Source organism: Sinohyriopsis cumingii, chromosome 6 (assembly GCF_028554795.1).
Source record: "Sinohyriopsis cumingii isolate HCF-2022 chromosome 6, ASM2855479v2, whole genome shotgun sequence".
In the NCBI taxonomy this organism is placed as follows: domain Eukaryota; kingdom Metazoa; phylum Mollusca; class Bivalvia; order Unionida; family Unionidae; genus Sinohyriopsis; species Sinohyriopsis cumingii.
Window position 1 is genome coordinate 106,281,810 of NC_142966.1, and position 125,081 is coordinate 106,406,890.

A 125,081-nucleotide genomic window follows, 5' to 3' on the forward strand; every position below is an offset into this window, starting at 1 on the left:
TACTGATTATACCACACCACAAGGCAACCTCGCTCACAAAGCTGTAAACCTGATAAGACTCCCATGAACAGCATTATAATGTGAGACAGCTTATAATCCTGTTTTTAACATTAGTTTGCTCAGGAACTTCAAGGTATCATGGACAAAGATATTCTCTCTGTAATATCTGAAGTACAAGATATAATTAAAGCTTTCACTTTTATTCATCAAAAGCTCCGACCATAAAATGATACTGTACTTAATACACACAGCAATGCTTAAAAGAAAATATTACATTGATAAGCATTTCTTCATATCACAGAACATTAATTGAAGAGTTATAATGATATTCATATCAATATTAGAACTCAACACCTGCCCTATGTTACTGTTAAACTCAAGGATTAAATGTTTTTATTCTCACTTGATACCTGTACCAGTAATGACTGACTCATGACTTATAAACACAACTGACTGAAAATAAAAATACAATGAAATAGGGATTTTCCTTCTCTTTGACATGGGGTGTGGAAACCAAGGAAATGGGAAAACTGCACACAATCAGATTGAACAAAGAAATCTTCCAATTTACAAACACAAAGATTGACTAGCATCTCCTAAGATTCATTTTTGTTTGTATAGTAATTTTTGTTCACTTCTCAACTTTAAAAAAAAGTTATTAGTATTTCAAAAGGAATGCCATTTCCCTTGCTTCATCTGAATTGGAAGTCTTATGAAAAAGACTGGGAAAATAAACATCATTTTTTAGTTTGGAATGGGGCCATATTTGGTCTTAAAGTAATGAAGGCCACAATAGCTCAGTAGCTAATGTACCAGAATCATGACCTAAGGGGTGCAGGTTTAAATCCCAACAAAAGACAAGTCTAGATCATTTACTGTAGTGTGTCCTTGGGCAATGTACTTTACTCCAATTGCCTTGGCATTAAATAACCTACTTGTCATGATGTGCCATAAAGCACCAAACCAGAACCTTTAAATTAACCCCAGAAAAATATCTGAAGTACCCACAAAGTTAAGAAATGCTGACTTTGATAACCCTCATATCTCAAGCTTTCATAAATAAATATGGCAGACTGTCTATCCATCGTTTAGAATTTGATATTGTTCTGTGGTTTACATTTCTACACACCTTTAAAATAAAGTTAAATAAATACTAACATAAAATACAGGATCTTTCCTTGACTGAATGTGAGTGCTTAAAGTTAAAAATAGATGCAATGACACATGTATTTTCTGTAAGGTATACCCAAATATTTATCTATTAAATACTGGGATAGTCTAGATGTGGCAGTCTTGAATGTGCACTTGTTGACAATTAACACCATCTGGGAAATTCCTAAACAATGAGGCATAGATCTAAGATTTGGTCCCTATTGCCTCCCGAGATAAATTATACCAGCAGAGTTGTATAAAAGAATCATGATCACCTTTCCAGATACCATCTCCTACCACAATCAAAAGGCATTTCTTGTGGCTATCATTTCCAGGAATTTATCATGGAAATCCTAAAAGGATCAAATCGAATCATTCATAAGGAGAGATCGAAAGGGATACTCCTACCAGTCTTGAGATGTCCATTCAAACTCTGATTTCTAACAGTTGAAGCAGAATGCCTAATATATGATATGAGAGATCCTCCAATTTGCTGCGAAGAAGCCTTATTTAATCTGAAACTTTAGCTGATTTGGGGCAGTTGGCTAAGTGTTTGTTTCACTGAAATGGGTAATTTTATCATTGAAATAAAAATGGAATGCTGAACAATGAAGAATGAATGCAATTGGAATGGAGAATAAATACAAACAAAATGCTGAAGACAAATGAACAGATGAATGCATTTAAACAAAATAGTCCAAATGCAAAAAAGCAATATGAGGAATAATAAATAAAAACAAAATTAAACACTTTAACGTATTTCACTAATCGATTTGAGAATTTGATACTAATTTTGCATTAGCAAAAGCCCTTTCACAGGATAAACCAGGAATTATTAAAATTTACTGACAAATACTATACAACTACATTTTTACACACTGCAGTTGCTGTTATATTTCAAATGATCATATATTGAATGTACTCTTTTACACTTTTCACTTTTATATATCTGCAATTTTATTACAGCACTATTCTGACAAAAGACGAAAAAAATTCAGAGTTGTCTCACATTAAAACTCTTAAAATCAGAAAACCTATCTTGATCAATGCATTGCCATTCATCCCAACAATTGAAAACAAAGGGAAATAATGAATGAATCTAAATGGCTTTTTTGCATTGGTAAGATAGTAAGATGATAGATGAATGCAAACATGAGCACAATGCAAATGAATAAAGTGAAATGCAAATAGAGGTCCAAATTCATTTCAAATGCACATGGAATGCAAATGGAATGAAGTCCAAATTCATTTTTAAATGCAGGTGGAATACATAATTGGTAAAATTACAAGAATTAAATAAGTAGCTTTGAAGGAGCAAGAGGAAGAAATCTGGGGAAATGTAACCAGAAGACTTCAACAACTGATGTAAGAATGGTTGAGCCTTTCTTGTAAATAATGGAATCATACAGAGATGATGGGGCTTGCAATCATACGTATTCAATACCAGTGCTGTGGGATGACAAAGAAGTCTCTAATATGGGTGCAAAGTCTACAAGGGGAAAGTTGATACAGGAAGACAGTAAAATGAAGCTGGGAGTCTGTCAGTACTAGAAAATGGTAATCTCCAGGCATCAGCTTTCAGTGTTGTTGAATGTCTGAGATGGGTACAATTTATCTTGGAATATAAAATCAACATTACAGATCTGAGTCACCTGGATCCAGGATGGAATGTTCAAGCATCAGTAGGAATCGCCTTGAAACTTCTGGGCATCCATGACAAAGCCAGGGTTGAAAGTGGTAGAACCAAGTGTTCAATGGTATCTGCATGTTGGGTCCAGGAGTGGTTATGTAAAAAAAGTACCCTAATAACTGTACTCATAACCGTAGACAATGGACACAAATCAAGATGATGCTGGACTGGGGTGGATGAGGTCTGTGGTTTGTTGACATAAAGTCCAGACACCATATACCAGTTGTCATGGGGCAAATCATCACAGCCAGTACTGTGAGTGTACAGTATAGGGTTTTCAGGGCTGTGTGGGCCATCAGTCCATGCCAGTACTGGCTCGGTATTCCATTCAGCACTGGTATCATTTAGAAATGAGTAGTGGCAAAGATGGCAAAAATGTTGGAAAAGGTGCAGGCAGTCTGTGCTGACAAGAAATGGTGGGTCTTTTTCTTGTCTGGGCCTTTCTTGGCATCAAGTGACTGCAGTATTGAAACGTTTGCTATGAAAGTATTGTCAGAAGCTAGACTGAGAGCATCTACATTTGTTGAAGTCCACTTTCATGCTCTTTTACTAGCCCAAGATACTTTCTTGGCCAAAATTATGGCCCATCCGTCCTCCATCCACATAGCATACATTTCAAACAAAGGTCTGACAGCCACCCAAAAGACAAAATGTCGGTAAGGTGATTATCTGAGAGCTTCAACGTTTAACATGACAAAAATTTATTAATGCCTCTTGTTCCCTGTAATTAATGTGAACAAATCAACGGTATATATAAAGAAAAATAAGTGAACAGTTGTGCTAAACTTACAGTGAAGTGGATGTTACAAAATTAAATAAATGCAAGTGAGAGTTAAAGAAATGATCTAATTACTCAAAATAAATTATCACTTACTTTGAATAAGCTACAGTTTGTCGAAATACTGATATAGAGTATTCTCTGTATATATTGGGACACTGAAAACTAATGAAATTTTTTCATGTCCTAGAACTTATGGTGAAGCTTTTTTCACCTTGGTTATGTCCCAAGACTTAAGAAATTAAATAGATTGTGTTGAATTTGCACCCACTCACCCCTATCCCTACATGCTGCAATAAAATAAACAAAAATGCTTTTTTGATAATAAAATGAAAGAAACTAACCTTGTACTTTTATCATTGATTCCTCTATTTTTTCATAATAAGCAATTTATTAAAGAAAAAATTATATCCATGAACTCGATATGTGATTGAATATGTTTTCAGAATGAAAACTGAATCCACCAAAATCCGAAACAAGAGAGAGAGAAAGATATCTATCAACTGAATGCTTGAAGGCACATAGCGTAAGGTGCAAAATAACCAACAATGAATTATATCCAGGTTGATTATGTGACAGTATCTCGCAAATAAAAATCATTATTTGAAAATACTGTCAGTGCAAATGAAAATCTTTATGCTTTAGGCTTTCTAATTTACAAGTTGTATGGAAGTCTTTGAAAATTTGGGGTAAACTTATGACTTCCAGCAGGAACTGCAGGAATTGTGTCAGGGTTTGACACTGCTTGGTCTAGCAAAGACCCCTGGCTTGCACCAATATATATATATATATATATATATATATATATATATATATATATATATATATATATATATATATATATAAACACACACAAAGTCGGTATTCATTTGAAGGTTGAAAATTAATTGAAACAATGAACAGTTTCAAAAGCAAACATAATCTAGTGCTTCATGCATGGACACAAATGACCTAGCAACTCCCAGAAGATCTGGAGAAGGAAATAAAATCATTCATTTATTTCATGAAGGCAAGAAGAAAGGATGATTTTGCCGATGATCATTAACACAGATGAAACTCTAGTGTACTTTAACCTCATTCCTAGATAGACTGTTAATAAGAAGGGGGCTAAAAGTGAAAATTCACATGACTAATGCAGACAAAACAGAAGTTTTGCCTCCAGTGATAATTTTTCATGGCATGAGGGAGCTAAACAATATGCATGCACTAAAAAGATGGATCATGTGTGTGTTGGAGAAGGGTTGGGTTGATGAGATGATGCTGCAGTGGATTAAAAGAGCTTTATCTCAAGTACAGTTTTTTTTTTTTAAATTATAAATTTAAGTTTGAGTTCATTGTCTAACATGTCTCACCTCTGTCTGCATGGTTTCAAGTCTAGGATTCGGCCAATATGGGTATGTGAGAAAGCTTACCAGTAGCTTCTCGTGGGTCAGTGGTTCTTCCCGGGGGTTTTCCAGGATCTTCCTCCACCAATATAACTGGCCACCATGCATAGTCTATCGTGTGCTGAAAAATGGCGTTAAACCCCACAACAACAACAACATTTTCTAGCATGTAATTTTTAAATGATTTTCAAATGATTTAAAAGGAGTCCCACAACTTACAAAAAAAAATGATGTGTCCCAGAACAAACAGTGCACACAAAAATTACTTAAAAAATTAATTTACAGTGTCCTAACATATAGTGCCCCAATATGTACAGTAAATGCTGTATTATTAATGATTAGAAAAGAGAATGAAGATGCCACCTGTTACTTTATTGTACTATGTAACAGACAAAAAAGATGAAAATGCAATTAGAAAAGTGAAATTCAGTGAAAAATTTAGCATACATTTGTCTCAGAGCAAAGACTACCTTGTAGCACTGTTTTGTTTTTATTTCAACTCCACGATAGTATGAAATTAAGCTGGTTTCTCTTTACTCTCTGACAAAAAGATTGTGCTTTTATAACTTACTATTACTTATTTATATTCATCATGAGAAACCTCTTTGTTAAAAAAGCATCACACAGAAAACATTTATTGGCTGCTAGTCTTTTATTACAACATCATCACAATTCATGGACCCCCCCCCCACCGAAAAAAATGATATGCTTTCAACTATGTGTAAAAGGCTGCATTACTGAAGCTATCTTTTGCATGTGTAAAACTCTTTCATCAATTAAAAAAAAAATTTTAATCACTTTTTAAATTAAGATAGAACGGTCAGTTCCGAAATCCTCATCAGGCAATGGCATAAACAATTCCTATTGTTGTCTTACGAGAACTGAACAGCATGATGCAGAATATAAACTGTATTGCACTTTAGGTATTAAATTTATGGATCTAAAAGATAAATCCTTTTTATTTAGTATTGAATGCATGTACATCCCTTTGGCCAGTCAGCCTGAGGATAAAACAGCAGAATTATTTTGCATGACTGGATTTTTTTTTTTCACCAAACAGGGTGTTCTGTCAAGTAGAGTTTTAAACAATGTTTTATGTGTGTAAACACTCTGGCAAAATTTTGTGTCTGTGATATTTTGATGTAAAATTTTGGTCATCAACACTTGTCCCCACCAGACTGTTGGTTGATAATTCCAGTGGTGCTCAGCTGGGCAAGCTCTTTCTTTATTTCTTCAACCATGATCTTACGAGGCACCACACACTAAAATGAAAAATAAAAACTGATAAAATAACTACACAAAATGCCCAAACCTTTCCAGGAATATTTTGGTACAAATATGCAAGATTTCAGCCCTGTTGGCCAATTTGAATGACTGCACCATGATTAAATCAGCCTGAAGACAAACCATGTTTATTATAACTTAAAAAAATACATAAAAAGGACACAGTTTTGGCATGCATTATATCTTCACTGCAAGGTCATGAAAATGTCCCACAAAGTATAAAATCACTCAAAAGGTCAAGGTTAAAATAACATCCCCGATGATCAACTGCTAGATGTACATTACAAAAGGCAAAGACAGAAAAGAAAAATGTAATCTTATAAACTAAACATTGGGGCTATAGTTAACTTCCAAAACCTTTGTATTTCATTCATAATGACATCAGGTATAGCAATTACAGTCTGCTTTAAGAAAACTTACATAGATTTTCAATATTCTTCCTAGAAACCTGCTAAGAACAACACATCTTTGTTACACTGCAATGTCTCAACGGACTGCAGAGTGTATGATTTAAGAGGATAGCAAGAACAAGTAGGTCAACATCACTGAATTTTAATAAAGTGAGTAAGTCTGTTTGAAATTAATGCACCAATAAAGTCTACAATTACAAATGCAGTAGTATCAAAGAAATAAAGATGAAGCAAACAAACACATTATCACAAGCAATACCTAGCAATACCTATTTCCATCAGAAAAGAATAACAATGCATTACCTTCATGTTCTTAACAATAACAATACCAAAAGCTGAAAGGTATCAACTAATGACTGTAGGAAGTTCATGAAAGTTCTTACACCTACAAAAATAAAGCTATTGTTCTTATCGTTTAAAAAAGGCAAATTATTAAGTAAATTAAGTTTTAATAACACTTACATGATCACATCACACTGGGATAACTGTATCTGCTACCTTCCTGAATACAGCCTACTTACACACAAAGGGAAGCAGCTCTTACAGATTAACTCCCCTTCAACTTGCTAGGCGGTTACCATTAAATATCCAGATACACCAGTTTTCACTTAAGTGAAACTTTAAAACATGCTCGATTACAGAGTGGGAGGGATTATATGTAATGTGATCAGATAAGTACTATCAAAGAAATATAATTTGCTAAAACCTTTGCTATCTCCATCAAATACACGACCTGACCACATTCGGAGAACATGTAAGACAAGTCAGAAATACAAAGCACTGGGGCATCATGTCACAGACATGTAGCATGATGTCCCACCCAGTCATATTATCATGACACCAGGCCGACTAGTCCTGACACTAACCTCTAAATGCTGAGTGCCAAGCAAGGCAGCTGTTAGTACCATTTTTGTAATTCTTTGGTATGACTCGGCCAGAGATCGAACCCATGATGACATCCCACATCCAAGGCAGACGCTCTAACCACTAGGCCACCGGAGCAGTCAAAATCCAACTGCAAGCTATCAATAGTCTGGTAATGTTACTTAATGTAGAAATACTGCTATTATATGGAAACCATTTTTCTTATTTTAGTCATGGTGATCTTGAACAGTCATCTTATGACTCATTCCCCAAAGTGCGGGTCATCCATATAGGTTAGCAATTCTAAAAGCTATAAAACTCAAAGTTATTGTGTGCCGATTAAATCAGTATGAGACAGATGTTATAACATAAAACACTGTCATATGGCAGATATATAACAAATAAAGACATTAGAAAAGTAAATAAACTTTTCAATGCTAATTACAATCCCTATGAATACCCAGACTGTCTTACCTCTTTTCTTGTTGCTACTACTCTCAGCTTTACTACCCCTTCTTGTATCTCTGACTGACCAATAATAACAGCCAGGGGGATTCCATTGTTCTCACAGTACTGAAACTGATCCAGGGGTTTGGGGTTCTTCTTGTATGACTGCTCTGTCTGGAAAAACAAATTATGTATACCTTGCATGGGTTGATTTCAGTGATAAATCTGCAGGCATCTATGATATTTCCAACAAAACTGAGAGCAAAAACTTTATTCTAAAAACATCCAAATTTGTAAACAATAAAAGTCTTAAGTTACGAGTAAAATATATATTATTGTTAAATTACTGATTTGTCAGAATATTCACCATAATCATGATCTTGATTAGTTAGGTGCTACGACATAATGATATTCTTGAATCGCACAGCGTCAACCTTTACAAAAAGAAACTACTTTAGAAGAAAAAACTGTACTAATTCTTAAAAGTTTTCAATTTGGTTTTCTGAGGATTTGGCAGTTGTGATTAATATTTGTGGCAATAAATTCCAGTCTTTGGTTGTTTTTGGGGGAAAAGCTGAATCTGTAACTATAAGTATATTCATATTGATTTCTATTGGTTCTTTTTGGTTTGATTTAATGGTGGCAGGGTATTTTACTTTGTTTTGTGACTTTTTTGGAAAAATATTAATCTATTTTTCAGTGTATATTTTTGAATGGTTTCCATGACAACTTACTCAATATTGAGATAATTCTTCCATGAGATTAGTCATAATTGGATTAACAAACTGGCTGCTGACTCTTGGATTCTGAATTCTTTCAATGGAAAAATCAGTGATTTACAGATGAAATAATCATATAGGAATAATATGAAATAACTGAAGCCTAATATTAAGTACAGTTGATTCTTTCTGACATCATACTGACATCACATGACGCTAATCTCTCACAATGCATCAAAAAATTTGCATGAAATATTTTTTTATTATTTTTCAAATAAATGTTAATTGTTTACATAATAAATAATTAGTACTGTCACAATTCTGATTTCTTTCAAAAAGCTATATGGTATTAATCCATTTGAGAAAAGATATAAGGATGAGTCTTAATTTGAGATTATCTGCTTTTTTCAATGCTCATCTCTGTTCGAATTTCACAAACTTGGGTTGATAAAACATTTTTCAGTGTATTATGTTTATACCAGAATACTTACCTAGTCACATTAACATTAGGAATACAAGCCCTACTACCTGCCTATTCCAACCCTCACAAACAATGAAAATTTGTCTTTCCTGTCAATAGTACATAAAGGGCAGTAACTCATGCTCATTACCTTCCCTTGTTGAAGACAAGTGGTGCTAGTTTTAAGCTAAGCCGAACATTGTGAATAGAATGTTTGCATTGCCTGGAGGATGGAGGGTATTACTTTAATGCAATCAGGTTAAGTGTTCTAGGAGAAACATAATTTACTGACAAATTTGCTTTTCTTCAAATACACTTCCTGATTACATTTATGTCAGCAGAAGAAGTAATATAAGGAGGGAATGTTGAGAATCCTACCAGTGCCTTGGGTAATCTTCAAGGGAAGAAGTTTGGATTCCCTCATATGAACAATAATGCACTCTTCTAACCTGTGAGGAGCACAATTGGAGATGACATGGCTAGCATATGGGAGGAAGAAATAAATAAGATGTTATGAAATGCAATTTCAGGGCAAATCCAAAAAGAGCTGCATTCTGGTGCCCAACCAAATGTTGTGCTGATGTCAACTGAGTCTGGTAGCCATCTGTGTGACTGAGGCTGGATCTATGAGATCCAGAGTGTCGCTGTGAATTTAAATCTTGTAGACATAAACTCAAGGCTAAATGTGCATGTCAAGAGGCAACCTCAGCAGCATTTTTGATAGAAATATTACTCTCAATGGCAATGCTTGCAGAGATTACTTGGATTTCACGAGCAATGATGTTCATCAAGCGACTGGCGAGATGTCAGAGTATGCCATGCAATATTACCCACTTCAGTCATGGTGCAAGGGCTTGAGGGGTTATGTCCCAGGTCGAAATACTGATATAGAGTATTCTCTATATATTGGGACACAGTAAACTAATGAAATTTTTTCATGTCCTAGAACTTATGGTGAAGCTTTTTTCACCTTGGTTATGTCCCAAGACTTAAGAAATTAAATAGATTGTGTTGAATTTGCACCCACTCACCCCTATCCCTACATGCTGCAATAAAATAAACAAAAATGCTTTTTTGATAATAAAATGAAAGAAACTAACCTTGTACTTTTATCACTGATTCCTCTATTTTTTCATAATAAGCAATTTATTAAAGAAAAAATTATATCCATGAACTCGATATGTGATTGAATATGTTTTCAGAATGAAAACTGAATCCACCAAAATCCGAAACAAGAGAGAGAGAAAGATATCTATCAACTGAATGCTTGAAGGCACATAGCGTAAGGTGCAAAATAACCAACAATGAATTATATCCAGGTTGATTAAGTGACAGCATCTCGCAAATAAAAATAATTATTTGAAAATACTGTCAGTGCAAATGAAAATCTTTATGCTTTAGGCTTTCTAATTTACAAGTTGTATGGAAGTCTTTGAAAATTTGGGGTAAACTTATGACTTCCAGCAGGAACTGCAGGAATTGTGTCAGGGTTTGACACTGCTTGGTCTAGCAAAGACCCCTGGCTTGCACCAATATATATATATATATATATATATATATATATATATATATAAATAAACACACACAAAGTTGGTATTCGTTTGAAGGTTGAAAATTAATTGAAACAATGAACAGTTTCAAAAGCAAACATAATCTAGTGCTTCATGCATGGACACAGATGACCTAGCAACTCCCAGAAGATCTGGAGAAGGAAATAAAATCATTCATTTATTTCATGAAGGCAAGAAGAAAGGATGATTTTGCCGATGGTCATTAACACAGATGAAACTCTAGTGTACTTTCACCTCATTCCTAGATAGACTGTTAATAAGAAGGGGGCTAAAAGTGAAAATTCACATGACTAATGAAGACAAAACAGAAGTTTTGCCTCCAATGATAATTTTTCATGGCATGAGGGAGCTAAACAATATGCATGCACTAAAAAGATGGATCATATGTGTGTTGGAGAAGGGTTGGGTTGATGAGATGATGCTGCAGTGGATTAAAAGAGCTTTATCTCAAGTACAGTTTTTTTTTTTTAAATTATAAATTTAAGTTTGAGTTCATTGTCTAACATGTCTCACCTCTGTCTGCATGGTTTCAAGTCTAGGATTCGGCCAATATGGGTATGTGAGAAAGCTTACCAGTAGCTTCTCGTGGGTCAGTGGTTCTTCCCAGGGGTTTTCCAGGATCTTCCTCCACCAATATAACTGGCCACCATGCATAGTCTATCGTGTGCTGAAAAATGGAGTTAAACCCCACAACAACAACAACCTAACTTGAATAGATGTCACTGCCAATGACTCATCAGACATGCATATGACCTTGCCATTAAGACAGTCTCTCCAAAAGTTAAAGGCATTTATGGTAGCTTTCATCTCCAAGAGACTGATGTAGAGAACTGACAGTATCTAAGCCCAGCAACAGATGGGCTCCCCAGCCATGGATACATGCATCTGTACACACAGTCACATCCAGTTAGGATAGTTCCAGAGGTTTTGCTGTTGTAAGTCAGTCAAACTTGGTTGCACCACAGTATCATGAATGATACTATCCCACTTATAATTATCCTATGATTGAGTGGCATTGAAAACAATGATCTAGTAAGACCATATGCAAAATACAATCCACTAATCACTAGGCCACCGAAGCGGTCACAGAGAGAAAGAGAGATAGAGAGATTTGGTGCCCCCTTGTTTGAGGAGGTAAGTCACCACCACAGAGTTGTCTGACATAATGAGGACAGTTTTTCCTGAGAGTTGATCCTTCCAGAAATGAAAGGCATTGATGGCAGCCCTCATTTCTAAAAGGTTGATGTGGAGAGGCCTCTCCCCTGGCTCCCACGTGCCGCTGACTGTAGCGAAGTCCGGCAACAGGTGGGCAGCCAACCGTAGGTACTGGCGTCGGTACATACTGTTATCTCCGCTTGTGGCAACTCCAGAGGAATCCCCGTGGACAGCCAACCGGGGTTGTGCCACTGACGCAGGAACGATCGTATCTCGGGCATCATCATTATTGTTTGATTGAGGGGACTTGAAAAGGGGCACCATTGTGCCAGTAACGTCATTTGTAAGGGACGCAAAAAAAGACAGCCAAGCAAGATCAAGTCCGCCGCCACATTGAATAATCCGAGGAGTTGCAAGAATTCTCTCGCTGAAATCCATGTCCTGTTGGAAACGAACTCGAAGAGTTCGACGATCCGGATTACGCGAGCACGAGGAAGCCGTACCAGATTCAGATCGGTGAGAAACTCCATACCCAGATGGACAAAACGCTGGGATGGACGGAGATCGGACTTTTTCCAGTTCACGAGAAAGCCTACATAATCTAAAAGTGATAAATGATCGTTTCTGCCTTTGAGCAGAACAGAACTTACCATATGATTCTGGAGGATGTCGTCCAAGTACACTGCCATCCCTGTAGATGAAGTCGAGCGGAACAGGGTGACGATGCAATCCATAACCTTGGTAAAAGCCCAAGGGCTGATGTTGAGGCCAAAGGGTAGGACCTGGAACTGATAAAACCGCGTTGCGGTAAGCGAATCGGAGAAATTTTCGTGACATGGGGTGGATAGGAACGTGAAAATATGCATCGGTCATATCTAGACTGACAGCATACTCATCCCGCCGGATGGAAAGACGGATTGATCTCGCCGTTTCCATCTTGAATTTTGGTGGTAAAATGTATTGGTTGAGGCGACTCAGGTCGATGATCGGCCTCAACTTGCCATTTGCCTTCTGGATAAGAAACAGCCTGGAACAAAACCCCGGTGATTGCGGTTTTTTCACAATCTCCACCGCCCATTTTTCTATGAGCGACCGTATCTCCTGTTGTAGAAAGGTATCCTTCTCCCGATCGGACGGTACGTCCGTGAAGAGGGGAGAGGAGTACTGGGAAGGGGGTTGGATGAATGAAATCCGAAGTCCCTCCGAAATGACCTGGATCACCCAATCTGAGGAAAAAAGGTGGTCCAGTGGTCCTGAAACTGCAGGAGGCGGCCGCCCACAGGTAGGCTGTCCGTAGGTGGTGGAGAGGGAATGTCAATTTTATGTCAATTTTTAGAGTTAGGAGGCTTGAAGACGGAGAAACCTCGTTTCTTACCACCTCTGTATGGTTGCCTCCTAGCTTGATTAGACTGTTGTCTCCTGGCATTGGGTTGGGATCTATACTGCACATTTGATTGTAAGGATCCCTTGTCCCTGGTCCGTTAAATCATCCCTCCGCTGTGGCAGGGGCTGATTTTTTTTCTAAACGCCTGCGAGGGTTGGGCAGCGAGTTGGAGGGGCAGTTCCTGAGCTGCCTGCTTCCGAACTTCTTCAATTTTTCCTCCAAAGAGTAAAGGCGACCCAAACGGAGTCATCCGTCAAGCCAAAGTATGATGGGGCTTGAGCAACATGGACCGCAGGTCTAAGTTGGCAGAAGCAGTCAACGCATTAGCCATGGAATGGTGATCTGCCCTGTTAATAACTCTAGCAATCCAGGCCATCGCTTCCCAAGCATGGTCATTGTCAGATTTTTCTGCGAGTCGGAAAATGGCTAATGAAGCCAAGTCTAACATTGAAGACGTAGCAACTACGTTCCGGACTAGCTTTGACGTGGCATGGAACACATTTTTGTCCACTTTTTAAAACAGTGGAGTGGACATGTGAACTGCTGCCATATTTTTTTCCAGGGCCGGAAGATCCGTACTGAAGGCGTCTGAATGAGTTTTATACCAGCGACACGAGAACGTCGCTGGTACTTGGCTTTCTGAAAAGGATGCCTTAGCATTCCCCGGATCACCTATTCGTCCTGACAGACGAACACTGATCTCCTTAATTTTTGCCCACTGGGAAAGGAGCCAGAAGGATGGCGTCTCTTCCTCCCCCTCAAGATCTACTGACGCCTTAACTTTGTACTCTTGAGTGGCAGTAGGAGGTGGAGGGCATTCTGAAGTTGCCAACACCCTATAAATTTCTTCCACTGCCGCCTTGAAGCCAAACTCAGTCTGTCCCATGGTTAGATCTGTGTACGGCTGATTTGCAGGAGTTTCGTCACTCTCACTATGTGCCGAGTCGTGTTCTGTAATTGCTTGCATTTCTGGAAAGAGCATACCAGGTGGCATAGATGACGCGATTCCATCATCATTAACACTGTCACTAACTCTCCCTTGTGGATAAGCCATGAACATATGGACGGCTGGCCCTGCCAGCTGGTTTGTCTGGCTTGTGGTCGGTCTGAATGTTGGCGACGGTCCGGTACCGGCTGTTCCAATGGCCTGGCTGGAAGGACAGATTTCTCACTAAAATCTCTGCCATAGTAATGGTATGTTGCTGGCGGTACAGCTTGATGGACGGATTTATCACTAAAATCCCCTAAGTCATGTTTGGTCAGACTGTTTTAGCAATAGGGTCCCCATGCTGGGACAGTTGGACGTCCGGTGACGTAGAGGTTGCATAAAGATATGGATCCAATGGATCTGGTAAAAACAAAAACATGCGTCCTGACTTACAGGCCCGAAGCCCATGCTCAGACTTGCGGGGGGACTTATGCCCACTGGGCAGCCTAAAATTGGGGGAACATTCCCCCAAAGAGTCAGAAAAAGCTGTGGAAGCGAGCGAGGGAAATAAGGGTAATATCTGGCCTGATGTCAATAGCTGCATCATCGTTTCCTGGACCAAACAACGCATCTGTTCAAAGCTGGACTGTTGTACCCTGTCAACATTATTTTCCTCCATTGCCGCTGATGTTACTGTGGCTGACGGTTGCAAACGACGAACTTTAGGTGGAGGGGGGACCCCAACGTCCCCCACAAGGCTCGTAATGGAGGCTGTCTACGGATGTATACTGAGGACATCAATGCTATCTTTCTTCGACTTATTCCGTCTATCCCTCCCTTTTGCTGCCTTCTGGACTACATCAGTCCACGTTTGCTCTGTCCAAGTATTACACACGCTGCATGGTATAGATGATGTACACTTGGTACATACAAGACAAGAGTCATGGTTGTCTTCTTTTGCTTTGAACTTTTTGCATTTCATGCATTTGGTTGACATTTCTACTGAAATGACACAAGAAAAGAAAACAAAGCACAAATTAGCAATTCAGCATGTTATTAATTCGCTAATACCACAACCGTCACTAACGGAGTAAGTGAAATTAGTCAGTGTCACGTTAACTCTTAATTGACAACACGAGTTCTGTGATAGCGTGTGTAACATGGTCTTCAGTAAACGAAATCCGTAAGGGTGACAAAGTCACTCAATTTTGAAAAAATTTTAAAATAATGTATACAACCTGTAGAAGAATGATTGTCCAATGCAATAAATCCAAATTTAACTTTGGATGGTCCAATTTAACGCTAAGATGGCTTGGATTGTTTGGAGGTATAATGTATGTGTTATCCGTACAAGCGAAGCTTAAAAACTAGTGACACCTGGAGGTGGCAAGGGGAGGTAAGGGGCAAGAGTTATTGCCCTTTGATCTGTATGAGATAGACCGAAAAGACGAATTTTCGTCTTTTAGTAGGGCTGGATTCAAGAGGTAGCAGGCTTATATCCCTAACGTTAATGTGATCGGGGAACGTATTTGAAGGAGAAATTAAATATCCCCGATGTGGGAAGCCCCCAAATCCCTGCCTACTTTGGCAACTCACCTTCCAATGTTAAATATAATGGAAGGCCCTGAACTTTTAAGCCATATCCACAGGATGTAGTCAATGAATCAGTACAAATGGCCTGTCAAATCCAAATCAGTCATAAGTCAGGCATACAGACAGCAGTATAGGTGGCTGTACAATCTGATTATTGGCAATCTCTGGGGGGACAGATATATCTGTCACTAAGATCCCTGGAAAATGTATCATTCCTTGATAAGGCATTAAATGATATGCTTTAGAAGCCAAATGGTCACTGAGTGATATGGGTCTAGAACCAGATGGCTGGATGGTAGGGTAGGCAACAAAATGGCATTGTATGCAGGCAAATTTAAGTCATGTATAGACTAAATATGCCCCTATTTACAGGCCTGAAGGATATTCTTGGACATACAGGATGACTTAAGCCCACTGGGATGCCAGAATTGGAGGAATAGTACCAAATTCTTGATTGAAACTGAAGAAGACAAAAGGTCAGGGAAAACAAATCAACTCTGTTGTTACTTGCTGTACCAAGTGAGGCACCACTAATTCAAAAGACAAAGTAGACAATTGAAAAGTCACAGTTTCTTCCATTTTCCCAGATGTGATCATAGTCATATATAAAGTATTTTGTATAGTTGTTGAATAGGTAGGCTGGCCAAAGACTCAGTATTAGGAAGAATGCATAGATAGAATCAGTACTTCCCGTCTCTGACTTTCCACATTTCTCACTACATTTTGTGGATTTTCACAGTAATTTAGACCATGTACTCCCCAACTAACTGGTACACATGCTACAGGCAGCCAATGATGTTTACTTAATACAGACAAGACTTGACTCCTGAGTGTCCTTGCTAACTTGGAACTTAACACATTTTGTTGTTTCTGTTCTAAAATGTCAAAGTAAAAAAAGAAATGAGAGAATAAATCAATAATTAAAAGCTGAAATCCCCATTCCGCAAGGGAAAACAAAATAAATAGTGTGCATTCTATTACAATGTTGCCATGTAGATGAATTCAGTCACCCATCCCAAAATCTAAGTCAAAACAATTGAAAAATACACAAAATTATGGTTACAATTAAAAAATAATGGATACCATGTGTTGAATAATCCAAAATATATAAAAATAACAAAATCCTCACTGGATGAATGAAATTAAAACAAATTGTCAATGGATTTTGAAAGGCAATGTGAACAATATGTTGTCAGTTCACAACAATAGCTTAACACTAACACCAGTGTCCTTGGAAAGGCAGGCATTAATGTATATAACATAGACAGGAAAGACAAATTTTTGTCTTTCAGAAGGGCTGGATTCAGGAGGTAATAGGGCTATGGTAGTATCTTCCTAACAATAGTGTGATTGGGTGCATATATATATATATATATATATATATATATATATATATATATATATATATATATATATATATATATATATATATAGTTAAAACTCTATGGTGTTACACCAAGTGACAGAAATGAACAAGTTTTGTAAAATTCAACCATTAATTTATTTCGCTAGAATACAAAAGGTAAAGTTTACAAAGACCTTGCAGTATTCTGAATTAAATTCAAAAGTCCCAAAAGTTTGATCACAAGTCTAAATGTATAAAGTTCAAACTGAATTCCAGTGGTATTCCAAATAAGTCTGAATATTGAATGTGTTCATGTGCCTGCATTGTCAGATGTATTAATGTGCCAATGGCTTGAAGTGTGATGATGTACTAACATATTTTCTTGTCTGAATTAAAAATAACCGCAAATTAATGTTTCTGTCCACAAATTGTTGATGAGCACTTTGTATTTCCATTGAAACTTAAATAATTTCAATTAAATGAATAACTGAACACAAAAATAAGATTCGACATCCAGATTTTAAAGAATGAACGAGTAATTTTTCATGCAAACAACATTTTATAAATAAAACCAAAACAATAATAGAACCATTTTGAGGGTAAAAAGTTTATTTTTTTAACATTTTAAGTTGTCAACAAGATAAGGTCTATGAATAAAATAATAAAAACATGGCAAACATCAGGTACACTAGGTTTTTCCATGGGGGAATATCAATGTCCTAGTCTCAGATCAAGACAAAAATGTTTTTCCTCCACTGACAACGATGCCAATATTAAATCCATACTCACAGAGAGATATTAGCTATGTATTATGCTGTTTAGAAAATAACTATCTCTAGTCAGGTACACCATAACTCCATTTTGGACTAAGGTCAATTACAAATTACAAACATACATAACATATAATCATTAAGAAAAAGAGGAAAAAGGTAACAAACAATACAAATGGTATATATATATACACACACACACACACACACACACACACACATATATATATATATATATATATATATATATATATATATATATATATATATATATATATATATATATATATATATATATAGACACTGACCTTGATATCAGCATCCCATAATTCCTTACACAGCTTCATTCTCTCTTCTAACAAATTCTTCTGGGCTGAAACAACAAACACCTCAGTTTCTGTTGTCCGGGTCTTGGCATTTGATGCCTACAAATAACCACCGGAAATTCAAAGGAAAAATGCCATAAACATACAAACATATACGTGACTATTTATATGACCACAACTTGCACACTAAGTTAACTTTTAAAAGTCCTACTAAAGAAAATAGCAAAACTATACAGCAGTCTTTATTTATATAGTTACCATTATTCTTATGCTGCACATATATAACTAGAAATTTGCAAGCAAAAACATTACTCATGAAAACCTGACAATACTATATTTATGATCAGACAGAACATTATGTAACATTGTGTGTGTGTGTGTGTGTGTGTGTGTGTGATTGACATTTTAATGTAACTTTAACAATTTTTCAGTCATATTGCTATGATGTCTGCAGTGTGACAGTTTATAGTGATGTCTAGCACTGAGGCATCATGCCACAGACATGCAGCACGATGTCCCACCCAGTCACATTATCCTGACACCAGGCTGACCAATCCTAACACTGTCCTCTTAATGCTGAGCGCCAAGCAAGGCTGCTGTTAGTACCATTTTTGTAAGTCTTTGGTATGACTCAGCCGGGGATTGCACCCACGACCTTCCGTTTCTGAGGCGGACGCTCTAACCACTAGGCCACCAGAGCATATGTTGGAATATCATTTGTATGGAACAACTAGGCCACCATGTAACATTTTAACATTTTATATAACACTGTAACATATATGCTGAATACGTTGCATATGGATATAATAATATTTAATAATATAATCAAAGAAATTGTCTGATAACTATAAGTAAGTATAAACAGTAAGAAAGCAAACAATATCATTCCAATCTACTGAATCAGGGTGATAAATCCCCCTTATTAACACATTCTTTGCATAAGCCATACCATTAGTTATTTCTGAGATACCTACCAAAACTCTTTGTTCTAGGATAGAAAAGACCCTTTCAATCCCAATGCTGACACCAACACAAGGCACCATCTTTCCCTTGGGATCAAACATCCCCACGAGGCCATCATAGCGTCCTCCTCCTGCAACGCTTCCAACGCTGACACTTTCTTCCTCTTTTGCACCAGGCTTATTAGTGTATCCTGAAATTGATGATCAAATGTCACAAATATGTGGTAGTGCAGATCAAAAATAAATAAGTCTTCAGTGAATGACACATTACATACCCAGCCCATGTTTATTAGTCCTCAATGCAGGCACTTGTATGGTATGACTGACTGTGGATATTACTGACCCATGGGTCATAATGATCTGGGCCCTGGTCAAGATAAGTTGCTTTACCATGACTTTGACATCTTAACTTTGTACCCCAGACTCTATAGGTTTATTTATTGCCTTGAGTGCAATCATCAACAAAGTTTGGTTATGGTACTTACTTGTGACCAAAACTTATTCTGCAAAACCCATTTTTCCTTAAGTAACAATGACCCTGACCTTTGGTTAGACTTCTTTGTGCTATAGAGACCCTGACCAACAACTTTTGGAGCACAAAATCAATGGACTTTTCCTCATTCTAACTGCAAGCAATTTTCAAAGTATGATGTAGAACTGTCATTTTGTAGAAACCATTTTTTAATTACAGCCAGTGACCATGACATTTGACCTTTTGACCCCCAAAATCAATAGGCTTCTTTTCTTATTCAAAGTGTAAGCTAAGCTTTGTCCAGGTATGTGAAGCAGCCCTAATGTTAAAGGAAGGAAATCTTTTTTTCTTTTGATAACAGTGATGTTGGTAACAATAATCAAGTCCTCTGGCCTTTTGATTCTGAAACCAATATATTAGCTTCATCTTTACCTCAAGCACAGGGGGGCACCAAGTGGCTGAGCGGTCTAAAGCACTCACCGTTACAGCTCATAACCAACTCACCTTTGCGTAGGTCTGAGTCTTGGGTTCTGCCAATGTGGGTATGTGAGAAAACTTGCCAGTAGCTTCTCATGGGTCAGTGGTCCTTTCTGGGGCTTTCCTGGGTTCTTCCTCCACCATTCATACTGGCCACCATGTATAGCCTATCTTGTGCTGAAAAATGACGTTAAACTCTACAACAACAACAACCCCCCCAAGCACACACCATCCACAATGTTTGGTAACTGCTGATGGTGGAAAAATTACTGTGAAGAAAATGATACCGGTGACAGACAGACAGACATAAAATAATATGTTCTGCCTTATGGTGTACATATAAAAATTGTTAATATCTATTCCATTGAAACCACACTTTTGGGATATGGAACAATCAATAATATTTTGAAAATTTGTATAAAGGTACTTTTGTATTGATGCTCATAAGACATTAAAGATGGTCTTCACATATATTTTCTCTGTGTACCTGATGAGACCCAAACTTCTGCAATTTAAAACTTTCAAACTTCACTGCACATGAAACATTTCTTTTTTCTTAAAAGAGCATGAAGCACAATTATAAACCCCCATAACATTTGAATATGCATGCAATCTAGCATTATCTACATGTACTTGAATATTACAATCTCTATGTAATTCATATATCACAATCTCTTATGTAATTCATATATCACAATCTCTTATGTAATTCATATATCACAAGCTCTATGTAATTCATATATCACAATCTCTATGTAACTGAATATCACAATCTCTATGTAATTCATATATTACAATCTCTTATGTAATTCATATATCACAAACTATATTTAATTCATATATCACAATATATTAATATACCAAAATCTATATTTAATTCATATATTACAATCTTTATTTAATTTATATATCACTATTTGTACTACATAAATCAAAATTTATATGTAATTCAAAAGTCACAATCGATAATTGAAATATTACAACCTATAAGTAATTAATTTATCACAATCAATAAGTAATTCATATATCACAAGCTATATGTAATTCATTTATCACCATCAAGATCTGAAATGTTTCTATATATTGACCAAATTCTCCAAGAAAAGTTTGATATATGCAAAGAAATTCAGAAATTTAAAAGACACCATGCTGGAAATTTCAGGCAAAATGACATCTTTCTCATTCATAATTACAAGCATAGTCCCTGAATTTTATGACTAGCATGGTATCTGAATTTTATAATGACAAGCATTGTCCCTGAATTTTATGATAAGCATGGTCCCTGCATTTTATAATGACAAGCAAGGGCCCAGAATTTTTCAATGATTAGCCACAGATTTTGTTACAACAGTATATGCCAGTTTGTACTCATAAAATTTGTCCCTGGAAAGGAAAAAGAAGACTTGCTATTATTATACTGACAAAGTATAAAATGTGTTTCAAGTCTTGAAAGTAATCTGTCTCAACATTAAAAAAATCTGTCAGAAGCCAACTTATTCTTTGCATAAAAATTGTAATCCCATACCCCTACCAACTCTGATCAATTATTGACAGCAACAACAAAGCACCCAAAGAATAGTAGGCTTACCTCCATGATAGATTCAGGTGGTGTAATGGTATATACATATGTTATAATAATGCCTTCATAATCTTTTAAAACAGACAATTTACAATTAAAGCTGGAATTCCCACAGTTGTCAAATTATTGAAACACAGTATCAGATTGGTGCTACAACTTAACAAGTGAGGGAGCTTAGAGGCCAGTTGCATCATGTGTAGTTGCTGTCAAAACAATGCCTGAGCATCCGATGATGTTGTGTGTAACTCAATGTTGGTGTGTGAAACAATAAAAACTATAGCACTCTTCTTTATATTTATGGATGACCATAACTCACATGACCTTATAACCCATGCTGAAGAATGGATGACCATAACTCACATGACCTTATAACCCATACTGAAGATGAAGGCTTTCACTTGAACCAAGCCAGTTAAATGTTTTATGTTGTGCATGTAAGCACCTTAACTACCGACTTTATAAGTGAACTCTAAACCAAAGTAGTTAATTATGTGTGAATTAAGTGGGTGATTTACAGTGATGATAGCAGAATGGGATTAGACTACTGTTGTGGTGTTGATTTGCAACATTATCCATTATAAATCCAGCTGCTGTAAAGGTCATAAACTCATTCATTTCACTTTCTTTCTCTCAAGTATTGTATACAACATAATGATATATCATGCATTGATGAGACTGGCTGATTAGTATTTGCCAAGATATCATCTGCTTGCCAAGGTACTTGAAGAGAGTGGTCTACCATTGGATAGAGGGACTGGTGCCAAATCTCATCAATTCACCAATTACTACTTGAAATGATATGCATGTTCTTCTAATGATGTAATTACAGGGAGGACTTGGGAGGGTGTAACTATATTATGATTGAGCATGTTTTACCAAAAAACAATTAATTTCACTCCAAAAACTGGTTATGTTACCAGATCATAATATATTAGAAGATAAGAGGCTGAGGGAGTCCCATCTCCTTAGCCCAGATTTGGCCCTGTTTACAGTCTCCTATTATATGTAAAGCAACTTCAAGTCTCATGTGAAATATGGGCAAAATACAGCACATGCTTAATGCATACTTGGTAGGATACAAACTTTTTATTCCAAAAATTTAAAAGAATAACCCACATCATTGTAAAGCTAGCATTTTGTGCAGATGATACAGGTCCCACCAAAGCCCTATGGACCAAAATGTCTGTGATACAGAAAACTGAAAAAGTTATCTCTGACTCCATCCAAAAGACTCAAATGAGTCAGAGATCAGCTGAAATGCTAGAAATTAATCTGGTATTCGGTTTGCTCGTTATAAGCAGGATGGACATCTGATCATATCCAGGAGGAGCAAAGCTAACTTAAAAGATTATCACTTCCTTTTTGAAGTGGTAAGAACAAATAATATCTTCCTCTTCTGACTGGCTCTGTGTGCTTTATGTAAAACTTGAGTCTTTATTGGGTTTTGCAGATGTCTTTTTGGTGAAGTGCTGAAGGAAAGAGGAAGGTTTCAAGACAAAAGAATGATTCCTCACATGTGGGAACAGGGCTCGAATTTAACACAATTTTCTTTGTAGCCAATAGGACTAGTATACTGAGAAATTTACTAGTCCTGCCAAATCTTTACTAGTCCTGTCCACAAAACAATGTCACACACTTGTATTGAGATTTAAAAAAATTTTATTTCATAAATAGCATTATCATATGAAATGCAGAAGTACAGAAGAATAAATCCTGCTTCAAATCATCAATCAGTCAATTCACATTTCTTGTTTCTCAAGATAATCTGGATCCAATTCCAGAAGAGGATCCAGGTGTCCTTTCTCCTCCTCCACCTGCTCTCTGGGTCAATATGGGTTTTGTTCTGGTCTCCTTACCCATCTCCCTGAAACATTCCACAAATGTATTCCTGGTGATGGATCAATGTTGGGTGTGTCTGTGTGTGTGCGACTTGGATTTTTAACATAGCTTTAACAATTTTTCAGTCATATCGCTACAATGTCTGCAGTGTGGCAATGTATAGTGTTGTCGAGCACTGGGGCATCATGCTGCAGACATGTAGCATGATGTCCCACCCAATCACATTATCCTGACACCAGGCCGACCAGTCCTAACACTAACCTCTTAATGCTGAGCGCCAAATGAGGCAGCTGTTAGTACCATTTTTGTAAGTCTTTGGTATGACTTGGCCAGGGATCAAACCTACGACCTCCCGCATCTGAGGCGGACACTCTAACCACTAGACTACCAGAGCATATGTTGGAATATCATTGTATGGAACATTATAAAGAGTAGGTTGGACAGAACCTAAGGTCGCAAACATGATCTCCAGTCACTCTTCACCATTTTCATCTCTGAGAAACCCCTCTCAGCATCAGCAGATTGGGCTGGGATTGTCAGGATAAGGTCAATCAAAGCCAGGATATTCTTGTAGTCAGCAGCACATGATTTTACAACTGTGGGCCAAATCAAAACATAGATGTCTTTGTAACTGCAAGATAACAGAATAAATTAAGAAAATATTAATTTGAATAAATTTACATAAAGAAAAATGCAACATCAATAATTAAATAATGTTTATATTAAATTGCTTTTAAAAGCTTTCTTTATTTCTTTAAATGGTTACCTTTTGTAATCAAGATACTATGCTAAATAAAGAATTTTAACAAATCTGGCATCAATGATGTTTCTTGCATTTATTATTAATATTTGAATATACACCTACTTGCTGTAGACTAAACTCTTTAATAAGTCCCATTCCAATTCCACTACATCAGCATCCACCACTGCACTGACAAGCACTGGCTGGAAATGCTCCACCAAATTACCATGCCATCATCACCAAAGTCTATATTAAACCAAAAAGTTGCATTTTAAGAAAAATAATTTAGTGCTGAAGAAATATGATGTCTATAACATTTGGACAACATCTACACATTTTTGTTATAGAACCCCAACTAAATAACTAATAAATCAATATATAAAAAAATGAAAATGCGCAAAACATCAACTGTAAGATGAAAACAGTAATGGAGATTACCTGAACTGTCTAGTAAAGCTGGCCATATCTTGAAGTCTGCTATCTTGCATGCACCTATAACACCATCATCAGCATCACTCTCAAGACATGAGATTAAGGATGTTGTCACTTCCTCTCTGATCCCTTGGATCAAATCATCCTCACCAAAGTCTACACCTGTCAGCATAGAAATACTGCCAAGCTGTCTAAGTCAAGGGCCATCCCTGTAAAATATGCAGGGGTAAGAACAACATACTTGACTATTGTAATAAAAATGTAAAAGTGTGCTATGACAATTTATATTCTTGGAACAGCTGGAATGACATGAGTATTAAAACCTGTATACTTGAATTTGTACTTCTTCAAAATGGAAATGATGGCATCCAACTTCTTCTTGATGTCAGCAACTGAAGCACTTGTTTCTTGCAGCATTACTGACAGTTTGGACAGAAGTGATATAACATCTGTCATGAACAGCATAAATTTCAATGCAGCAGGTTCTCTCATTATTTTCAATAAATCTTTGGCCTTTCCAAGTTCATGTGATGTAGCTCCTTTCTGTGAAGGAAGCTGATAACAAAAATAACTTTTGATGAAAATCTAACATTACTTCTTAGCATAATATGGATAAAATATATATAAGCAGTAGTAATAAATGTACCCTTTTAACAAAATCAAGTTTAAAAATGAAAGCAATTTTTATAATTAAACTCTGTACAATTAAACTTATGAATGGAACATATTTTCATGTGATAACGTGTTACATTACAATTCAACTGCATTATATGAGAGTGAGAGAGTCATGCATTTAAAGCTGCATTTTATATTTTCAATAGGAATTTAAATTTTAAATTAAAGATTAATACCTGTTCAAGGTGGTTCCTGATGGCTGTATATCCTATCCAGAAGCTGTCAAGAGCTCTCTCAGTGTGCGGTAACCAGCGTGTGCCTCCAACCCTGCTTGGCATCACTGGTGATACATCTAGAGCAGCAAATGACCTCTTTAAATTACTTCTGTTGAGGGGACTGTTGTGGTAGTAATAATACAGTCCCATGAAAAGAGTGTTCATCTTTGTGTAACATGAGGATTTTGTCATTTCATCTTTATATGCCAACTCAAGCCACTGTGTAAAGCAGCGAATACCCTGTAAAGCTAGTAGGATGTTTTTCAGTTTAGATACAACTCCAGCATTTTTGTCCATTATTACACTTGCTCTGTCACTAAAAAATGCAGCAATCTTATTCTGCCAATTAGTGATTCCAGCATTATCCAGTGCAGTGGTGATCACCTACAGGATCCCTTTAGCATATGCCTTCTCTACAGTATCAATTGCTAGTAATTATGACTAATCTCTCCTATTTTGCAAATTCTTATATATACAATTTCCTCCTCCTGAATTGAACTGTCAGTGCAACCATTGCACACTACTGCAAGAAACCTTGCTTCATTCATGCCTTTGACAAATTTCTGCCTTACACTTTCAGCCATGTAGTGAGTAAATGTAACAACCTGTTTATCATTTCTGCAAGTCTCTCCAACATCAACTCCTTTCATCTCATCTAGCTGATGCATCCATACAAAATCAGTGAAGGGTCTTCTGTTCTTTACGATAGCATGTGCATTTCTAAACAAATTAACGAGCCGGTCAAACACATTCAAATTTAAACTTTCCAAGATCTTACCAGTGGTTGATTTTTCTGGAAGTATCTGCATAGCTGCTTTTCTCCCTCAACTCCTTTTGTGTTGCCCTCAGCTTTCATGTAAGGTTACCGATTCAATTTTAAAGTTCAAACAACCCGCAACAAAACTGGATGTTTTCTCTGTGTTTGTTTTTGCAAATTACATACACCAGTTACACCGCATAACGTTCTTTTTCTCATCATAATTCAACCATTCCCATGTCTTTTGCCCATGTCTTCTGAAACATTTGATTATGCTTTTCCCTATCATAAGAATTATTCCTCTCTTTTATGTCACTTTCATTCAACTTTTGCTTTTTGTCCGGTGGCTGAACACCTTCTATAAAACATCACATTTTGCCTGTTTTATAACGAGGGAATTGTGCCTCATTTTGAAATATGATATGTTACAGTATAGATGACGTGAATTATTAAAAGTAAGAAAAGAAATGGCACAGTGTCCTTTATATAAAAAGTCAAAGCGAGAAACACATTTCAAAACATGTGCCTTTGAACCCCCCAAAATTAAACAGACTTTTCATTCCACATTTTCTTGACAAATATGTAGTACATGCTGATTTCAAGAATTAACTGATGAATCTATAAGATCTGGCACCAATCCCTTTAGCCAAAGGGAGACCACTGTCAGTTAACTTTCACCTTGGCAAACCTAAATGAAACACTTCTGTTCCTAAAACAAGCCTTGGGATGACTGTATTTACAAGATAGTGGATTTACTCCTGATGTTTTATTATCGGGTAACATATCTGATATATCATTATTGAGTAACATATCTGAAGAAGAAAGTCATGTGTGTGTACACTATGTGTTAACATCTTAAATCATCAAATACAAGATTACTGTTTGTCATACTCCTGATGAGAATGACTTAGACAACTTAATTACAAATCCGTGATCAGAACTGTCAATAAGACCATCATGTCAGACTAAATGCCTTTATGGTGATATTTGGAGTAAGATTTAATTGCCATTTCTACATAACAGTACTTCACTCAGATCTGTCTTGTCATTTGACTTGTGTAATAAGTAATTTCCACTCTGAAACATGATTTCTTTAAACCTGGTTCATGCACTAAGATAACAAAAACTCTAAACTTAAGCATGGGATAAAAGTTTCAAAGGTTATCTTTCAAAAGTAAGGTCCATTTGTGACTCCTTGACACAAATCTCATTTTCAGACTCGGGCTAACAAATTATAGAGTTCCTCAGGGCAGGAATTTTCAAGACATGTAGTTTAAAAATGCTCTGCTACTGTATGTATCTGTTAGTTCCAAAAGAATCAACAAGTTTTTTTTATATAACATCGCTTGTAACATCGCTTGGTTCAGACAGAATGCATCAAGTGTTTATACACTGGTAATTTACGTAGTTGGAAGATATTCAACTTGAAGCAACAAGACTGTGATACTGCCTAGACTTGATAATCCAATGTCTGATTATACTACTGAGATCGCTAATTAATGACAGCATGAAAGGGCAAAAAATGACTGTCTTTATTAGACAATTAAAACAGCAACAGTCTCTCTCAGATTAATAAAAACAGCGCACACTATGGAAGACATTATTGTCAGCTTCTAGTATATACAATCATACCTTGCAAAACAGCTTCATATATCACACCTGTATAGTAATCTAAACCCCTGGCTAGGCTCAGGTCAAACATAACCTGCAAAGAGGAAATAAGAAATCCATTTTTTCATTCTGCCTTTTTATTTAGCTACAAGATTAATAACATTGAGCTAATATAGAAAACCTCAACATCAGTGCTAATCTAGGGTGTTGATAGATGGACTATATACAGATATACTGTCATACACACACGGATGCAAAAGCAATTATGATATTTAGCTTACACCAAGGCGGGCCTGACCAAAATATGACATAGTTTACAAAAGAAGCCCTCCAGACAAAATTACAGTAAAGGAGAATTTAATGGCACTTATTTGCAGTAAGGGCGAATGTTATAACTCATGAGATGAGATTTGATTTCAGAATAAGTAAACCATCTGCCAAACTTTAATTTAGATGTTAATTTTATTTTACTATACCGTAACAACAATTCTTTCTAAAATAACGGCATAATTAATATGCCCTTATTCATAATCAAAGGCATCCAAGATCTATCTTGATCATATAGACTCAATTACCAACTTGTATTGAAGCTGGACAAGAAATACAGTCCCTAAATCTAGTGAGGTTATAAGCTTTGTCAATCAGATGCAAGTATCACAATAATATACACCGATCTCACTTATTACTGAGCCATGATAATAGGAGCTTAATGTGGAGTAAAACTTGATGGAAATCTGGTCTCCCAAGTGATAACAAACTCATATACACAATCACCTCATGGAGTAAACTTGATGGGAATCTGGTCTCCCAAGTGATAACAAACTCAGATACACAATCACCTCATGGAGTAAAACTTGATGGGAATCTGGTCTCCCAAGTGATAACAAACTCAGATACACAATCACCTCTTTAACTCTTTACCTCTTAGCACCTGTTGCTGGTTAGGCTGTCATTATACATATACCAAAACCACTTTGTGCAGTGTGCTATAATTAGAATACATGTTACCTAAATTACTAAATGCAAAAAGGCGTGCCTGGAAAATTTAGAGCAATGTAGTGTATGTTAACTTCGATCTAAAGAGTCACCATTTTACCCATTTTCTAAAGAATTCTCAAAATAAGTTTAAAAGTAACATCTGATCTTTACTGCTGAATATTCGTTTTCAACAAAGAATTTTTATGTTTTAAAGTCCTAAGAGAATTCATTCAATGTCAGGTTAATTAATGAAGTTGTGTAACCCACTATATCTGGCCTTTCCCAAACTCTAAATCCACCAGTTTTGTTGTCTATATCTGTATCACTAAATGATAAATTTTTTATAAATTATCTGCATCAGTATTGCCTAAATTGATATAGGATTCTAACACGCTGTCAGTTCACAGAAACAGTCTGACCAACCGTAACTGACCTTTCACAGCCTAGTAGTTTTCTGTCTATGTCTGTATCACTAAATTATTTAAATTTGATATAGTATCAAGACCAGTGTTGCCTACATTGACATCTGAGTATATGTCTGATTTAATGAAACCTTCACATTCATAATTCTAATCATCCAAATTCTGGAAGGTGAAGAATGAAATCTGCACCATCCAGATGTGTTTGTAGTTTAACTGGATCTAGGCATCAAAATGTGCATCTTCTGAAAAGTGGTTGAGGTGACCAATAGTATTTAAACTATGTAACAGGTTCACCCATGTAGACTTTGTTCATAATCAAATTCATCACAGTTATAATATAAAACTATTTCACATGTTTGATTAAAATATGCACAGAATGTTAGATTGTTGACAAGCTTTGCCAGTAAGATGCAAGCTCACATTATTAATATGCATGAATCTCTCTTGTAATCATACTGATCCGGGATTGTGATGACCTGGCATTACTTGCCTAGTCTGATGAAAATTCTATCAAAAATACTGTCTCTAGTGATAAAAAATAATCTCTTTAATCAAATACAAGATCACCTCATAAACAGGCACAGATCTTGCTCATGATGAAAATCATCCAACGTCTTAATTATATTAGCTTAATGACCAAGTCTGATTAACACTGGGTCAGAAATACAGTCTCTTAAGTGTAAAGGCACTCAGCCAATTATGTGCAAGGCCAACTCATTCATTTCAGAGCCAGTTTCAATCAAACGTGGTCATTTCCAGTATCATGAAAACTGGGTCAGAAACATGACTTCCACAGAAATAAAAAACTATGCCAATCAAATGCAAAATCACCTCAGTAGCAAGTGTGTATCTTGCTCATTATCTGACACTTTCATAATATAAACATGTTCCAAGTTATTATCTAATTTGTCTGAGACTTTCGTAATATAAACATCTGTTCCAAGTTATTATCTAATTTGTCTGAGACTTTCATAATATAAACATATGTGTCCTAGGCATTATCTAATTTGTCTGAGGCTTTCATTATATAAACATATGTTTCCAAGGCATTATCTAATTTGTCTGAGACTTTCATAATATAAACATATGTCTCCAAGTCATTATCTAATTTGTCTGAGACTTTCATAGTATAAACATATGTTTCCAAGTCATCTAATTTGTCTGTGACTTTCATAATATAAACATATGTTCCAAGTTTCATCAAAATCAGATCAGAAATGTGTCAGTTAGAGGGGTAACAACCATCAATAGTCAGATGCAAGATCATCTCATTAATAAGCACAAATCTCACTCATTATTGGACCCAAATAAGATCTTAATGATATAAGCACACGCTCAAAGTTTGATCACAAATGGATGAGAAATATTGGTTTCAACAGTGCTAACATGTTAGCCATTCAGATGCAAGACTACCCATTAACAAGCACGGCTGTTGCTAATTACTGAACTGGTATGAGATTTTGTGAATATCAACTCATATTCCAAATTTAATTGAAATAAGATCGGAAATATAAACTCCAGAGTTGCAACAAGCAAATGTTAATGGATAGACAACACAATGAACATGACACACAACAGGCACAAGACCATACCCACTTGACCTTATGAACAGCTGAGCTGTGAATTGAAGAATAAATCACCATTTACTAAATAAAAAACAACCAATTTAAATCAAAGCCATCACTACAAAATGTCATGCTTTAAAAACTAAAACCTGTACCCTGTCACATCCCAGTTGCATATCTGCATATTAATTTCACTTGAGAATCATTTTTTTTAATCTAGCACAAAACTTATCCTCATTTTGCATTATTTCATATTTTTATGCCTTTATAGGTATTTGAATGTAATCAATTTTTATTTGTCTTATATATGTGGTGTTGCCAGACTGCATCAACAGATACAGGCTTGTTAATTCTATAGTAATATTTAGACTCTGACTGACTACTACACCCACTACCAAAATATGATTTTAACTACTGTAAATATTTTGAAAATAATGACAAGGACCTGGTCTATTTTACCTTTCACTTAGTTTTTATTAAATGACAAATTCTAAGACAGTAATATCTGGCACATTTTCATGGATGGTTGATTACTATATTAAATCAAACCATGCCAGACTTTCATTTCATGTGAGAAGTTGTGTTTTCTAATAAGGATGGTTGATGATGATAGGAAATTAAACCTCGACAAACTTTCATTTCATGTGGCAAATTATGTTTCCTAATACACATGCATTCTCTTGTGGACTGAAATAAATGAATTGTATCAAACGTTGCTTTCAGTCCTAAGTGTACTGGTGAAGCATGATTGATCTGCTGTCTGACTTAATGGGTATGCTGTTATCACATGAGTTGATTTCAGTGAACTTTGACTTTGGTTTTGGAGACTGAATGAAATATTTTTGCATGTTTTTCCTTATTAAAAAAAAGTCTACTATGCCATCTGAAAACAAACACCAAATATGGTATATGACATTGCTGCCTGCCAATATAAAAACATAGTGTATAAATTATGATTTAAATATTTTGTAATTGGTCATTATTGTTTAAACTTATTGTAATTGTTTATATCTTGCTTTTGTCATTTAATTAGCAAAATACAAAATTTATTGCAAAATCTGGATTTACTAGAAAAGAAATATGAAGACTAATGGATAAATGCAACATCTTCTTTTGCAATTTGGTTCCAATTTTGTTTCAATCAACATTATCATGTTATGTTTTTATCATTGTTGTAATTAGGAATTTTGGTGGATTTAACGTTGATGTTTTGCAAAAAATTCCATTTTTATCAATACTAAAAATCATGGATAGCAGAAGTGTCTTCAAAAATAACATTTTCCACAACAGGATCATTTTTCACATCTCTTTTAGATTTATGGGCTGCAGCAATTTTAAAATCAACAATTAGATTTTATGCGTGTTTGTACAACATGTATGCCCCCACTGCATCCCCAAAAGCAAAATCCCCAAGAATTTAAAAATGATTCTAGAAAGGGGAATATTGCTTCACTGGCATGAAAATCTAAACATGAAACAATGTATGCATTAAATATACCTACTCAATTTTATATCCATTTCATGTATTTTTTGCTTAACCAAGTCTGATTCATGTTTGTTATATGTGCATGATCTAACATACACTGCAGCCCAAAATCAAAGCCATAAAGTTAACAAAGTGTAAAAATTGAAACATTTGTTTTAATGTCCTGAAAATCAAAAGAGATTATCAAAGTATGAATACAAATATATGTACTAAATCTAACTTGTCTATCATAAAATGGTTGTTATGCTTACAAAATTTGTGTAGTAAACATCTTCATCAGAACAGTCCACATTTTCCTTAAGATTAAAAGTGTGTCAAATATAGAATAATCGGTTTTTGACCAAAACATTTAGTCACATCATCTACACATGCATACAAATAGGTTAGCCAAATTTAATTCACCTGTAATGAGTGTTTAGTTTTGCAAACTTGCAAACAAACTTCTCTGGATGGACAGACTGAATTACATGTAGATAGACAAGCTGGACCAAATTAAGAAGCCTCTGCTGAAAGCATAAGGGACATCATAAAAATTGGAATCATAAGAAAAAGAAAAATTGGTATGGTAAGAAAAACAGTCAATTCACTGCCTATGTCTATAAAATAAAAACATGTATTAGTATTACCTTATCAGCAATGCCATATAATTCACAATAAATTAAAAGCAGCTTCAATTCCTCCAGACCTGCGATAGCTGACTTTTGTTTTTGAAGAGCTTCATCTTTCAGGAGCAGTTCTACTGATTCCATGCCACCTGTAGGATGAGAAATTATTTCTTCAATGTTCTTAACAACATACTAAGCACAAAAATATACTGATAAAAGAGAAATTAAAAAAGTGCAAACAATAAAGACTCTTAAAGGTGCTATTTTTGGCACAAAGTTTGAAACAAAACAAAATTGTACATCATGGCCCCCTACTGGTAAAATTATGCAAACAAACACTAAAAGTTATATTTGGAATGTGCACAGGTAAACTGTTCATGAGAAATGCATTGAAGCTACACATTCATCTAATGAATTAGCCATGTTCCCATGCTAAGAGTAGTGACTTAGTCTGTTTATGAACCTGAAATTATCCATGCCCATCTATAACAGATCTTATTTTATATTAAAATTAAAAACACCAATAGAATAGGAGTAAAATTTCAAAAGATTTGGACTGGAATTATTATCAATACCATGCAATGACTGCTAATGTTTGAAATTAATGGCAAGATACTCTGAAGCTGGGCAAATTTGGCAAAGGAACCTAATACACATTTCTGGTTGCAGGAATGACAAGATTTCAACAGTCTACAATATTTTTGTTGAGAACCATATCTTGTACATTTTCTCTGAGCTAAAAGCAGATGTATTACAGGAAAATAGCATTCAACTGATTTACTGATGCAATTTACCTTGAAATTTAACATAATGTCCAATCTTGTCTGCAGCCTCTGGGTTTAATCCCTTCTCATCCACCATCTCTGATCTAACATCTTCCCAAAATGTCTGTCAAATGAGAACAAGAAACCAACTTTTATGTGTATGTTTCTTCGATACTAAACAGACGATCACAATACATTAGAAGTACTACTATGCAAAGCCAGCCTTCCTATGCTTGTTTTTAGCAATCAAAGTACTGGAAGCCATTTGCCCACCCAGCAGGGTTCAGAGAAGAGTCACCTCCCCTTTGAAAGATTGCTGCCAAATTCCTTCCAAGCTTCATTTACTTCTGAAGCAGATGTGCCCATATTATGATCCTGTAAATATTATTGAAGAAACCTAATTTAATCCATTATTTGGTATATCCTTTAAATATTACCTTATCGTAATACATCAGTAAATGAGGTAGAAGGTGAATATCCCAGCAATGGTCCAATCTCTGATCTTTTAATTTAGAACTGCGAAAGCAGAAGTTTTGTCACTGTAAACAGAAGTACGTGTATTTTGACACACCAAAGCAGAAGTTTTGTCAGTGTAAATAGAGTACATGTATTTTGACATGCCAAAGCAGAAGTTTTGTCAGTGTGAACAGAGTACATGTATTTTGACATGCTCAAGCAGAGGATTTGACAGTGTAAACAGAGTAGATGTAATTTTGACCTGCTCAAGCAGAGGATTTGACAGTGTAAACAGAGTAGATGTAATTTTGACCTGCTCAAGCAGAAGTTTTGTCAGTGTAAACAGAGTACATGTATTTTGACATGCTCAAGCAGAGGATTTGACAGTGTAAACAGAGTAGATGTAATTCTGACCTGCTCAAGCAGAAGTTTTGTCAGTGTAAACAGAGTACATGTATTTTGACATGCTCAAGCAGAGGATTTGACAGTGTAAACAGAGTAGATGTAATTTTGACCTGCTCAAGCAGAAGTTTTGTCAGTGTAAACAGAGTACATGTATTTTGACATGCTCAAGCAGAGGATTTGACAGTGTAAACAGAGTAGATGTAATTCTGACCTGCTCAAGCAGAAGTTTTGTCAGTGTAAACAGAGTACATGTATTCTGACATGCTCAAGCAGAGGATTTGACAGTGTAAACAGAGTAGATGTAATTTTGACCTGCTCAAGCAGAAGTTTTGTCAGTGTAAACAGAGTACATGTATTTTGACCTGCTCAAGCAGAGGATTTGTCAGTGTAAACAGTACATGAGATTGAGAACTGTTAAAGCATTTTGTGAGTGAAAACTACATGCAATTTAGAACTGCTCAAACAAAGGATTTGTCAGTGTTAACAGAGTAGATGTAATTTTGACCTGCTCAAACAAAGGATTTGTCAGTGTTAACAGAGTACATGCAATATAGAATAGTTAAGTAAATATTTAATGAGTATAAAATGAGTAAATCTAATTTAAAATTGCTAAAGCTTAGGGTTTTCCAGTTGTAGAAAATTTGAATTCTATAGATTATCAACTTACAAACTGAAGGAATTTTTGAAGTTCTCCCATAAAATGTTTGAAAGGATTACTCAGTATCAACTCTAGACCTGAAGCCAAGACTTATTTTCCTTCTGTTTATTAACCTATTAGTGCTGTGTTGTTTTTGCATGACCTTATTACCAATGCCAACTTGTTTCCAACTGCTCCACCACATAAGCTGAATTGCTGAATAAGAACTGTTTCAGAACAATACAGACTTTTTGAGCCAAATGCATAATTTCTTCTAAACTAGTATTTATATTCAGATTTGGGTAAAATTGTACAGAGTGATTCATATATGCATGCAGACTGCTAACACCAAAGGTGTCAGTGAAATTGCTATATGTTCATAGTTACCATAGTAACCAAATTGAGAAAAAGGGAGAAAAAGTATTTGTCTTCAAAAAATCAAATATAATGTATACTTTTCCACGAAATATGGTTATTGAAAATGTGTACATGGACATTTTTGTCTACATATCACATATATATCCTCAGCTCATTATTTTTAGGCCTATCTGAGATTAAAATTTTATACACTTTCAGACTATATGGCACACACACCATAATGCATAGGACTGATGAAGTACATTTTGTACACACAAGGCACAACTAATGAGTGTCTTTCTAGTTATGAACTTGTATTTATTACACTTCATTGATTAATTTCACTGAAAACAACAAGATTAAACAAAAAAAGAACAAAAATGTATACATTTAAAATGCAGCATGTTAATAAGTCTTTAAAACAACACCAGTTACTAACTGGGTGAGTGAGCAATAATAGTCAGTATACACAAAACCATGAATAACAACATGCATCAATAAAAGTGTGTTGTACCATGTGGTCTACAAATTGAAACAGGAATTCAGTAACATGTGGATTGAGCCAGATAAAAAAGCAAATGAAACTAAAAAAAATGTTACAAATAATATACCAAAAATAAATAATTTTTTCAACCTGTTTAGGAATGAAACCAAAATCCTGTATGGACACTACAAATATGATTAACAGGAGGTGTACAATGTTGTACAGAAGCAAAGCTTAAAAACTAAGGCCACCTAGCAGTGGGAAGGGGATGTAATGGACAAGAGTTACTGCCCTAATATATATCAGAAAGACTGTAAAGACAAACTTTTGTCTTTTTTGTGGGGCTTGATTTGGGATATTACAGACTTATATCCCTAATGTTTGTTTGATAAAAGAATGTATTTGAATGAGAAAGAGTCAAATGAGTATTTCAAAACTCTGACATCAAATCTGCACAGGTTTAAAATCAAAGATGCCTCTCATCAAACACACAAAGTGTTGGTGATTTTTTTCTTCCAGGACACAATTATTGACATCACATTGGTTTTTGTTTTACAAAAGTCACGAGCACAGCCAACATATGGCAGATTGTGAATCACATAGCTTCTGAAAGACCTAGTATAAAGTTTGTTGCTATTGTAATTTTCTTTCACAGGATTGTTGTTACAATGATTAAAATTTCTTTAAAAAAATTTTTATTATTCATTAACATATAAAAGTCAAAAGAGTGTTCTTTTACAGCCACTCTCTCACAGAGTTTACACCACTATCATAGGTAAAAAATAACATCAATGACATCAACATATAATAATTATGTCATTTTGAGCCACAAAGATTAACTCAACAAGGACATGCTACTTATTATACAGCATTTAAAATGAAACTAAGAATACTTTTCAATTTAAAATGAAATTTAGAATACTTTTCAATTTAAAATGAAATTTAGAATACTTTTCAATTTAAAATGTTAGAAGATGCGATTTCATTATTTCTTAACTCTTTAAGAACATGTCTTTATATTCTATTACGCAGAAGTAAATAATACTCAAGCAAATTTTAACCTTTTAAAAATATGTGAAATCTAAGTGGAAGGGGGTCCACATCTTCTGCAAATACTTCACAAATTTAAGGTGATTTTTTATATCATCTGGCAACTTACATGAGAGAGAATAATGGGGGAAAATGAACCAAAGACAAAATAATGTAAACTTTGTACAAAACCTTGTAATTAATAGTTATTATTTACCTTATCTAATTTATCTACAGTGGAGCATATGGTCCTGAATTTATCATCTGGTACACCACACGCAGCAAACATTCCATCCAACAGCTTTCTGTGGTTCACCTGTTGGAGAAAGTGTTTGTCATGATACTGATTCATGAAATATACTGTACATGCAAAACACAAATTGAAAATTAAATTTAAAATTAACAGACATCTTCTATTTCGATAATTCTTATATATATTTTTTTATGTCCAATGAGCTTGCATAGAAAGCAAACTTTGCAGTAAATTATGTTTCTCTTATAATGCTTACCTGATGACATTAGATTAAGATAACTTTCTTTGCTACCAGCAAATCCAGCCCTCCCAAGACACCTATTCCATCTCTCTCTCTCTCTCTCTCTCTCTCTCTATATATATATATATATATATATATATATATATATATATATGAGAGAGAGAGAGAGAGAAAGGGAAGCAACTCTTACAAGATAATTATTCTTCCCACCCACAAGGTGACTACCATTATTTCAGGTTTAAACCAGTGTTTTCTTAAGCAACACCTAAAAGTTGCTAACACTGCAGTGAAAGGTGGGATGGATTATTGGTAATGTAATCAGGCAACTTTTATAGGAGAAACATAATTTAATTCAAAAAATTTGCTTTCTCTTGCAAAACATTTCCTAATCATATTACATATGTAGGAGGAAGAGGAAATGCTGAGCAGCCAAACTTTTCCTGTGTTTCATCCAAGAAAAACTTGATTGTTCTACTAACAGATGAAATTTTCCCAATGTTAGTTTAGCACTAGAGACCTTAGTTATATACATGTGAGGAGATCCCCACATGATTCTGCACTTGCATATGATCTCACCTTTAAAGTTTTTCCAGACAAATGCAGCAAAACCAGCCAACTACCACCTGATTTTTGTGGCTGTGCTGTCATCAACTGGGGTTGGTTACTGTTTGTAAAGCTACAATTGGCCCAATGATGTTCAGTTCTCTCCTCCGCAAGGCCATGTCCCACAGACAAAAGCCAGAGAAAATGGTCTGGACATACCATGCAACTGACTCCACTATGTCTCAAATGGAGACATTATGTTCAAATGCAGGGCCATTAGTGCCTGAGCAGTCTAAAGCGCTGTCCATTACGGATCACTGCCATCTCACCTCTGTCTGCGTAGGTTTGAGTCTCGGATTCAGCCAATGTGGGTATGTGAGAAAGCTTGCAAGTAGCTTCTCGAGGGTCGGTGGTTCTTTCCAGGGATTTCCCAGGTTCTTCTTCCACCATTAATACTGGCCGCCATGTATAGCCTATCATATCGATATGCTGAAAATTGGTATTAAACCCTACAACAACAACATGTTCAAATGCCAGGCAGCAGCAGAGAGGGCAAACAAGTTCTAAATGGTTCACTCGTATTTTTGCAAAATAAGCCTTCCTGGAAAGTCGCAAAAAACCCACGATATCCAGCGTAAGACAACCCTGTCGACGACCCAGCCTATCGCTGATCAAAGGAAAATACGTGATCATGTTGGTTCCAATTTGGAGACAAAGCGCCCTCATTGTTGCTGCTATTATCCAAAAATCGTATCAAGACAGACTCGGTATCGTGGTCGAGAATCATGTAAATTTATCGTGATAAATCCATGTGGGGTTAACTGAGCCCAACTAAATAAATTTTTGAACTTAATTATGTCCATATCTCCGCTACACCAGGTCTGATGAATATTTCATAACGTGTGAGTATCAACTCCATTAAACACAGCAAGAATATTACAATTATCCCTGATCACCTTTGGTATTTGTGTATATCTCTGGGTTACATAAATCACATCGGTGTTTTTGTGCCTGCCTTTGGAAAATATTTTAGCAGGATTTGATTGCCTATCCAGCATTACATCACGTACACGACTAAATTGTTAACGAATCCATCAATATCATCAATACTCAGTGCTTAATCGATACAAGTGATAAACTCGATAACATCATCACCGCGCTCATTTAACGATTTTGCATTTTCATTAAAATCCTTTAGTACATCATAGCACCGCTGGTCATCTACAGAAGGAGCTACCAAATACAACTTATCCCACCTGAGCCATCTCATTATCAAATTAACAGTTGTGTTTTGCCACTTCCAGATGGTCCTATAATAATCATACAAGCAGAATTTGGTAGCGCAGCATGATGCTTGACTGGTTCTTGTTTTCGTGTTGCAGAAAAATCAATTACATTCATGGTATATAAAAAGAATATGGATTTATATTGTGTGAAATGCAGGACACATACCCCAACAGGTGATCTAACAACCATTACAACAAAAAAATAACAGATCAGCGGTTATGGGTAAATGTGAATGATGCGGTACAAAGAAATTTAAATTTATTCCCGCTGACAAATCAGTGCAGTCAGGTTTAAAAAAAAACGAGAAGGTGATATTGCAGCAAAATTAACAAAATTACCGGGAGCTCCGTGGGCTAAATACCCCAGAGAAAAACATCTTCCAGGATATAATTATTGTGGTCCTGGAACCCGACTTGATATCAGACTTGACAACCAAAGACCAACCAAAACCAGGTGAATATCCAATAAACGCTATTGATAAAGCATGTTATGCTCATGATTTAGCTTATCGAGTAAAGGATCTGCAGCACATAGCAGACGTAAAATTAATTCATGCGCTAAATTCCATCACTGATAAATCCTTCAAGGAATCACTGGCTAATTGGTTAGTAAGATCCGCAATGAAAGGTAAATTAGCACTAGGTGCTGGTAATTAATTATAATGGAATCGATTTATTATTCCTCAAGAGGATACTGGAAAGGTAATGCAGCGATTAGTAAACTCGCTGAAGCAGCAAAAGTTACACGTGTTACTGCTAAAAAGTGGTTATCCAAACAGGCAATATGGCAAATTTAACTACCACCACCTAAGCAAATTCACTTTGCACATTTTGATGTTAGTGTTCCTAATGAAGTTCATCAAGCTGATATACTATTTCTACCACATGATACCGTTAAAATCCAAAGACGTCAAATAACATACAAGTACACGCTAACTGTAGTTGACGTTGTAAGTAGATACAAAGAAGCAGAACCATTGTCAACAAAAACAGCAACTGAAGTAGCTTCTGCGTTTAAACGAATTTATCAATGAGGACCTCTATGATGGCCACAGCTGTTACAAGTTGATCCTGGCAAAGAATTTCAGGGTGCAGTATCATTGCTTATGAAACAACATAATGTCACCATCAGATGAGGACATACTGAAATTCATCGTCATCAGGCAATTGTTGAACGATTTAATCGAACAATTGCTGAGCAGTTACTTGGATATCAAGATGCGAAGGAATTCATTCAGGACAAGAGATCTTGCAAATGGGTTGCAAGATTACCAAGCGTGATAACTGCATTAAATAATAAAATAACTCGAACAACCAACATGAAGCCCATTAGCGCAGTCACAAAAAACATATACCCATACAACGATGTGATTTTTCAACATAGCCAGTGCTGGACAATGACACTGTAAGATATTTACATGAGCCCAGTGAACTTGAAGGCGGTAAAAAAAGAGCAACTGATCCTATTTGGAGCATCACAACACACAGATATCTAACATAACAAGATCCTCGGGTAGACCAGCAATCTACAGACTGGATTCAACTGCTCCTCAACATGGATTTACACGTGAACAATTACAAGTAATTCCCAAAGACACACAATTACCACCGCAAAATCTTAACTAGCACCCTGACGCCAATTACATTCAAGACAGATCAACATCGTATTTTCTCGTGTATGACTGCAACTATTATCTTTTCTATCTACAGTAAATTGTCTTGGATTATTACTCGAGTACTGCCATAACATAATACAATTACAGCTCGCACAGTGATTATTCTGCTGCTGCTTTAGCGCGTTACTAAATTCAACATCGAGATCAAAGTCGTGTTTGTTTTTTTTGTCACTTTATTTATAACCAGCCTATTTTTTCTTATTATATCCTTGTCAATATCATCATTAATGGTTTCTTATGAGTCCATGATGATTCTCCGCAATTGAGATATTTTTCTAACTCGAGACACTGCAAGATAAACTAAGTTCGACCATTTGATGCGATCATCAATGATCCAAACAATTGTGTCAGTGATAGTCAGTCCTTGTGATGAGTGAATCGTCATTGCGTATCCTAGCGTCCACGAAGATTGGTCAGCGTGCAGCACATCTTCAACAACACTGACATTAACTGCGACAATATCATTTAATACGAGATCCTGTTTCCTTGACTATCCTGGTATATCAACGTCAATATTCTGCTGTCGCGTATCAGCTGGTCGATAACACAGCGGTGCTGGCAACGTTGGAAATTTTTCTTTATGTAACTGAAACAACCGCTGTTGAAGTGTGTCTCTATCTTTCTACTTGATACTATTAAATCGTTTGGTCTCCATGTTTCCCAAAAGTTGTTCATAGAAGTTTCTGAAATTATTTTACGTGCTATTTCACATTGAATTTTGTTCAGTTGTAGTTGGATTAATTTTTTAAACTCCTTTAATTCTGCATCAAGAGATCTATAATCATCAGTTACCTCCGAGTAATAATCAATAAAATTCTTCAACCAATCATGTGGAGATGGTCCAACAAATGCAGGTGGTTGACCGTGATCGCCACACATTATCACAGCTGTATTTTTCAATAACAACCAATCGAGAAATGTTTTTAATATTTCCAACGACACTGTGCACACTTCATCCCAGATGATGATCTTTAGAATATATTTCTCTCCCATTCAATCTGGAGTCCACACACCGCCGCTGTATTTGAAAAAGCTGTGATAAGTACAAGAATTAACTCCTCGTTGTTTCATCTCCCTGGCGAGTCTGTGTGTTGGTGCACAATCATATCATCGTGTTTCTGTCGAAATAATTCAATTACCTGAGTTGTCTTACCAGAACCTCCCGGCCCGTTCTAATAAACCGTTTTGTGTCTGGATACTGGATCATACACGGATGGCTCCAATGATAATTCTGATATGTGATAACTATTTTTAACCACAACATCCGCGGATTCACAATAACAATGTAGCATTTCCTTTTTTATTCTCCAAGAACCACACGATTCATCATTGCTTGTGAAATGAGCCAGTAATTCTGAATATTTTTTATTCAAGTAAAACTAATCCGTAGCAACTCTAACTGCGGGATGAGGAAATCTATTTATCATCGATAGCAAATTTATAGAAACATAAGCTAGCATTGAAGATCTTAAATGTGTATACTGAAGAGATTCTCCATCAATGTAACTAACAATTGTGCCCAACCGTGTTCCATCAGACAAGTAAGCGTCTTCCCAATTACAAATTATATTTCTCGCAGCAGCATCAGCAATTATAAAATCTAATTCAACATCATCCATAATCAATTGTGCGTGATGCCGTTTATGATCATATGCACCACCTTGAGTAAATTTACCAATTATTCTTCTACTGAGATCTTTTGCGGTTTTTTCACTGTTGCTGAGTTTAATCCTGAGAATATTAGGAGCATTAACAACAACATCAGCAGGAACGTTTGGGCATTCCCGTGCATATTCTTCAATGACCTCATCTATGCTGATACACTCCGTTGTTGGTAACCAAACTGAGGTCTGCTTCCGATATGATATAATTGCTTCACTGACCAAGATATTAATACACGGTTGTCGATCATATATCTCAATAACACTATTGGTGCCCAGCGTCACTCCGAGAAGTGTCTACCAAACCAAATATAACAACTTGGACGAAGATTCTCGGCAAATTCAAACGACACTACACAAGCAAATCCTGTCAGGGGGAAATCAGGTAATGATCCATTAATCACCACTTGTGTCATCTTGTTTGTAGGATGTCCAAATCGTGCAAAATACTCACTACACTCGCCCATCCTGAGAAAACTTCCTAGATAACATGCAGTCATGTCCATGGAAATCATCTTGTTGATATCATACTCAGTTTTCCATAAACCAACGTGACCATACTCGACACAACTCGCCTAGACATCTTCAAGAAACTCAGCGCGTGTTGGTTTCCATGAACTCTTTTCTCGAGCAGCATGGGCAGCAACCGACGGCACTGTAAAATAATTGGTTAATAATTGCTCAGTGTTTTCTGAATATTTCTGTGCAAGTTTTTTCATTTCTTCATGAAGAGATTCTTTCGCCTGACCAGGAGTCAGAGTGACATTAACGTGACTGTATAACATTTTTATAATAAACGCGATTGATCTAATTGTCTACATGTTTTCCACTGGGGCATCAATGACTCTCATATGCCCACCTTCAAGTAACATTGTTTTATTGCTGAGTATAACAGCAACCGCTCTGTAAGGACCATATTCAATTGGTGGACCATCTGCAATTTTGGGTAATACACCTACACGAGCTCGAAAATGTATATCAACGACAGATTGCTTAACTAAATCAAGATGTTCCAGCGAAAAGTAATAAATCGGGTATAGTGTTGTAAAATCTAACTGTGATACTTGCAAACCAGTACCAAAATTTTGATCACATCCCATAAATGTCATCAAACGATGATATGCACGTGCTACATTATTATCGAAATTCAATAATATATCTTCACATGGTTCATGATGTCCATTTATTCTTAAAGATACTTCAGTGACATCAAGTTTGTCAAATACCATTGGATTTCTTTCTTGACTGTTTAATCGTGTAACGTCTTGAAGAGCAACAAAGATATGTCTTGGTGCAGAAACACCATGCTGTGATGCTGTATGCCACGTAAATAAACCCACGATGGAACTTTGAGCACTATCGATAGTTGTTGTTAGCCATGATAATATCGATTTACCACCTTGATCCATAAAAGAAAGTAGCCGCTGTTCTTCAGTGAGTGATGGAGTCCTTACCGGCATCCACAACGAAAGTTTGAATAATATTACTTTACCATCAGCAGCGCCATTTTCTCACCAGATAGCATCATTATCTTCTTTTCGATGAAGAACAACTGTGTGTTTAGCTCAAAAAATGACTTTTCTGACATTTCTGCAAAATCCAAAGATGTGGGACAGTGGAATTGCACGCGAAAATCTTCTATGATCACCTTTTAACATTAATTGACATGTTCTAAATCCTAAGTTGTAATCTGGATTGCTATGAACCACCAGCCATACATCAGCATCAGCGTTGTCGGCAAAGTTTCTTGATCATCTTACAATATCAGGCATCCCATCAGGACGGTCAGAATTATCTTTAGCGAACATCATAGTCGGACCAGCTGATCCAGTATAATCATCTGAATATCTTGCTCGGCCTATAATCGTTGTAGCAATGTCAACATTATCCTGGATTGTCTCAATTTCTCTTCCATCAATCATATATATAGCACTTTTGAATAACGCCATGATACCATTATTAACAAATCCAGCTCTAACATTTGCTCCATATGGTGTATTAGCGATGACGTTTGTTACAAGTTCACCTGTGACTTCAATAAATGCTTCAACGGGCAAGAAATACTTACTTGTATCCTGAACTCATAATTCAATTCGTCCACATTGATTTGCCGGTACTGCTTCATAAGAATAATACTGATAATCACGCACTGATTCATCCTTGAGTACTGGTGCATCCATGTCAAATGCTGGGTCAGATAAACGTTCAAGCATTTTATTATAATTTATTATCTTCTAAAACGAAGACCACTTCCTGATATCAGACTCATATTTATTTGTTCAGCCAATTGATTTATCAGCGCTGCCAGTGCTTGATTTATTACTTTACTGACATCTGCGGGCATCACCTCAGTGCTTGGCAATTTGACTGGCCGTGGTGGTCTGCGTATTAATTGTGCTAGTCTGTCCTTGATTGCCAAGAACGCTTTACTGGCAACGTTACCAACAGCACCAGGAGCTTTATCAAAAACAATGTCAACAGCTTTCATTGATAATTGTTTTGCGATCGGTACTGCTTTGGGAGCTATCCTTCTGAATAAACTCGGAACAACATCGCTGAGTCTATCTCTGTAAATTGCTTTATAGGTTGGTAATCGAGAATTTATCACCCTGACCGGTACGGGTCCACGATGAGAATTGTGTACGATCATTTTTATTTAATTATTCATTTATCTAACAACTAGTCAAAATGATAGTCATCAATGAGCTCATCATTAAGTTCTCGGTAAATATCAGTATCCATGATACTGCATTGAAATAATCGTCGACAGATATCAGCTGCTTCATTAATTATTTCTGAAGAATTATTTCCAGATCGTTTTCCTCCTATGAGAACTTCTAACCGCTGCACATCATTGAGAATATTATCAGGACAGGCAATAAAACCACTTCCCAAACCACTGCCAGTAGCACCGAGGCCAAGTGTATCTAAAATATCTTCTTCTGGAAGATCAGGCTCATCGTAAAATTCTTTTGTTTGTTTTTATGTCCCCGTGTTTGCTTTTGTTCCCTTTTTTCTTGTTGATGTTCTATTTGCTGCAGAGATGGAGGAAGTCGATAAGACTCTTGCTTGGGTTGCAAATAGGGAGGTGGTGGCTGTTGAGGTTGTGATCTGTGTTGTTTATCAAGTCTTTGCATTTCCTTTATAAAACTCGCAAATTTTCTATCATTATTTCTGACTTGTTTTTTGTTGTAATATGCACGATATATCCACCTGACGAAATCACCATCATTTGCGGTAGCATACTTTGGTTTTAAAATTTTGTCTTTTTGATCTTGACCTGCTAATGCTGCAGCGGGTAAATCTTCTTTCATTTCTTTGAGTTGCTTAATAACACCTTCGTTAAATTTTGCAATCAGTTCAACATTTTCTTTTACTGGTTTGGGTTTAGGTGCAGGCTCCTTTCCTTTCAATTCGGCGACTTCAGTATGAATTTTACCAATACCTTCAAGTATTTTTTCACCGATGGGAGGAGGCTGAGCTGCAGCTATATCAGATGGAAGATCTCGTAAAATCTTATTTTGTTTTTTTAGTTCTCACTGCTATTTTTTCAGTCTGCTCAGCGGTTTGTTTTAATACTGGAAGAACACCCTTTTTCTTCTCCTCTTCCTTAATATCTCCCCATATAGCTCTTTCAGTAGTCGCCGCAACTTTTTCAGTAGCTGTTGGAATGGGTTTAAATAACTATTCCATACCCGTAGCAAATTCAACTTGTGCTTGCTGACGTTCTTGAAGTTTTTGTCTCACAGAATCTCTCACGGGAAGAAATTTTTTTTATTGCTTCTAGTCGCTTTCGAGCTAATCTAGCGGAATGTGCTTCTCCGATATTTGCCATTATTGATATAATAATGATTTAATTTATAGCAGCAACAACGAGGGTGTTTGTCTCCAAATTGGAACCTACGCGATCACATATTTTCCTTCAATCAGCAATAGGCTGGGTCATCAACAGGGTTGTCTTACGCTGGATATTGCGGTTTTTTGGCAATTTCCCAGGAAGGCTTATTTTGCAAAAATACGAGTGAACCATTTAAAGCTTGTTCGCCCTCTCTGCTGCTCAGGCTCATGAAAATTGTATGTGTTTCATGAGCCAAGAATTTTAAAAGGCATATATATTCCTCAGAGAGATTAATGTATGCTGATTTGATAACTTTAGGAAATTGTACATTTTCTTGTTTTATATGGATACAAATCTCAGATCTTAGAAATTTATGAAAAATGAGATCTGAGTAAGTCAAATGTCCATTAATTTTGCAATACAATGTATGCAACAGCTAAGGAGAAGATCCTAATCTTAGCATGCAGATCCATCATAATTCATAAGCATGCAAATCCACCATAGATCATAAGCATGCATATCCATCATAAATCATAAGCATGCATATCCATCTTAAATCTTAAGCATGCATATCCCAAATAATAAGCCTGCATATCCATCATAAGCCTGCATATACACCATAAATCTTAAGCATGCATATCCATCATAAATCTTAAGCATGCATATCCATCATAAATCTTAGGCATGCATATCCATCATAAATCATAAGCATGCATATCCATCATAAATCATAAGCATGCATATCCATCTTAAATCTTAAGCATGCATATCCCAAATAATAAACCCGCATATCCATCATAAGCCTGCATATCCATCATAAATCTAAAGCATGCATATCCATCATAAATCATAAGCATGCATGTCCATCATAAGTACTCATATCCATCAAAAATCATAAGCATGCATATCCATCAAAAATCATAAGCATGCATATCTATCATAAATCATAAGCATGCATGTCCATCATAAATCATAAGTATGCATGTCCATCATAAATCATAAGCATGCATATCCATCATAAATCTTAGCATGCATATCTATCATAAATCATAAGCATGCATGTCCATCATAATTCATAATCATGCATGTCCATCATAAATCATAAGCATGCATATCCATCATAACCATGCATATCTATCATAAATCATAAGCATGCATATCCATCACAAGTATGCATATCCATCATAAATCATAAGCATGCATATCCATCACATCTCAAGCCCATGCTGTTCATGAGTCACTGATGAACATGTTTATTTTCTTCCAAAATCACATTATAAATAAATCTAGTTAAAATAAAACCATACTGCTGAAATACAATAACTAGAAAGTAGAGAATGCAGTGGGTAACCTTAATCTTGTAATCTCCAAGGTCAAGGCTGGTAAATATTTCTGTAACAATTTTCAAACACTCTGCATCTGGTATCATTGGATCATACTGGCCAGCAATGTCAAAATCCTGTAAACAAAAACAAACATCAATATCCTCAACAAAGACATTATAGAGCAATCAACATCTGTGGTGTCCAATTTGAGGCAGTTTCCTTCAATTAAGATGAGAGATTAATTCTGACCCCATCTTGACTGAAATTTTTTGAGTTCTATATCAATGTACCATGAAATCTCAATACTCTGAACTCAAAGGGAAAAAGTATATCTTTCTGAGTGATCATTGCCTTGAAGGAACAAAAAATGCATTTATTGGCAGCTATTGTTTTCATTATATGCTTCATACACTAGACAGTAAAAAAATAAATGCCCAATAGCTAAACTGTTAATCCTTTTTTAGTAAGGATGTCCCGTTACACTTATGACTGTTTATTAAGGAAGTCCTGTGATACTTATGTTTGTTTAAAAAGAAAGTCCTTTGGCACTTGAATTGTTACAACTACTGTCACTTGTACATTACTGAATTAAACATTTTCAAAATGAAAAGGAATTACTAAACAAATTAAGATGACTGTCTGACCTTCACTAATAGGATTCTGCAGAACAATAGTATGGTCTGTGGTGACAAGCAAGATATGATATGGCTAATGCTGACAATTAAAAGGAATTTACATCCAAGGCAATTCTAGAAATAGACTCCCACCCCACCCACTCCAAAAAAAAACAAAAATTTATCCTTGAAAGCAAAATAAACCAATCCTTCTCAAAAAGTGAACCCTTCTATGAGAAGGAATATTACTTTTTTAAACGGTTTGAGTAATGAATTAATGCATCCATCAACTTCTACAACTATGGAATGGAAAGAAATTAAATAACAATTAAAGGGACACTCCAGGACTTACACACTGGTAGAATTCTCTGAACCTTCCCTTGGTCATGGCTGGGTTATCTCTCCTGTACACCTTGGCTATGTGGTATCTCTTGATATTGGCAATTTTGTTCATGGCTAGATAACGAGCAAATGGAACCTACCCATTAGTTAAGGTCAATGACCTTAATAAAACACACCAATACAAGCAAATCTGATTATACTAAGTAAATGCTGAATCCTTATATACATACGTCATTATAACATGGTTTCACTATAAAGCAGTATACTCCATGGCACCCATGGACAGTGATATAATGAGAAAGTCCTGTAATTGTAAGTAACATTTTCGACTGAAATAGTAATTTGATTGATTATATTTTAAATTCATTAACATCAAGGTCTGCTTTTATCACTGACACAAAGGACTGATACACTGTGTTTCAGGATCTGTTTAGTCTCCAGTACAGAAGACAACAGATGGCACAATGTCTGCTTCAAGTGTAGGCATTGTTATGATGGAGTAGACTCCCCATTACACATGAACTCCCACACAATTTCCTTCAGGCTCAGCAACATGACAAATGAACCTCAATGCTTTTCCAACCAGAAAAAGAATTCAGATGAAAGCAATGTGCACTCATAATCACCAACCAAAAATGTGAAAGAAGCGGAATACAAGAAAAGTAACTGTGCATCATAAAGTTTTTAAAAAAATGAAAGAAAGAATTCCCTAAACTGGAATACGGCACATCAATTGGGATGGACCATTTGAATTGTGTTGATGAAATTGTTAAGACTGCAAAAGGAAATAATCCTTTCATGACAGATCTAAGAATTTTCAAAACTCTGACCTTGTTCAGCACAAAGTATATAGAGAACACATTATTGCCCAAGGCATTCTTTCATAACAAAAAAATCAGTAAGCCTGCTGAGAAAAATACATTATGTGGATTACAAAGATGTGGGGGGAATGTAGTTTTTGTAATGATTTCTATATAATCTGTAAGTTTGTAACTGCTGCAATAAGAGAACTGTTCAAAGTTCATATGAAACTTGCTGAAAGGAAGATCAATCACTGAACTATATGACTTTTGGAGAAATGTTCTCCAGAAAAAATGTAAAATAAAACTGATAAAAGTACAAGTAAGCTAACAGTACTTTAGTTAAAATAATTTATTTGGGACTTTGTAATGGCTTATACATGTTATATGTAATGTGTTAGATTGTAATTGTGTTTTAAAAAAGATGAACGAGACTGTTAAAAGTGCAACTGTAAATAAAAAGGAAAATTAACAAAGAGAACTATATGACTGGACAATGCATATGTTTGATTATTGTGCTTGTTTATTGAATTTTAATTTTTAAACAGACAGAGAGAAAGAAGGGGGAACATATAATGTAAGTTCCAATTTCCTATGTTCAGCTTTAAATAAAATAAGGGGTGAGATGACAATTTTTCAGTACATTCTTAACCCACACATTTTTCACTTGCCTCCCCCTCCCCCTTACCTCCAATGCTTCTGACACCAAGTTTTTTTTAACCCTCAATCTTGAACACGTAAAAATAAAAAACATGATAAAATAAAAGCCAATACAAACACAAATTTAATTTTGGTAAATTATCCCTTTAACATACAGTAGTCCCCCTCTTGAACGGCCCCCCTGACCAGCGGCCACCCGCTCCTTACGGCCAGAATCCGTTGGCACCGACGAGTTTGTGTTCAAAAGTACCCCTCACGAAAGGCCACCTGGCTAACGCGACCAGCATATTAGTGCAATAATATAAAATTTACCCCTCACAAGCGGCCGCATTTTATTTGAATATGTATCTAGAACCAGTACTTTATTCATAACATATGTTAAGTAATCCGATTTCTGTTTCCCCGATGTCAGGATTTTGTCACTGAAAGAAGTGTTGAGTAAAGTACATTTACCACTAAGGTTAATATTATATCATTTACGCCTCACGAGAAGCCAAATTTATTCCATAAAAACCAAGAAAGACTCAACTTTTAATCCATACAAAAGGATATGTACATGTAATCCAGTTAGCCTTACTGCTGTGTTATCATAAGATGTTTGGTTTAGTCACTAATAATTGTTAAAATTACAATTATTGAACAGTAGTAACAGCTGAGAAGTGGCAGTATCGATGTACAATACCCAAGTCAGCAGGAAAATGGTTTGGTAGCCTTTATGGCTTCCCTTAGTAAGATGTTGAGCTTGTTCACTTTGATAATCAGTGGCTATTACTACTGACAATAATTGTCAAAATTACGAATCCTAATGGCCGCAAGGTCAAATCTGTGTGATGTTAATGGTACATATCGAAGCCATTTTGGCTTTTCTCACTTAGTGTAAAATAATGTATAAAAACAATAGGGTACCAGACTGCGACTAACGAATCACGTGACAAGATCACTTCCTTTAAAAACACACGACAATTTGTTTAGATGCATACAAAATTGTTTTATCAGTATTGTAGTTGGCAACATGAATAACTTACTGCAAAAAGATCAACATGTCATCGAGGAAAATAAAAATTCTCAGTTTAGAGGTGAACGTGAAAGTAATTCAACTGATGGGGGGGTTGGGGTTGTGTCATAGAGGATCCTTGCAGAAAACTAATATCAGAAAGACTCAGATAAACAATATTGTGAAAGATAATGAAACAATTATGCAGAAGTGGGAAGGTGAAATGGACGGAGAAAGGAAGATAGTTTGAGCCAGGAGACGTTTGTATCCTGATTTGAATGACAAGAAAATGCAACAGTTTTGTCAGTTGAACTGGGATATGACGACTTTACCGCAAGTAACGGATGGTTGCACAGATTTCAAGTCCAACACAATATCAAGTGTTCTGTCCTTAGTGGAGAATCAGCTGATGTTAACAATGAAGTTGTCAAAGATTGGAACAAAAGACTAAACAATACATGCAGGGGATATGACAGCAAGGATATTTTTAATGTGACGAGACTGGTTTGTTTTTTTAGACGTTACCAACAAAGTGACAGCTGATGTGATCTGTAACATAATTATAAAGACAGTTTTAAAACTATATCAATGGTTATTCATAGCGTTCTTTTGAAAATGATGACACAGTTTGTTTTACATTTATTTCACATCATGCATGTGAATTTTTAATTAAAATATTAAATATTTATAATTAAATGTACTTGTGACTTTTTCATATGTATTTACTATTCGCAATTGTCATCCCCCTCTAGAAAGGCCACCCACATTATAAGGCCACTTCCCTGCTGCATTAGAGGTGGCCTTATAAGAGGGAGACTACTGTAATTAATCTCATTATGATGAAACAGTAGACCTCAACAGTGAAAAAAGTTAGCACTTCAATTTTCAATCAACAAAGGATACAGTAAGATCATATCTAAGTGACAAGAGTTCTCCTCCTTGGTCCTTCAGGTCATATATAAGTTTCGAGTCTTCTCCATATTTCCCTGTAAGAGTTTCCTGTAAAGAAATGAAGAAAAAAGTATAAACACAGATATGTACAGTGACTGAAAGTAGATGTAAATGTAAATTTTTGTCTGGTTTCATCACATAATGAAAATTAATAATATCATACAAAAACGGACATTAAACATCAAACTTTTTCTATCCTCCTTTCCATTAAAATCACAATTGCCTGATTATCTTTTCGTCTGTTCTGTTCAAGTTTAAATGCCATTCTTGCATATTTATCTATTTATAAATTACTTGTTTTACTCAATTTTAATAATGGCTCATGTATATGAGAAAGTTTTAATAATGTCTTTTTCATATCAGAAAGTTTTAACCATGTCTTGCTTATATCAGAAGTTTAAAATAATGCCTCATTATGTATCAGAAAGTTTTGAATAATGTCTCATAAGTATATAAGAAAGTTTGAATAATGTCTCATGAATATATCTGAAAGTTTGAATAAAGGTCTCATATGTATATATGTATATCTGAAAGTTTTAATATTGTTTCATATGTGTATCAAAAAGTCTCATATTTTATATATATATATATATATATATATATATATATATATATATATATATATATATATATATATATATATATATATATATATATATTAGTAACTATTTATCTGGATTAATCCACATGCTACTTAACTGAGTTCCTATCAACTCTTCTGCATACAGGTTATATTTTCTAAGATTAAAATAAATTTGTAAATAAAAACAAATCCATTAATCATACTTTGAACTGACAAAAAAAAAACATGAACTCTGCTTTTCATTAAGACTTTCCAAGAATAAAGATACTAAACAATGTTTATGTTCATTTATTTAGATTACATGTAAAATTTGTATTACCTTCAGTTCAAACACTGGCGTATCTATTGTTTCAGCCCCGTGACGCTTGAAACACTTGATGATGGTGTTAAAAACTCCCTCTCTGATTGCCATCTGTTGGGGATTGTAATCTCTTGTCCCCTACAATCAATTATAATTTCATAACTTTCCATTCAAAATAACTGTTTATGCACCTCCACACTCAAATGAAATTTCTGGATCCACCACTGTCCTACTTTCCAATAATGACCATTTATAACATACAGAATAGCACTAAAGATTTTAAAATTATACACTCAAGAATCATATACAGCCAGATGAAAGTTACACTAATGTATCTATATTAAATAGTCACCACAGTGTATTTTAAAAGGCTCAATTTTCTTCAAGTGGTACATTCAACTGTAGATTTTACAGGTTTGGTGAGGTTTCATAATATTCACCCATTTTATGAATTAATTTAAGGCCTAATTTACTCAAAAGTAACAAACAATTCAGACTGATGTTCAACTCCTGAGAACAAATGTCCCTACAAAGTCTGCTGTATGACATTTCATTCACAGATGCATGTAAAGAATGTTTGTAACCTTGTGTACAAAAGTAAAAACGTATGAACTGGATCATTCTGAAAATGGCAATTAAGGAATTATTATGCAATCACGGTACTGGCGTACAAATTGTAGAATAAAATAAGCAGAACGCAAATATCACATGTTAAAACCATATATGTCACATTATTTGTCAAGATGCCCATAATCTGCATACAGTCAGTGATCATAATGCCCGTACCAGTATAAGGACAATATTTTTTTTTAAAACAGCTGAAATACTGTTTATATGTATTATTTAAACTTTATTAAGAATATTAGACAGTTATGTCAACTGGGTAACAAGTATGTGGCCTGCATGACATACAGCCAGGAAGAGCAGATTATATGACAATCATCTATAACACTATTCAAATTGCACTTTCACTGACTGAAGGATAACAATTCTGAAAAGTGACAATTGCAACAAAAATTCATTTGGAGGAAAGAAAATTGTATTACACAACTGGAAAAATATCTCAACCATTATTATGTTCACATCCAAGGTATGCAACTGTTACTGAATGCATGTTTTACTTGTTATAAAAATAAATTTGTTACATTAACCAAATCATTCCACTTTGCCAGCCAAGAGTTTTATATCCACACTGACCCTTGGCCTATACAGCCAGATGAAACAGTATCATTAAATTTATGAAGGTATATGTTGGAAGCATTCATTCACACACATTTTTTTCTCTTTAGTCATGGCTTATGGATACCACAGAAATGGTACTATTTAATACCTAATTTGTGTAATGATCTCTTTTATAGGTGAATTGATTTTGGTTGCTATGGGCACTAAGTCTTTCATCTGTGATAAGGCACTTATTCAAAACACAGATTTTGTAACTAAATATGCCAAGGGTCAACATGAAAAAAGTGATTTGTTGAACCTTGCCTAAAAAAGATGAACATCATAAGGCTGTTAAACTCAAAATGTTAAGATTGTTGGAGAAATATTAAATTCTTCATTAAAACTGTATTAACTCAATATGATAAGATCTTTGGAGAAATATTAAATTCTTCATTAAAACTGTATCAACTCATTATGTTAAGATTGTTGGAGAAATATTAAATTCTTTATTAAAACTGTTTCAGCTGAGACCTGAAAATGTCAGATTGAAACTCGAGCTCTACAGTGGGTCTTACCTTGGGACACTTGAGAACAAATTTATATGGCTGTGCATCATCAGCTATCTGAGCCTTCAACTGCAACAACTTCTCAACCTCTTCTGTTACCTGAGTCAGAGAATATATAACATATAATAGAAGGAATTTTCATTGAAAATCTATGTAGTTCATAACATAAATACAATGAAACTTTTCACTACACTGGTTACTGTTGGAACCAAATATGGGCCATCTTATATAAATGAAAACAAGATGACAAGTGTTGGTCATCTTACAAAGATGATACATGACAAGTGTTGGTCATTTTAAAGAGATGACAAGAATTGGCCATCTTACACATATGTCAAGAGTTGGTCATTTTACAGAGAAGACATGTACTGGCTTCCTTAAACAAATGACAAGTACATGTACAGTATTAACCTTCTAAAAAATTTACAAGAATTGGCCTTCTTAAAGATATGACAGGTATTAACAATCTCAAAATGACAAATATTAACCCTCTTATGGAAATGACAAGTATAAACCCTCTAATGGAAATGACAAATATTAACCCTCTAATGGAAATGACAAATATTAACCCTCTAATGGAAATGACAAGTATTAATCCTCTAATGGAAATGACAAATATTAACCCTCTAATGGAGATACAAGTATTAATCCTCTAATGGAGATGACAAGTATAAACCCTCTAATGGAGATGACAAGTATTAACATTCTAATGGAGATGACAAGTATTAGCCTTCTTACAGATATTAACCCTCTAACAGAGATGACAAGTATTAACCCTCTGATGGAGGTAACAAACTTTAAGCTTCTTACAGAGATGACAAGTATCCACTCTCAAATGGAGATGCCAAGTATTAACCCTCTAGTGGAGGTGACAAGCATTAGCCCTCCTACAGAGATGACAAGTACTAACCACGGAGATCACATGTCTTGACCCTTTTAAAGAGATGCCAAGTATTAAAAATCTTAAAGAGAAGACAAGTACTGGCCTTCTTAATGAGATGAAAATATTAACCATGTTTTAGAAATTATGAGTATCGGCTATCCTGTGGAGGTGACACACAAGGAATGATCCTTTTCAAATATTTGCACACTTTCACATGCTTCATTAGATGAAAGATGTGTCCTAATGCTTCTGCCAAGTCTATCAGTATTCACATCTTCTATACTAAATAGCATTTGTTAATGATGAAAGGTAAGCTAATGTTAAAGAGTACCTGCAGTATGATGGAGTATAAAAATGACAACTAAAGGTACAAGTGGTAAAGATCACTATGGCTGTTCAAGCCATAGTGTCAGTTGTACCCAGCACACTGTCACTGTCACTTTCCCACTATATGATACTGCAGGCTCTGTCCATTATTGTTTTATCTTCTGTCATTGATAATTTAAGCAATTTGGCAAGCAGGGTTTGTAACCTGACATATGTGATGCAATCTCTACCTTTTGTTGTGTCCGTGTAGGACTGATTGGCTCAAGGCAAATACTTTTGTGAATATCTCCACTCCTCTCTGCTTTGTCAATAGCAGCTTTCTCATTTTCAAACTGTTTATCCATCTTTTTGTTTGTGTTCTAAAACAGTTTTTTCTTATCAAACCAGAATCATCATTACAGACAAATATCCACACAATGAACATGGTCTATCTAGCTCATGGGAAAATGCCATAAGTTACACATGATCTGCATGACCATCCCTAAGAGTACCAAGGTCAATAATTGACAAAATTGAACTAGAACTATCCAATTCTTCCATATCACACTTTACATGCTAGAAAGCATTACTTAAAATGGAATAAAAGAATTCTTAAAATTATTTTAAGCATTTTTTTATGTATAACATGAACCAAGACAATTAATAAAAAAATATCTTGCAAGAGTTGTAAATTTCATCACCCTTGCACAATAAAGGATTATGTCCCTTTATATGATAAGAGGTCAGTCTTTGTGCTAGATAATTTAGAACACTGCCAATAATTCCAAATTTTGAACAAGGTGAGTCCCTTAAATTATCCCAAATTCTTTCTTACCTAAACCAACTACTGTACACTGTTATGGTGGAATTCTAATTAATATATGCTAATATCTGTCCAAAAAATGTATGTAGAAACAGGAATTTGAAACAAAATTATATTTATATAACTATGATCTATTTATATATTTGCCAGCTGATCACTAAAGAGCCAGTGCTTTCGAAATTCTCTTATTTCTCTATTCTGTCAAATATATTTGTAAACTTTTCACACCATAATCAGAGATGCAGCTGAAAATGAGTTCTAATTTTGATTAGAATTAGAAAATACATGTACCGATAACACCAAGAGAATAAATGTAATTATGAGAGAAAATATTAGCAAATAATGAGTAATGGCTGATTCTGAATAGGACAAATATCCTGAGCAGAAAATCACACAGTAAATCTCTAATACATGTAACAAATGAAAATGACAGTATTTATCTGGGAATACTAGGCAACTGCTTGGAAAATTCTACAGCTGAGTATTGAAATCATCCAAGACATTCCTGATAAGTTCTAACACCCAAAATGTGGTAAGAAAAATATTTTCTTACATGTTCAAGTTAACTTGTTTACAAGATAAATGCAATATGAAAGTCTGGATTTGAATTTCATGTGATGCATAGAAAATCATTCAAATCATTAAACGTATCTCTGATACATTCAAGATATACCCACATGACAAGATTCCGTTTAATCCATAACTAAAATTTTAGTTTTGGAGGGTGGAGCCCACAACTGGTATAATTCAAGAAAGTTTTCAGCTATATATACAAACTAAATTTTATACAAATCCATAGTCTTAGTGACCTGAGTATTCGGCAAAGATATCTGTCTTATCAAAATAGATTTAGCCTGAAAATAAAATAACACCACTTAAAACAAAATAGGAACCATTATCATAACTAGTAGACAGGCTAATAAACTTAAAATTAGGAAATTAATAAGATCAGATGTCTCTGAGATGTCTTAGTGACCCAAGTATTCTGCAAAGATATCTGTTTTAATGAAACAGACTTAGCCTGAAAATAAAATATCAACATACTAATAGCTTCATCCAAAAAACTAGGAAAATAATTCAAACATAAAGATAGATTAGCAAGTACTTAGCCCAACCCTAAACCCACACATATAGAACAAATAAACTGCAAAAACCCTTAATCTAAATTTTTAAAAATTTTTTTTTTTTTGTTTTTTCTTTCTTTAAAAAAAAAATTAATTATTTTTCTAAGGGCACCACAATCTTACAACATGAAATTAAGGACACACATCTTTTCCTACCACAAGATGACTGCAGATTATCTGCAGTACAACAAATGTAACTGCACTAAGGCACAGCCTCTCCTCGAGGCACTAAAAGTAATTAGAACACCTAGATAAGACCAAAAAAAACAAGAATATATAAGGTGGTTTAAAAAGCCCTAGACCATCAGGCCCAGCTGCACAATGCGTCAACCAAATACCTAGCAAAACTAGTTAGGACCCTAAACTTAAGAATAGATGAGGTGGTCCAAACCTCAAGGACCATCAGGCCCAGCTGCACAAAGTGGCACAAGATTAAGCCTAGGAAAGTTTAAATAACCATACACAAAAGGGTAAACCCAAACGAAGAACCACCCTACCCAAATCAGACTCAACAGATAAAGTTTGAATAATCCGCCAAGACAACAATTCATTAACCTTTTGGCAAGGGAGACAAAAAAATTAAACCCTGGATAAACCAAGGTGCCTTTCTAGTGAGCAGGCTCCTCACTGACCGAACCTTCCTCCTCACCATCATCAGACATTAAATTAATCAACGTGCATAGCACATATTAAATACATGAAGGGAGAAGCACTTTTTCCTCTCTTTATGAACAATTAATTAACCCTCCACATGGGAATAAAAACCTAGGTGTCCCGATGTGATGTAATAGTGGCGACCAATCACTACTGGCATCACATACTGCTTGGCTGACACCTTGTGCAGCTAATGCAGACTGAATTGCTACCTTTAACTCGAGTGTGTGCTGGGTCTATCTCCACTTGAGTATAGCCTTACATTCAGGTTGCTAGGGTCTATGAAGCAAGTCATCTTGACCCAAGACCTGATGGATCAATTAAATAGTGCCTTTTATGCACAGTAATGCCTGGGTTATGCACAGTAATGCCTGGGGGATGAGGCTCTAATTCCTTCCCCCGGGATCAATTAAATAGTTTAAATGATGATGATGATGATAAAAATCAATTCATACTAGCCTGTGTAATCAGACTCTCAAGCCATCACAGATCAAATCAAAGTAATGAAGGTACTGATGGCAACAAAATAGCTGAAGTAATACTAACAAAAGAAAAGATAGAATAAAAACTTATGGAGCTCATGGGCCATTTTAACATCATAAAAGCACAGCCTAACTAATGTTTATAATATGATTCAACATTTTCTTTTCTTATTATTGCACTTGAGAATTTGTATAAATATATGAAACTTTATTTGAGGAAGCATTATGATATGTTCCTTTTAAAAACATCTTCTGCTTGTACTGTTTCAAGTATTACCATCTGTGGGTACCAGTAAATATTGAAGGGGATAACTATGGTATGGTATAATCAGTTACTTACACATTTAATTGGTTATAACTTTTGATTAGCATGGTCCAACAAAGAAAATGAGCTCAATGATAACATTTGTATTGCCATTTAAACAATGGCGGTCATTTAAAAACAAAGGTGTAACAAACGGCACTAGTAACAAATGTGTAATGATAACACTGCATTAATAATTACAATGGTGTGACAAAGGCAAATAAAGAACAAATGTGTAATAATTACACCTCATGCATACTTGGTATTTTAGAATTGTTGGTTGCTGGTTCAGTGCAATTGAAGCATGAAAGTAAATGCTTAGTTTTGTACTCTTTTTAAAATAAATAATTTACAAATATCAATTCAGCTATCATTCAGAATACCAGTTATTATGTTGAACAAATGAGTACAGCTTAAGTAAATCTCTCGTTGCTAAGAGTAACGTCAATTTCAAGTCAACGCAAAGATACAGCTCATGAGCCTCAACAAAAAAATTGAGCATGAAATAAATCTCTTGTCTGCAATCAATTAGAGTCATCATGCATGGCCTAATATTTCCAGGTTGTATTCTTACTGGTAACTCTTATATCAGGTTTAATTGAGGAAACAGATGTCATTACATATGATAACAATGATGATGTTTCCCTTCAGTGGTACAATAATGCATTACACCATCTTGTACTTTTGTAGCCTTGTAACAAGAATGCTCATTTCTTGGATTATGATCATTTTGATAGTGATAATATCACATCTTTAAATACCACCAATTGAATGTACTGTTTGTAAAATTAGTGATTCATGGGAAGTGAGTGATTCTTTTGCCACTGGAAGTGATGAGGATGGTAAGAGCTGAGGGGTTCTAGAGAACCCAGCATGCATTAGATTGTACCTTCAGGCTTTGAGTGACACAATGGATATTCTTTATGAGCATTTGCATTCAACTAAAACATATATCCACAAAAAATCTCAGATTAAAATAAAACAGATGACTGTTGACAATCTTATTCAGGCTGGTAGATGTACATGTAAGTTCCCACTGTCAATGGATAGTGACAATTTACTGTATGTGCCAGTGATCAGCATTTGGTAGATTTACTTGCCAATAATATTGAACCTGTGAAAAATGAATATTAACTGGACAGATCTGACATATCACAGATGTCACTCTGAGATGTGCATAACTGAAATAAGGTGAAATTGTTTTGAAATTTTCTTTGATGATAGCTAGAGGAAGAGTGAATCAATTTAGACCTGGTTGGATTTACTTTTGATCAAATATCCTCATGTTTATTGCCAACCAGACTATATCCAATTGACAAAATTATAGCAGCTAGTAAAGTCAATTATCAAAGGTAAGTAGATAAACATTATCAATTTGACTGGCAATTAATTTACTTTATAACTGATGAAACATAACAAAATTTGGCATAAGTTTTTACATTACTGGATTATCTTTTGATCAAATAATTGTATTATGTTAGCAATGTTTTCACCATGCATCAAATTATAATCAATTTGATAAAACTGTAGAAATTGTAGTGGCTCACAAAGCCAGTTGACAAAGGTAAGTGGATAGGCCTGAAAGTGAATTGTATTGGCTATTACTGATAATTTGCTTTAATTGGCAAAATGCTTAACAAATTTAATTACTGTATAGTAAGAATTGTTTTGACCATATATTAAACGCAGTCATTTATTTCATGTTAGGGAATTATGTGAGATTAAAGAACAAAACATAATTATGTTACACTATATGTATTTGATCATTCTGACCATTAGAGTTGTTGTTGTAGGGTTTAATGCCATTTTTCAGCACATGATAGGTTATACATGGCGGCCAGTATTAATGGTGGAGGAAGAATCCGGGAAAAACCCGGAAAGAACCACCGACCCACAAGAAGCTACTGGCAAGCTTTCTCACATACCCACATTGGCTGAATCCGAAACTCGAACCGTGCAGAATGAGGTGAGATGGCAGTGATCCGTAGCAGAGAGCGCTTTAGACCACTCGGGGCCCCTGACCATTAGAGTCCAAACAAACTGGAAGTAACAGTTCTGAGGAGACAACAAACTGAGATTTCAGTTTAGACTAGAGATTTTTATTTTGACTCTTGAAATTATGGGTCAAGGGTCGAATGACACTTCAGTTTTTAAATCTGTTGAGAATCCTGTTTACTGTATTCAATTTATAGCAAATAGATGATTTGACAATACTGTCCAATTATTCTGAGAAAGATTTTGGTAATTTTCGTGATTTATATATATGTATTATCATTGTTGCACACTGAGTGCAGGCTTGCTGGTTTCCCACAATTATTTGTTCAATGTTCCACAAATCTGGACTCTATGCCCTCCTGGGAATGCTTTTCATCAGAAAAAAATATCAATATATATGCCTGCTACTGTTCATAAGTGGATATCCATTCATTTATCTGCTTCAACTAGCAATATCCAAAGTCACAAAAGGTGATAAAACTAAGATCATAATGAATATTTATTTTAAAACTGTACAATGTATCTGGCAAAGAAAGCATTCCAAGTTTTGACAGTTGCCAGAGTTGCAATGTAACATGTTTGATGGCCATCAGTACAATGTATTTTCAAGATTCAAATTCACTCCAATGGTAAGGAAGAGTTAATTTATTTTGAGGTTAAAAAAAAATGACTAGATTTATGCAAATACACAGTCATACAATTAATAGCTTGTTAGTTTGGAAAGAAAATAGTTCAGAAAATATGGGTATCTATTATAATAAATGCTGGTAGATAATGAGTGTACATTAAATATAGATGAAAGAGCAAGATCCAGAAGCATGTCATGCAATAAGCAAGAAAATTACTTGGTAATGCCTTTAAACAATTCTGTGTAATTGATTTTCTTGACGCAAAAAGTGTCACATAGGCTAGCTTTCGTTTTTTCTTTGAATGGTAACCAAGTAATACATGCATCTTGTCATAGGTCACTAGCATCAAGATGCCCATATATTGTGATATGCACAGGTACTTTACCCTTGGTTCTTACACATGCATGTTTTAGTATTTATAGGAGGCTTTTGTTATGTACAGGCACATTGATTGCCTAGATTTTGTTGTTGCTGTTGTAGGGTTTTAACACCATTTTTCAGCACACGATAGACTATACATGGCAGCCAGTATTAATGGTGGAGGGAGAACCCGGGAAAATCCCCGAAAGAACCACCTACCCACGAGAAGCTACTGGCAAGCTTTCTCGTATACCCACATTGGCCGAATCGGAGACTCGAACCCACACAGACAGAGGTGAGATTGCAGCTATCCGTAATGGAGAGCGCTTTAGACCACTCGGCCATTCGGGGCCCCTGCCTAGATTTTCTGTGTGTGTGATTTGGATTTTTAACGTAGCTTTAACAATTTTCCAGTCATATCACTATGACATCTGCAGTGTGGCATTTTTATAGTGATGTCTAGCACTGGGGCATCATGCTGCAGACATGTAGCATGACGTCCCACCCAGACACATTATCCTGACACCAGGCCTACCATTCCTAACACTAATCTCTTATTGCTGAGTGCCAAGCGAGGCAGCTGTTAGTACCATTTTTATAAGTCTGAGGCATGACTCGGCCGAGGATCAAACCAACAACCTCCCTCATCCAAGGCGGATGCTCTAACCACTAGGCAACCGGAACGGTCTACCCTAGATTTTTGCTATGTACATGCACAATGATTGCCTGGATTTTGTCAGGGAATGTCTACAGTACATAACTTATTTCAGCCATAGGGGTAAACAGTAGACCTTTTAAGTCGAATTTGTAAATGTATCTTTATTTTAAATGCATCATATGGATATACCATTTTTATCTTGCATTCTTAAGGTTTACAATTCTGGAAAATTATACAGTTGTTATGTGTTTGGGTATGGAAAATTGCAGGTCTGATGCTATTTACCATGGAGGGCTTTATATTGATGTGGAAAATTGATGGTAGCATGTATTTTATGGGCAGGGGGAGTTGCAATGTTTAATATATTTCTCTATGTTGGTTATGATTTAGATGTGTATATTTTACTATTAATAAAGTTTATTCAATGTAGTATAACGGTCAGTTTCGTCTATTTATACCTGGAAGGGATGTAAGGGCAGGAATATCTGGCAGCATACAGCTGATAGGGCTGGCAATATGGCATTTTTATGTCATACATGAATCGTACTGATTTATTCTAATTACATATTCAATGCAGTAGTTTCGTTTCATTTGAAAAGTGATTGGGTTTTTCTTTTACATGTTTATTAATCTTGTCATGTCTATTGAATTGTCAGTATTTGAAGTAAATCATTAATACAGTCTATATTCTTATTGTTGCCATTAAATTTTATTTTCATTTCATAAACTCTTTTTCATTTGCACACATATACTGATGCATGAAAATTTTTGCCATACCCAATAATCATCGATGTATGAGGTGGGGAATCAACACAAAACAATACTTATCCCATACATGTTACTTTAATATTCATCAGTCATGAATGATTACTAAGTGTTTACTTTTTTATTCTTTAAACTGAGACCTCAGCTGGGTCAGGTGTTGCATTCACAGGCACTTATTTATTTTTGCCATTAACAAGAAAAACCTACTGACAACTGTCAACACCTGCTCGGCTTCAAAAAATTAACACAAGGTGACTGGGAAAGTAATATCCCCCCCACACACCTCTCTGATTCTATGCTATTTATCTCATGCCAGCTGCATGTTCTGGATAAAGGAGACATTTCTGATGTTTTACCCATGTATAGTGCTTGACTCATCATTTAATACCACTTTTATGTGAAATTACTCTGTCCATTTCTATCTATCTGGGTCTAATTTGATGTCACAGAGAAATAACTGCACTGAATTCCGATTGGTTGTTATTGTTTGTTTGAGTCCAGGGTAAGCAATATAACCAACCAGAACTTAATGTAGCTTTCCTGCTTGACACAGGAAATACTGGCAAAGCAACTGAGGAACTTCATGCTAAATTGGTTATTAAATGATCACTCGAATATTTAAATCATACATGGGGAACCACTTTGGAATGTCTCTTTTTATGTCAATATATTTAAGCAATGACAGAACGTGTCAATGGAAGTAACAGAAATTGAGAATTAGCAGAGAATTGGTGAGGGGGATGAATTCCAAACTGGACAAGTTTCACACCTTGCATACATCTTTTATTTTCTTTATATAGATAGGGAGTGGGTGCTGTTAATAGTTTTATATTTCACTAGTGGAAACTGTCATGTTTACCCCGACCCAGAGCAGCCCAGTTTGAAACATGTATAATCAAGGTAATTCTGACGGGTCATTGTTTGATGTCGAACATTGCCGAAGGCTATCACTAATCCGTTATGTAAGACTGTTGTGGTTAGAATCGAAAAACCGGACATCGGAGTTGCGAGGCGCCCGATAGCCAGTTATCACATAGGTGTTGAAATGTTTCCAAGATCAAAAGAAATTGCATGAAGAAGTGGGAGTGTCCTAACTTCTTTCCCCTGCAAACAGACAGACAGGTTGAACTGGCCGCTAAGACGATTGGACAGGGGCACAGCGCCACCCAATCAGAATCGAGATGGGGGAGACCTTGATTTGGGTAGAATGAGATCCCTGCGTTTTCTGGCAAAAGTTAGTTCGCCGAGAGAAATTACCCAGAGAAGAGGTTAGCGTAACTCCGAATAGCCATTCGTTATTGGCGGGAAAATCTTAGAGCGGGAAATTCTAAGTACAGAAAGCTTCAAAAGGTCAGTAGATATTTGTTCGGTCTTTGTGGAATGCGACTGCATTTTAATTGTAGGTCGTATGTATACTTTATTATTACTAGAATCGTAGTACAAAGAATTACTTTGTTTTGTTAAAATGTTTGCATATTTTGAAGAAATGAGTTGATATTTGTAAAGAATTATATAGCTTGCTAGCCATCGTAAGAGTCAATATTGTAATTTACTATGTGGGTATTTTATAGTAGACTAACACATATGTTCATATGATTATAGATTTTGCCATTGTTGAATATTTGTAATGTACAGACATGCGTCTGATTTTGTCAGATTGTAGTACGATGAGATTAAATATATATGTGTATATACTGACGTGACGCAATGTATTGATGTCTGTATAACAATTCGCTGATACTGTGTTATTACGCCATCGTTTACCCAGCAAGAAGTGTGTGGGAATTTCGATGTGTATGCATGCGTGGCCGAAACAGTGACAGCTATCTGATGGTTAATTGTCATTATAGTGTGAGGTGAGGTTCGATAAAACATTTGTTAACGCCTTGTGGTTTTTCACAGGAAGCTTTGAGGGACAGACCAGTTAAAGTTTGGTCCCGTTGTCTCAGATAGAGTGACGGAGGAAAGGAGGGAAGGAGAAGAAAGGAGGAGTTGAAGTTTGGGAGCAGAATTGGAGGAGGAGATAATAGAGAGGGAAAGGAGAAGAAAGGAGAAGTTGAAGTCTGGAGCGAAGCTGGAGGAGATAGTAGAGAGGAAACAGAGACAAAGAAGGAGTTAGAGGAACGGAAAGAAGGAAGAATCAGCGGGAAGAAATAGATGAGTAGATGCAAGGACGGGGGAAAATCGAACTCACACTGTAAATCACGGGATGAATTAGGCTGTCACTTGGTCGATGGAAAAGACGAGTGATTGGAAGTTATCGTTTTTAAATTATACATTTATTAAATTGTTATTGATTGAATTTCATCTTCGTGTTCTCTATAATTTAACCGTTGGCATTACTGACTGGGGGCTCAGAGCTGTAAATCTACATCATCACTAATTTAACTTTCTAACCTAACGAGCCAGGGTGGAACTTTCATCATAATTTAATTAAATTATATTGGAAGTACCCCACCCCAATACGGCAGAACGTCACAGAAACAAATGCATGTGGCTGCAGTAGTTTTGCATCTGCAGAAGTACACACATGATTTGGAACCAGCTACCACTAACAGACATTCTAAAGATGGAAAGACCATAAAGCTGATAGGTTTATCCATAATATGGCATAAACTAATCTGGGTATCATGAATCAGATCAATATCTGGTACAGGTGTATTATTTCATTCTTTTTGAATATACTTTACACTTGTGTCATCAAGCTGAACTAGAGCTTCTTGAGTAAACATAGGGGAACCAATGATTATTTACGCATGGCTTATTAATCTTGTCTTACTTGATTATTATCTCTGAAAAAAGTGTTGTTTTATTGAGGATTAATGGTTATAAATGGTTTTGACCAGGCTACATCAAAAGCAAATTGGTGGTAGTCTTCTGGGCATGCAATATAAATTTTAGTAGCCTGAGCTTAGTGTTAGTAGCCTGTGGGCTCCAGAACGGTGATTTGTTGGACCCTGGTACAGGTCTATTGAGAACCCTTTATTGCCATGGAAATAATATATTGTTTCAGCAATGCATGATCAGATAAAATGGATGGATTTATTTTACACCGTGGGGTCAAGTGAATGGGCACTACTAGCATTCATGCACTTTATTCAGTACTGTCGGTAAACATAGTAAGCTGTAATAAGCAAATTAATTCTGACCAGCTGTCAGGGCTCTCTGAGGGACCCAAACTATTTCAGATATGTGTGAAATTCTCAGATGATTCAATGTTTTTTCTGTAATGTTTTGGTCATTTGTGGCCAATTGGGATAGCAAGAGCCAGACTTGGGTAAAGAATCATGAAGTCAGTGTCCCTAATAAACAGTCAATCTTTATTTGACTTGAAAACAATCCTCAGTTCAGTCACCTGTGTATCTACGTGCCTGTATTTCTTTGGCAAATAAACAAAACCCTTTATTGTGTTAATGTTTAATTGGTGATGACACATTGTTGCCCATAGGATCTTAGGGGCACAAGTGAAAATAATAGTACATGTATATAATACACTAATAGTGCTGTAAAAATGCTATAACAATAATTTTGCTACCTCAACTTTGTGGTCTGTACTGAAATCATATTTTCCTTAAACACCTGTTTTTGCCATGAAATTTGTATCATGTTGCTCAAGTAACTGACGACAACATTACGAGCTTAACCTGAAATGAGTTGCACTGTAGTGGAATTGAAACCAAACAAAATTTTGGATCAAGTGAAAACACATGGGTAAAACACAAGACTGCAAATGATGACAATGGGTTCATCATGCACATAACTTGCCAAGCCAATCCAGAATGTGCAGACAAGAGATCAGCCCTTTTCAAAGCCACATCTTCCAGGTAAACCAACTAAGGAAGCATCTGGCATCAGCAGTACACATAAAATGCAGTGAGAAGAAAGCAACTGAAAACATGTATATTGTTGTTGTTTTGGGATTTAATGCCATTTCTCAGTGCAAGATAAGCTATAAATGGTGGCCAGTATAACTAGTGGAGAAGGATCCCAGGGAAAGTCCCAGTAAGAAACACCAACACATGGGAATCTACTGACAGCTTTCTTAAATATCCACATTGGCCGAGCCAGAGATCTGAACTCTCAAAAACAGAGGTGAGATGGCAGTGATCGGTTAAGGTGAGTGCTTTAGACCACTCAGCCACCCAGTGACCTGAAAACATGTCTGTAAAAGAATGAGTCAATGGCATCTAACAGTATTTTTGTGAAGGCATCAAGGAAGAGCATGACAACATGAAATCTTCAAACTCATGTTTAACAGTGTTCACCCTGGCAATGAAAGGAAACCCTGTGTCAGATTACAAGACACATTGGGACATCACTGGGTGTGTGTGTGTGTGTTTGATTTGGATTTTTAACGTAGCTATTTACAATTTTTCAGTCATATTGCTATGATGTCTGCAGTGTGGCAGTTTATAGTGATGTCTAGCACTGGGGCATCACGCTGCAGACACGCAGCATGATGTCCCACCCAGTCACATTATCCTGACACCAGGGCGCCCAGTCCTAAAACTAACCTCTTAATGCTGAGTGCCAAGCGAAGCAGCTGTTAGTACCATTTTTGTAAGTCTTTGGTATGACTCAACCGGGGATCGAACCCACGATCTCCCGCATCCAAGACGGATGCTTTAACCACTAGGCCAGTGGTAAGAGACATCACGGGAAGAACTACATTGATGTTGGAAGCAACTACCTGACTGAGAAAAGTACCATAGTTGTTTTGATTAGCACTGCTGAGCAATTAAGGGTACTGAGAATGCATGATTCAACAAAGTTCTACAGACACCATCATCACCAAACAGTATCTGGTTCTAAATTAATATGTGAACAGTAAGGTTCAACCTGTGACACAAATTGCATCCAATCATGCTGATGCAAGTGCCAACACTATAAGGATTTAAGATGGGATTAAAACTGGACTTCAGAGACAATTTGGACATGTTAACAATAGAGAAAGGACTAAATGTAGCATGGCTGTCACAATGGGGTGTAAAGCTGGAGTGAGTACTGTGATGGAAGGAGAAGGTTACTCTCATTGGATATCTGTAAATTACGTGGAACACAAGATGCAGCTTGGTATATTAAATGCTTTAAAATGTGTTGACTACCTGCATCAGTCTGTGAATTAAATGAAGACTATATAAAGGTTCTACACAAAGTATCATTGATGAATACATCAATAAGCAGACATTACCCAGATTATGGAGTCAGACAAGTGGATGTGAAGACAGATCAAGGAAAGGCACTAAAAGCTGTAAGTGATCATGAGCTGGAACTGATGAAGGAAAATTCTGAAGAAAACACCAGGAGGTCTTATGACAACTTCAAGCCTGAGACTTCACAGTATGACAACCAACATTTAGTTCCAATTAAGTTGAAAGGACTGTTATCTCCCAAGTGCATCAAAGACTCTGAGCTGAAGAAGCTAACAGAAACCAGAATACTGTACAGCTAAGATCTTCTCTGCAACTTCACAGTTTCAACTTTAGGTACTGGCCAGCAGAAGATAAAGCACTTAAGTTTGGATGCAAAGAGATCAAGGAACTGACAGAGGAAGAGAAGGACAAAATTCTTGGAGAATGAATCATCCAGAAGAAGCATATAAAAGAACATAAAGACACTGAATCTCTTCTTGTACAGTCACTTAATAATGTGAGGGACTCTGGAGGTTAAGAACATACTGTCGCTCAGCAACATCGTGCTTACCGTATCACCATCCACTGAATATTTTGAAAGTCTGTTTTCTGGTAATTAAAATTATAGGTTATAGCTTTTAAGAAAAAGACAAATCAAGACTGGCTTAAACATATGTTAATAAATCAATTCATATATTTTATTAAAAGTTCATTCTTTAAAACAAAATTAAAAGAAATCCTATTATTAAAAAAAATTCACATTTTTGTTTTATACAACATAATTCTGCAATAATAATTTAGCAAGTGTCTTGCTCCTTTCCATCAAGAAGTACATTGAGTTCACACATGACTAGGAGACACCGGAGGCATTGTCGCAAGTTCATTCTGATGGTCCAAGCACTGCCACCTTTGACCCAGTCCCAGCCATAAACAACTGAAGAGCAGGCCTGGTGCCAGACATTTTCATAGTCATAAGATTCCAACAAAAACCAAGGGTAAGTGTTTATGAGTTTTACACATGAAATGTTTTATTTCATTTGACAAAATGGCAAAATATTAATGTCATTCATTAATTACTAACGTTGACCACTGAATGTCTTATAAAACAGGTACATTAGAAATAACTAAAATAATTCTAATTGTTTTATCCTTTCAGTTTTAGACCAGTCATTTGAAGACTCAACAGACCAGAACAAGGGATATTGATTACTAAAAAGAACATAATTGATAACAAACAAAGTGAACCTGACTGATGATAATAAAAGTGAAATGTCATATTTACATAGAATAAAAAGAAAAAAGACAAGAAAACTATTAGCACACACACACACACACACACCCCTTTAAATTTTAAGCTGGCCAGCACTGGTCAAAATTCTAGTCAGGGCTACCAGTTAATAAATTTGGTTGCCCAGTGGGCTATTACAAGATTTCTAAATTTGTTCAACCCTGTGTACTCTCAGGTTTTGACACTTGGAACTTAAATGTAACCCATTTTAGATGCACAGACATTGCAATCTTGTGTTTTATGACACAGATTTGGACTTATTTAACCTTGGTGCGCCTCCCGCATAGTTTGCTGAGTGTGCACTGCCATTAACAAATTGACTTTATGTACCAGTGATCAACAATTTACTAGACTACTGTTTACCCCATTGGTTCCAAACCCCAGATCGCAACCCAAATAAGGGTCGCTAGGACATTCTTGAGGGTCACCAGAATTAATTGTTTTAGTCGGGTAAAACTTATCAAAATTTGTAAATGGGATCATGAGGCTCAGAAAAATATAATTTTTAGGATTACTGCCAAAAATGGTTGGGAGCCACTGGTCCTCACCTTTATCAGCCATTAATATTGCACCTTTGTAAAACCAATACCAACTGGGCAGAGCTAACGTGTCACTGATGCAATGCTTAGGTGTGCTCAACCAAATCAAGGGTTAGGTTATTTTGAAATCATTTCTGATGAAGGAAGACAGACTTACTTTTGATCATATTTGTATGAATGTCCATCATGTTGTAATCAATAAGACCCAACTCTGGAAAATATGGTGTCTTGCAAAGTCAGTTGTCAGAAGTGGATAAGTAATTGTTTTATTGGTGATTAATTTGATTCAGCCTGTCAAATGTTAAAAATATAAGCCATTTTAATGCAGGGGGAAAGCTTGACTTAAATTTTAGGGAGAAGTGACTTCTCTTTTTTGACTGAACAGGGAAAAGTGGAAGCAAAGCAAAAAATGCAATGTATGTGTGTGTGTTTCTCTTATTTGAATTGTGCCCCCTATTTCTCAGTACACATATCTGGTTATAAGCAATAATTTATTTGTTTCAAGCAGATAATTTTTGGAGTTGTATGTATATTATGAACCTATTTGGTATGTGTATAAAAATCATTATATTCATATGCAGTGTATTTTGACCTTATGACATTAAAAGAGTACAGAAGAAGCTATACATTGTAATGAATTTTAACTGAGTGGAATAACTAGATAACAGTACTGCAATGTTGTTGTTGTGGGGTTTAACGCCATTTTTCAGCACAAGATAGGCTATACATGGCGGCCAGTATTAATGGTGGACGAAGAACCCACAAAAACCCTGGAAAGAACCACCGACCCACAAGAAGCTACTGGCAAGCTTTTTCACATGCCAATATTGGCCAAATCCAAGACTTGAACCAATGCAGACAGAGGTGAGATGGCAATGATCCGTAACGGTGAGCGCTTTAGACCACTCGGGGCCCCAGTATTGTAATTGCAAGTTATTAAAAATGCTTAACCAACTACCCTGAATCAATTTTTATTTTCTGAAAGTTCTTTATAAAATCGCAGATGAAATGATTTCTAAATTTGTTTGAAACATCTCCTGTACTATCATGCACATGAGAGCAAATACACCTGTCATCAGATCATGCTGTTTGTCCTAATTTATTTGTTGCCAATAAAACATAACATATTTCTTTGTTGCTGATAAAACATTAACATAACTATTCATAGACAACACAATGAAGCATTAAAGTCAATGTATGAATCCACTAAACTCTGCTTTCCAAATGAATCTACACTGCCAACATGTGAGCACATCTATTTTTAGAAAGAAAGGTTTTCATAATATAACCACTCACTTTCTAGCTAAATTATACCAGTCTACTGATAGGATGGTAAATTTAAGGTTTTATTATTTGTTTACATACTTGTAGTAACATTAAGCATTGCTTCAATGCTTTTTTTCTCATTTTGATAAAAATGAAGAAAGTCAAAAAACAACTTTAACCATTCAGTGCTTCTTGAATTCCACAACATAGCACTGTCCTATACATTTCTGACCTACATAACTGCAATTTTATGCTAAATCTTCAATAACAATACATAATATTTCTATGAACTGTATATTTTCCATAATATATCTGCCCAATGATTTACAAAGACAGACAGTCTAATAAAGTGGTTCTTCCTAGACACAGCAATGTCTGCCATTATTTCCCCATGACAGGTTTACTTATGGTTAAGTTTTGAAACACAAGTGGGTATGTTGTTATCATCAACAAGGATAGATTACAGAAATCAGGCAATGATAGTTGCTAACTTACTTTGGAAAGGGCTAATGGTCAATCAGCTATCAATCAAAACACATTGTCTGTGAATGTGCAAGAGTTTGTTTGTCAGCACAACTGATTGTCAACACCAGCTTTTTGATGGCTTGATGCATGCCTACATTTTGCTTTGAGCTACAACACGGGAACTATCTGGCTAAGACGAGGGAGCATCTCAAAATGTAGTCACTAAATTTACCTAAATAAAAATCACATGGCAAAGTTGTTTTAACTTTCCTAACTGAAAGCGAATTTTAGAATTTTTTTTAGGTGACTTAGTTGAACACTTTCTCAGTCTCAGAAATGACCTGCCAGTGGATGATCATTCCTACCCTCGAATTTCAAGGAAATAAAGTTGATAACAATTCTGAGGAGAATAAATCTCCTAAAACTGTAAGAAAATTTAAGGTAGAATTGAGAAGTAAATCTCCATGGAAACAAAATTGTGAAAGATGGAAATACACCAATAATGGATGACCAGTGTAAAGACACTGGACAAACAAACCCATTTCCAACCTTCAAAAAGGTGTCCGACATTGTCATAAAAAAACCTGACCATCTGATTGTTGTTGAAGCTCATGGAGCTGTAGCTCATGTCATAAAAGAGCAAGCTGACAGACATTTTTGGAGTTAAACATAGGATATGTTAAAAAGCATAATAAAGTATAAAATAATGCTTTTTCTGTTTAATAGGCCCAATATACACTCAATCATACATAATTAGAAAGAGAAACACTGATTTAACAAATCAGTTACAGTCACATCTCTCTGTCTGTTTCTTATAAAATATTCTAACAGTGTATCCCATTATTCAGTCTGCTCCATAAGCAATAAACAATCACTGTCATCAACTTATAACTGTCAAAAAATGAATGACTCTCAAGATTTTCATTTTGACTCTTGAAATTATGAGGTCACGGGTCAAATATCTATATCTATTGAGAACTCTGCAAGACCTTCATGAGTTACATAATGAATCTACATAAGCTCTACTAGTTAAATATCCAAAACAACCATTCTGAATAAACAAAGTCATAAATCATTTGTCATTATTGATTGAACAGTAGTATGTCCATCATAACAGCACAGCATGGCAAAATAAAGGCATGTGTGATTCTGCTACAGTGTGAAATGAAAATAAGGAAGGAGGATTGGTACTAATTTTATTTATTACATTTTAATGCAGATCGTGTTTGCTAATGACACAGTTCCGAGTCAAAAGTTACCGATTCAAAGTACTAGTAACAGCTGGTACAGCTTGGAGTTTTATGAATTGGTGATATCAGACATCACACCACCAGAATACCAATACAGGTTTGAGGGCTTATTTATCCTAATAGCTTTTAGTTGAAATAAAGAAAACATCATTCTTTAATGGTAAAAGTGTTAGCGTGCAGGTTTGAAATCACACCCAGCGGCTCCACTGATAGATATAGGATCATTTTAGCTGATGAAGTTAGATGGGAATATGATCCTATGATGTAAGATGTTATCCATGATATTTATGAAAGACAATGTCTGATTGCCAGCACAAGAAGTGCTGTGTAGAATTTTGAGAGACTAGTCAACCTCTCCACTACAAGTAAAATTTTCTAGAATATCTCACATACTTGGCATCCCATATTGACACTGCTGTACAGCCTAGCATGTGACTGACACTGCTGTACAGCCAAGCATGTGATTGCTTTAGTATGACTAAACTTAGTCTGACATCATTTTCCTCAACTAATAAACCCAGGTACAATCAAATGGATGCATTTTAAACATGTATTGACATGCATTTCAATTAGGAAAAAAAATAAGTGTTTCTGGTCAGCCAACCATCCAAGTTTTCTGTTGCCTACTTTAGCACTTTTTCTCCAAGGGGATGTTTTTTAAAAATATTCCCAAGATTGTTTTGTGCATCTGAGAAGGTTTTGCCCAGTACTTGAAGTGCTTATTATATTATATATGGTAATCATGATTTTATATATATATATATATATATATATATATATATATATATATATATATATATATAATGTTAACACAAAATAACCTAGTACCTAACCTAACTACCCTAATTTTAACATTTTAAAACTAGTGCATTAAGAAGTCTCACTAAGATTTTAAAACTAGAAGTCCTGGACTCCCATTTTGGTAAAAATAGGAGTCCCACCATCAAAAGTTGCAGTCCCTTCTTTCCTACAGAATCAATGCAGACATGAGTGCATCTATTTTCTGATGGAGAGGTTTTCGTAATGTAATCACTCACTATAATATAGCTTCATTACAACAGTCCACTGAGTCTTTGACAGGATCTCAAAAGTTATGGTTTATTTATTTGTAAACGTACTTGTAGTAATTTTAGGCAAATAAATAGTATCTCATTTGCTGTTTTTCCTCGTATTTTCGCAAATACATGTCAAGTCAGAAAACAGCTTAGAGCTTAAAGCGCATCTCAGAAATTCCACAACATAGCATTGTCCCAGACGTTTCTGACCTTCATAATTTGCATTTTAAAGTGAAATCTGTAATAAAATAATACCTATGTTTTGGTTTCAATGATTTGTATATTTTTTCTGAATATATTTGCCCGATGATTTAAAAAAACAGACAATCTAATAAATTGGTACATTCCAGACTTAGCAAAGTCCGCCATTATTTTCCGTTATGCCTACTGGTTCACTTACAGTTTCAAACTAATTTTATGACAAAATAGTGTATAATAGGCAGTTAATAAATATCCAGATCACCGATTCTAATCTTAAAACACAAGTTTATATGTTTTATCATCAAAGGATATCATGCAGGAAATTGATAGTTGCTACCTTACTCGGAAAAGGGTTAATGGTCAATCAGCTTTCAAAACATAATGCTTGTGAATGGGCAAGAGTTTGTTTGTCAACATATTTGATATAAATGCCTACCTACTGATGCCTTGATGAATACATTTCACTACAACACTAGAACTAACCGGGCTATGGCGAGGGGCATTTTTAAAAAATATGGTATGGTCAGTCAATGTACCTCTTAAATAATCACAGGGCAAAGTTGTTTTCACTTTCCTACCCCATTTTAGATATTTTTAGAGTTATGTTGGGGTATGTATGCTAACTGCATATCTAGCAACTGGAATTCTCTGCCACAATGCTGTGATGCCATACCAAGTTATACCAACAAGCAATCAATAATAATAATAATAATAATAATGAGGACTTTGTATAGCGCCTAATCTTAATTGGAACACAATTTAAATTATCAGAAATTGCAAGTATATTATTCACTATGGTTTTTAATCTGCTGAGAGACAAAACAAAACTATAGCAATGATGAAATTAGACCTGGTATTTGACACATACATTGCTGGTCACATGACTATAAAAAATATTGTGACCTAAATGTCCAAGACATGTAAAAGTTACATGCTATCAACAATAAACCCCCTTCTAATGTTCCTGTACAACAAATTCAAAAATATTAAATGAAAGTCACACAATGTTTGGAAGAAAACAAAAAGGACACAATTCTCATTCTCAACATATTTCATTTCGAGAACTACCAGAAACATGTAGCTGTCAAAGCAACCTGTAGAAAGCCAAATTCATGAATTAATAACATAGAGTAAATGTTCATTGACTTTATTTTCTGATATGACCAGCAGTAATGATCTGTATGTAGACATGATTAATGCTGGAGCATCGGCTTTGTTATTTAGATGGATTATCAGGATGCTCACTACTAATTAATAACAAAAAATTCAACTGATTCATGGCATTAAACCCTTTAGAAAACACCTTTTTTTACTATTAATCCCAGTCAGAACAGAGTACCTGTGTATTCAGCGGCTATACTGAGCTCAGATTTAAATTCTTGATCAGAAACACCTAAATATGCCCAAAACCAGAAATACACAGAAATACACAATTATTTACATCTTTTGGGTGTATTTATTGGTGTACAACCCAATATTATGCTTTGTAATAGATTTAATAGTAATGAGCAAAACAAACTTTGGTTTAAGTGATTCTGATACAAATTATTTACTTTTTACCAATTTCTGGCACAATCCATATATATCAATGTCACTTGGTCATACTTGATATTACTTGATTGGACAAGTATGATAAAACAAATTGGTCATAACTTAAAATATAAGAAATTATGATTGTGATATACATATTTTTGGTGGAAATATACATTTGCTTTAATGTAAATAAAGATGTAATAGACATACAAAAGAAGGTACAAACTGCATGACCGAATGACTTATTACATGAATGGAGCTATTTAACAAAATTGTAAATAATTATTATAGGCCTACAAATCACTAAAATCAAGTTTTATTTTGCTTTTTCATCATTTTCAAACACATACAAATCATAATACATTATCTCTCCATGAGTATTATCACACAAAATATGTGTAATTCGGTTTTTTAGTTCATTTCACAGTTTCTAGTAACCTGATTTAAATTGTTGACACATGCAGAAAGGGAAAAGCATGTGTCATAAGGGTCCCATGCATTAGTTAGTTCCCGGTGAAGTAAGGTCATGAAGCATTGCCTTTGAACTGAGGTGATGCTGTTTTAGATGGATGCAAAAATGGCAGAAAACAAATTGGTCTAGCATTTGTTGGTACCACATTACTACCTAATTGACATATGGAGCACTAGTCCTACAATGTAAGACATAACACGTTATTTTTTGTTTTAGTACTATGTCTTACTACCCAAATAATGGGCTTGTATAGCATGTTGGTTGACATCTGAATGAGTAATCAAGGTTTCAGGAATATCCCACACACTTTTAGCAGCCCATAACAACACTCTTCCACAAACTGATATGTAATTAATATACTTACTGTGCTGCTTTTATCGTGGTGGAATCAAAATCTGACACTAGTAAATGGATGCATTTTCATGTTATGTTGACATACATTTGAATTTGTTGAAATGCGACGGTAGTCAAGGTATGCTGCAGTATGTTCATGTGAGGGACATGTTTCTTGAATGAAACGAAATGTTGCTCACAGTTCAAATAATATAGTTTTATTCATTTTGTTACTGAATAATCAACTTAACCTAATTTCAGCATTTCATCGCTTTCCAGCCAACTGAAATGTAGGCCAGCAAAACTTTAAAACAGGTCCATTTCTTTTGTGAGAATCTGAATTTATTAGACAAACGACATCAGAGCAAGTAAAGTCTGATTAAAACATGACAACTTTGTAGAAATGCGTCGTTATTTTAGTTGCCAGCTGTGAGATATTCCTGAAAATTTGACTTTCGTTACGATGTTAGTCGACATCAAAACACGCTACAAAGCGCCGTTAGTTAGGCGGTAGGACCCTGACGCCCAAAACGTAAATAATCTGCGTCGATGTCTTACATATAGGACTAGTGGAGCACATGATAAATCCGGCTTTCTCCTGGTTGATGCAACTATTTGCTGTGTAATATCACATATATCTACAGCCTTACCACATCCTTGGCTGCTTTTTCTGCCTTCAATTTACGAACAATCTCTCCTTGTTCCTTTATCAGCTTTATAATTTCTTCCCTATTGTTTTCTGCCATGATCTCAATCAGTTCAATAGCTCGCTAGTTACCGCAAGATGGTTACAACCATAAGCTCAAAGTGCTCTTTTTACAACCAGGCTTTTGAAAAGCAATACCATATAATGTTGCCTTATACTTTGTATTCTATATCATAATATAACATAAACGTCCATGTGACTACACAAATTGCCTCCAATATGTGTCAATTTTACTTGCTCGCCGGTTTCATCACCCAAGTGCTATGAGAGTTATGTACCTTTACGGAGTGGCCCAGTCTACCACGGCTGCAATGCACCTTGACGAGAACGTATATTGGCACTGCTCAGTTTACATCTTCCGGAAAGATGCTATGTATAGTCTCGGTTTTGTTACGAATACCATTAATTCCGTAAATAGGTTTCTTAATTTTATGTTTGTTCTTTTACTTATTAAACAAAAATTCTCCTTTTTTATTATCCTCCTCACAAATGACTTGCCATTGTAATACTTTATTCTATTTTAGGTAAACATATATGTATATATAATTATTCTTTTATATTTGCTAAAGTCATCTATTGTTTTTTCTTCTAAAATTTTTAATTAATGTAAAGTATGCTTTAACCACGTTCTTGACTAAAAACAGAATAATGCTATCATATGTATCCCTTATAAACTTTAATCAAAGCCAAATATACAATTTTAAGTCGGATAATGAATTTCATAGTTTTATTTTCTTTTCATTGTACATATGAACTTATTCGCTATTAGTTTTGTTCCAAACTCTTATCCATGAACTGTTAGGAACTGTTATCATTGTTTATTATTTTTATTTTATAAAAAAAAAATATTTGTTTGCGGGGGGGTGGGGGGCTTTTTTCCTTGCTTGCTTGTTTGTTCTGTTTGTTTGTTTGTTTTTTGTTTTGTTTTGTTTATCTTTTGTTGGGAGTTTTTTTGGTGTTATTGTTGTTTTGTTTTGTTTGGGTCTTTTTGTTTTGAATTTGTTTGTGCTTCTTTTTTTTAATTTTGTATTTATGGTAAATTTTTCATATTTAGCATTATTTATTACCAGTGTTATTGTTTAATTATGAATATAATCATGTAGGTATGGTGGTACTTCTACATCTACTTTTAAAATACAATATGTTTCATTGTCATATTTCTGCTTTATTAATGTATATTTCGTTGCTTTGAATTGTGTCGTAGTTACTGGTAAAAAGTTTTTAATAGCACAAATAGACAAATAGATACATGGATAAATTATTTTCTCCATCAGTCTGCAAACCATACCTTCAACACCAAAATAGTGCTAGTGTTGGACCTCTCTCTCTCTCTCTCTTGGACACACACACACACACACATTAAAAGGTTTGTTTCTCTTTCGTTAAATAGCTTATTGTCTAAACAACTGCATGCAGAGCTTATAGCTATCGATTAATGTAGCTGTAAATCAAAGAACAGCTAAATAACCTTTACTAGATGAAATATATTTATGTATTATCATTTTTGGTTTATGTGTACATCTTTGTCAGAATTACATTTCGTATATGACTTTATAATGAGATGGTTAAATGATCTTTGCAAACCAGCTCTGCTGTTTCTTGTAAATGCTCGTACAACTTTCAGTGCATTGTATTTTCCTTTTTAAACGATAGGTTCATAATTGTTGTTTACTGCCTTAATATAGATGCAAAAATCCCAAATGAATATGTTTGGATGTTGTCCATGAATGATCACTACCTTCTCTCCAAACTTTAGTTTCCTTGGTAGCATTTTCAAAAAGCAATGAATATTAAAAGAACATTTAATTTAGGATGGAAGTTTTAAGTTTTATAACAGAAACATCTTCAGGCATTATATGGATTAATTTACCTTGATCTATTTTGTCCATTTAATGGTAACTAATCATGACGATAATATAAACACTTTTTATTTTAGAAAAGCTACATTTTAGTTGTATGCATGTTTACCTGATATGCAAAAGTCAGGAATGATTATACTTATCTCCATAAACTAAAATCAACACGTCAATGCCAGAATCTCTTTCTTTTTCTTTGAAAGTTTTCCCCTGTCTTGTGTACTTTCTTTCATCATTTTGCTTCTTTCAATCATCTTGCATCTAATGAAGATTTTCTTATCGAGCAAATACTTTTTTTCTCGTGCATCGCCATCTTTTGTCTTTATTAGACATTTATGAAACCAATGTTCATACTTATCCCTGATATAGTTTGATGGTTATTAATTAATATCTGTCAGAAGAGATACTACTAATTCAATATAATATCACAGCATTTTTGTTAGTATGTCTAATTTAATTTTTAATATTAAGCATTAAAGACGTGCCATTTTCTCTTTATCCACTTTGCAGTTCTGGGAATCAGGAATTTATACTATTGTGAATTAAATCCCAAAGAGTCATACAAATTCTATCACAAGCCCAAAATGTTCCTGTCTGATTTCGCTATGATTCCAAATTAATGTATTAGTCCAAGAATATTCTTGAGCACTTTGTAATTCCAGTGAATAATAATTTGAACAAATACATCCACCCAAATTAAAACTGAAAACAACAATAAGACTGATTCTGATTCAGATGTTATGACAAGAATACATTTTCAAGTAAACAACATTATATAAAGCTAAGACACAATAATAGAGCCAGGATATGGGTCAGTCTCCTTTCTAAAACTTTCACAATTGTCAACAAGTTTAGGAATTTCCTATCTAATATCCTACTATCAGATAGAAGTCACATGTTTACTTCCATGAATAATGATCTGAATATTTAATCTATACTCATAAAGAAACATTAGCTATGTATTATGTTGTTTACAAAATAAATGTCACTGTTCAGTAACACTATTAACTTGATTTTGGACAAAGATTAAGTACAAAATACATATGTACGTGACGCACAATGGTGGAGAATAAAGTCATCAAAACTACAAATTAAATATACGTAACAATATGTTATAAATGAGTATACTCTAATAGATTCATATATATCTACATACAATGCTTTGTACTATATTTGCTAAACACCCAGTATGAACACACACTTCTTTCCTGTCCACATTTCATGTGCAGATCATTTACCACTTATTTTATTCTGTTTATAGAGAATAACATTTTTTTCTTCTGTGATACCAGTTTTTAGACAGTAATACCCTTTTTCCTGTTTCTTGTGGTATTGATTCCTAAATTGCTACAGACATATCTAAAGGAACTTCCAAACAAACCACCTACTTATTATAACTTAAGAATGGTTATTAGAACATTCAGACAGCTGCAATTGTCTGCTAAACTTATTTAATATATATTTGTTGGGGGTATTGTTTTTAATTTTCGTGTTTACATTTGAAAACTCTGTTTTCAATGTTACACATATATTCTCGCTTATTTTATTCGTGTTTGTCATAAATGAATGTAACTTTTCCACCGTAAATATCATTTACTATGTAATTTATCAGTTATCTAACCTATTCATTTTTTATGTTCGTTTAGAAAACTAAGCAGCAAACATTAAATATTTATTCTGGAAACAATATTCATGACATATTTTCCCAAAACTTCTCAGTTTGATTTCTCTTAACGATTTGTTTTTGTTTTTGTTTTTTTATTTCTAAAAGTGGTGATTAAATTTGTTTGGTTATTTTTATTAAGATTTCCTTTTACACGTGCTTTCTTAATAGAGAACGTAAGCAAAATGTATTGTTCTCTTTTTCCTTCAATTCATTAACTTTATAGGTGTAAAGATTCATCAGATTGTATCGTTGCTGATTTATGATCTTTAAATATATTTTTAATGTATCATATATATTTTCTACCCTTGTCAACTTCACCTTTTCAGCCCATGCATATTTGGAGAAAGTATCTATCACATTTAAATTGTATTTATATCCGTTATTATCCTTCTTGTATGCTTGTAGATCGAAAATATATATCCGCCACTTAGAATCTATATCATTTACATACATCTTTTTCCATAGATATGTTGTTCTCGATTGCTTGTGTAATATGTCGATTTTTCGGTCAACAATTGTTTCAAATCACCGTGTTTTAGTGTCTTCATTTTGTTCGTACCGTTTGATTTGTTTCTATAATTGACTGACATTTTGTGAAAACAACTGGACTATTTTGATCACAGTATAGATAATGCAGTAATGTTAATCTGTCATTTATTTTTTTAATTTTACCTTGAAATGAATTCAGTTTATGTAAATACGCCAGTTTTTGTCGATATAACGCGAGGTCGTGTACAAAAAAAATAACAAATCTCCTCATTCTCATACAACAATCCCTAGAATGGCGGTCATCCTTGCGTTTCAATTTTGCAGACTTTAGAAAAGCATTTGACACGGTGGATTGAAGCTTTTCTAAAAATTCCGATGAAATATAGCATCTCAGAGAAGATTGTTTTGGATTATATTGTCACTCTGTAAATACAGAACCTGTCAGATCATACACAACACAGGCTTGTCTCCTGTGTTCTCTGCTGACACTAGCATCAGATGAGGACGCAAAGCCAACCAAGAGGAATACAGTGGTCCAAGACCAACGAAGAGTAATACAGCGGTCCATGACTGGACATTGCAGATGATATTGTGATGATGAAAAAACACTAGCCTATTATACATTATTGGTTCTCCACCAAAACTGTGCCAACTTAAGAATTTCCTCAGTTGGGCATTCCGTTGTATCAGTGAAACGCGTTCATCTTTTTAGAATTGGAGCTCCCGAACAGAAAGCCTCAGCATTTCAGAAAGTGAAAAACCATGTCATTTCAGAAAAATGTGCTTGTGTGTGAGAGATATTATTGGCAGCTCATCGTCAACAAATCCGAGACAGTCTAATGTTTGTAACTGGCAAGGATTGTGGTCCAAAGACTGACCCATTGTCAATGTTTGTGAAAAAAAGATGGGGTTGTAAAGGTGTGTTTTTAGAAGACGAGTCTGTGAAAAAAGGCCGCCCATCCTTTTACAAGCGATTATTTATCTCTTTCGGGGACTTAAAGGCGTTTGATTGCATTGCATAGAATTTCAATGCGTCTTTTGTATTTTTGCCTCACTAAGTCTCTTTCTTTTCTTTACTTAAATTTAAGATGTTCACAAATTGCGTGGAAATAAGATCGTCCAAGACCTCTTCCAAACCGGTGAAACATGACTTCAATGGCGAAATCGTATTCATATTGCAAAAGTTTGGCATACAAAATATATGATAAATAAAGGTATCATCTGATTCGTTAATATATATTCGTAATATATATTATTAAAAACTTGGACCCAGATGCATGATGGGTGAGAGGATGTTTGAGGGAGAGGGAATCTCTTTTCAATGAGGTTTGAGAAAGAAAGAAAGAAAGAAAGAAAGAAAGAAAGAATGGTGTCAAAACAATGACTTGAGAAAAATATATGTTAAAGGAGCGCCAATCGAGACATGTTCATTTATTTTATCGTGTATTTATTTTTGATTCAGAATGTCTGAAGATTGTGAACCTAAAATTGTGTTCAATGTAAAAAAATAATAACAAAAATTAAAAAAATAAAAATCATTGAGCTGCATTGTGTTTCCTCGTCTAAAATAGAGCTGGACAGCATAATATAATCACGTGATGATAATCATAGCTGTCATCTAAGGCAGAATTGGCAGGTAGATTGCATATTGATGCTCTGACATAACTTCTTGCAACAATTAAAAGAAAACTATCTACTGCTGTAGCCGATGGGGTGAAGTAGTTTTAATGCATACTAATGTATTCTCCTATAAGTAAAACCATATTTGACACACAGCTTTAGGGCATCTAATTAGTGCAAGCAATTTATTGTGTCTGTCGGGGTCCTGACAAAGTTATAACGAGCTAAAGTCATATTGTAACGTGTTCTCTCTCTCTCTCTCTCTCTCTCTCTCTCTCTCTCTCGTAAAATAAAATAATAGAAGGATAAGCCTTCTATTTATTTTAGTATGGTAAAGATGGATTCATGGCTGGAGTCTGGTTTGAAAAAAGATATAAAAGAAAATTATCGTTTTCGGCATGAAAAAGATAGTCTCCAAAATAACATTTGTTACGTGTACGTGTATCTGTTCAGGACAATAAAAAATATAAGATCCATTAGAGATGATATTGTTGTGTCACGAGCTATAATGCTAGTAAAACAGTTTTAAAATAAAATAAACACACGTCAGTTTGTATATATTAATACGCCATTCCCCTTTTCCTCTTGGATGCCCTCACATAGTGGAGGGGTTTCACTTATATCCCACCCCACCCCCATTTCAAAGGTAAACATGTTTTGACCTACATCCACAAAACTTAATTGCTGACCACTCCATGTTTGTTATGTATACTTAATTTGCATTGTATGTTTGTTTGCTGGGGGGGGGGGGGGTCTCTTTATATGCTATGGGTTCTGTAAAGTTTTATTTCTGTATCTGATCTTGTCCAAAATCAACTTCATTGGCTACCTGACCATAGTCATTGAATTTTTTAAAAATTCTGTAAACGTCGAACACATAGTCTATATTTCTCTGTGAGCTTAGGATAAATATTAAGACCATGAACTTAGTCTGAGCCAAGGTCATGATCTTTATCCTGTCCTTTAGTATAATGTTAGTAACATACCTTCTAATAATAACTAGAATTGTTCCAGAAATTAACTTTTGACCATTATTTGTTGTCTTAGTTTTTTTTTAAATATTGTTTAATGGAAGATCCGTAAGCTGTAAAATTTTGCAGAATCATTTGTATTATTATGTCTAGTATTTCATGTGGGCTAAACATATTTATTAAACTATTATTCTGTGGAAATACAAAGTGCTCATATAAATATTCTTGGACAGAGGTATTAACTGGGAATTATAGTGATTAAACTAGGAAACCTTGGATTATATTACTGTGATTCAATAAAAGACTATTTGCATATCATGACAATTTAGGCCATTGATACATTCGTACATTAGAGGCAGCAAGGCCACTAAAGGCACGTCAGCACCATCAGCGTTAGAAATTATTTGAAATAACACTAAAGTTTATTGAAAATTTAATTCTTTTGGAATTGGATTAGAAATTTTGGGATTATTTGGGATTTTATTCGCAATGCTGTAAGTTATTTTCACAATTTCACTTCGTATTCTAGGGAAATAAATTGTTTATTGAATTTTACAAAACTTGTTTGTTTTCACTCCTTTCTATTACTTTTTTTAAGACCACATAGTCGTAATATCGTACAAAATAAAAATGAGAAAGTGACCTAGAGTTATTAGTGAGCAGGAACTCACAAAATAACGTACACTTCCGTGACAAAAGTCAGAGTGTTTGAGAGTGTCCAGCTAACCAAAGAATTTAGGTCGTATCAACCCACTTGTGATATGAAATGACTAATTCCCTAACCCACTCGGTATGAACTTTTGGTGGTAATTGGTTACATTGTTTTAGAATTTGAACGCAGACACCAATTTTATGTAGTGTTCAAAATATTGTTAAAGAGGCCATAGTGACCCAATTATTTATACGAAACGTTTTCTTCCTTAGATGTATTCGTAATGTAATTATTAAGTCAAAAAGTGTTATAATTCGAGCACTGGCACCATATTTCAATACTGTTCAGAATCCAGAATATGTATTAATTCCCGGAAATTTTGAAAAATTCAATAAAATCAGCTTGAAGACTGCTTGTAACATGAGCATTGTGCACATCTCATCTTAGTGAATTCAGTTAATGTCACTGTGAGCGTCATTACTCACGTTATGTTAACTGACTGAGGGTGGGGGCGGTCTTCCTCCACCATTTAGGGCCTATACTTGCCGCCATGTATAGCCTATCTTGTGCTGACAAATGGCGTTAAAGACTACAAATAAAAACAACAATAACAACTCAATTTAGTAGTTGCCTTACCTAGTTCATATCACTTCTAACCAGTCAAGATCTGGGCGTAGAATGGCGGTGTTTATATCCTGTTAGCCGACACAGGCAGGTATGTATATACAATAAATAAACGTACATGAAACTGTAGATGGGCATTTTTTTTATGGTATTCCCGTTATTTACACCAGCTGATAGTGCATATGGAAATAATGAAAGGGTACGATGAAGATTCATTCAAATTTGACGAAGTTGTTACCTGAAAACCGCTGTTAATGACACGAACGCCAATTGATGGTAGATCAACATTTTGCTGAAGTCGAGCACGAAATAAGCACTTTGTAATGAATATGTTGTTCTCTACCTCTTGAGGTTGACTTAAATAATAAGACTGGGGCGAAGAAGCGAAGACAGGGGAGTTTCTTGACGGATAAATGGTTATAACTATGTCTGGCAAAGCCGAAAATGTAGGACCCTTATCTACCTGTGTACGCTTTCCCCACCCCACCTCCACACAATACAAAACGATATTTCCGGATGGAGCCCGAAATTTCAAACACTTTAGCTTCATGAAGTCGATAATGTAATGTTAACCAATTTATGATAAAGCAGCCCTTGAGAAGCTATGCCATAATAGCAGTAACTTTACTATGCCTTTGTATACCTATTGTGTGAACATATATATATATATATATATATATATATATATATATATATATATATAGAGAGAGAGAGAGAGAGAGAGAGAGAGAGAGAGAGAGAGAGAAAATTATAAATATACACCAGACAAAAAGGAAAGTGCTATCCCTGGATTCTACAGAAGAATGCTTGATAATAGTAGGCAGAATTAATATTTTAATACAAACAATACTATAATACAGGTTAGAGAATTTAATTCGTACTCTACGGAGATTTGAACCCAGGTCCGAGGGTAAACGGCACCCATCGCCTTTCCTGCACGCACGAGTCCATATTCCCTCACGACTAAGCACATATGGCCAAAGAAGTATGTTCCTCAATCGGTGTTACATGCACTCTGTGTAGCATGACGACTCAGTAGCTAATTTTCATGTATCTACAGTCATTCCGGATTCCTGCAAAAGAAATCAAGGTATATAGAATTAATTATAGAGAATTATGAATATAAACCAGACAGAACGGAAAGTGCTATCCCTGGATTCTATAGAAGAATGCTTGATAATAGTAGGCATACTTAATATTTGAATACAGATAATACATTGATATACATGCAATCATTATTGAAAGTCAGTAAAAGTGGCTTGCAACGACAGTCATGAGGAATGCAAGTTTTGTATCTAAAGTCTGTAGATTCTCAGCTTGCAGTTTCTTTCTTTAATTCAGTTAATCTGTCTCATCGGTTTTGCTGTCTTTCCTGCTATACACAAACACCTAACCGCAACATGTGGGACCCCTTGTTTAGCTGTTTACTATTCACCACCACCGCCACGAACTAAATTATATTTCTGGATCATTTTATGCTCCAATTTAGAAGCAAAATAAATAGAAAAAAGGTTAACACATGGCTATTGACCCTGTCTTGGCTATGATATGAAGAGGGCATTCTATTTCCACAATATTATCGTGTCAACCTCATTTATTTCTTGCATTCGATAGTAATCGTTGCTCTTAAATTTACCCTTCAGCTCATCTTTTCTTTCCTCTTTAATGATATTTTTATATTTTTTAAATTAATTTTTGTAAAACAAACAAATTTGGGGCTTATTGAGGCATCAATCTGGAAAGCTGAAATTTATATACAATATCGGGATATAATAATATAGCATCGAGAGATAAGAGGACAAAGCTGACTGTCCAACACCAAGTTCACGTAATTTCTAACCCTGCATGAACTAGAAGTACAATGATGTGTTTAGATCCTGTTAACCGATACGTATCTGTGTGTATATAAAATAAACCTATCGTAGTTCTTAAATAGCCATTTATTTTGTTTTGGGGCTTATTTTTGTTTTTCTTTTTGAGGCATCAGTCTGGAAAACTCAAACCTCAGTATAATGTCAAGAGATACGAGTATATAGTTGACTGACTTATACCAAGTTCATATAATTTCTAACCCGCCATTATATGAAGATAGTTTAGATTTAGTTAGGTATGCATATATAATAAATCAACATTCATGCAGCTGTAGATGGTCTTCATTTTGATTTTACGCTCTCAACGCAAATAGGTAATGTATCTGGAAACGATAACAAGATATATTTATACCAACATCTAGGACGCATTTTTTTTAAAAAACAAATACGAGCGTTTGTCCGCGTATATTTAGAGAAGAAAGAAATGCAAGTCTCTGGTAATGTCATAGCTTTACGATTTTTGTCTCAGTGATGTAGTCTTATCATATAATTACTCGCAATCAAACTGATGAAGGACAGTGACCTAGAAATATCGAGATGTACACAGAGGACAGCCGAGTTCTGGTACACAAAGTAGGCGAGAAACATCACATAGTAAGATAGTGCCGAAGGTAACATACAACTGTGCGGATTATAATGATTTCAGTGACAAACCTTTGCACGGTCAGTAAGTATAAGTAACCCTAAGTCAAACAGCATACTAAGATTGTAACACATACTAACATATATATGTATATTTATTTTGTATTATTCTTTACTTAATGATTAAGCTACGTATATTTGTAATGATTATGTTATGCATAATGGTAATTTGTAATTGAGCTTAGTCCAAAATCAAGTCCACCTTGTACCTGACCAAGGACATTCATTTTGTAAACAACATAATGCACGGCTAATATTTCTCCGTGAGTGTGTATTAAATATTCAGTTCATTATCAATGGAAGTAAACGTGTTTATTTGGGTCTGGATCTAGGATACAGATTTCCACTTGAAAATTCCTAAACTTGTTGACAAGTAAGAATATTCTAGAAATGAATTTTTGACCTTCATCCTGATTCAGTTTTTGTGTCTTAGCGTCTTATATAATGTTGCTTACTTGAGAAATGAGTAATTCTTGCCTGAACATCTTGAAGCATTCACTTATATATACTTGCTTACTTAGCCAACGACAATGGCAACATCGATGTCTCCTGCATCGTGTATAAGAACAGAACTCCCATCATCTGTGAACCGGACTCTAGGGTAGGTACAATACAGTTTATTATCATCGTCATTTTTCACGTTTCAAATTAAACAAAAGAAATTTATAATAGCTCCCTTAACATTAAGGTCATAAAATAATTCCTTCTGCTAACCTCTGGTGTGAACCGAGGTTTTAAACCTTTTAAATGCTTATAACTCTATACCGTGTTTGATATAGAGACTTCAAATGATGAAGTAAAACCAAAACTGTTTTGCTATTTTCTTCGCAAAATTGAACTAGGTGGCTTAGACTTTTGATAAGTCTTAATGTCCTTCCGATCTCTGTTTTTCAAGCATTTCATTTTCCATCGTTTGTTTGACAGTTCATCTTCTCTGTTCAGGGACCTTTAAATGTCATCTGGTAATTTCTCCCAGGAGTGGAGAGAATAAGTAAAGATTTTTGATTCCTGTTAGACCAGTCTTTTTTAGTTGAACCGCATCATACGACCTAACGTTAAACTTGTCTCAAATGTGGTCGTCTTGTACATCTTCTACTTCTGAAAGAGGAACACACACAACGATTTTAGCATATATTGATTAAGACTGACATACATGAAGTAGACATATTGCCAGGCACGATTCGATAAACGTTTGACATATATAGTATTGCAACTACTTACTGACGTGACTGCGGAACTTACTCCTTTGGAAATACCGTCTCATTTTATTATGTGATTACGAAAAATACACCTTTAAAATAAAAACACCACTTTTTTATCATGTGATTGCGGAACAGGTTTCCTCTTCAACAAAGTAACATCTCATTTTATAGCCAACAACTTAAGGAAGGGTATCTAAGAATAAGAATAAAAGGAAAACACACTGAAATATAGCAACAAAACTGCGACTCGGTGCCCAAAACGATGCATATTTGAATAATGTACTCTTCACCTCAGCAAACAATAAGGCCACCCCCATATCTCGTTAGTAATATAATTTCTTTCAAGAGCTTAGTAACTATATTTATTTCATTTGCTTAGTAACTATATTTCTTTGAAGCGCTAAGTAACTTCAGTTCTTTCAAAAGGTGTCTTACTGTGAATATACTATACTGTAGGTCAGGCTGTCGGATAGGAGAGCAAATTCATTTTACAGGATACATGGGGATACTGGTATTAAGACTTACAGACATGAAGTAGACATATTGCCAGGCACGATTCGATAAACGTCTGACATACATTGTATTGCAATACTTACTGACGTGATTGTGGAACATACCCCTTCTAAAACAGCATCTCATTTTATAACGTGTGTGTGTGTGTGTGTGTGTGTGTATATATATATATATATATATATATATATATATATATATATACAGACAGACAGAGAAAGACTATTGGAATAATATATATAAAACAAGTATTTGCAAGTTGGTATGTTTGGTATGTTGTCAGCAAAGTATATATATAGGTCCGATCGACAAGAAATGTTTGGGTTGACTTGACGACAGAAAGTATGAAACTTGGAATTAAAAGGATTAAATTATCAGAAGGACTTGAATTGCTTTGTGAGTGATCAGGCAAAATTTGAAATTCAGTAAATACCAAACCATGATCATTTAATCCTATATTTTAGTCCATTGAGATAGTGTTACTTATTGTAAATATATCTCTTCTTTATTGTCCAAGCGAAAACCATTACAATCGTTCTTGCAGATTGCTTTCCGATAATGTATGTTTGAATAAATGTGCAAGATTTCATTGGTTAATTGACAGAGACTTCCAACTTAGAAATGACATTACGCAAAGATATATTTCAATTTCCCAATTAAATGAAGTCTTACATCAAAAGGGGTTAGATGAGTTTTGCTGCATAACGGAAGTCCAGATGCATACATTCATACCAGTATCCTCGTGTATCCTGTAAAAAGCAATGAGGCAACTACTTATTTATTTAATTTGTCACGACTCTATGGTCACAAAGTAAGTAACAAAAAAAACAAGTTTTGCAAAACTTAACAAAGAATTTAAGTAGCAAAGTCAAAAATGAAAATGTGAGAGGAACTTAGAGTATTATGATGTTAATCCAGAATAATCCTGATAAACCTTTATGAAAATCCTAAATGAATCAAACAGTTTTGTATAAATTTCAAAACCGGAAGTGTACTGGTTCACCTAGAATCGTGACGTTGTCAAGATGGCGTCGTTCAAAACTCCATTAAATAATTCACAACAGTTCCTAAGTAGTACTATAGACCAAATAGTTATCACTTTCTATTTCCAATGAGGGGCCCCTAGTGGCCGAGTGGTCTAAAGCGCTCTCCGTTACGGATCACTGCCATCTCACCTCTGTCTGCGTGGGTTCGAGTCTAGGATTCGGCTAACGTGGTTATGTCAGAAAGCTCGCCAGTAGCTTCTCGTGGGTTGGTGGTTCTTCCCGGGGTTTTCCTGGGTTATTCCTCCACCATTAATACTGGCTGCCATGCATAGCCTATCGTGTGCTGAAATATGGCGTTAAACCCCACAACAACAACTATTTCCACTGAACAGTCCAAGAAAATGTTTTCCCTCTAGAATAATATCTAAGTACAGCATAAAACACGTCTGCAGACTTAAAGCAGGAACACAAGATATGTGGATGGCTTCAAAATCGGAATGAATCTGATTAATCAGTTCTCTCTTTATATCCAACAAATATTACAACTCTTATTTCACAATATACCCCCACGTGGTAGATCACACTACTCAATTTGCGTCGAACTTGCCCAATCATGTGACCTAATCCAACCAATGGGAAGTTATGAAATTCTTCTAGAAACATCGAAACCCCATCAACCAATTAGAAATTAATCCAAAGGCAACATGAAGACTATTATAAATAATTGTCAACACAAATGTAAGTGTCTATTTATAAATCTTATGTATTTTTTATGATTTTAACATATTCAAGTCATGTAGCAAAACAAACTAAAGATGTTATATACAATTTACAGCCATGAATCAAAATGATAAAATCAAAAGTTTGAAAAAAGTATAGATATAGATAACAATTTATTTATTTATTTACTTATTTATTTATTTATTTATTTAAAAGTGTGGTCGTTCCAGTGTTAAAGAAGCACGAGACGGCATTGCTATTGTTACTCGGATTTGGAGCTGTGTCAGTGTGTGTAGCTATACTCTACAGATTGATAAGAAAATACCTGTTCCATGACCAGCAGAACGTCGATTCAGCGTTTGACGCCGGCGGACGCGTAAGCACAAGCCTGACGGCAGTCACCGTGGCCTCTCAGCTCTTATGGCCTGGAGACCTTCTTCAGAGTGCAACTATTACCGTGAAGGTAAAGCAGCTGATTTATCAATTCATAATTGGCGTCATTTTTTATTTCAACCCAATCAATAGTCGAGATTCGTTCGCCAGAAAAGGTGATTTGCTTGGTGATTATTGCCCTAGGTCCTTTCATTTCCTTTATGCATCCAATATTCAAACTGCTTTTTTATATTTAGGAGACATTTGTGTCATGATATGGATTATAACACTTATTTTACTCGGTCTTTTTCGCTGTATTTCAAAATAAACAGTTGTATTTTTAAATGCAAATCTTAAAACATGACCGTGGACATGTTCCGAGGAAACCTTCCTCTTGGACTTTCCTCCGTTTTTGACCTTCCTCCAAGATAAAAGCTTTTTGGTTTATTTTCATTAGAACGTGCGTAATTCTGCAGGCATCTGCGACAATTGTCACAAAGACTATTTTTAGTTAAAAGGATAAAACTATTTACTTGGACAATAGTTTTCACTTGCCGGAAACAAGATCATAACCTGTATTTGAAAATGATTGATGAACAACAAACCAAATACACTGGAAACTAATGCTGTCAAGAAATCAAATACATTGGAAACTAATTCTGTCAAGAAATCAAATACATTGGAAACTAATGCTGTCAAGAAATCAAATCTCAAATACATTGGAAACTAATGCTGTCAAAAATCAAATCTCAAATACATTGGAAACTAATGCTGTCAAGAAATCAAATCTCAAATACACTGGAAACTAATGCTGTCAAGAAATCAAATACATTGGAAACTAAAGCTGTCAAGAAATCAAATACATTGGAAACTAATGCTGTCAATAAATCAAATCTCAAATACATTGGAAACTAATGCTGTCAAGAAATCAAATCTCAAATACATTGGAAACTAATGCTGTCAAAAATCAAATACATTGGAAACTAATGCTGTCAAGAAATCAAATACATTGGAAACTAATGCTGTCCTTCTTTGATATTCATAACCTTTTGCAGTGTTCTAGTAGATATTTTATTGTGAATGGAATTGTAGACTTTATAAAATATTGGTCTCATAAAATTGAATTTTCAGGTTACCTCATTTACTCATTTTTTGTCATTGTTCTTCCATAGGATATTATCGTAAGACACAACACATCATCGGCATGAAAGTAAATTGATGACCATGAGAATTAAAGACCTAACGATATGTTTAATTGCGCTTGAATACAAAAAAAAAAAAAAACGTGCGTCTAATTAGTACTTATCGGCTGTCTCTATTTAATTGGAACTATGAACGAGTTTTGTTTTATCTACACCACACGACGTTAAGAGTGAAGTATAGTTTTTAAAAAATACGAGTCAATATTTCCCCATATACATGTAGTAACCTTTTTTATATATTCATTTTGATTTTCTAGCTAAGGCTGAATAATAAAAAGAACACACCACAAGAAACAAAGTAAATGAATTGCTGCTTGAGTCCGAAGTAAATAGACATCCATAGATTAATAACACAGTGACAGTATTCATTCGCACATATTACCGCCAAGCGACCTTAGCACTTGGTAGCTTATAGCGCTCTAAGTCATTCGTTTTAAAAAGAAATCTCATTTTGGTCAACTTAAAATTGAAATTTAGAATCAAATTGTGAATGAATGTGCCTTGAAAGAACATTGCCAGTTGGTCTGGATTGGAGGTGTTTCATTTATATGTCGATCCAAATAAATTCTGCTTTTCTAGCTGTGATGGACATGAGTTATGAGCTTGGTTAATTTATGTACGATGTGTTTAATACATGTATGAACTTTGGTTCTCAATAAAAATAAAGTAGTTCCATACACACGATAATTATTTTCAGACACACATGTCGTGCACTGTGTAGCATTGAAGTATGGATAAATACTGCACGGTAAGTTAATTGACTTAATGGAAAAAATGAACATGTAATAAAATATTTAATGTGATTTTGAATCCATTACAATTAAATGGACAGTCAGTTCACAATATTACGACTCTATGGTCTTACACTAAGTAAAAGAAAAGAGCGAATACCAACAAGTTTTGTAAAATTCAATATTTAATTTATTTCTCTAAAACACACAGTGAAAATTTAAAAAGAACTTTCAGTATTACGAGTTAACTCCCAAATAGTCCAAAAAGTTATATCAACAGTCCTAATCAATACGGTTCTAATTAAATTCCACTGGTGTTCGAAATAAGATTCAAAACTGAAGGTGTTGATGTGTCTGCAGTCTTGAATGTACTAATGTACCACTCACTTGAAGTGTCATGATTTGCCAAGAGTCTTCCAAGTAATCACAATAATATAATTTAAGCTGTTCTTGTTGGAATCCACTATCCAGAACATTATTGCGCACTTTGTAATACCAGAGAATAATAATTTGAATAAATAATTCATCCTATATATAAAAAAAACCTGAACAAAACAATACACGTCATTCTGCTTCTGATGTTATATATCACTGTGAATTAAATCCAAAATAGCCCAAAAAGGTATGTCACCAACCATAATAAATAAAAGTTTATACATGAAGATTATATGACTGAAGAGAATATTCATAACTGCCTTAAAAGTAATAGTACTTTTAACTATTGTATTTTTACAGAGTGGTATCTCTGGGCCATTTTGGTACACAGTGGGTGCTGCTTTGAACATTGCTCTGTTCCCAATAGTATCCGTGCATCTAAAGACACGTGCACCAGGGGCAAAAACCTATTTGCAGGCATCTCTCTTTCTCTCTCTCTGTCTGTCTCTCTCTCTTTCTCTCAAAAGTATAGGCTGACGAGGGAATGGAAAAAGATGTATAATAACAGTTGAACTCATTCAAATAGCGTGATTGAACTTACTTGCCATTCCTCGTTGCAGTAAGTATAAAAATGAAAATATTTACCTACCCAATACCAGAGACTGTGTTACACAATTTAAATTTGAATAAATGCTCTCGTCAAAAAAGTATTAGTGTAGCAGACTGAAAACTTGCATTCCATTTGTTGTTTTAATTTGTATTTTCAAAATATGTCATAATCATAGGTAAAATATTGCTCATATTAGCTTGTTTAAAAATTTTGAAATCGACTTTTTAAGCCAGAATGGTCGGAAAAGTGAAGTTTGTGGATTCTACTCCTTTTAGAAGAAACTGCTTTAATGAATACTGAAAGTTTGCTGGTAATAATCTTAAAACTTTTGTAAAGATTCTTTTATCGAACAGATCATGCAAGCGCGGTTCGGCAAGCCAGCTCACGTGATATTCTGCATCCTCGCCTTATTGGTCAACTTGGTCGTGGTCTCTGTCCTAATAGTAGCGGGAATAACCGCAATACAGTCTCTCACAGAGGGCGCTTCAGACGAGTTTTGCGTGCTCATTGTGGCTGTCCTGTTTGGCTCATATTCCTTTGTTGGAGGTCTTGGGACTACTTTCTACGTGTCTTATTTGAACGCTCTCATTATATTCAGCATCTTGGTGTTTCTTAATGTTAAAATTCTGTACATTTCCGATGCGGGAAGCAGCATTGGATCTTTCGAAAAGATCTATGACCGTATGGTGTGTATTCTTGGACCTGAAGGAAATCATGACAGAAGTCTTATGTCTTTTCGCTCAGAAAATGGGATTGTTTGGGCCTTTATGGGTTTGTGTGTGACCACATCTTTGACCTACTGTGACCAAGCCTCGTGGCAGAGTAGGATTGCAGCTAAACCTCTACAGGGAGTACTGGGGTTCCTTATCGCTTCTTACATTTGGTTTGCCGTCCCGACATCCATAGCGACATCAACTGGGCTGGCATATTTGGTTATGAGCTCTGAAAATGCAAGCAGTGCGCTTTCTGTTGGTGACATCGATGCAGGTTTGTTTTGCACACTAATGCAACTAAATAAACAAAAGATTTTATGTATTTTGGAATACGTGTTTTATGATAGTCTTCAGGAATTGTATTTGCTAAACACAATCGATTGTTGGAGACAGTATATACTTAAATTACTATGTTCAACTGTATCTAGAACAAATATTTATTTATTTTATTTATCTTTTTGTTATTTTATGTGATTTGTTATTTTTGTTATATTGTAAATCTTCTTGACTTAGTGTCCATACAGTTAGAATGGCATGTAATGAGTCTATGATGCCGGCAAAAATATTTTAGTCAGAGACTCAAAGTGTGCGAAACATAAGAAGTGTTGTACAGCTTATTTTCAATGATATCATGACTTTGACAAGTGCATGAAATTCTCATGAATGATGAAATGTTCTGCATTTAGGTCTTGTGACGCCGTTCATGACCCAGAAGATACTAGGAGATGTTGGGGCCTACCTGATTCTCACACTGACAGCTATGACTTTGATGTCAACAGGGTCAGGAGAGGTCATGGCGGTGTCTGCAATTATAGTTTATGATATCTACCAAATCTACATCAATCCTTTTAGGTAGTATTTACCCAAACGATGCATGGTTTAATTCATACACATTAAGTGTCGAATATTCGTCTGGTTATGACTGCGTTTATAATAAATATGTTTGTTTTAGTTTACGCAAATCATACTTCATTCTACTTAGATCAGGACCTGCTGCCGACGCATTATGCGCAGGCATATTGTAGTCTACGCTGTTCGCCATCATATGCGCGATACTATGCACATAAATAAATTGTAGGTCATGTGTGATAATTAAAGTGGTCTGTTCTATGTTGTAATTATTACTGAAACTATATTTAGTTTTCTGGATAAATTATACATTTTTTCACTTCACATACTCTATGCTATTTTGTCAATATTTAAAATTGCTCATGTAATTTTATTTGTAAAACTAACTGCATATTGTACTGGTTATTCCATTCGAAAAAAATACATTCTAATCGACTTTCTTTCATAGAAGTATTGAACGTCTCACTCAGTTTTAAAACTTTATATTTCAGATCAAATTTGTCTAAATTCGATTGCATCCTGTGTGGACGACCAAAGCAGCGCAGTCTGAGGATAGTTCCTGTTGCAAACCTAGATAACGACGAAATTGTCTGCAGCTGCCCGGATGTGACGTCATGCACAGCGTGCGAGAAAGACGAGGGGAATAAAAGAAACTCTAAAGATGCTGTTTCTGAGTAATGTGGAAAAAAGCAAAATTATATTATTCTGTGTAACAAAACAATAGTTTCTGTTTATACTGACTAGAATAATAGCCATTTGATTATTACCATTATTTCGTAACATAAAAGTTCGATTGCAGACGAGATGACATAGTGGACAGAGCGATTATCTTTCATTCATATGTCAATTATGAATATTACATGATCAATGTACACCTATTTTAATGTCCAAAGCATCTCCATCGTAGCTACACGATACGACAAGAGCGTTCTTAAATCTTGTCATAACAGGAAAAAGTAAACTGACCCATATAATTCCCGTAGCTAAAACGAGATATTATATAAGAGATCGCCTGAATATTAGCGTTTGAAGTTCTGATTAATCTTGACGTATTTCTGGAATATCATGGATTTTGTTTCTGGGTACATACAACCATACCGATCTGTATAATCAAGCACAACAAAACCTATTAAGACTAATAATGTGTTCATAAAGCACATATGCCAATGCAGAGTACCTTAAAGTGACATAAACGCAAATCCAAATGAAGCTGTAACCACAGGCATTGGGTGTTAATAAATTTATTCATTTATTCTTTATTTTGAATGGGGAAAAAAGCAAATAACAAGACAGAACATAGTCCGATAAATCCCCACCCCACCCCATCTGTGTTGATACTGATGCACAATATGTGGGTCTAATGTCACCTGTTCATTAAAATGTGCAATTTTGCTGCATGCAAAATATATCCAGAATAAACTGGCGTACACTTTAAACACATACCGGTAATTAGTAACAGCCATATCTAGCATGAAATTCAAATAGGCCACAGGACAGAGGGTTATACTTTTCCACATGGATTTACAAGTCACCAAGCTATAGAATTTGCATCAGAGGTATAACATACATGCCACCAACAGAACCCTTCAGCCAACGGTAGCTACACGGCCGTGAGAATTACAGGTAAGTGTATAAAGTGTATACCGATGTGTGCAGCCAAAACTGACTGCAGATATTTGCGTGTTTTAATGAACAGGTGATGTCTGCCCTAAATCGCCAATCAACATCATCACGGGTGAGGGGCTGATTTGTGGGCCTACGGAGAACACTAATCGCAGGGCGGTTGATGCTTGGTTCTACAATTGTGTTGCTTACACGTATTTGTCTCTAATGCATGTTCCCATCATGATTTATGGAACACATTGATCTCCATTCAGTAGCGACTATATAGCCTCGATACATTTTTATAGGTGAATCAATGACTTTGAAACGACCGAATTTATAGAAGGCCCAATTGTTTCACTCATGCTTACTGTCACAATCAAGTTTAATATGTCCCGGGACGTCCGATTGTTCAAAATACAGAACAGCATGTTTTGACGTATTTCGAAAAATGCAAAGTCCTGTCGATCGCTCAAAATTTTATAAAGATTCCATTCTCATAATGATGGTCTAAACGTATTCAGACCACCTCAGTTATTTCTGAGAAACCGACATTCCTCAAATGGATGGAGGCGCAGTAATTTACAGAAAAATCACATATCTTGCTCGCCTGAAATTTCTGCGCAGCAAATGAAACCGAAATTCGGACCACCTTTGCTATTTCTAAGATTTGATTGACTGTAAGTGTAAGATTGACCCACCAGTTAGGAATGAAAAATAATTCGATGAATTCGCGATTACTCATTCTCTTGTTACGTAAATAGCCGAAGTGATCAGTTATCGTTTTTATGTTAAACTTATTTAGACCACCTAACTTATTTCTGTGACACAAAAATATTCCTCAAATGTATGCAGGCGCAGTACTTAACAAGAAAATCATATTTTGTTCGCCTGAAATTTCTCAGCAGCAAATGAAACCGAAATTCGGACCACCTCTGCTATTTCTACGATGTGATTGACTATGATTGATTGACCAGTTAGGAATGAAAATATAATTCGATGTATTCGCAATTACTCTGTCAATCCCTTGTTCCGTTAATAGTCAAAGTAGTCCGAATGGCAGTTTTAAGTACACATTCAAAGAATCATCAATATGATTGAGCTCTAAGTTGCGAAAGGGTACAGGCTGGTACTGATAAATTTATATTATCCAATCAAGAACAGGCATTGAATTTAGATCTGTCTCGTGTGATTGGAGCTTGTGGTGGAGTTAGAGATAGTGCTTGTATTCGTAATTTATAACCAAGATTTTAAAACAGCGAACACGGAAACATATTGTTTTACTGCAGATTTCAGGTTATTATTGTTCTTATTCTTGCTACTGTATATTAAATGCTACATTTTTTGCATTTCAGACTTTATAAGTGCCCGTACCATAGCCGCTACCGCATTTATCAGGATAAGTTGTACCGCTACAAGAGCTGGTGTATTTTGTGGGTGACGGTAGCTATAGTGCCACTCGGCTTGGCGATCATCGCAAGTGGCATTGACCTCAACTGGTCCATGCTGTTTGGCTTTATCATCACAATCCCCTGCTTCCCTACCATTGTCCTGGCCATCTTCTGGAGCAAGACGTCCGGTGCTGGCGTAATTTCAGGTAAAATAATCGTCTCAGATCCAATATTATGATGAACTTTTCACAACAAAGAATGAAAGCTACCAGTAACTTCCCGTGATTCGTTGGTTCTTACCGGATTTTTTCGCTGGTCTTTCCTCCGCCAGTTACACTGGCCGCCATATACAGCCTATTGGTGAGCGTGAAGTGGCTGCTTTGAATGGGATAATTGATGAAAACTCTAGATACACAGTAGAAGATATTTGTGTTATCGATGTCATTAATATGTAGGCTGTTTTTAATATACTGAAGAACCATATGAAGCTCAGAGAGATTATGTGCAAGATGGAATGGGTCCCGCATTTGTTGATGGCAGATCTAAAATAAGACTTTGGGCTGAAGTCTCCAAACAGCTGCTCGGTGAATATGGACGCGTGACTAGGAAATGTAATTGGTGATGAAATATGGGTTCACTCTTTTAATCCTGACTGAAGGGCAAATGAGCAGAGGCCACATATCGCTTGATGTAGTTGGACTGTCCAGTCTTGTATGCATTTTTTTTCCGATGTAAAATGCATGTTCGTCCAGGTACCTAAGCCTGTATCTAACGATGTCACTGGACATTTGTATGCATCCAAAGTGTTGCCAAGGTTAGTAAAACACAACCGAATCTAATGATGTCACTGGACATTTGTATGCATCCAAAGTGTTGCCAAGGTTAGTAAAACACAACCGAACCAGCCGTCCACGCACTGGTACCGGAGATATCCCATCATTTACTATATGACGGCGCACTGATGCAAAAATCCACATAATCCAAATTGACACGTCCTCGATACATCCCTGATTTAGCTCGATGTGATTTTTGGCTGAATCCCGTTATCAAACTTTCGCCGAGGGGCAAATGCTTTCAAAGCCGCCATGTGGTCGGAAGTGCAGTTTTTCGGTGTAGAAACAGCATAACAAAAATTGAAGTCAAAATGGCATTTCAATGATTGTATAATCACACTGAGAAAATGTGTTGATATGCGTGATGAGTATTTCAATGGGATGCACTATCTTACTTTTAGTTAATAGAGAATTTCGTTCAACAGCTCACTACTATTTATAGCTTTTAAATAATAATCCTCGCATCCATATTCGGATAGATTCAGACCAAAACCTTATTTCTCATTAAAATATATTATCATCATTATAGTGGCATGACTATAAAATATAATTCATAAATAATTGTTTTTCTAAGCATTTTGTAAAATGAATTTAAAACATTCATCTGCATTGATAGATTTTCCGTTGTTATTTTTGATTAGTCGAGTCTGAACATATTTTGTTGCCAAAAGTTGGATTAGACAGTCGATTTAAAATCAGTTATATTAACTTGCTAGTTACTCTTCATATATACTCCTACACAACCACATTGTTTTACCTAATGTTTTTGTTTGTTTTTTAACTGATATCTTACGAACAGACGAATATCATAAAAGGCGAGATATAAAAGTCACATGATGCCTACCACCTGTTAGGAATCTGTCTTACATCAACTCTACCACGTTATGTCTGTCAGATCTTTCCTACCATTTTACCCTATAGTATTAATAAGTCTTGAAAATTTGGAAGACCAAAGTGAAGTTTATTACAACAATTATCATGTGCTAATCATTATAGTTTCTTTTCTTCCTCTTTCAGGTGGGTTGTTTGGTTTGGTCTGTGGGGTTTCTGCCACTGTGGGCGTGGCGTCCACCTATGAGGGAGGATTAGGCAACTTCATGGTCAACTCTATCCAAAACTACTCCGTCCTGGCGGGTGCTGGAAGTAGCCTGGTAGTTAGTTTTCTCACCACCGTCTTGGTTTCCTTGGGAACGCACCAGATCCGGAGCACCGATGACGTGGATCGCCAATGGCAGATTATGCGCGAGATTGATAACCCTCTCCATCCTTGGTCTGAACAGTATGCTGAAGATTTTCCTGAATTGAAGAGAGGTGAAAGACCTTCCTCTCACCAGCTGGAACAAATGTTTCGCGTGGCGAAAATTGTGGCTTTTGTAGGCGGTGTATTTACAGTGATTCTTTACGTCGGTGTCATACCAGGAGTTATGGCAAGTCTGAATGTCCTTTCCCTTCACGAGTTCAGGACGTGGACGAATGTGTTACAATTCTTCTGCTTCTCAATGACTGCTGTCGTTATTATTGTGGCACCAACTGAAGAAGTTATTCAAATTTACCGTCAGCATAGACAGAACAAAACGAGGAAGCGACATGAACATAACGGATTATATGCCTATGAAATGACAGTTAGTCCAGAACCTTGACCTAGTTTAAGGGTTTTAGTTGTATTCCATAATTGTTGTCCGCATACTAATTTAAATAAATGACCATGCAGTCGCAAATAATTATCAACTTATTACTCTTGGACATGCAAGAAGCTGCTCCGATTCGTCTTCTTCGATTTGGGTTCTCTATTCATTCGTCCATGTATTAGTGTATGTGTACAAGTCTATACGAGTTTTGTTTGCTTTCTGTTTGTGTGTGTGTGTGTGTGGGGGGGGGGTTGTTGCTGCCGACGGCGACTACCCAGGCTTATTGATTGTAATACAGTGACATGAAGAGAACGATGTAGAACATCGTTCTCTTCATGTCATTGTATTACAATCAATATTTTTAAAAAAAGATGGCTAGAAGTGAAGAATCTTTACTCTCGATAAAACTGCCTCATGAAACTAACATTTCAGGTTCTAAATATAGGTTTCGGGATGATGTGAAGTGTATCTATTTGTTACGGTATGGCATCATTGTGTAAAGAAATGTGATTGCGACCGTGGTAATTGTCTTTGCCCCGCCTTCTGGAGCCAATTTATGTCACTATCGCTATGAACAACATGGCGGTTATCTTTCCTATTGGTAGCTGTTACCATTTTATGCTCTTAAAATAAGCAACAGAAAAGGATGAAAAACAACAAGCTTTGAAAAAAAATTCAGCAAATAATTTATTTCTCCAGAATACAAAGTGAAAATGAAAGACCCCCCCCCCGAACATACTGTCTTGCGAATTATATCCCAAAAAAATCATGAAATTACAGATACAAGTCCAAATATGTCAAGTTCTGAATAAACTTTAGCAGAAATCCGAATTAAGTCCAACGCTGAAGTTTTGATGTCCCTATGATGACCCGTATAATGCTAATGTGCCAATAGTCTTTGGTTGAAACACAGTAAAATAATTCCAGATGTGAATTCACTAACAATTCCAAGGAATGTTTCTGTTCAAATTTTTATATTTTTATAAGCACTCTGTATTTGCAGAGAAAATAATCATTGCATTAAATAATTTAAAGAAACAAATTCCAGCCCAAATGAACACTGAACACAACAATAATACAAATTTATTGTGTTAGAATTTAAACACGAATGAATAACCTTTCTAGTGATAAGATTATATAGTCCACTACTTGGCCTCGGGTTACAATTAGCATTTTCTATATAAACAAAAATTACCTAATGGAAAATAACCATCTAGAAAGTTCTTCATCTTTACAAAATAAAATTTTAGTTATGATTAGAAATCTATTAGTTAAATTATAACATAGAACCTGGACTATATCAGACACACCAGGTACATTGTATGAAATCACAATAACCAAGACCCAGACCCAAATAAACACATTTGCTTCTATTAATAATGATCCTGATAATAAACCCATACACAAAGATAATATTTTAGCTACGTATTAATAGTTTACAGAATAAAATAAAAATTCAATAATTCATGTCAAGTCTAAAACGAACTTGACTGTAGACACGGTTACGCCCAACATACAATGCTACATTACAACAGCATATAACGAAATAAAACACTATTAAAAAAAACTAACAAGCGTGAAAATTAAACATACATAACACTTCCCCTCATAAAGAAAAAGATTTATGCAATAAAGCTATCTTTTATCGTTAATAAAAAATACGTGATTGAAAATTACATAAGAAGTCTTATGAATGACACAAAGCATATAAGAAACGGTGTAGTATTTCTACACACGTGAAAGTGCATCTGTCTTAAATTGTTTTTTTCCCTTGATGTGCTTAATGTCAATATTGCATTCCTGCAACATCGAACTCCTTCATAATAATCTGATGTTTGTTTTTCATCTTGCCAATAGAAATAATAGGGTTGAGACCACTACACAATAATTGGAGAAAGAGCTGAACTAATATACATTCAAAATTGTTGCAAAGCCAATATCAGAGCCAAACATTATATCTCGAGTGTGGAATAATTTCTCTGGTGTTCTTTTAATTTCTTAGAAGAAAAGTCCCACAACGGATGATCTACATTATATTTGTCTTCTTCAATCAATATTGAACCAACCCCAAAATCACTTGCATCAACAGAAAGTTTAAATGATTGCTTGAAATTTGGAGCTGAAAGAACGGATGCACTCTTAAGTATGGCATTTAAGTTATCAAGCGCCTCCTGACATTTCTCAGACCAAAGAAACAAGGTTTTCGTGCTCAACAAATTTGTCAAGGATTCAGCAATTACGTAAAAATTGGAAATTCCGATAGTGTCCAGCCATGCCCAAAAATCGTATCAGTTGCTTTTTACCGATAGGCACAGGGAATTCGGAGATAGCCTTGACTTTAGGATCTATAGGTTTAATTTTTCCATGTCCAACAATATGTCCTAGATATCGTAAGCGACCTCTACTTCCTGTCTGCTAGGGAGGGTTCATTGAAGAAGTTCCACTCAACAGTAAAGTCAACAAAAATGTTTAATGAGAGTAACACAACTAAGAAACTGTAAAGCTGTCACTAGTACAAAATATGCATTGGGATAAGACAAATATATTCCTGCAAGGAAACACTCGTTGCTTGCACTCTTGTATTGTAACAATTAGATGCTAACGTTAATTTTTGATGTATTATTCCTGGATCATTTCAATAAAATGTCTCAGCATATAATAGTCTGTTTCAATGTTAAAGAAATAATAATTGGAAATCATAGAGTGACTCCAACAGACGCGAGCTGAAGATTTGCTTTGTACTCGTTTAATCCAGGTTAACAATGTGGTGGGAGATAACTGCACAACAATATGGAAGATTAATTTACTTACAGAAACACTTCCTACGTAATTTTCCAAAATGCTTGCCTCTGCATACTGTTAAAAATACGGACGTTCAAATGTTCAAAGTATTCTTATTATATTAGCTTTTCACCTAAATAAAGTCCAAATAATTCAAAGTTATATTATTACTTTGCCAGTCCAATATTATTATTATTAATATTATCATTATCAAAGCAATTTATATATGTCATTACTTAAAAAGGGTGTTGGACTTCACATGTGTTACTTCTGGTTTTAAATTTGACCACCCACTGCAGTTATCAGACAAGTACTGTCTTCCACTCCAATATATAACCATCGGTTTTTAACCACGTGACAGTACTGAACCAATCAGAATAGGCTGACCGAATCCGCCAACGAATCAGATTTGGCAAACTGGCAAACCTCAGTCTAGCACAATTCTTGCGATATCAACCATATATGAATAAAGTTCGATATATTTCAGTATAAAAAACATTCCCGCATCTTATATCTTACTCTGTACAAAACTCTGTGTCCTAATTTGTTTATATAGTTATTAGTAGCGGAACAACAGTTCTCAAATAGATAAACTGTGGCAAACCAATGACAGGGTATAATGGTACTAAAAGAATTGCGGTTGCTAGGGAGGTTGCAACTATGCACAAAATAAAATACATTACTCAACAAATCTTAAAGATTTTATACAAAGTCAGTATCTTTCAGATATTTCTTTTCGGCAATAAGTTCACTGTGACTTCATCTGAGTGTAAATATATGTGAATCACATACCTGTAATATCGAGCTATCGAGGTCAAGGGTCTCAAACGAACACAAATAGCGTCCATAAGAACTTGACTCGATCGATGAAAAGTTCGTTTGCCGCGAAAAACGAACAACCTGAAACTTCATATTTAATACACGTATCGTGATGTTCACACCAAGCAACCACAAAATGGAGAAAACACATTTGGTATTAAATGGGGTAATACAGGTATGTAATTTGTGCCAGAAACTGTGATGATTGTAAAATATCAAACCTTGACAAGCCAAGTGCAATATAATGATCAACATGGTAATAGCTAAAACTTATTGACAGATATTTCCTACAGGCATAATAACTATGGAATTAGCCAACTAGTACTTCATTATAATTTGACCGGATGGAACTGAGGAAGTATGAGAACAAGACGTGACGCATTATCGAAAATAGGGAGAAGTTATACGTTAAAAATTAATGTAATCACATAGCAACTAATTCGCCACAAATACATGCTCATGCGCTGCTCAAGGTCCAATGAGCTAAACAGGTAATATTAATACCTTAAAAGAAACATATCTGATAACATATGGAGATTTCACATGCAGTAGTAAATAACCACCCCAACCCAATTATGGTGCACAGCTGGTTAATCCTGAGTCTATGACAATATGAAACACAAGCAAACAAAAACTCACTTTTAGATAAATTAGTTGTCAAAGTCCGCAATAGTGAGTCTGTCAAAGAATTTCTGAATTGTCATTAAGTGATCTTTCCAAGTGTCATAGTAGATGATGACATCATCAATGTAAGCATCACAATTATCTAGACAAGATTTAATGATCATTCATCGTTGAAAAGTACAAGGCGAACCTTTCATCCCAAACGGCATCGCTTTATAGTGATCAACTCCATTGGAGTCAAGAACGCCGAAATTTCCTTTGCACATTCCGTCAGTGGTATTTGCCAAAATCCTTTTAGAAGGTCCAAATTGGTAATTTACTTTGCATTTCCAATTGAATCAATGCGTCTTTCGATTCTTGGGTAGGAAAATGAATCTGTTTTAGTCATACTTTCACCTTTCTATAGTCAGTGCACATGCAAAAAGTAATATCTTCTTTCAGAACAAGTGTACATGGTGAACTCAATCAGAATCATTCTGCAGCAAATACTGAATTTCTTTTTTCAAACATTACTGTTTGAGAGGGTTCATCCTATACGGACGTTGTCCCACAGGCATGGAATCTAGAATGTTAACGTCATGACCTATTTTATTTGTTCATGTAGGAACATCTGGATTCACATGTAAACGTTTCTGGTCCAGATTGTTCATAATTTCTGAATTCCGAAGATCGGTTACTACAGTCCGACCGCATTCCATCGTTTAAATCCTCACTATGTTGGAGAGGTACGATTAAACTGATTGCATGTTTAACCTGGCTATCTCTATCAACATACTCATTTAACATATATGTTTTTGTTTTCGCCTCTCGGGAGTATCGATGATATAATATAAGTCACTTACTTTCTTTTCAACTGTGTAAGGAATAAAGTACTTAGCCTGAAGAGGAGTTTATGGTATGGGCAAGAGAGCCAGAAATCTATCACCAGGGTGAAAACTCATTTCCTTTGTATTTTTGTCATATCTTAATTTTACGTTGACTGAGAAGAGTGCATATTAGTTATTGTACACTCACCAGCCTTTTACAACTTGTATTTGAAATTGGAAACATAATCGAGAAGATTAATTTCTGTATCTTCATGTGAAAGAAGGCTCTCTTTTAATAACTTCAATGATCCATGCACATTACGTCTACAACTATTTCAAAGGGACTGAATCCTAAAGATTCCTGAACAGCAAACAACAGTAAATAAACACGTTCGTCACAATCTTTTCCCTTATCAAAACAATATGACCAAATCATATTTTTCAACGTTTGATGAAATCTTTCTAAGTCCATTGGCTCTCAGGGTGATAGGCCGAATATATGAATTGTTGGATGCATAATTCATGCATAACTGGTTGGAAGATTCTAGACATAAAATTGGACCCTTGATTAGATTGGACAGATTTTGGATGGCTAAATTGAATGGGAAAAAAAACTTTATCAAAGCTTTTACTATTGTTTTAGTTTTAATATTCCTGAAAGGAATTTACTCTGTGAATCCTGTAGAGGTACACATTATGGTCAACAATTGTTGATTGCCTGACTTGGTCTTTGGTAAGGGACCGACACAACCTACAATTATTCTGCCAAATGGTTCGTCAAATGCAGGAATAGGTTGCAGATATGCCTTAGGTATCTTTTAATCCGGTTTTCCTACCATCTGAACCGTTCCGGTGGCATAGTGGTTAGAGCGTCCGCCTCGGATGCGAGAGGTCGTGGGTTAGATCCCCGGCCGAATCATACCAAAGACTTAGAAAAATGGTACTAACAGCTAACCCGCTTGGTGCTCAGCATTAAGAGGTTAGTGTTAGGACTGGTCGGCCTGGTGCCAGGATAATGTGAATGGGTGGGACATCATGCTACATGTCTGCGGCATGTTGCCCCAATGCTAGACATCACTATAAACTACCACACTGCAGACATCGTAGCGATATAACTGAAAAATTTTTAAAGCTACGTTAAAAAAATCAAAATCAAAATATAAACCTACCATTTGACAAGTATTACAAAATCTAAAGTATTTACAAACATCACTTTTAATTTTTGGACAATAAAAGTGATTCAAGATTTTGTGATACGCCTTATTGATCCCTAAATGATCAACCAAAGGAGGTTCATGGACCAAACTAAGAATTTCCTGTCTGTACGATTTTAGCACTACAATCTGATAGTTCACCGACCACTCGTCACCAGCAGGTACTTCAAGCGGTATCCATTTTCTCATGAGGACCCCACTTTTAACAAAATAACAAACAGGTCCTTATGTGGATTCATTTTCTGTATAATAAACGTCAGAAACAAACAGGAGATCTCAGGATCTTTTTCCTGTTCGACAAGAGATTGACGTATGACACCCTGATTGGAATAAAGAGAACGAGTGGCTAAAAGAGAATAACTGCGATCAATAATCTTGGACAGATCCAAATGAAAAGCAAAAGTGACCTCATCAAGCCTGACCAATACATGTGTCAGCTAAAGGAAGACTTTCCTGACGAACATCATTCTCAAGAACTTTCTTTGCCATCGCTCTAGTAACTGCACAAGCTGGGTATAAATCAGGGAATTCTTTTTCAATAGGATAGACCTTCTGATGCAAACAAGGCTTGTCAGCTACAAGTGGATTAACCACAAACTTATTTCCAGCATGGTCACTGACTGTTAACAAACGAACACCCTCGATGGATGAGGACGACACTGTTCCGACTGTCCGGGGTCCTGATACTAAGTCTGATGACAAATTTACACAATGGAGAGGAACATTAACAAAGCCGCACTTTGCTCCGTGAATATGAACACTCTCATTAGAAGAAGACTTCGCAGAAAAAGGCAACGTATTTGATAATATAAGACTCTGAGAAGATCCTGTGTCCCTTAAAAGTTTAATAGGGATATGATTGGCAGAATCACTCATGAGCGATATTGAACTTCTCGGCATAAATGGCTCATAATTCTCCATAACAACAATATTTGTTTGCCCCCAAAAATGTATTGTTTGCAATACACGACGGTGAACTTGAACTCTTAGAAATAAGGAATTAGACCGTCTTGAATCTGTAACAATCAGAAATAACGTGCCATTTTTTGCAATAGGAAGGAAGAGATAAGAACCTCTTAGAAATAAGAGCATTTAGAATAGCTCTGTCTTTATTTTGATGCTAAATTTTCAATATATAGGGATCAGAAATAAGTGTCCATTCTTCTTACGATTGGCGCACGTAGGACGAGACAATGATTTCTGGTCAGTCTTGTCACACGTTGGATTCAAATAATGTGTGCCAGTTTGAGATTTGGAAGTGCTCTTATGAGACTGAACAACTCTTGAGATGAAGACTTAATGACAAATAAAACTTTGCGAGTCATGAAGTAATCGTCAGCTGCACGAGCAGCATTTTCTAAACTTTCGGCCTTGTGGTCATCAATGTATGCTTTAACGTCACGATGGACTCAATTCTTGAACTTCGTTTAATACGAGCTGTCTGAGATTATCGTGATCTTGATCGGCCTTCTCGGCTCGGACTCAATTCTTGAACTTTTCAATTAATATGAGCTGTCTAAGGGTATCGTAATCTTGATCAGCCTTCTCGGCTGAGCACCACTTTATCAAATAGTTCATCTTTTTCTCTTTGGTATGTACAGTTTTATTTTGATATTTCCTAAACCTTTGCTGGTATGCCTCCGGTACCAGTTCATAACCCGTCAAGATGCATTCCGTAACTAAATCATAATTAGCAATCTGTTATACTGAAAGTGAAGTTTAGACTACATTAGCTTTACCAATAAGTATACTTCGTATTAAAAAATTTCAATGATCTCTTGGCTATTGAAAATATTCCGCACGTCTCCTTCTCTCTCTCAAACTATACTGAGTTTTTTTATACATGATACGCTTTTCACTTAATATACTCTATGCAATTTTCTTCAATATTTAAAACTGCGCAAATAATTTTTCTTGTGAAGCCCACTGCATATTTTATTGGTTATCCAATATCAAAAAATATTTTGTAATCAAGGTTTTTTTTTTCATATTGAAATTTAAGTACTGAACGAATTGCTCTCTCTGAAATTTTTCAGCACACGATAGGCTATACATTGCAACCAGTATTAATGGTGGAGGAAGAACCCGGGAAATCCCCGGAAAGAACCACCGATGCTCAAGAAGCTACTGGCAAGCTTTCTCACATACCCACATTGGCCAAATCCGAGACACGAACCTACACAGACAGAGGTGAGATGGCAGTGATCCGTAACGTAGAGTGCTTTAGCCCACTCGACCACTCAGGGCCCCGATCCAGAAGATAGAGAAACACTTAGAGAAGGTCAAAACTTGGAGATAGACATACACAGCTCATTTCAAATACCGCCTCAAATGAATTCCAGATCCTTCCATTACCAGATATGTCTGCATATGTATGTGTGTGTGCATGTGTTTGTGTTGGGGAATGTTAAAAATCTTATCAAATCCTACTACCTCCTTTCATCATAAAATTATTTTTTTAAAAACTATTACAAATATTTTGCAACTACACTTTTGCAAATAAACACTATTTTTTTAAAATTAAAATCAAAAAGATATTTCAAATATTAGATATAATAAAATATTTGTTTCTTAAATATTAACAGAAATAAACACGGAAACTTGTCATAAATGTACCCACTGTAATAATTAGACATACATTCATATACATTCGGCAACAAATAATATCAAGCAGGATTTTGTCTTATCCTATTATTTTTCTCATCAAAGACTCAAAGATTTAACATCAATGTATAGACTGGCAAAGGCACTGATCTGCAAAGAGTTGCATTAATAAAGTCAATAATAATGACGATAAGGAAACGGACATTAACAAACACCTACTTAACCAAGCGTAATTGAATTATATTTTTACATATAAAAACACAAAAACTACAGTTAATATTTTGTTTTAATGAAACATTACAAACACAAGTCATAGATGCATATAAGAAAATTGTTATCATTGTATTCGTTTTACACAATGCACACATTTATATATTTTAAAAGATACTACACATTGGTATTATATTTTGCTTACATGTACTAATTAAATACGTAAATAACACGCATATTATAACACCCACACACTAAATACATAGATTTTACACAACTTTCATCGCTCCGGTGACCTTGGTGGTTAATGTAGTGTTATTTGTTATTGAACAATAACTGCAGAAGGCGTTCTATACTAGATATTAATTACAAGACATCAGTACAGTTATGAAGGGGAGTAAAGACTACCCTGAAAGTATTTTTCCCATGGAACGTAAACCCTAGTGAATGTATAGATGCTTCCCGATAAAGTCACTAGCAGACGATATGCTGCCCATTTTACCTGGATGATGGGCAACATGGAAGTTTCTCCTATATACGATCACTAAATTTTACCATATTTAAGAAGGCACACTGAAGGAAAGTCAACTTATAAATAAAAAATATAGAAAAGGTCTCTTAAGAATCAATTATTTATTTCATCTTCCAAACACCATATAAAGTCAACGGTAAATCTACCTGCTGACCACAAATATGGCTGCTGATGACGTCATTTGGGAACAATCTATAACATACACCAGCTGTTGGTGTATATCAGTTCTAATCCAGTGTGGACTATCTGATTACTTTTACTGTCAAGTGATATTACAAAGCTAATTAGATTAAGGCTTACAGTACATCTCACCTCCTGAGAAAGTTAACATTAAAATGAAACGTGGTCTGATGACCGTATTTCTAAACAAGCTACTAAAGCTTCATTTCTACAAGTGCAGTCTCTAAGGTGGTTTTGATAATCTTCCCGAACGTGTGAAATATCCGTTTTGACTGGTTGGCACTGCTCTGCTTTCGTCTGAGTCAGATAAAGTATCAGGGTTTGAAATACTCTGAGAGGCTCCGATAGTGAGGAAGGCATGGGAATTAAGTATCGCCTATTACTGAATTAAGTATATCCTATTACACCGTATCTCTCGCTCGTCAGTAACTACCGTATATGACAGAGGTGTAGATGCCTCAGATTTAACAATGCCTGAAGAAAAATAATCTTTAATCCATATTTAATTCCCTACCTGAATTTTTTTTCAAGTTTCGGGCGCAATATTGATGATCATAATTTCTCTTTTGAGTTTGCCTTTGATGGTTTTCCGATTTCTTCAGTTTTTGGTACCATAGGCAAAGTAGTTTGTAATTTTCTTCCCATCAATAATTTGGCAGGGCTCTAACCATTTGGTAATGGTGTTACGCGATAAGTCAAAAGAGCTATGCAAGGATCATTTGCTTTTTCAAGCATTCTTTTATTTGTTTGAACAGCTCTTTGAGCGAGACAGTTGCTCTGTGGATATTTTGGACTATTTGTAATATGCCTGAATTCGTAATTTGTCGCAAATTCTTTGAATATTGCGGATGTGTATTGTCGACCATTATCTGAAACAGATACTTCTGGTATACTGTGTCACGTTAAAATTGATTTGAGATGATTGAGAATTGCTTTTGATATGTTTGAAGTTTAATTTCAAGACGTCTGAAACAACCCTTTGCCAAGGTTGACTTGGAAATTCGTTTGGTATCGATGCGATTTCGTCAAGACTATATAAAGTGTTCTACCTGAGTACTTAGTTCTTTCCACCAAATTGATGTTTTGGCGCATTCTCTTCTTGAAGTGATTTTGGTATAAACAAACGTGTACCTTTCATTAAAATACCATTTTGAATTGTAAATTCACCTCTATCTGCCCAGTATGGTTGAAGTTTTCCATCAATAGTGGATTTCTCTGGCCACTCCTTTTTGCAGAATTGTACAAGTTGTTTGCAAATCGAATAATTTCGATATTCAGACTAGTCGAGTATTTGATGCAGGAAAATTACTAACTACGAAATCAACATAGGTGTTGCAATGAACTATCACACGAATCTGTCTGTCACGGGCTTCCACTTCTTTTTTTCTTCCTCTATCAGGTTGAATGAAGACAAACTGTCATCAGCATCACTTCCCATGGAATAAATCAAGGTATTTACTTGAATTTCCTCCTCTTTTTCACTAAGTTCAGATGCTTGACGAAAGCGTTCAAAGCGCTGCAACCACTTTTCCCCAAGTTTCAGGTCTCGAAAAGTCAAATTTGTCCAGATTTGTCAAATGGAATGAAGCCATTTTCAGCTCTGATAATTTCAATCCTGTTTCTACTGCTGCCACCATGTAATGTTATTTGTTACTCAAGAATAACTTCAGAAGGCATTCCATACTATGTATCAACGACAAGACATCAGTATAGTTGGGAAGGGAAGTAAAGACTGCCCTACAAGTATTTTCCCATGGAACATAAACCCTTGTGAATGTATAACATAAACCAGCTGTTGGTGTATATCAGTTATAATCCAGTGTGGAATATCTGATTACCTTTACTGTCACTTGATATTTCAAAGCTAATTAGATTTAAGGCTTACACTACAGGAAGAGCCTCCGTTTCGGCTGCGGGAGGTCGCGGGTTAGAACCCTAGTCTAATCACAGCAAGCACTTCTAAAAATGGTACTAGCAGCTGCCTTGCTTGGCGCTCAGCATTAAGAGGTTAGTGATTGAAGAAAATAAAATAAAGCAATGCTTACCATTTGAAAAGTAGCTTCTCGTAGGTCGGTGGATCTTTCCTGGGTTCTTCCTCCACCATTAATTCTGGCTGCCATGTATAGCCTATTGTGTGCTGAAAAATGGCGTTAAACCCTGCAACAACAACAACAACAACAACCATTTGAAAAGAGGCAATTGTCAACAGAATATTCTGTTCAAAAGAATATTAATTTTGGACAGAGGGGATACCATCCCCGTGTTTTCCTGACTCGCGATATGTAGGCCTATTCTGGAAAGATGTAATGCTTATCCATCGGGCTATAGAAATGAAATATATTACTCTAAACTGTTTCTGTCAGCAGTTAAGTCGAGTAATTAGGTCAGGTTTATAGACAGCTTCTTAAAATTCAACGTAAAAATGCCAGTAAATGGCAGGAGATATTAAGCAAACTAAACCGATTTTGTAAAAAAGTTAGTAAAGTTCAACATTTTATATTTAAAATAATAAGCAATTACGCGGAAGGAAAACAACAGTGAATAAGATGCAATGTGTTTACATCTCGTTGATGGGGAAAAATTACTCCAGAATTTAGAACCAGACTATACGCCAGGGAATTTCTTGAGAATTTATCTTCTAGCGGCAAGTTGCAGACAAATTTGTACATGTGGGACAACTTCTTGCAAAACTGGAAACTTAAATTAAAATGCAGTATTGTTTTAAGGTACACATTTCCATCTTTTATATAATGTATTTATTTGTAATGATTCTAAATGATGCATAGTAACTCAGATTTTCTGGGTTACAAGTTCAAGAAAGTCATGGAGTGGGTCTACATGTTGCCATTTAGAAATAACCTTTTCATGTGCATTTCAAGTCTAAATGTGGAATATTTACTTTATGAATATCACTATTCTTAATTAAAGTACGAGGGTTCTTTCTTGATATAAAATGGATTTTTGTACCAAAATAACATGTGATCCAATATTTAAAGAAATGACGTAATGCCATCAACTACAGAAGCAAAAAATGAGGAACGTAAGCCATCAGAAGATAGTACTAAAGAGTTACCAAGCAGTCGGCTAATAATGAAACTCCTATAAAAACTGGTTTAATAAGAACGGGAATCTTCTCGTTTGTACTCCAGCATGTAACAAACATATGATTACCATCATCTCCACCAGTTCGTGGAAGATCTAAAATTAGGAAAAAAAAGCAAAAGAAATGAGAAAATACAGAGAATATGTTCCAAGCAAGAAAAAGAAAAAGGACACAAGAAGAAAATGACCCTAAGTCGAAAGATCTTTAGTGCAAAATAGAGTCCATCACATTAAAACCAGAGGAGCTTGCAGTACTAAGAGATGGTGGAATGCTAACAGATACCCACATAAATGCAGCTCTAAGGCAACTAAAGAAACAGCATCCAGGAATTTCAGGATCCCTTTCTAGGAAGCAAATCTGAGATTTACATCTGCAAAGAGAAGATTGTGCAAATACTGCATAATGGAAATTTGCACTGGTTAACAGTAACAAATTTATTCGGCAGTAATTATGAAATAGATATATATGACTCATTTACATCTTCCACTCATCATATTTCAACGAATGTCAAGATGCAAATAGCTTTAATTACAATGACTCAAAAAGCACATAACACTAAGGATTAGAAAATGTCAGACGCAAAAGGGAGGGGTTGACTGTTGCCTGTTTGCAATTGCCATGACAGCATCACTTTGAAAAGGAGAAGATCCAAGTAACCTTAAGTATTACCAAGCCGTCATGCAGAGACATTTGGAAGATTGCTTCCACAAAAGGCATATTGCTGAATTTCCACACAAAGAGATCATGGTAAAATCAAATCAAGAGACATACAGAATATCAAAATTAAATCTTTACTTCATCTGCAGACTTCCTGACAACCATAAAGAGAGGATGATTGAATGCTCCAGTTGCAAGGTGTGGTACCATCAGACATGTCTGTCAATTCCAAATGAAATATTAATGGATAAAACACTCAGCAAAGGGTGGCTAGGCACATATTGTGGTGAGAAGTAAAAACTTAAGTTAAACGTAACAAGAAAAACATGAGGTACTATTGTGTGTGTAAAAATATGTTTGGATGCAGGATGTCTGAAGGTACATTGCTTTTATGCTGATTTTTGTATTAGCTTGAGGAGAACAGTTTAAAATAGAGTGGATTGTGCATATTACCTTTAATTTGTCAACTTCTCCAGACATTTTAGAAGGATGGAAGTTAATATCTTTATGTATATATATATATATATATATATATATATATATATATATATATAAGATGGTAGTTATCACTTTCCTAGATGGAGGCCCCGAGTAGCCAAGTGGTCTAAAGCATTCACTGTTCTGGATCACTGCCATCTCACCTCTGTCTGCATGGGTCTGAGTCTCAGACTTGACTAACGTGGATACGTGAGAAAGCTTGCCAGTAGTTTATCGTAGTCAGTGGTTCTTCCCAGGGTTTTCCTGGGTACTTCATCCACCAGTTATACTGGCCGCCATTCATAGCCTATCTTGTGCTGAAAATTGGCGTTAAGCACTACAACAACTACAACAACAACAATAACTTTTTTCCTCTGCTTTCCTCTTTCAATCAGATGTGAAGTACAAAATAACTGCTTTGTTACTTACTTTTAATCATGTTTGTTTATATTTACTCCTGTACTTTTGAGTGAAAAAGAGAACAGTTTAGAGTCTGAAAATCGGGTAGTATAGTTTCACTTAGAGCATCCGCCTCTCTCTTATGCTTGTTTTTAGATATAACAGTAAGCTTGTGCCTTATTATAGGCCATATCAGTTTACTGTGAACAAAAGTCTGATGCAGTCATATCATCACAATGCTGGTAATCGTTCCCATGACACAGCAATGTAATTTCAGTTGTGACTAAATTATGATGTGTACATTTAATTTGCTAATGCATTGCTGTTTTTAGTACTTCATTTTAACTCCTCCGTAATGCAAATTAAACATATGCTTTTACACATCAAGTCATGAGAATGATTACCAGCATTGTGATGGTAAGACTGCATCAGACTTTTGTTCCTTCTGATGTTAATTATCTTACATCAGAAACACAAAACAGAGGCCATCATTAAGTTTTTATTGTTTGAAACAGATGATAGTAGACCTATGGTGAGAGAATGATGGATACTGGTGAACAAACAGCATATTGATATTATGATTTCCATATATTATTCATAATAGATGCTCACTGACTGTATATCTGAGTGGAAAAGCTGTATTTATGTGATGTAATTTTTGGAAGGAATGTATACTGATAAGATAATTTTACAAAAAAAAGAATAGCTTCCCTAATTTTGTGCACTCTTACAAACACAGACATTCTCATAAATGCATATCCTGTCTATCTCTCTAATCACATAAATGCCTAGAAAAGGATTTTTTGCATAAACCTCAGCAGGCTTAAAACTTTGCAAAACAGAAATACTGATTAACTGACATTTCATCTCTATATGTGTTGGTTTGAGTCTTTGGCTCTCTCAAAGCAAAGTTTACTATATTTGAACTTTCAAAAAAGAGAACACTTCAGAGGGTATTAGTATCTAGCTACTCCAACTTGTATTAATCTGTTATAATAAAGGAGGGCATGTCTAGCCAAAAAGAGGCCACATTGCAACCCTGGTCAACATGAGAATGTGCTAACTCTTGTCATTTACTTTGTATTGGTCAGTCGTTGACCATGGGTATTTTTTCGGGTTCTTTTGGCTGCAATGTATAGCCTTTAATGTGATTTAAACCAAACCCCAAGCCTAGACTGTGCTGCTGTATGGGTATTCTACCTTCTCATAGCCATATAAACTTTCACATGTAAACATACACAAATATTAATCTGGTTATGGTTGTGTAAACATTCCAGCCGTTGACTTTCTTCAAATGTAAAAATTATATTTGTTCCATAAAAGTATTATTTCCAAATACCAATCTGAAATCCCATCCATTTCCATCCCATGGTAATTATTAATAAAGGGTCTCATGTTGCTTCAGCAGACAATTATGAAAAACGAATTGTATCTGGATTTGTGGCAAAAATTATGTTTCTGTCATATGATTGACAGTGTTGAAGCCACTTCCTATACAAAAGCCAATAGCTCAACTTACAGACTAACCACATAAGTTTTTATCCCACCTCCAATGGACTGATTTTACAGTTTAAAAAAAACAAAAACATCTGCATACCCTACCCCACAGCTTGAAAGAAACTTCTTGCTTTAATTAATATTTAAAAAAAGATATCATTATATTGATTACCCATTATATTTGTTTAAACAAATATTCTAGTTAACAATAAAATACCCTGTACCCACCCCCAATGGAAAAATTTAGTGGTTAGTTTCTGACGTGTTATTAATTAAAGACCATTTTTTAAAGACTTTATTATGTAAATAAAGGTCAGGGCCGACAAGATGGGGGAGGGAATGAAGAACACTGATTAAATATGTAGGCTAAATGATGAAATACATCAATTATCAATCTGAACGAGTATTAAAACTAACGAAGAGTTTATTCTAAGCGTTATCTCGAGATGGGGGGGGGGGGGGTGCGCAAGGTGAAAGTTCGCCTAGGGCGCTAAATATCCTTGCACCGGTACTGGTAACGGTGATGGCCCTACACCATTTGTCATGCGATCATTACTTTAGCCTTGATTATGTGCATACCAGAGTGTAACTTTGTTCCAGTTTTATCTATTATCGCTTTTGGGGAAAAACCGGAAGATCATATCAGGTACAAGACAAACAACTAACAGCTTTCCAAGTAAATTATGCAATGATACGCCGTGTGAATAGTTTTCCGTGTTCAGGTCATAAGGGTCGTATCCAGTTCCGGATTACCAAAAAAAATAAAATAATAGGCAGAGTAGGCACCGGCCTATGGGCCCCACGCGTTGTTAGTGAGCTCGCAACAACGTTTGTTTAATAATATTTAATATTTTTTGTTTAATAACATAAAATGTTAATTGTTTAATAACATTAATAATTGTTAATATTTGTTTTGTGTAATAAAATTGGTTTATTAAAATTGTTGGTTGGTAAAACTTAAAAACGAATAAGGAGATAATTTGCGAGGTGGATGGGTGGGGGCCAAGATTTCGACTGCGTAACGGCCTCCACAGCGTTTAATGGGTGTTACGAAACACACAAATCCACACAAATCCACACCAAATCCACCCAAAATCCACACCCTAGTGCAATCTTTCGACTTTAATCTCCACTCAGTTAATAAATAAATGACAAATCGCTCCATCGCATCACTTCATCGCTCCATCGCCCGGCCAAATACTACAAGATGTAGCGATTGTCCCTAAAAGGATTCCATATAAATGACCTATAAAATATATAATAATGACCAAGAACAAATGTTGCAAATATTTTATTGTAATACAGAAAATGTTATATTGATTCAGTATTATGATGGTGAAAAAGAATAATCTGAAAGTACATTTCTTTGGTCATTTATAATATTTTTTAGTCCGTTCTGATGCTGTCCGTTTCCGCTGGCCTGGCTTTTTCCCAACATTTTCGGAAGCCTTGGGACACTTAAAATCTATGTTGCTGGCACTGATATATCTGGATTTTGTTGTTGTTGGTGGTTTTGCCAGCATGAATTTGTGTATATGCCTGTCTTTCTCCATTTGTGGCATACCATGCCATATTAGTTGTGGAATAACATGCTTTTCCATTGAAGGTGCTAGACGCCAGTCTCCTTTGCTATAAACAGCACATCTGAGAAACAGAATTTGGTTTTTCATAATAGTTCCGATCTCTTCAATAAGTTCTGGGAATTTGTTTCTGTCCCAATTAACTGCTGCCTTTAACTTATGGTTCATGGACTCGCTGTTATTATTAGTCCATGGTGCACTGATTACTCCTTCGCGTAATGGGCGGAAAACATAAGTGTTTATTTTGCCCAACAGGAATCTTTGCCAATATGATTTAAAAACTGAAAATTGTTTTAAATAGGGTTCCAAATTCTGACATCTTGATTCAAACTCCGTATCATCTGAGGCAAAAATTACTCCATCATTTTTTCCAAAAATGATTTGGAGTATTCTTTTACGGGCCAGTAGACATGCCCCATTTTCTTGAAGATGTCGTTGGACATTGTCATAAATGTGTTTGGTACATAACAAAAAATTTGCATGCGAGAATTAGGCTTTCAGGGCGTTTGTCATGCTCTTTTCTTCATCACTTCCAATGGTTAATCGCGCTTTGTGTCCAAATCGATCGCTTATGTGTGAGAAAAATTTCCCGTAAGTTTCCTCTTCGGCATCAAAATTTATCATGCACGGCCCAAACATTACCGGAAAATCGTTTGTTCTATTGCTTATCACACATCGGTTTTTGTAGGAAAAGACTGTGACATAGAAATTTCCCAAGTTGAAAGTTTTATCAACACCTAGAACACTCCCGTCATCACCTCCACAGTTTCTGATCGTATCATCCATCTGTTGATTGCTATAAACAATGACAACCGGTATTTTGTGTTTAGTCAAAATTATTTCTTGGATGACTGGATTAGTGTGAAGCTCACTTAAAACACTAACCACATCATCAGCTATATTTATTCTGGAGTTGATATTTTCTTCACGTTTTCGTTTGCGGTCTCTGAATTTCTTGTCGTTTATTTGTTTCATCGATTTCGGAGCAGTGAAACTGTTGTCTTCCATAAGTTTTGTGAGAACGCTGCTGACGTTCTCATGTTTTGCCATTTCAGCTGCTCTCTGAATAATTTTTGGGTCTGTCCTTACATGTGGCTCCGATTTCTTAAAATTTCCGTGCTTTTTAAAGATGGTTGGCATTTTGCCGTAGTATTCCACAATGGCCAGCATTTTTTTTTTCTCTACAGGAAAAGAATCGGGCAGTCCAGCAATTGTTGTTACGCGTTTTTTTGAATGATTTGTCTTCCATCAATTTAGTATAATATCTATGCAGTGTTAAAACACTCGATGGCTGAGGAAATATTGGTTCATATGTGATTTCTCCATTGACCATTTCCTTGACACAGTACTGTTCCTTTTTCATATACACTGTACGTACTTTGTCAACAGAATCGGTGACAACAAAAGTCTGATTAACGCTTGTAGCACTTCTCCAATCCCAAACACCGCAGTGATCAGGGAAGTTTTTGGCACCATTGTCGTCATCAGATGCTTCAATGACAGTGTATACGTCGCTTTTTATTCCTTGTGGGATGCTTTTTTCTCCTGTTTCAGTAGACATGATAACTTTCAGTAATTTATCGTTGGTCATGAACTTTCCAGGGCTGCTAGCTGGCATCATTGCTTGAAATGGAGCTGACTTACGGTGAATATTGACGTCTGACACTTCAGATACGGTACAAGGATATAGTGATCCCCTAGATTCGTCGGCGGTTTCCGCTTCCATACTGAAACTGTCATCTTCATACTCATCGGTTTGTAAAATGTTAGTTAAATCATGTAAACTTGCACTGCGTTTCTGCGAATCAGGAGTTAATAAATTATCAACCTCGCTGTTCTCATATTCTTCATATCTATGGTCCATATCATCCTTATTATGTGTCAAAGGTTTTTTTTACTTACATTTCAAATTGACTACAGGGACAAAGTGGTTTACTGCATACCAAGATCCTTGCTTTGGGAGTTGCCCTTGAGCATACTAGAGAATACTGGTTGTTGAATGTCCTGCTGGTACGTCTGCAGACGGTTCGAAAGTCGTGTTCAGAGAAGTGTGTGCCAAGTCGTTCACGCCATTGACTGAAGGGTACAAAATCCGCACCGGACGCTGGATAATATCACGTAGAGCCAAAATTGTCCATGCAGATGAGAAACCGCCAATTGTAGCACAGTCAATACAGGTAGCTTCAAAAGATGGTGATAAACAGTGTATGCGCTTCCTTTGGGGATAATTCATGTACGATGTTGAAGCTCGTACCATGCGGAGACAGGTATGATACCGTAACTGTACTGATTTGCTTTCGTCTCCATACAGGAGAAGGGACACTGCATTGAATAGGCAGTCGCCGTTACCAGTTGTGATTATTGGGTCACCACTGACTTCATCAAAATATTTAATCATCACTTCCTTCGCAATGGCATCCACTCTGACGGGAGGGAAAACAACATCCTTGTCACATACTGGTTTGAACTCGATTTTAAAAAGGGTCTCACGTTGGACTGCTGTTGTTAACTTCGCCATGACCTTCATATCGACTGCCTGTAATCAAGAGATTTATTTGTCAGAGAGCGTGCACAAGTGATACAATTACATTACCTATTTTGGGGGGCACCAGACAAATGACCCCCCCCCCTCCAATTTTTATATACTAAGGATTTATAGCCGGATAAGGGTCCACATTTTTATTTATTTTGTGAATGTTTCCCCTTATACGGCATATGTCATTCTCCTTTATTTTAATAAAAAGTACTACAAAATTCTCGAAATATTTTTGTTTTTTGTTTTTGTTTTTTTGATATATTAGTTATGGGTTAGTAGACATCTACTCTATTTGTGTGTATTGTTTTTGTTTTGTTTGTCCATTTTCCTCCGTGTGGGTTTTTCTGCTACTCTTCCGCAGGCCTGGCCACTTCGCGTAGCGCCATGTGATTTAGCCCTGCGTCGTCTATGCTGCTTACTTCACCCACACGGTGGTTCCCTGTGTTCCCTTCGTCTGTATTAATTTTGTTTGAAAATAATAAGTAGAAAAAAAAGAATAAAGGAGGGGGAAAAAATGAAATATATGTTTTATATACATATATATTCATACCTATACATACATACATACATATATACCTATATATATACGTACATATATATACGTATATATACATATATACATATACACATACATACACATACAATAATATGCATTATACATATTAAATTAATTTAAATTTAGAATTAAATTTTGAGTAAGTTATTTAAATCAAATTTAAGTTTATTTCAAGTTTTAAGTTTTAGATTTTTCAAGTTTATTTTGGATGTTTGAAAATTGTTATGTACGATCATTTGCTTATTCATATAACTTGGCCACATTGCATCATTGTATCTATAATAAAATTTACGATTTTTAAAATTACTTTATTATCACAGTCAGTGTCTAGATATAAAATATTGTTTTTGTTATATTTATGTTTTTTTTTTTATAAATATCCATAATTAAACTAATCCTACTCATTTTTGTTAATTCACATTGGGCTATCGTATTTAGTTTTGAAAAAAAAATCTTTTTTGCATAATGGGCATTTAGGTAATTGTATGAGCATACGACGTTTTCTTGCTTCTTCGCCTGTACATTACCTATAGCCGTTGAAGATACATAGATTTGATCAATCCGTGGTGTTGAACGGTCGAGTGTGACCATAATCCGATTACAATTACGTAACAGATTTGAATGCGATGACAATTGACTTAATTAATTGCTGCTACAATTCTTGTTTATTTATCAAAGGAATTTACTATATGCATATCATCGCACGCGTCTTTAACATCGACAATTTTTCTACTGTTTGACATTTGGCTGGCATAACATTACTAGACTTTATTAGCCAATAATATATTACAATTAATAATAATAAGATTACAAATTGAGGTTGACAGTAACTTAATACAACGGTGAGTGGAAATAGACATTGACACGTGGACCATATCAAACTCTAATAATTAAATCATTTTAAAACAGTTTTCACACAAAAAGTGCAATACACTATATACACATGAATGCATTCTTGTCCCATCAGATGTGAAGGCTGTAACTTACATCATGTTATGAAATTCACCTGGTGCGACATGGTGCGATAGATTTGCAATGTAGTGTGATCCGGTTGTATCATACTTATAGCACACATTTATGTTGCTTTAAAAAAATATAAATATTAGACACATTAAATTATGTAAATTTGGGCATAGGCTGCATTTGTCCGAGATTTGTTGACATTTTCTATGATACCAGTTCTTACACAATGAACATTTAACACAGTCATTTGAACATCTTGATTTGCATCCACCACATGGAAACCTGGCTACGCGTTTCTTACTGAAATCTGCCATGATTCACTTTAAAAATCACAATTGAAAAAAAGAAATGTGCAGTATTTAAGCTTTGTTTCAAAATGAGAGACGAGCTCACAAAACATTAAGATTATATACTATGTATTTAGTTGCTTGTAATTAACAGTAATGTTTTGTTTAGAATGTCATTTAGTCTTATAATGATGAATAATACAAAAACTGAAACTTACACAAATTCCAAAGAAAACACGCTGGCAATTGTCAGTACTCATTATGCAATGAAAAACAAGTCGAGGCTTGTTTCAGCTGGTTGATTGTGAACTAATATGATGTTTAAATTAATTGAGTAACTGAGAACTTGCCGCTTGACCAACTTATTCAGCAGGTTCTTTCATTGGTTTCTTTTTCGTAATCGTCAACAAGAAGCAATTTACCTGTTATTATTCACATTTTCTAACTCTTATAATTAACACCTGGCCTCGATTGCCCAAAGGTCGAGTTATCTTTCTGCTATTCAACTCGCACCAAAAGTTCATAATCCTATAATTGCTAAAAAAAAAAAAACCATTAAAATTGTAGTATAATTAGCACGTATGTAATATTGCAGTTTTGTTTCTTTTTACATTCTGTTTATTAGATAACATTAGGGTTTTATTGGTTTTTGATCAGTACAATGTGTCTCTGTCTATTTGCCTGTCTGTATGTCTGTCTATCTGTCTGTCTCTTTCTCTCTCTCTCACATACACACACACACACTCCTACATAATTAACTTGATTTGTTATTACATTGATTCATTATTAAGATGGTGAAAAAGAATAATCTGTAAGTAAATTTCTTTCTCCAATTGGTCATTTATAATATTTTTTAGTCCGTTCGGATGCTGGCCGTTTCCGCTGGCCTGACTTTTTTCCAACATTTTCGGAA

General features: G+C 35.3%; 3 protein-coding genes and 1 long non-coding RNA gene across 6 annotated transcripts; 1 reads left to right on the forward strand and 3 right to left on the reverse strand.

The window, feature by feature from the left end:
- Window positions 1-5,356: 5,356 nt before the first annotated feature.
- Window positions 5,357-78,504, reverse strand: LOC149797647 (histidine--tRNA ligase-like). Of its 2 annotated transcripts, none has more exons than XM_089962553.1 (14): window positions 78,173-78,504; window positions 55,015-55,104; window positions 53,297-53,416; window positions 52,347-52,442; window positions 49,000-49,125; window positions 48,060-48,167; window positions 37,428-37,526; window positions 33,873-33,966; window positions 33,100-33,227; window positions 28,044-28,116; window positions 19,236-19,414; window positions 18,244-18,360; window positions 8,038-8,184; window positions 5,357-6,267 (listed from the first exon to the last, which is right to left on the reverse strand). In XM_089962553.1, exons 1-14 carry the CDS (start codon window positions 78,266-78,268, stop codon window positions 6,163-6,165), a joined length of 1,578 nt encoding a protein of 525 aa, XP_089818679.1. In that variant the 5' UTR covers window positions 78,269-78,504; the 3' UTR covers window positions 5,357-6,162. The 2 variants fall into 2 exon arrangements, with proteins under 2 accessions (XP_089818679.1, XP_089818678.1); XM_089962552.1 differs by lacking the exon at window positions 78,173-78,504 and adding an exon at window positions 56,446-56,610.
- Window positions 24,082-27,684, reverse strand: LOC149797648 (uncharacterized). Its single transcript, XM_089962551.1, has 4 exons — window positions 25,616-27,684; window positions 24,771-24,973; window positions 24,456-24,578; window positions 24,082-24,221 (listed from the first exon to the last, which is right to left on the reverse strand). Exons 1-2 carry the CDS (start codon window positions 25,949-25,951, stop codon window positions 24,956-24,958), a joined length of 354 nt encoding a protein of 117 aa, XP_089818677.1. The 5' UTR covers window positions 25,952-27,684; the 3' UTR covers window positions 24,082-24,221; window positions 24,456-24,578; window positions 24,771-24,955.
- A 7,460-nt stretch (window positions 78,505-85,964) lies between the features above and the next one.
- LOC149797649 (uncharacterized) lies at window positions 85,965-102,436 on the forward strand. Of its 2 annotated transcripts, XM_089962554.1 has the most exons (9): window positions 85,965-86,197; window positions 89,141-89,220; window positions 92,254-92,500; window positions 95,078-95,194; window positions 95,681-96,314; window positions 96,727-96,892; window positions 97,381-97,563; window positions 99,847-100,088; window positions 101,733-102,436. In XM_089962554.1, exons 2-9 carry the CDS (start codon window positions 89,150-89,152, stop codon window positions 102,353-102,355), a joined length of 2,283 nt encoding a protein of 760 aa, XP_089818680.1. In that variant the 5' UTR covers window positions 85,965-86,197; window positions 89,141-89,149; the 3' UTR covers window positions 102,356-102,436. The 2 variants fall into 2 exon arrangements, with proteins under 2 accessions (XP_089818680.1, XP_089818681.1); XM_089962555.1 differs by lacking the exon at window positions 85,965-86,197 and having other exon boundaries at window positions 87,176-89,220.
- Window positions 86,928-116,194, reverse strand: LOC149797650 (uncharacterized). The gene is made up of 2 exons (XR_016421855.1): window positions 114,159-116,194; window positions 86,928-87,179 (listed from the first exon to the last, which is right to left on the reverse strand). It is a non-coding gene; the product is annotated as an uncharacterized LOC149797650 (long non-coding RNA).
- Between the last annotated feature and the right edge of the window lie 8,887 nt (window positions 116,195-125,081).

Coding starts and splice junctions, on each gene's coding strand:
- LOC149797648 (XM_089962551.1), bottom strand. CDS start 25,951: ATGGACAAAAATGCTGGAGTTGTATCTAAACTGAAAAACATCCTACTA.
- LOC149797647 (XM_089962552.1), bottom strand. CDS start 56,559: ATGGATAAACAGTTTGAAAATGAGAAAGCTGCTATTGACAAAGCAGAG. Junction 48,168..48,999: donor TCAGAGAATTCTACCAGTGT/GTAAGTCCTGGA, acceptor TTTTGTTTACAG/GATTTTGACATTGCTGGCCA. Junction 37,527..48,059: donor TTGGAGATTACAAGATTAAG/GTTACCCACTGC, acceptor TTTCTCCAACAG/GTGAACCACAGAAAGCTGTT.
- LOC149797649 (XM_089962554.1), top strand. CDS start 89,150: ATGGCAACATCGATGTCTCCTGCATCGTGTATAAGAACAGAACTCCCA. Junction 95,195..95,680: donor GGGCAAAAACCTATTTGCAG/GCATCTCTCTTT, acceptor TTTATCGAACAG/ATCATGCAAGCGCGGTTCGG. Junction 96,315..96,726: donor TGTTGGTGACATCGATGCAG/GTTTGTTTTGCA, acceptor TTCTGCATTTAG/GTCTTGTGACGCCGTTCATG.